This window comes from Tachypleus tridentatus, chromosome 1 (genome assembly GCF_004210375.1).
Source record: "Tachypleus tridentatus isolate NWPU-2018 chromosome 1, ASM421037v1, whole genome shotgun sequence".
Taxonomy (NCBI): Eukaryota; Metazoa; Arthropoda; class Merostomata; order Xiphosura; family Limulidae; genus Tachypleus; species Tachypleus tridentatus.
The window spans coordinates 172080799-172224977 of NC_134825.1; the positions used below are offsets into that span (position 1 = coordinate 172080799).

Here is a 144179-nt window from a genome sequence, read left to right on the forward strand (position 1 = left end):
AACTAAATTCATTAGAACGGTGGGTAGTAAAGCCTATAAACTCGAGCTACTTGGTATAACTAAATTCATTAGAACGGTGGGTAGTAAAGCCTATAAACTCGAGCTACTTGGTATAACTAAATTCATTAGAACGGTGGGTAGTAAAGCCTATAAACTCGAGCTACTTGGTATAACTACATTCATTAGAACGGTGGGTAGTAAAGCCTATAAACTCGAGCTACTTGGTATAACTACATTCATTAGAACGGTGGGTAGTAAAGCCTATAAACTCGAGCTACTTGGTATAACTACATTCATTAGAACGGTGGGTAGTAAAGCCTATAAACTCGAGCTACTTGGTATAACTAAATTCATTAGAACGGTGGGTAGTAAAGCCTATAAACTCGAGCTACTTGGTATAACTACATTCATTAGAACGGTGGGTAGTAAAGCCTATAAACTCGAGCTACTTGGTATAACTACATTCATTAGAACGGTGGGTAGTAAAGCCTATAAACTCGAGCTACTTGGTATAACTACATTCATTAGAACGGTGGGTAGTAAAGCCTATAAACTCGAGCTACTTGGTATAACTAAATTCATTAGAACGGTGGGTAGTAAAGCCTATAAACTCGAGCTACTTGGTATAACTACATTCATTAGAACGGTGGGTAGTAAAGCCTATAAACTCGAGCTACTTGGTATAACTAAATTCATTAGAACGGTGGGTAGTAAAGCCTATAAACTCGAGCTACTTGGTATAACTACATTCATTAGAACGGTGGGTAGTAAAGCCTATAAACTCGAGCTACTTGGTATAACTAAATTCATTAGAACGGTGGGTAGTAAAGCCTATAAACTCGAGCTACTTGGTATAACTAAATTCATTAGAACGGTGGGTAGTAAAGCCTATAAACTCGAGCTACTTGGTATAACTACATTCATTAGAACGGTGGGTAGTAAAGCCTATAAACTCGAGCTACTTGGTATAACTACATTCATTAGAACGGTGGGTAGTAAAGCCTATAAACTCGAGCTACTTGGTATAACTACATTCATTAGAACGGTGGGTAGTAAAGCCTATAAACTCGAGCTACTTGGTATAACTAAATTCATTAGAACGGTGGGTAGTAAAGCCTATAAACTCGAGCTACTTGGTATAACTATTCATTCATTACTTGGATTCATTAGAACGGTAGTAAAGCCTATAAACTCGAGCTACTTGGTATAACTACATTCATTAGAACGGTGGGTAGTAAAGCCTATAAACTCGAGCTACTTGGTATAACTACATTCATTAGAACGGTGGGTAGTAAAGCCTATAAACTCGAGCTACTTGGTATAACTAAATTCATTAGAACGGTGGGTAGTAAAGCCTATAAACTCGAGCTACTTGGTATAACTACATTCATTAGAACGGTTGGTAGTAAAGCCTATAAACTCGAGCTACTTGGTATAACTACATTCATTAGAACGGTGGGTAGTAAAGCCTATAAACTCGAGCTACTTGGTATAACTACATTCATTAGAACGGTGGGTAGTAAAGCCTATAAACTCGAGCTACTTGGTATAACTACATTCATTAGAACGGTGGGTAGTAAAGCCTATAAACTCGAGCTACTTGGTATAACTACATTCATTAGAACGGTGGGTAGTAAAGCCTATAAACTCGAGCTACTTGGTATAACTACATTCATTAGAACGGTGGGTAGTAAAGCCTATAAACTCGAGCTACTTGGTATAACTAAATTCATTAGAACGGTGGGTAGTAAAGCCTATAAACTCGAGCTACTTGGTATAACTACATTCATTAGAACGGTGGGTAGTAAAGCCTATAAACTCGAGCTACTTGGTATAACTACATTCATTAGAACGGTGGGTAGTAAAGCCTATAAACTCGAGCTACTTGGTATAACTACATTCATTAGAACGGTGGGTAGTAAAGCCTATAAACTCGAGCTACTTGGTATAACTACATTCATTAGAACGGTGGGTAGTAAAGCCTATAAACTCGAGCTACTTGGTATAACTACATTCATTAGAACGGTGGGTAGTAAAGCCTATAAACTCGAGCTACTTGGTATAACTACATTCATTAGAACGGTGGGTAGTAAAGCCTATAAACTCGAGCTACTTGGTATAACTACATTCATTAGAACGGTGGGTAGTAAAGCCTATAAACTCGAGCTACTTGGTATAACTACATTCATTAGAACGGTGGGTAGTAAAGCCTATAAACTCGAGCTACTTGGTATAACTAAATTCATTAGAACGGTGGGTAGTAAAGCCTATAAACTCGAGCTACTTGGTATAACTAAATTCATTAGAACGGTGGGTAGTAAAGCCTATAAACTCGAGCTACTTGGTATAACTAAATTCATTAGAACGGTGGGTAGTAAAGCCTATAAACTCGAGCTACTTGGTATAACTACATTCATTAGAACGGTGGGTAGTAAAGCCTATAAACTCGAGCTACTTGGTATAACTAAATTCATTAGAACGGTGGGTAGTAAAGCCTATAAACTCGAGCTACTTGGTATAACTACATTCATTAGAACGGTGGGTAGTAAAGCCTATAAACTCGAGCTACTTGGTATAACTAAATTCATTAGAACGGTGGGTAGTAAAGCCTATAAACTCGAGCTACTTGGTATAACTAAATTCATTAGAACGGTGGGTAGTAAAGCCTATAAACTCGAGCTACTTGGTATAACTACATTCATTAGAACGGTGGGTAGTAAAGCCTATAAACTCGAGCTACTTGGTATAACTAAATTCATTAGAACGGTGGGTAGTAAAGCCTATAAACTCGAGCTACTTGGTATAACTACATTCATTAGAACGGTGGGTAGTAAAGCCTATAAACTCGAGCTACTTGGTATAACTAAATTCATTAGAACGGTGGGTAGTAAAGCCTATAAACTCGAGCTACTTGGTATAACTACATTCATTAGAACGGTGGGTAGTAAAGCCTATAAACTCGAGCTACTTGGTATAACTAAATTCATTAGAACGGTGGGTAGTAAAGCCTATAAACTCGAGCTACTTGGTATAACTAAATTCATTAGAACGGTGGGTAGTAAAGCCTATAAACTCGAGCTACTTGGTATAACTACATTCATTAGAACGGTGGGTAGTAAAGCCTATAAACTCGAGCTACTTGGTATAACTAAATTCATTAGAACGGTGGGTAGTAAAGCCTATAAACTCGAGCTACTTGGTATAACTAAATTCATTAGAACGGTAGGTAGTAAAGCCTATAAACTCGAGCTACTTGGTATAACTAAATTCATTAGAACGGTGGGTAGTAAAGCCTATAAACTCGAGCTACTTGGTATAACTAAATTCATTAGAACGGTGGGTAGTAAAGCCTATAAACTCGAGCTACTTGGTATAACTACATTCATTAGAACGGTGGGTAGTAAAGCCTATAAACTCGAGCTACTTGGTATAACTAAATTCATTAGAACGGTGGGTAGTAAAGCCTATAAACTCGAGCTACTTGGTATAACTAAATTCATTAGAACGGTGGGTAGTAAAGCCTATAAACTCGAGCTACTTGGTATAACTAAATTCATTAGAACGGTGGGTAGTAAAGCCTATAAACTCGAGCTACTTGGTATAACTACATTCATTAGAACGGTGGGTAGTAAAGCCTATAAACTCGAGCTACTTGGTATAACTAAATTCATTAGAACGGTGGGTAGTAAAGCCTATAAACTCGAGCTACTTGGTATAACTAAATTCATTAGAACGGTGGGTAGTAAAGCCTATAAACTCGAGCTACTTGGTATAACTAAATTCATTAGAACGGTGGGTAGTAAAGCCTATAAACTCGAGCTACTTGGTATAACTACATTCATTAGAACGGTGGGTAGTAAAGCCTATAAACTCGAGCTACTTGGTATAACTAAATTCATTAGAACGGTGGGTAGTAAAGCCTATAAACTCGAGCTACTTGGTATAACTACATTCATTAGAACGGTGGGTAGTAAAGCCTATAAACTCGAGCTACTTGGTATAACTAAATTCATTAGAACGGTGGGTAGTAAAGCCTATAAACTCGAGCTACTTGGTATAACTACATTCATTAGAACGGTGGGTAGTAAAGCCTATAAACTCGAGCTACTTGGTATAACTACATTCATTAGAACGGTGGGTAGTAAAGCCTATAAACTCGAGCTACTTGGTATAACTAAATTCATTAGAACGGTGGGTAGTAAAGCCTATAAACTCGAGCTACTTGGTATAACTAAATTCATTAGAACGGTGGGTAGTAAAGCCTATAAACTCGAGCTACTTGGTATAACTACATTCATTAGAACGGTGGGTAGTAAAGCCTATAAACTCGAGCTACTTGGTATAACTACATTCATTAGAACGGTGGGTAGTAAAGCCTATAAACTCGAGCTACTTGGTATAACTAAATTCATTAGAACGGTGGGTAGTAAAGCCTATAAACTCGAGCTACTTGGTATAACTACATTCATTAGAACGGTGGGTAGTAAAGCCTATAAACTCGAGCTACTTGGTATAACTAAATTCATTAGAACGGTGGGTAGTAAAGCCTATAAACTCGAGCTACTTGGTATAACTAAATTCATTAGAACGGTGGGTAGTAAAGCCTATAAACTCGAGCTACTTGGTATAACTACATTCATTAGATTGGTGGTAGTAAAGCCTATAAACTCGAGCTACTTGGTATAACTAAATTCATTAGAACGGTGGGTAGTAAAGCCTATAAACTCGAGCTACTTGGTATAACTAAATTCATTAGAACGGTGGGTAGTAAAGCCTATAAACTCGAGCTACTTGGTATAACTAAATTCATTAGAACGGTGGGTAGTAAAGCCTATAAACTCGAGCTACTTGGTATAACTACATTCATTAGAACGGTGGGTAGTAAAGCCTATAAACTCGAGCTACTTGGTATAACTACATTCATTAGAACGGTGGGTAGTAAAGCCTATAAACTCGAGCTACTTGGTATAACTAAATTCATTAGAACGGTGGGTAGTAAAGCCTATAAACTCGAGCTACTTGGTATAACTAAATTCATTAGAACGGTGGGTAGTAAAGCCTATAAACTCGAGCTACTTGGTATAACTACATTCATTAGAACGGTGGGTAGTAAAGCCTATAAACTCGAGCTACTTGGTATAACTAAATTCATTAGAACGGTGGGTAGTAAAGCCTATAAACTCGAGCTACTTGGTATAACTAAATTCATTAGAACGGTGGGTAGTAAAGCCTATAAACTCGAGCTACTTGGTATAACTAAATTCATTAGAACGGTGGGTAGTAAAGCCTATAAACTCGAGCTACTTGGTATAACTAAATTCATTAGAACGGTGGGTAGTAAAGCCTATAAACTCGAGCTACTTGGTATAACTAAATTCATTAGAACGGTGGGTAGTAAAGCCTATAAACTCGAGCTACTTGGTATAACTAAATTCATTAGAACGGTGGGTAGTAAAGCCTATAAACTCGAGCTACTTGGTATAACTAAATTCATTAGAACGGTGGGTAGTAAAGCCTATAAACTCGAGCTACTTGGTATAACTAAATTCATTAGAACGGTGGGTAGTAAAGCCTATAAACTCGAGCTACTTGGTATAACTAAATTCATTAGAACGGTGGGTAGTAAAGCCTATAAACTCGAGCTACTTGGTATAACTAAATTCATTAGAACGGTGGGTAGTAAAGCCTATAAACTCGAGCTACTTGGTATAACTAAATTCATTAGAACGGTGGGTAGTAAAGCCTATAAACTCGAGCTACTTGGTATAACTAAATTCATTAGAACGGTGGGTAGTAAAGCCTATAAACTCGAGCTACTTGGTATAACTACATTCATTAGAACGGTGGGTAGTAAAGCCTATAAACTCGAGCTACTTGGTATAACTAAATTCATTAGAACGGTGGGTAGTAAAGCCTATAAACTCGAGCTACTTGGTATAACTAAATTCATTAGAACGGTGGGTAGTAAAGCCTATAAACTCGAGCTACTTGGTATAACTAAATTCATTAGAACGGTGGGTAGTAAAGCCTATAAACTCGAGCTACTTGGTATAACTACATTCATTAGAACGGTGGGTAGTAAAGCCTATAAACTCGAGCTACTTGGTATAACTAAATTCATTAGAACGGTGGGTAGTAAAGCCTATAAACTCGAGCTACTTGGTATAACTAAATTCATTAGAACGGTGGGTAGTAAAGCCTATAAACTCGAGCTACTTGGTATAACTAAATTCATTAGAACGGTGGGTAGTAAAGCCTATAAACTCGAGCTACTTGGTATAACTACATTCATTAGAACGGTGGGTAGTAAAGCCTATAAACTCGAGCTACTTGGTATAACTAAATTCATTAGAACGGTGGGTAGTAAAGCCTATAAACTCGAGCTACTTGGTATAACTACATTCATTAGAACGGTGGGTAGTAAAGCCTATAAACTCGAGCTACTTGGTATAACTAAATTCATTAGAACGGTGGGTAGTAAAGCCTATAAACTCGAGCTACTTGGTATAACTAAATTCATTAGAACGGTGGGTAGTAAAGCCTATAAACTCGAGCTACTTGGTATAACTACATTCATTAGAACGGTGGGTAGTAAAGCCTATAAACTCGAGCTACTTGGTATAACTAAATTCATTAGAACGGTGGGTAGTAAAGCCTATAAACTCGAGCTACTTGGTATAACTACATTCATTAGAACGGTGGGTAGTAAAGCCTATAAACTCGAGCTACTTGGTATAACTAAATTCATTAGAACGGTGGGTAGTAAAGCCTATAAACTCGAGCTACTTGGTATAACTACATTCATTAGAACGGTGGGTAGTAAAGCCTATAAACTCGAGCTACTTGGTATAACTAAATTCATTAGAACGGTGGGTAGTAAAGCCTATAAACTCGAGCTACTTGGTATAACTAAATTCATTAGAACGGTGGGTAGTAAAGCCTATAAACTCGAGCTACTTGGTATAACTACATTCATTAGAACGGTGGGTAGTAAAGCCTATAAACTCGAGCTACTTGGTATAACTACATTCATTAGAACGGTGGGTAGTAAAGCCTATAAACTCGAGCTACTTGGTATAACTAAATTCATTAGAACGGTGGGTAGTAAAGCCTATAAACTCGAGCTACTTGGTATAACTACATTCATTAGAACGGTGGGTAGTAAAGCCTATAAACTCGAGCTACTTGGTATAACTACATTCATTAGAACGGTGGGTAGTAAAGCCTATAAACTCGAGCTACTTGGTATAACTACATTCATTAGAACGGTGGGTAGTAAAGCCTATAAACTCGAGCTACTTGGTATAACTACATTCATTAGAACGGTGGGTAGTAAAGCCTATAAACTCGAGCTACTTGGTATAACTAACATTCATTAGAACGGTGGGTAGTAAAGCCTATAAACTCGAGCTACTTGGTATAACTACATTCATTAGAACGGTTGGTAGTAAAGCCTATAAACTCGAGCTACTTGGTATAACTAAATTCATTAGAACGGTGGGTAGTAAAGCCTATAAACTCGAGCTACTTGGTATAACTACATTCATTAGAACGGTGGGTAGTAAAGCCTATAAACTCGAGCTACTTGGTATAACTACATTCATTAGAACGGTGGGTAGTAAAGCCTATAAACTCGAGCTACTTGGTATAACTACATTCATTAGAACGGTGGGTAGTAAAGCCTATAAACTCGAGCTACTTGGTATAACTAAATTCATTAGAACGGTGGGTAGTAAAGCCTATAAACTCGAGCTACTTGGTATAACTACATTCATTAGAACGGTGGGTAGTAAAGCCTATAAACTCGAGCTACTTGGTATAACTACATTCATTAGATTGGTTGGTAGTAAAGCCTATAAACTCGAGCTACTTGGTATAACTACATTCATTAGAACGGTGGGTAGTAAAGCCTATAAACTCGAGCTACTTGGTATAACTACATTCATTAGAACGGTGGGTAGTAAAGCCTATAAACTCGAGCTACTTGGTATAACTAAATTCATTAGAACGGTGGGTAGTAAAGCCTATAAACTCGAGCTACTTGGTATAACTAAATTCATTAGAACGGTGGGTAGTAAAGCCTATAAACTCGAGCTACTTGGTATAACTAAATTCATTAGAACGGTGGGTAGTAAAGCCTATAAACTCGAGCTACTTGGTATAACTACATTCATTAGAACGGTGGGTAGTAAAGCCTATAAACTCGAGCTACTTGGTATAACTAAATTCATTAGAACGGTGGGTAGTAAAGCCTATAAACTCGAGCTACTTGGTATAACTACATTCATTAGAACGGTGGGTAGTAAAGCCTATAAACTCGAGCTACTTGGTATAACTAAATTCATTAGAACGGTGGGTAGTAAAGCCTATAAACTCGAGCTACTTGGTATAACTAAATTCATTAGAACGGTGGGTAGTAAAGCCTATAAACTCGAGCTACTTGGTATAACTACATTCATTAGAACGGTGGGTAGTAAAGCCTATAAACTCGAGCTACTTGGTATAACTAAATTCATTAGAACGGTGGGTAGTAAAGCCTATAAACTCGAGCTACTTGGTATAACTACATTCATTAGAACGGTGGGTAGTAAAGCCTATAAACTCGAGCTACTTGGTATAACTAAATTCATTAGAACGGTGGGTAGTAAAGCCTATAAACTCGAGCTACTTGGTATAACTACATTCATTAGAACGGTGGGTAGTAAAGCCTATAAACTCGAGCTACTTGGTATAACTAAATTCATTAGAACGGTGGGTAGTAAAGCCTATAAACTCGAGCTACTTGGTATAACTAAATTCATTAGAACGGTGGGTAGTAAAGCCTATAAACTCGAGCTACTTGGTATAACTACATTCATTAGAACGGTGGGTAGTAAAGCCTATAAACTCGAGCTACTTGGTATAACTAAATTCATTAGAACGGTGGGTAGTAAAGCCTATAAACTCGAGCTACTTGGTATAACTAAATTCATTAGAACGGTGGGTAGTAAAGCCTATAAACTCGAGCTACTTGGTATAACTAAATTCATTAGAACGGTGGGTAGTAAAGCCTATAAACTCGAGCTACTTGGTATAACTAAATTCATTAGAACGGTGGGTAGTAAAGCCTATAAACTCGAGCTACTTGGTATAACTACATTCATTAGAACGGTGGGTAGTAAAGCCTATAAACTCGAGCTACTTGGTATAACTAAATTCATTAGAACGGTGGGTAGTAAAGCCTATAAACTCGAGCTACTTGGTATAACTAAATTCATTAGAACGGTGGGTAGTAAAGCCTATAAACTCGAGCTACTTGGTATAACTAAATTCATTAGAACGGTGGGTAGTAAAGCCTATAAACTCGAGCTACTTGGTATAACTACATTCATTAGAACGGTGGGTAGTAAAGCCTATAAACTCGAGCTACTTGGTATAACTAAATTCATTAGAACGGTGGGTAGTAAAGCCTATAAACTCGAGCTACTTGGTATAACTAAATTCATTAGAACGGTGGGTAGTAAAGCCTATAAACTCGAGCTACTTGGTATAACTAAATTCATTAGAACGGTGGGTAGTAAAGCCTATAAACTCGAGCTACTTGGTATAACTACATTCATTAGAACGGTGGGTAGTAAAGCCTATAAACTCGAGCTACTTGGTATAACTAAATTCATTAGAACGGTGGGTAGTAAAGCCTATAAACTCGAGCTACTTGGTATAACTACATTCATTAGAACGGTGGGTAGTAAAGCCTATAAACTCGAGCTACTTGGTATAACTAAATTCATTAGAACGGTGGGTAGTAAAGCCTATAAACTCGAGCTACTTGGTATAACTACATTCATTAGAACGGTGGGTAGTAAAGCCTATAAACTCGAGCTACTTGGTATAACTACATTCATTAGAACGGTGGGTAGTAAAGCCTATAAACTCGAGCTACTTGGTATAACTAAATTCATTAGAACGGTAGGTAGTAAAGCCTATAAACTCGAGCTACTTGGTATAACTAAATTCATTAGAACGGTGGGTAGTAAAGCCTATAAACTCGAGCTACTTGGTATAACTACATTCATTAGAACGGTGGGTAGTAAAGCCTATAAACTCGAGCTACTTGGTATAACTACATTCATTAGAACGGTGGGTAGTAAAGCCTATAAACTCGAGCTACTTGGTATAACTAAATTCATTAGAACGGTGGGTAGTAAAGCCTATAAACTCGAGCTACTTGGTATAACTACATTCATTAGAACGGTGGGTAGTAAAGCCTATAAACTCGAGCTACTTGGTATAACTAAATTCATTAGAACGGTGGGTAGTAAAGCCTATAAACTCGAGCTACTTGGTATAACTAAATTCATTAGAACGGTGGGTAGTAAAGCCTATAAACTCGAGCTACTTGGTATAACTACATTCATTAGATTGGTTGGTAGTAAAGCCTATAAACTCGAGCTACTTGGTATAACTAAATTCATTAGAACGGTGGGTAGTAAAGCCTATAAACTCGAGCTACTTGGTATAACTAAATTCATTAGAACGGTGGGTAGTAAAGCCTATAAACTCGAGCTACTTGGTATAACTAAATTCATTAGAACGGTGGGTAGTAAAGCCTATAAACTCGAGCTACTTGGTATAACTACATTCATTAGAACGGTGGGTAGTAAAGCCTATAAACTCGAGCTACTTGGTATAACTACATTCATTAGAACGGTGGGTAGTAAAGCCTATAAACTCGAGCTACTTGGTATAACTAAATTCATTAGAACGGTGGGTAGTAAAGCCTATAAACTCGAGCTACTTGGTATAACTAAATTCATTAGAACGGTGGGTAGTAAAGCCTATAAACTCGAGCTACTTGGTATAACTACATTCATTAGAACGGTGGGTAGTAAAGCCTATAAACTCGAGCTACTTGGTATAACTAAATTCATTAGAACGGTGGGTAGTAAAGCCTATAAACTCGAGCTACTTGGTATAACTAAATTCATTAGAACGGTGGGTAGTAAAGCCTATAAACTCGAGCTACTTGGTATAACTAAATTCATTAGAACGGTGGGTAGTAAAGCCTATAAACTCGAGCTACTTGGTATAACTAAATTCATTAGAACGGTGGGTAGTAAAGCCTATAAACTCGAGCTACTTGGTATAACTAAATTCATTAGAACGGTGGGTAGTAAAGCCTATAAACTCGAGCTACTTGGTATAACTAAATTCATTAGAACGGTGGGTAGTAAAGCCTATAAACTCGAGCTACTTGGTATAACTAAATTCATTAGAACGGTGGGTAGTAAAGCCTATAAACTCGAGCTACTTGGTATAACTAAATTCATTAGAACGGTGGGTAGTAAAGCCTATAAACTCGAGCTACTTGGTATAACTAAATTCATTAGAACGGTGGGTAGTAAAGCCTATAAACTCGAGCTACTTGGTATAACTAAATTCATTAGAACGGTGGGTAGTAAAGCCTATAAACTCGAGCTACTTGGTATAACTAAATTCATTAGAACGGTGGGTAGTAAAGCCTATAAACTCGAGCTACTTGGTATAACTAAATTCATTAGAACGGTGGGTAGTAAAGCCTATAAACTCGAGCTACTTGGTATAACTACATTCATTAGAACGGTGGGTAGTAAAGCCTATAAACTCGAGCTACTTGGTATAACTAAATTCATTAGAACGGTAGGTAGTAAAGCCTATAAACTCGAGCTACTTGGTATAACTAAATTCATTAGAACGGTGGGTAGTAAAGCCTATAAACTCGAGCTACTTGGTATAACTAAATTCATTAGAACGGTGGGTAGTAAAGCCTATAAACTCGAGCTACTTGGTATAACTACATTCATTAGAACGGTGGGTAGTAAAGCGTATAATCTCGAGCTACTTGGCATAACTAAATTCATTAGAACGGTGGGTAGTAAAGCCTATAAACTCGAGACACTTGGTATAACTAAATTCATTAGAACGGTGGGTAGTAAAGCCTATAAACTCGAGACACTTGGTATAACTAAATTCATTAGAACGGTGGGTAGTAAAGCCTATAAACTCGAGCTACTTGGTATAACTACATTCATTAGAACGGTGGGTAGTAAAGCCTATAAACTCGAGCTATTCGGTATAACTAAATTCATTAGAACGGTGGGTAGTAAAGCCTATAAACTCGAGCTACTTGGTATAACTACATTCATTAGAACGGTGGGTAGTAAAGTGTATAATCTCGAGCTACTTGGTATAAATAAATTCATTAGAACGGTAGGTAGTAAAGCCTATAAACTCGAGCTACTTGGTATAATTAAATTCATTAGAACGGTGGGTAGTAAAGCCTATAAACTCGAGCTACTTGGTATAACTACATTCATTAGAACGGTGGGTAGTAAAGCCTATAAACTCGAGCTATTCGGTATAACTAAATTCATTAGAACGGTGGGTAGTAAAGCCTATAAACTCGAGCTACTTGGTATAACTACATTCATTAGAACGGTGGGTAGTAAAGCCTATAAACTCGAGCTACTTGGTATAACTAAATTCATTAGAACGGTGGGTAGTAAAGCCTATAAACTCGAGCTACTTGGTATAACTACATTCATTAGAACGGTGGGTAGTAAAGCCTATAAACTCGAGCTACTTGGTATAATTAAATTCATTAGAACGGTGGGTAGTAAAGCCTATAAACTCGAGCTACTTGGTATAACTAAATTCATTAGAACGGTGGGTAGTAAAGCCTATAAACTCGAGCTACTTGGTATAACTACATTCATTAGAACGGTGGGTAGTAAAGCCTATAAACTCGAGCTACTTGGTATAACTAAATTCATTAGAACGGTAGGTAGTAAAGCCTATAAACTCGAGCTACTTGGTATAACTAAATTCATTAGAATGGTAGGTAGTAAAGCCTATAAACTCGAGCTACTTGGTATAACTGCATTCATTAGAACGGTGGGTAGTAAAGCCTATAAACTCGAGCTACTCGATATAAACGAGCCCTGAATGGATAAAGTACATCATTACTTTAGTTACTGTTTGATGGTTGAATTTAGCGGAAAGTCACTGGAGGTCCATCTGATGTGGCTATTCCTGATTCTTCATGATAAATCAGAGAAAATGCAACTACTCAACATCAACTACCGCCAACTCTTAGACTACTCTCTACCAACGAATAATGGAATTGATCGTCACATTATTACGCCATCACGGTTGAAAAGGCAAGCATCTTCGATGTGAGTATTTATACCCGCGACCTATGATTGCGGGTCGAGTTCCCTAACCGTCAAGCCATGCCAGGCTTAATAAGGTATTAACAAAAGTATGTTAACCCTTCACCCGAGATGCTATTTTAATGGCATTCATTAATACAGTTATATTCCCCACCACTATCTTCCAAGAAATCTAACGCATAAGAAATGAACGTGACTTCATGGTAAGAATGCCGGACTGAAAGCCTGAGGACCCATGGTTCGCGTCACGTTGGGGAGAAAGCGCGCTTTGCACCTGAATGTCACAAGTGTGATAAATAGTAACAGTTAAATTCAGTTATTCCTTTACAGTCTCTTAAGAGATGAGAGAGATTGCTTGCTTTCTAGTTGACCAGTTTCAAATTAAGGACGGTTATACACACAAAAGACACTTATGTAGTTTTGCGAGAATATTCTAAACAACGAAACAAATTACAACGAACAACAAAATTCAATCAGGTTTTCTGCAATCAGAAAACAGAGGTAAAACGGCTTTGGTATAAATCATAAAAAATAAATGAAAGGAACCACTGAGGACTTGCTTTAAGATTATTTATGTCGTTGGAAAGATTAAATAGTAGTTCGATAAAAGATAGAAAATGGGTTTAAAGAGTTATCGATTTCTTTTTTTATATTGACGTTAATGATATAGTTAAAATTCCACTGTTTTACAATGTGGGTCTAAAGTACTGTCGGGTGCTTGTGTTTAGGAGCTAATTATATAGGTAAAATCGGATTGATATCACCCGTAAAATAAAGAAAAAAAGGTCACACCGTTCTTCCCTTTGGGCGATCGGTTCTCAAATGTTTTCTTTGCTTGGAAAATATTTTTTATATTCTACCGTGAAGAAAATGTGATAATTTATGTCTCAAATACAAAGCTTGTTTGAAATATTGGAAGAAGTTTATTATGAAATATAACTTTTGCATCGTAATAAAATGGATGAAATAAACAAAAAGAAATAAAAGACAAACTCAGTAAAAATGCATTTCTATAAATTCAGATATTAACTATAATAATAAGGTATGTGCAACATTAACAAAGGTGCACTGAATTATAGCCGTGTTGATGTATGCTTCATTAAAAAAGTATTTTGTAAATACGAGTATTTCCATGATGTAGTTTTTACAGTCTGTCAACAGATGGCAGCAGTCCAACTTTTCCGTGTTGTTCGCGTTGTCAAAGGCAAAAACGTGTTCCAGCCATTCTTAACAATGCAGAATACACCACATTTACAGCAAGTCCGTGACTAAATGTGTCCTGGTTTTATTGTTACATTATAAATTGTGCTTCATAATGATACATAAATTCTTAATATAAATATATGTAGAATTTAATGAAATTATTTTTTATTAATAATTTTCAATGTGAACACCAAGTCTGAAATTACTAATAATATTTATTTAGTATAAATTCATTAATATGATTAACGGAACTTAATAATTGATAATTCAATAGTACCTTTCTGGAGGAAATTATTAAATTCAGCTTTTTATAAACTCAACAGGGTTTTTAATTTTCTCAATACCAAACTAAAATATTTGCTGACGTCCATACCATGTAAAATTACAAGAATATTTATGTGTACAGACGTAATTATGGAAATAGGCCTAACATATAAATTTAGTAAAAGACAAATTTTAATAACTGTCCATTCAAAGCCTTTGTCCACTGGTCAGTTGCATTATTTTAATTATTTGAAAACGTAAACAGATTAAGTACAGATTAAAATGATATATAAGTGAGGGGGAGCGAAATGACAAATTGAGAAATCTGAAAGAACAAACGATTGGTCATCATTTATTTAACGAATTGAAAGAATAAATGATGGTTAAAGAGTTATATAAGATAGATTAACGAACACCATTGGTTAGAAAGAGCAGGTATAAATGTTAAACACACTAAACGAACGACACCGAAGAAAGTCCTTGTTTTAATGACTTATCCCATGATTGTCCCTCTTCCTAGACGTTGCTAGTTTTCAGTTAATACTCTTGGAAAATTCTTTTCACGTCACGTTTATAAAGTGTTTAGCGCTATCTTTCTGTTGTTGTTGAGCTTCTATTCTACAGTCCGGTTCACCTTTTGGTGAAACAGTGGACCAAGAGTTGGCGGTCGGTGGTACCGACTAGAGGCTTTCCCTCTAGTGTGCCACTGTATAATTAGGGACGGCTAGCGCAGATAACTTTGCGCAACTTTCTAAACAAACAAAGAATTTCACCCTAAGCAATCAGCTTGCTCTGATCAGAATTTCAGTGATTCCTTGCCAATTCATGTTATAAACTTGGTCTCCTAGTTTGGTCCCTGAGTGACTGATGTTAGGAACTTGGTCTCCTAGTTTGGTCCCGGAGTGACTGATGTAAGGAACTTGGTTTCCTAGTTTGGTCCCGGAGTGACTGATGTTAGGAACTTGGTTTCCTAGTTTGGTCCGTGAGTGACTGATGTTAGGAACTTGGTCTCCTAGTTTGGTCTGTGAGTGACTGATGTTAGGAACTTGGTTTCCTAGTTTGGTCCCGGAGTGACTGATGTTAGGAACTTGGTTTCCTAGTTTGGTCCCGGAGTGACTGATGTTAGGAACTTGGTTTCCTAGTTTGATCCCGGAGTGACTGATGTTAGGAACTTGGTTTCCTAGTTTGGTCCCGGAGTGACTGATGTTAGGAACTTGGTTTCCTAGTTTGGTCCCGGAGTGACTGATGTTAGGAACTTGGTTTCCTAGTTTGGTCCCTGAGTGACTAATGTTAGGAACGCGGCCTCCTAGTTTGGTCCCGGAGTGACTGATGTTAGGAACTTGGTTTCCTAGTTTGGTCCCTGAGTGACTAATGTTAGGAACGCGGCCTCCTAGTTTTGTCCCTGAGTGACTGATGTTAGGAACTTGGTTTCGTAGTTTGGTCCCTGAGTGACTGATGTTAGGAACGCGGCCTCCTAGTTTTGTCCCTGAGTGACTGATGTTAGGAACTTGGTTTCCTAGTTTGGTCCCTGAGTGACGGATGTCAGGAACTTGGTTTCCTAGTTTGGTCCCGGAGTGACTGATGTTAGGAACTTTGTACCTTAGTTGTTTTTGTTAGAAGATAGCCCAATGTTACTTTGCTTTAAACCAAACAAGCAACCAGTCTTGTTAAAAACTCTATCACACAATATGCATGATATAAGAAACTAGATTTTAGAACTTTACGTTACTACTAATGGAGCATGAATTGTAACAGATGTTTTATTCTCAGTTAGTTTTACGTATCAAGTGAAACTCGCTTTGGTTTCTGTACGCCACATAATTAGTTTATTTGTTCAATTCCGTTAAAATGTACTAGAAGGCTGTCTGCAGCAGCCGTCTCTAATTTAGAAGTAAGAGACAAGAGGAAAGACAAGTACTTAACAAAAACCATCGCTAAGTGGGATTAACCGTACATTATAACGCCCCAACGGCTGACAGGGGCGAAAATGTTTGGTGTGACGGGAATTCGAACTCACGACCCTCATATTACAAGTCGAGTGCCTTAACCACCTAGCTATGCCGGGCCCGGTAATTTAAACTGCTAGCAAAAATCCTTGGTTAAACGTTCAGGCAAACAGCCCCTTAAACATTAAAGATTCAGTTCAAACAACACTTTAAAACCTTAACTGTTGCTAAGGCTGTACATACATAAAAATGCACAAGACAAGTTTGTATGTAACACTTATATGGAAAAAAATAGAAATTCGATCAAAACGACCCGTTTTCTCTTATTACTATTATTCTACTGCCATCATATAACAAAACGACTTGGTATGTTGCACCCAACTATTTTGTAGAATACTAAATGAGGGACTGTGAGGGTTATAGGGGTATTTAGAAATCGACTTGTTTATTATGTATTTTACGTAAGCTAAAAATATATAATTATACTGTGAACGAAGTTGTCATTACCCCTTGAAGTTAACTTGTTTACATACATGTAAGGGTGAAACAAATACAGATAAATGTAGATACCAATGCTTTGTACACTATACAATCGGTGTCTTTAGAGAGCCAACCCCTATATTATGTATGAGGTGAAGGAGTAAAAAAAACAGATAATATTAAATTTCAACTTAGACATTCATAGAATAATTACTTTAAAAGACACAAAGGGTTATTCAAAGCGAGGTTTAAAACATAAATGTTTTATTTTTAATATGTTGTTTTTCTACTGGTGAAACTTTAAGTCTGGTTACTGGTAGATGTGTCTTAGCCTAGGCATATATTTGCTAATTTTTATACATTATATACTGAGAATTTAGTCACCCATAAACTATAAATGTTCAATTTATTCTCAAACAAATCTCCAGCTGCATCTTAACATTTTACGTCCCGAACTAATGTGATCAAATAGTCAATAGCTACAGTAGGTCATCATGAACCCTGTAAGATAGCTGTTAGCTGTGCTTATCATCATTACAATGCATAATGTTATCTTCCACATCAAGTGATCATTTACCTATTGTTGAACATAAAATAAACAGCAAACAAGATAAATAAAGAAATTAAAAACCTTCAATTAGTAATCGTAAAGATAATTATCAGCAAATAAGGCTTAAGATACTGCAGACATTATCTACTCGAACTACAAATCCCTATTTTTATCCTTCCTCCTCAAAATATAGTTCTAGATAGCAGCATTGATCCAAAGTAGGAGCTTATAACTTGAGTAAATAATGTCTACAGTGTCTCCAGCCTTGGATTTTGCTTTTCTTGTACAATCTCTATTTCCAGGATTTTTATTTTCAATTTTATATTTATAGATTTTTATTTCCGTCCCAAATAAAATAAAACCGATTGACAGCTGCCATTTAATAAATTATATGGGAGAACTTCCTGCGTCTCAATAAAACGACACTTTGACTTTGAATGAAGTTCTAATTAATGTTGTTTCTTTATCACTTTAGAAATCGATATCTATTCATTTTCACGTATCATTTCTCTCAATTATGAGTTCGTTATATTTGTAAAAAAGTTGTGAAACTGCGTCCTCACTTGGAAATATTTATTACTAATGTTACATTAAGCAGATAATTACGCTTGCAACTGAAGGACTGAAATGAAGCAGCCATTTTTTTACGTGGTTTAATTCTAAATATACCGATAGAGTCCAGATACTATCGATTTTAAATCTATTTATATGTCAAAATGCTTCAGGACCCCATGACTTTAATGGTTACCTGTCAAGCCCCTCGTAAAACATGTTATTAATTTTTGTAATTAACTCAGTTAATTATTAAAGGAATCCCTGTATATCTTTTGCGTAAAAAATGAGTAACTTCATCAAGTGTGTTAGATTAGTTTTTCGTATTTAGTATTGTCAAGGTAAAAAAACAAATAAATTTAATATGCAACAAGACGTAGACCCACCAATAATGAAAGTTTTAAAGACTACCCGTAATTTACAGGTTAACAAAGCGGTCAGGCCCGGCATGGCCAGGTGGTTAAAGCACTCGACTCGTAATCTGAGGGTCGCGGGTTCGATTCTCCGTCGCACCAAACATGCTCGCCCTTTCAGTCGTGTGGACGTTATAATGTGAGGGCAATCCCACTATTCGTTGGTAAAAAAGTAGCCCAAGAGTTGGCAGTGGGTGGTGATGGCTAGCTGCCTTACACTGCTGAATTAGGGACGGCTAGCGCGGATAGCCCTCGTGTAGCTTTATGCGAAATTCAAAACAAACAAACATCAATATAAACAGAATTTAAAAATCTTACTCCTAATGGATTCACACGACACACCCAAATTTATCGTGGGTCACTCACAGTGATGGCCCGATATGGCCAGGAGGTCAGGGAGCTCGACTCGCAATCTGAGGATCACTGATCCCACCAAACATTCTCGTCCTTTCAGCCATGATGGTGTTAAATGTGACGGTAAATCCCACTATTCATTGATAAAATAGTAGCCTAAGAATTAGCGGTGGGTGGTGATGACTCGCTCCATTCCTTAACTGCAAAACTAAGGGACGACTAATACAGATAGTCCTCTTGTAGCTTTGCGCGAAATTCAAACCAAATCTCATGCGTGAACCCACGTGAAATGAGTGATAACTATTGCAGCATGTATTAGTCATACAAGAGAAAGTCACGTATTAATTAACTGAAAGAATCGTTATATGGAAAAATATGTTTGTTAGCATGTGCCAAAAATGAATGAGAAACATCATATCTAAATCTCCGCAATCTCAAGCTTGCTTTTTCAGTCATGGGGGCGTTATAATATAAAGGTAAATCCCATTATCCATTAGTAGCCCAACATTTGCCAGTGGGTGATGATGACTAGCTGCCTTCCCTCTAATCTTACACTGCAACATTAGGGACGACCAGAGGGGATAGTCCTTGAGTAGTTTTACGCGAAATTCAAAACAAACTAATCTAATTAATTAATTAAACCCGTCTTTAAAGGAATGGTTAGAAACAACTTTCTTCTCTAAGCTTGTGATTACTATAAATCCTTTTCATAGGTTTTAGACTTTCGCAACGTGCCTAACTAAGTTTTCGATACCATAATCGTAGATCGGAATTTTCTATGTATACACAATATTAAAAACAAAAAATAATAGTGGTAAATGTTTTGTTTAAGAGCGCTCACCGTGCACATTAATAAAACGAAACGTTGCCATTAATTATGTTAACCCTAAATCTCCTTAGATGGCAAGAAGAACACAAGCACTTGGATGGAATCTTTGCCTTAGGCTTAGAAACTATCTGCGTGCTGTATTAGGAATGTCGTCTGAACAGACAAGTTTTTGTTGGACCCATCCAAGAGGTGCACGCAGAATGTACATAATTATCATTCTCCGAACGAACAGCAGAATAAAAAAACCTGAAAATTACTAGCTGAACAAGTGAACCCTGCTGTAAATATCTTAGGTCCTTCTTATTTTTTCTTCTTGATACTAAATACAAATATCTTTCAAGTTGTAATCTCTAAAATTTCCGTTTTAAAAACAAAGATAGGGTTAGCCTTATTGTAGTAAATATTTTGTATCAGTGAGTGAGCAATATACAGTCTGAATCAATAACCGTGAGAGGAAACGTTTCTATTTTCACACATATTCATAACTAGCGACGAAACGTCATAATATTATTACAGATTTATAAGAATTGAGCTACTAACAATTAACTACCCATAACTCCCTCCGGTTACTTAGCTTTAAACTTCAGGTATTATTTCGCTAAAGTTCGGGGATCGATCCCAGCAAGGCTGTATCGCGCATATAGTCAATTGTGTAGCTTTGTGCTGAAACAGATTTATCATGATGTATAATATTTACAATAATAGTTGTGTAAAATATCTTTTTATGATGTGTGTATCATACACCCTCCCTATACATTTATATATGTTTGCAGTTCCCTTTAATTTGAATTGAATTTATAAACAAAATTCGTTGGGGAAGGGGTTGCCCTTGAATGTCTCTTGTGTCCACCTGCCAAAGGCAAGGGTATTGTTTTTAAATTCAACTCACTTCCAACTTCAGCCTTTCATATTCACACTTTGCTATCAATGTTTAAGTAGAGTGATCGAAAAGGAAACTTTTTTTTTTATATTCAGATGCGGAAAAAAATATTCTTACAGTTCTTATACGTGTCCACCTACACTTACACTTGAGAAAGAAATGCACGAACATAAACCATATCAGTAAATAACAAGCATAATTAGAACTAAAAAACTTTAAAATTATAACGCAATAATAAATAGAAACAATTAGTTATCTAGAATACATCCACGTGACAAGATGTCAAAATGAAATCCCTGTATATGTTAATAGACTAGGTCAAGGATGGAAATATTATTTTTGTAGCAAACCGAACATGTGTCTACAGAGACAGAATAATGCTTTACATTGTTGTAACCTATAAAAAAAAAAAAAACGTTTATCTTACTCCATATACCACCATATTGCCGTGTTTTAATATATTATCGTAATAGGCCCAGAATCGTCAGGTGGTTAGGACGCTCGAGTCATAATCTGAGGGTCATGGGTTCGTAATCCCCTCTACAACAAACATGCTCGCCCTTTTAGTCATGAGGTCGTTATTATGATTCGGTCAAACCCACTATTCGTTGGTAAAAAGCTTGTTTTGCTTTTTTTAATTTAGCGCAAAGCTACTCTAGAGCTATCTGCGTTAGCTGTCCCTAATTTGGCAGTGAAAGACCAGAGGATTTGTTTGTTTGTTTGTTTTTGAATTTCGCACAAAGTTACTCGAGGGCTATCTGCGCTAGCCGTCCCTAATTTAGCAGTGTAAGACTAGAGGGAAGACAGCTAGTCATCACCACCCATCGCCAACTCTTGTGCTACTCTTATACCAACTAATAGTGGGATTGACCGTCACATTATAACGCCCCCTCGGCTGAAAGGGCAAATATGTTTGGTGTGACGGGGATTCGAACCCACGACCCTTGGATTACGAATCACACGCCTTAACCCACCTGGCCATGCCGTGCCCGTTGGTGAAAGAGTAGCCTAAGAGTTATGGGTGAATGGTAATGACTAGCTTCCCTCTAGTCTTACACTTCTAAATTAGGAACGGCTAGCGCAGGTAGCCCTCGTGTAGCTTTGCGCGAAATTCAAAAACAAACAAACAATTATCATAATACAATACAGCATATCTGTATTTTCACTGATACTCAATAGTTTTTCTCTATCCTGTGATTGATTGAGACAAGACAACGACATACAAGTGTTTCACTTTATAAGTAATATATAATGGCTGTAAGGGATTATTTTAAGCTTATTAAAACGTTGCGTTTGTTTATTTTCTTTTTCTGGCACAATTATATTTATATATTATAATATATTATATTTACGACGAATATTTTCGGCACTAGTCGACATGGCCACGTTGTTAGGGCACTGGACTCGCAATCTGAGAATCTCGGGTTTGGAGCCTCGTCCTCTCCAATCATGCTCACCATTTTAGCCGCGTGGGCGTTATAATTTATGGTCCATCGTATTATTCGTTGGTACAAGAGTATCCTTAGAATTGAAGGTGAGTGGTGTTGATTGGCTGCCTTTCCTTAATCTGGTCCATTAATGCTAAATTATTGACAGATAACGCAGAGCGCCCTCGTGCAACTTTATGCGAAATTCAAAATAAACGCTTTCGGCACCAGGTTTTTAAGGTCGTTCAGGTTCTCTTGAATAATAATTATATATATATATAACTTAAGATAATGTCAGCTGCTATTGATAATATTCTAACACAAAACACTGATCATGACGTTGAATAAGATGTTAGTAGCAATTAGTGGTCACAAACAGTTCATATCGTAGTATTACGTTTCATTTCGTTATGTATTTGTTTGTTTGTTTGTTTTGGAATTTCGCACAAAACTACTCGAGGGCTATCTGTGCTAGCCGTCCCTAATTTAGCAGTGTAAGACTAGAGCTAGTCATCACCACCCACCGCCAACTCTTGGGCTACTCTTTTGCCAACGAATAGTGGGATTGACCGTCACATTATACACCCCCACGGCTGGGAGGGCGAGCATGTTTAGCGCGACGCGGGCGCGAACCCGCGACCCTCGGATTACGAGTCGCACGCCTTACGCGCTTGGCCATGCCAGGCCTCGTTATGTAAGATCACAAATTACACTTGTCCATGAGAAATATTCATGAAGCACTTAGTCCTAACAACATTATCGATGAATGCTAAAAGGTTTGTTTTAAATTTTGCGCAAATCTACATGAGGACTACCCCTCTCTAAATTAGAGCAATGTAAAACTAGAGGGACGGCAACTAGTCATCACCACCCACCACCGATACTCTTTTATCAACAGATAGTTGGAATTACCGCACATTATAAGGCTTCTTGGCTGAAAGGTCAAACAAGTTCGGTAAGACAAGGAATTGATCCTCAGATTGCGAGTCGTACTTCCTCATCACCAGGCCATAGCAGGCCTAACTCTGCAAGGAGTTCAGGATGGCAAAGACTCAGTATACAGTTCATTCCGTAGGAATCGAAGCTTAATAATGAACAACAGAACGACGGCAGTAACAACGAACATTTGTATGTTCAGTAACAAACATTTAATTATTAGACGTTTCGGAAAAAACATATTACATTTTAAATAAGCTATATTAAACACAGTACGTTATTAGGTAGAGACATATTATAAAGTTTAGATGCAATATAACCTAAGATTATCTCAAGTACAACCTAGTTTCAAACAATAATACTTGTCAAGTTAAACCTAACAATCCTGCTAAAACTGGCTAAACATAACACAGCTGCTATTACAGGCCAGCCATCATGGCCAGGCGGTTAAGGCACTCGACTCCTAATCCGAGGGTCACGGGTTCGAATCCCTGTCACACTAAACATGTTCGCCATTTCAGTCGTGGGGATGTTATAATATGTCGGTCAATCCCACTCTTCGTTCGTAAAATAGTAGCCCAAGAGTTGGCGATGGGTTGTGATGACATGCTGACTTCCCTCTAGTCTTACACTACTAAATTAGGGACGGCTATCATAGATAGCGCTCGTGTAGCTTTGCGCGAGATTCAAGACAAACAAACACAGGCCAGTCAATCCTGACGCGACAATGTTAGGCCTATCATGTTACAAAGAGCTTGTGGGCAAAAACCAACCAATCTGAAAAACCATCTGAAGGATTTCTCCCAAATCAGTATAATAATTTATAACAAAATGAAGTAAAAAATAAAAACAGTATCGTCCTGGCACCAGCAGTGAAAACGTTGACTCATCAAAACTCGATGATTAAACATCTGCAGAAATGGAATGAAAATAATTATTTTTGGAAAACTGATTCCAAAGAACATGTTTGGAGATTAAATATTCTCATAGGTATATTTATTCAGAAGCCGTTACGAACACGATTTGTGAAAAGTTCATCATTCATTGACTTCTGCAGAGATCTGGACCAAAAAGTCCAGTTGCTAGACGAATAGTTTATCATGTTTAATAATTTCGTTTTATCTTTGAAATATGGATAATTATTTAACTCAGTTATATCAATCAGGTCTATATTATTACTCAACGTGTGCATTGAATTAATTTAGTAGTTTTAAAAATTTACGTCTTTATTGACGTATTATTATTTAAAATTAGTGCTTTAATACCATAAGCTCCATTGGACTATAACAAAATTTCACAAAACAAACATGTGTCCGACACATAAAATGTTATAAAAATAATGTAATGTGGAAAAAGTTTAGAGGCACATGTGTGTAAACTGTTTGGTTTCTGTGTTTCTATAACCCCCTGGTGGGACAGCGGTTAGTCGTCGGATTTACAATCGGTAGACACAGCAGATAGCCCGATGTGGTTTTGCTATAAGAAAACACACCCGCTGTTTCTATCCATAAAATATTTTATCTATTGAAATGAGTTTCAGCCCAGACATTTACAGTCGAGAGAGCTTATGATAGTATTAACTTAGTCTTAAAATAAATAAATGAGTAGAATAACTCAAAGTCTGCTTGTATGAAAGTAGATAACATGAAAATGTTCGAAATAATACACATTAGAACTATAGAATTATGTTTTAATAATTTAAAAATTTTCTGTGCTCTAATGCATTATTTTCTAAATGTTTTTGTTATCTCTTCTGAATACTATTCACACACACGTGTATAGTACACCCCTTTAAATACCAATAGTAATTGTACATTTTTATTTGATCTTTTGGTTTCAGCAAATGTGGATTTTGGCGTAACAGCTTTGGACAAAACTGTATCGGAGAGGAATGTAGTGATGCTAGAGAATACATGAAAATGTACTTCTTGTATGGACATCTCGAGTGCAAAAAGAGTTTGGTTTGTTTTTTTAATTTTGCGCAAAGATTCACGAGGGCTATCTGTGATAGCCGTCCCTAATTTAGAAGTGTAAGACTAGAGAGAAGGCAGCTAGTCATCAACGCCCACCGCCAACTCTTGAGCTACTCTTTTACCAACGAATATTGGAATTGACCGTTACATTATAATGCTCCCAAGATGAAATGACGAGCATGTTTGGTGCGACGGGGACCCGCGACCCTCAGATTACGAGTCTAGCGCCTTAACCACCTGGCCATGCCAGGCCTACAAAAAGTGTTTGTGGCATCTTTCTTGGGAATCGTTTTGTAACACAAGATAAAACATGTTTCACTCTTCACCAAAGTCGACAACCCATTTTGGTATTTTCTTCAGTGGAACATCGGTCCAAAGAAAGTGGGCCAGTATGGTCAGGTGTTTAGGGCACTATACTTACAATCTGAGGATCACGGGTTCAAATCCCCATTACAACCAACATGCTCACTTTTTCAGCCATGAGGTAGTTATAATATCACGAGCAATCCCATTGGTAAAAGAGTAGCCCAAGAGTAAGTGGTGTGTGGTATAACTAGCTACCTTTCCTTTACATTGATGACGGTTAAAGCAAAAACAAACAAATCAATCAACAAAAAGTGTTGTTGGTTGTCAGTAACAACGGCGATAACGTAACTGAAGCCATTTAAAACATGTACATCTGTGTTAGTGACGATTATATAACAGGACCTGAATCTCAAGCAGGGAGCTCTTAGAGTGAACTGGCAACTGGTAGAATGAATCATACAGAAGAAGAATAACAAAAACTAAACTTTTAACTACCATAATACAACAGTTTGTATCTGTTGAACCATAAGTACGTCACTGGCTAGGAAGTTTCTTTAACCGACTATCTTAATCAAACAGTCCAATGGAAAAGAAAAAAAAACACAAAAAAACATTCCGAAGATTTCTTCTCCGAGATTCTGAAAGAAGAACCGGATTTATGAAAAATAAATTCATGATGTTAGAAAAACATGTAGGTTCGAGAACTTTCGACAAAAATGAATAAAAACCTTCTAAGTGATAGGGCCAGGTGGTTAGAGCGCTCGACTCCCTCTCTCTCTTATGGGTATTTGGGTATTGATGTTTATATACCCAGGAGGGTCAGGTTTCATTAACCTCTACCTCATTCCTTCAAATTTTGGTTTCACAACTGTCAAGTGTATTTATATATGGTACACGAGGGCCAGAGTAACCCACACTAACTCAGTCCCTTTTTCAGGGCAATGTCCATGCACAATCTACACATACACTTGGTAAAGTTTATAGCAAAGCAACATCGGGCTATCTGCTGAGCCCACCAAGGAAAATCGAACCCCTGATTTCAACGTTGTAAATCCGTAGACATATTGCTGTACTAGCGGGGGGGCCACTTGGTACAAATAATTCATTTCTCTTTATAGTTCCATAATCCCGGACGAGCCCCACAACATTTTGTTAACGATTTTCAATGATGTGTTTTCATTTAGGCCCCCCGCTAGTACAGCGGTATGTCTCCGGATTTACAACGCTAAAATCAAGGGTTCGATTCCCCTCGGTGGGCTGAGCAGATAGCCCTTTGTGGCTTTGCTATGAAAAAAACACAAACACACAGTTCCATGATTATTTGCACTTTTATTACGCGTTTGACTCATAATCTGAGGGTCACAGGTTCGAATCCCCGCCACATCAAATATGTTCGTCCTTTCAGCCGTGTCAATCCAACTATTCGTTGATCCAAGAGTTGGCAATGGGTAATGATGACTAGCTGCCTTTCCTCTAATCTTACACTGCTACATTGGGGACGGCTAGCGCGGGAAGCCCTCGTGTAGCTTTGCGCGAAATGGAAAAAAATAAATAAATAAACAGTAAATATAGTTGTATGAAACATTGGCCTGATAAGACCTTGGTGGTTCGTGAGCGATATATAAACTAGCCCCCCCGAACTCTTGCTTTTAAGAACATACCTCACAGTTTGATAAACTAAATTTATTGATGACGAAAAAGTTAAATAAAAAAAAAGATAAAAATATATTTCTCAAAAACAACTGGTTTATTAATTATCGTTTTATTATACATTTCTTATCTCATTACTTGTTATTATACTCGCGGTGGACACTGGGCAGCAGCTCCTTCTGCCCATTATACTCGCAATGCGCGGTGGACACTGGACAGCAGCACTTTCTGCCCATTTGATAGAACGATCATGACATAAAAATAATCCAGTATCTGGGTCTCCAGATCTTCTTCCGTATTAAACTTGCTGCAACCAGATTTCCACGAACGTCATTTTTAATCTCCGGACTAGTTTGGTCAGTTGGGAAACGTAAAGCGTTTCGAACCGGCCTAATTTGTACTTGTTCTCTACTGTCCTTTTTAACATCAAGTTTTCGTTACAAGAACGTGCAACTCACCATTAATTTTTGTCAATATGACTACAACTCAACGTGGTAAAGATAATTACTACCATTTGTTTTTTCTTTCAGCATTTGACTCGAAGAAAAACAAAGGCTATCTATACAGAGTCGTCTAAAACTTACAGACTGGACTCACTAGAGGGAGATAGTCAACTACTGTTGGATTCACAGTCCAGCCACGATAACCACCAGGCCGCGCACGTCCTATGTTTGTTTAAACAATCATAAGACTTATGTTAAACTCGATGGTAACATGATGACATGGAAAATTACGTTTATCATTAAATGCATGTAACATCCACGACCAATTGATTCACTTTCTGTGTTTATAGTTAAGTTTCACTTCCTGTGTTTATAGCTAAGTTTCAATTTCTGTATTTATAACTAAGTTAACGACGCCTGAAAATATTAGTTTGAATGTGGTCGAGCTGCCGCATTTAAAATGTCCCTAAAATTTGTTTTTCAAACTAAGCAAGATTATTGGTATTATAAGACTTCACAAACTTGTTTATACAGTCTAGATTACAGGAGTTATCAGACTTCACAAACTTCTTTATACAGTCCAGATTACAGGAGTTATCAGACTTCACAATATGTTTATACAGTCTAGATTACAGGAATTATCAGACTTCACAATATGTTTATACAGTCTAGATTACAGGAGTTATCAGACTTCACAATATGTTTAAACTTTGTATAATATTTATTAACGAGATGTTAATTTTAACCTGTTTAACATGCACTTGATACTCACCTCGTTCGATTATTCCAGTAATTTCGCGGCAAGATGCCAGAGTTCTTCTTTCATAAGATGGCCACCCCTTGTATATCATTACTTACGATGTGCTGTCACTGGAATGATATATAAGTATTGTTCTTGTGATCAGGCGTGTAAATAAGCTCGCGAACTGGCGCGATTTTAGTTATTTGTTTTTGAACAACTTTAATTTTAGATAAGAACAATGATTATGTTATATGTTATGTGTTTCAGTTTGTTGGTCTTCAAACAATGAGAAATTATGGACAGACGAATATAGTGAAAAAAACAAAGTTCGAGTTCAATGAATTTTTATGGTGTTTGATTGCTTTACTATGAATGGCTTATTGTAAGATGCTTTACTATGAATGGCTTCTTGTAAGATGCTTTACTATGAATGGTTTATTGTAAGATCTTACTATACATCAATTACGATATATATGAATCTTATTGTAGACTTACTATGACCGAAATGCTTTACTATGAATGGCTTATTGTTGCACACAAGTATGTTCATTTGCGACATTGGCATAGATGATAAAACATTACGTCAACCAACCAACCAATCATAGATGATAAAACATTACGTCAACCAACCAACCAATCATAGATGATAAAACATTAAATAAACCAACCAACCAATCATAGATGATAAAACATTAAATAAACCAACCAACCAATCATGGATGATAAAACATTAAATAAACCAACTAACCAATCATAGGTGATACGCAACATATGCATTGATATCAGCCTTTCCTGGGCCCAGCATGGTCAGATGGCTAAGGCACTGGACTCGTAATCCAAGGGTCGCGGGTTCGAATCCCCGTTACACCAAACATGCTCGCCCTTTCATCCGTGGAGACGTTATAACGTTAAGGTCAATCCCACTATTCAATGGTAAAAGAGTAGCCCAAGAGTGGGAAGTGGGTAGTGACGACTAGTCCAGTTGCCTTCCCTCTAGTCTTACACTGCTAAATGAGGGACGACCAGCGCAGACAGCCCTCGTGTAGCTTTGCGCGAAATTCAAGACAAAACCAAATCTCAGCCTTTCCGATCCCCACTGGGGAACATTTAAATAATTAATGAAGTGACTTGAATGAAGTTGCTAAATGCGGTATTTATTTCAAATTGCAGCTGTTGGGAGTCAGGTCAGGAATGCTTTACCCAACCGTGTAGGTAAAACGGACCCCAATCACAAGAACTGCAGTTGTTTTTTTTCAGTATATACAAAAGGATTACATCTAATCTTGGTTTGCACAAGAAATTACATTTATAATAAAAAAATGGTTGATTTTAAAATATCCTGTTTTTTCATGACATTCGTATCATTTAGTGGATGAAAGTTAAGGTGGCCTCTTTATCTTACCTTTTTCTAGCCATCGGATATACAGAAACATACTGGTTATCAACATAAAATTTTGTGATATATAGAATGGTATTTAACACGCAGAATAACAAGAAAATCACGTGCATAACGTAGTTCAAGGGGTTAAAACGTATAACCTGCATGATTGTAAAACGTGACCAGGTTTATGGACATGGATATTAGCAGTCAATTTCTGTTACGTGTTTCTTAATGTTTTGGAAGCATTTTATGAAGAGAATTTTTAACCGTAATATTAAATATCTGAGAATTTTCGCGCAAAACTACTTAAGGGCTATCCGCTCTAGTCGTCTTAATTTTGTATTTCAGAGAAAAGAAATAACAAACAATTAATAATAAATTAAGAATTAGACGTAAGCGATCTCATAAACTCGTAACAACGGCATGCAGAGTATATCCAAGAAGTTTAGAAACACTTAAAACATTATACGGGAAAAACTGTTTAACGTAGAGACGAGCGGTTTGTTGCACCTGCAAGATTAATGTTTCAAGTTATTTTCAGCTTACCGACATCTTAGTTAAACACGTGCACCAGGAGTTACATCAACATTGTAGGATTAATCTTTGAGTAAGCTTCTTAGACGCGTTACATCTCTGCTCCGTACCTTACTAGTAGTGTAAACCATGTTATTCATGGAGCCCCCTAAAAAAAATAAATAAATACATAGACGTCATGTCCGTAAAAGACGTGGTCTAAATGGTCGAGTCTCCCTGTCCAATCCGCCGACAAGGAAGTGTTTTTTGTCAAGTGTGTTGTGGACGATATGAATACAGTGTGGATTATCTGGCTGACATGTTAGGTTGTAGTGTTTCCAACAGTGGCAAAATTCTGTAGCATACCAAGTTTTTTCCCCGTAACAGTTGCCTCTACGAAAAAGAACTGACCAGTGATGATCTTCTAATGTATAACTACTCACCCCAGACGCACCCTGTCTCTCACGTGCAAGAAAAGCAAACAAAAACAAATATTTCTTGCACGTTTTCCTGGTATGATTTTCTAAAAAAGTTTCTAAAATTCTGGAAAACGATTTATGTTAGTTAATCCTAGAATTACCGGTAGGATTCATTCGGACCCATCGTCGTTTTAAACAAATTCTCTGAAACTCAGAGTCTCCTTAGAATTGTTTGCCACACGTTTAACACAATATACTCTTAAATGGCCAACCCGAAAATCGATACATTTCCATCAACGTTATATCCAGATCGATTCTACATATTCGTCATACGCTCAGCGCCATAACTCAAACGAATGAATAAAAACACCTCGAACATGACATTTAACCGCACAAACTATTACTAGATACTTTATGTATAGAATGACCAGATTTTCAAATAATTAATCTGAGAAACGCTCAGATTTTCAGACCCTAAAACTCTGTAACCCATTTGGGAGAAAATATTAAACAATAAATTATGCATTCGAGATACATTATTGCTGTCATATATACCTTACTGATCAAGATTTTTCGTCGAATTCTGACTAATTATCGTTCATTTAGTTACTTTAATTTAAGGCTTCACGACTTATAAACCGAGCATCGACTGTTAAATTCACGCTCCAGTTGCATTCCATGTTTCCGAGGGGGGAAAACCACGTGCACAGTGACGTTTCAAATAGTGCCGTCATGTCATCTGCCGCGGCCAGCGTTATAGCCAACTTCACGGGAAGCAACAAAGATTTCGAGATGTGTGAAACTCTCTGTTCTTCTAACACAAATCACGTCTTTTGATTTTCACAGTTGTTAGGGAATCACGGTGTTTAACAGAATCAACAAAAAATATCTTACTGATGAATCTGAGAACCATGACACTCAGGCGCCCGGAAAGGATCGAACAGGACATGATGGACAATAATTTACCAAAAAGTGGAAACGATTTCAGCTAAACTGGGATGTCTGGTCAGAACAACTAAAGCCTTAACCGTGTAGAACGTCCCAGACCAGAGGATAGAGGGCTTCTAACCGAATACCAAAAATCTTAGTGCTGGATACAACACACATTTTACACACATCAGATGCTTGCATTGTGGTATTCTTCATTTAAATGTTTTTTCTCCCGAAATATTCTAAGCTGAATAGATAACCACTCTTGTGATAAACTTCATTTCTTAAAACGAAATAAAGAAAGAGATATTGTCTTTTTGACTGTTTGGTATGAAGATCAAAGTCACACAACTGGCTATATGTGCTGTGCCTGTTGCAGGTAACGAAACCCAATTTTTAGTCTCATAAGCCTATGTGCTTATCGTTGAGCCAGTTAGGGGAGAGCGGGGGACAAAGGAAGGGGATGTGTAACCGTTTCTAGCGCCCCCAGTGCGAGCTATGCTTTATACATAGTAAATGGCTTATTATACACTGATGGCCAAAATCTTAAGGCCAATGAACATAAAGAAAAGTATGCATTTTGTGTTGTTATACTCAACCACTTATTTGAGTAGAGCTTCGAAAGATGAAAATAAGAAAAGGGAAAAAAAAACCTTTTAGCATTTAATAGGGAAAATGTGAACACTATGAAATTAGCCTGAATACTAGCTGGTCAAAAGTATAAGACCATACCAAAAAGAAGTCCTAAACAGGGTAGGAAATGCCCAACAAGAGGTCTCAGTAGTGAGTTGCACGGCCGTCATTGCGAATAACTGTAAACATTCGATTTGGTACGGTCGATATAAGCGTTTGCAGAAGGCTAGCTGGAATGTTATTCCAAGTGGTGAAGATGGCTTCACGAAGATCATGCACTGTTTGGAATTGACGTCCATTTCTATAGACTTCCCTTGCCATCCACCTCCAAACATTTTCAATGGGATTCAGTTCGGGCGAACACGCTGGATGGTCCAAAAGAATCACGTTAGTCACCATGAAAAAGTCCTTTGTCCTGCGGGCATTATGGGTTGTAGCGTTGTCCTGCTGAAAGATCCAGTCATTTCCACACAAGCGAAGGCCTTCAGTCAATAAGGATGCTCTCTCCAACATGCCAATGTAGCCAGCTGCTGTTTGACGCCCCTGTATAACTTGAAGCTCCATTGTTCCATAGAAAAAGTACCCCAGAACATGATAGAATCTCCTCCACTGTATCGTGTAGAAAATGTCTCCGGTGGGATATCCTTATCGTGCCAGTAACGTTGGAAGCCATCTGCACCATCCAAGTTAACTTTTTCCTCATCAGAGAACAAAACCTTCTTCCTCTTTTCTACGTCCCATGTTTGGTGCTTCTCAGCAAAGTTTAACCGAGCTGTTTTGTGGTGTAGAAGGAGGCGTGGCCTTTCAAGACGTTTACGGTTTTTAAAAACTTTCTCTCGTAGATGCCGTCTTATTGTTCTTGAGCTGCATTCTGCGTCGGTAAGGGCCTTAATCTGGTTCGACGATCAGCTGGTGTCTTGCCGGACAACCCGTCGAATCCACCTGCTCAACGCTGGCGAAATTTTCTTGGTCCGACCACTTGAAATTTTAGTGCCGTATCCATTAGGGTCTTCTAAGAAATTTTACTACATCCAATCTCACCAGCGATGACACGTTGAGAGAGACTTTGCTTTTGCAGCTCGACAATTCTGCCACGTTCAAACTCTGTCAACATTTTAGCCTTTGCCATGTTTTAACCCAATGTAACACAGGAGATGCCAGTGGGGGATGTTGACAACGCTAATGCTTGAATATAAATGATTACATTTCGTTACGTGTTTACTGATTAACGACTGTGTCTAACTAACCCTTATGGTTTCGACCTGGCCACTTGAATGTTAAAATCTGGCATTTAAAGTAATTACGTTTGCATTAGAAAAACGCCAGTTAATAAAATAAGCTGTTGATTTTTAGATATTTTTTTTTTCAGTTATGCTTCCTATAAAACCGTGATTGAGTGTGAATTTCATAGAATTGTCAAACAAACATGATATTGTACAAACATGATATTGTATAATCCTTCAGGCTTACTTATCAAGTTACAAACGAAACAATATTTATTGTAAAAATTAATTCACATCAGAATATTTAAGACTTAAATGCGGAGAAGCAACAAAAGACCTGTTTGAACTTTTAATCCTGATAAATAAAGGCTTATTTTGAAGTTTTAAGCCTGATAAATAGAGTTCATTATTTGTTATATTTTTAGTGTATTCCTACGCAACATTAAGATTATTCTAATGACACATGAACCAACTTTTTCAGCCATGCGTTAGAAGGTCAGTTTAAAAGGATATAATTTGTGAATAGCTATTTCGTGTAGATAAAAAAAAAGTCATATAATTAGCAAAGTTTACACACTTTTTTAAGTTCTGTTTCCTGGAATTACTTATCAGGAAAATGGAGACGCTAATAAAGACAAACAACGTTTTATTCTTACGCTGTCATTTCCTTCTCACTCGATTTATGATTTTCTGCAAATGAAATCAGTTGAATTAAAGATAACTTAGGCCTACTTTGCAAACAGCGAAACGCTTCTCAGAAAAGTAGATCTAATTAATTTTTGTTCTTAATTATGCTTATTTTATAAAATAGCTCAGCTGAAACGTTTCTGTGAAGCAACAACAACATCATAAGAGACGTAACTAGGGTTATACTGGGAACGTGCTCCCGCCGTTTGCTTTCTTTTTTTTTTGTAAGTTAATAAAATTATTCAATTTCCTTCTTCCAAAAAATATAATAGCGTCGCGAAAGTAGCATGTATCGTGTGTGTTTTCTTATCGTAAAACCACATCGAGCGATATACGGAGCCTAGCGAAAGGAATCGAACCGCTGATTTTAGCGTGCAAATTCATAGACTTACCGCTGTACCAGCGCGGGGTATGGCATGTAGAACAAAAAAAATGTAAGGTGTTGTTGTCTGCGGACATGTACCGCTACAAACTAGGTTTCAATACTCGTCGTGGGCAGGGTACAGATAGCCCTTTGTGTAGCTTTGTGCTTAATAACAAACAATTGTTTGTTTGTTTTTGAATTTCGCACAAAGCTACTTCAGGGTTATCTGTACTATCCGTCCCTAATTTAGTAGTGTAAGACAAGTGAGAAGGCAGCTAGTCATCACCACCCACCGCCAACTCTTGGGCTATTCTTTTATCAACGAATAGTGGGATTGATCGTGACATTATAACGCCCCCACGGCTAAAAGGGGCGAGCATGTTTGGCGCGACGGGGATGCGAACCCGCGACCCTCAGATTACGCGTCGCACGCCTTAACACGCTTGGCCATGCCGGGCCCTAAATCATAACAAACAACAACAATTTAAGTTGGCATTTCGGTTTTTTATGCAAAAGTAAAAATACGAAAGGTGTCGCTTGAAGATTATGTCTCTCCAGATTCAAAGTGCTTCTGCAGTCTACGAAAAATATTACACAGGAATTGTAATTCATTAGTATGGCCAGGTGGGTTAAGGCATTCGACTCGTAATCTGAGAGTCACGGGTTCGAAGCCACGTCGCACCAACATGCTCGCCCTTTCAGCCGTGGAGGCGTTATAATGTTATGGTCAATCCCACTATTCGCTGGTAAAAGAGTCGCCCAAGAGTTGGTGGTGGGTGGTGATGACTAGTTGCTTTCCCTCTAGTTATACACTGCTAAATTAGGGACGGCTAGCGCAGATAGTCTTTGTATAGCTTTGCGCGAAATTCCAAAACAAAACAAACATAACGTATCAAATATGATGGGATGTATGTTAGGTTATGTGAGGTGTCATTGTGTAAAGCAGCATTATTGTTACATTCACAGGTTACATCCTTACTAAATTATTTACCAAAGAAAATTTTAGCTGAGTTTAAAGATGCCGTGACTATAATAAAATTGTCAAGTCAACCTTTTAATAAACGTAATAGAAAAGTTTTTTCAGCAAACGTGGCTCATCCCACACGGATCCATTGGGCTTAACGCTAAAATGTGGGCACAGCAGTCAATCCAATGTGGTTCTGTTCTAAAACGAACAGACATCTTTCAATGTTTTAAGGTGTTTCCCAATGTGGTTCTGCTCTAAAACGAACAGACATCTTTCAATGTTTTAAGGTGTTTCCCAATGTGGTTCTGCTCTAAAACGAACAGACATCTTTCAGTGTCTTAAGGTGTTTCCCAATGTGGTTCTGCTCTAAAACGAACAGACATCTTTCAATGTTTTAAGGTGTTTCCCAATGTGGTTCTGCTCTAAAACGAACAGACATCTTTCAGTGTCTTAAGGTGTTTCCCAATGTGGTTCTGCTCTAAAACGAACAGACATCTTTCAATGTTTTAAGGTGTTTCCCAATGTGGTTCTGTTCTAAAACGAACAGACATCTTTCAATGTTTTAAGGTGTTTCCCAATGTGGTTCTGCTCTAAAACGAACAGACATCTTTCAATGTTTTAAGGTGTTTGATGAAGTCTCTTGAAGCTGTTATAAGAATTATATTGTTAAGTCATTCCATATAAAATCAAGTTCAGTGTCAGATATCAATGCTTCTGAAACAATTTGATCAGATTGTCTAATAAAACCAGAAGCATGTCTCTGCTGCATGTTGTTTGTTGTTGACTAGATTTTAATTACCGTATTTTATTTGGTTAGTATTTAATGTTTTATTTAGTTTGTTTTTATCGGATATTAACACCAGCTACATAAGTTGTTCATGTGATAAAGTTTGTAAGTAGTTGAAGTGATCAACTTTGTGTGTGTAAGTAGTTGATTGGTGAAGTTTGTGTGTAAATAGTCGATGTGCTGAAGTTTTTGTGTGTAAGTAGTTAATGTGACCAACTTTGTGTGTGTAAGTAGTTGATGTGACCAACTTTGTGTGTGTAAGTAGTTGATGTGACCAACTTTGTGTGTGTAAGTAGTTGATGTGACCAACTTTGTATGTATAAGTAGTTAATGTGACCAACTTTGTGTGTGTAAGTAGTTGATGTGACCAACTTTGTGTGTATAAGTAGTCGATGTGACCAACTTTGTGTGTATAAGTAGTCGTGACCAACTTTGTGTGTGTAAGTAGTTGATGTGATCTAGTTTGTGTAAGTAAATAGTTGATGATATGAAGTTTTTGTATGTAAGTAGCTGATGTGATGACGTTTGTGTGTGTGTAAGTAGTTGATATGGTTGGGTTTGTGTGTTTAAGTAGTTGATGTGATCTAGTTTTTGTGTCTGGATGGTCGCTGAGTACCACGAGTTTAATATCTATCTATCAGGAACGATAAAATGTCACGGTCAATAAGGAAACAACAGCTCGAGTGGTAAAAGCAGGTAATTTCAGAGCTATAGCTAAAATACAGAAAACTCACAAAGCTTTGGTAATAAGTAAGCCTAACATTTATAACAAAAATCACAAACTTTGTGTGCATATTTTCGCACTCATCTTGTAAATAATATTTAAGGTACATCTTTTATCTCCCAGGAGGCAGTAAACAATGTAACTAAATTTTATATAAAGTCTTTAAAAACAAATCTCGTAATGAAAGATACAGCCTCCCTCTCGGTAGGTCAGCTTCTCTTGTTAGTACAGGATGTAGAACGCTACAATTCCGAGTTCGGATTCATTTGGTGTACAGATCGGAAATAGTCCACTGTGTAACTATGAACTGAAAAGAAATGAACAGACTACATCATGATAGAACTAATTTCCCCCAACTCAAAACTTATAATGAATTTAGAGCAATATATGATACACACTTTTTAAGTATCGAGTTTATCAGCTTGTACGTAACTTCAACTGCGTATTTAATGGGCCCGAAAAACGCAACACAAGCTGTGCCTTTGGGTTTGTTTAATTGTTTATGTGTGAATTTCTCGAAAAGCAACGCAAGGGCTATCCGCTCATAGCCGTCTCCAATTTCGAACCTGACATTTGAAAGGAAGGGACTTAGTGAACAATACCCCCCACCAACTCTAGGACTATACTTGTCCAATCAAGTATTGTTATTTGACCATCATTCATGTCGCCCCTAACGATCTCAAAGTTCAGAGCTTATTATGACGGCAGTGGGCCGCGAACCATGAATTCTCGGTCGGTCACACTAACATCCAGGCTAAGACCAACCATCACTAGAGGACTAAAGTACTCGTTCTTAAGAAGTGACTTGTTCTGCTGCCCCAAAGCTTGTGAAAAATAACACGAAAACAAATCTATCAGCATATTTCAAGTGACTTACACATACGTTGATTATATTCTTATTGAAATCAAGAATATTAGTTTTAATTATCGCCAGGTGAAATCCGACACGAACAAAATAAAAAAATCACAGTGCGATATTTTTGAGCTGTAAGACATATTTTCGTGGGTGTGAGTTTTTGAGTTAACTTACAGGCGAAGTAATATTATTACTAATGACTATTGCTTTGCATTCGAGAGAATTACAATGTCCTTAAACTAACTATGTATGAGAAACCACACGTGGGCGAGTGTTTTTGTTGTTTTTTAATGCTCATATAATAATTCTACGCCCTCTATAGTCAACATTTCCTTCACACGAGTGCTGAGATCTGAATGATTGATTAACACTAGCCCTAAATTTTTGTTGGGCTGTTCTTTAACTATGATCTTCTCCCTTTCGACACGTGTTAAGGGTTTCGTTAGGGTTAGTTTACATACAAAGATATAATACAAACAGTGTTTGTGGGTGGGTGTTCTATTTCGCTTCGTTCTCAGCCTCCATGAGATAAATAGCAGAGGACGAGAGAATCTTGTGACTTTAAAAGATAAAAAAAAATCTGGGAGCGTACAGAATTTACCAGTGTTGCTGAAAATGAATGTTTTACACAAACAGGGGTGTATAGAACGTGTGATATAAGACAATAAGTTTTACTGGAATGCTAAAATGTTTACGAGAGAAACTAACTGTTACACTTTAACACAACAATAACAGAAGTTTGTTGTTTACGTGGCGACCAGGAACAAGGGACTAAAACGCGAAATTGTATCGTATGTTTATTCTTTTTATTTTTTAAAACAAAACTGAAACAATATCCAAGTTTAACATTGTTAACAAATAGAGAGAACTACAATAAGTATCTCTCATGATCACAATGTCTTCAAGTTTCTAATTTTTTATCAAAGTTTCTAACGTGCAACTTTTCCCAAACATTACCTCATTATTCTCTGCCATAAACAGTTCACTATCGTGAGAAACGTTTGTATATACTCTCGTTAGACGAGCTACTTTGCACATCTTCGATATAACGTACAACAAATCGGTTACTGTCACCACATGACGTAACAGAAAGGTTTTATTTACGCGTCCTAGAAAACGGTGACGAAGAGATATCATTCATAATCATAAATTATCCAGACCTCATATGTATTACTGTAGTTTTTAAAATAAGTAAGAAAATGATAGAGAACAAAGTGTTAATTATCATATCACCATAAGTGTAAGCGACTATATAAATATTGACTGTCAAAGTTAAAGAAACTTAGATCAAGAACTAATTGATGTTTAGAATAATGCAGAGCAGTTGTACAACTAAATATTGACTACAGTAACACCAGATAAATAAGACGAGCAAATATTTATTACTGTATCATCAAATTAATAAGACAAGTAACTATTTATTACTGTATCATCAAGTTAATAAGACGAGCAAATATTTATTACTGTATCATCAAGTTAATAAGACGAGTAAATATTTATTACAGTATCATCAAGTTAATAAGACGAGCAAATATTTATTACTGTATCATCAAGTTAATAAGACGAGCAAATATTTATTACTGTATCATCAACTTAATAAGACGAGCAAATATTTATTACTGTATCATCAAGTTAATAAAACGAGCAAATATTTATTACTGTATCATCAAGTTAATAAGACGAGTAAATATTTATTACTGTATCATCAAGTTATTTAGACGATTGAATATTTTTTACTGTATCATCAAGTTAATAACACGATTCAATATTTATTACTGCATCATCAAGTTAATAAGACAAGTAAATATTTATTACTGTATCATCAAGTTAATAAAACAAGTAACTATTTATTACTGTATCATCAAGTTAATAAGACGAGCAAATATTTATTACTATCTCATCAAGTTAATAACACGAGCAAATATTTATTACTGTATCATCAAGTTAATAAGACGAGCAAATATTTATTACTGTATCATCAAGTTAATAAGACGAGCAAATATTTAATACTGCATCATCAACTTAATAAGACGAGGAAATATTTATTACTGCATCATCAAGTTAATAAGACAAGCAAATATTTATTAGTGTATCATCAAGTTAATAAGACGAGCAAATATTTATTACTGTATCATCAACTTAATAAGACGAGGAAATATTTATTACTGTATCATCAAATTAATAAGACGAGTAAATATTTATTACTGTATCATCAAGTTAATAAGACGAGCAAATATTTATTACTGTATCATCAAGTTAATAAGACAAGTAAATATTTATTACTGTATCATCAAGTTAATAAGACAAGTAAATATTTATTACTGTATCATCAAGTTAATAAGACAAGTAAATATTTATTACTGTATCATCAAGTTAATAAGACGAGCAAATATTTATTACTGTATCATCAAGTTAATAAGACGATTCAATATTTATTACTGTATCATCAAATTAATAAGACAAGTAACTATTTATTACTGTATCATCAAGTTAATAAGACGAGCAAATATTTATTACTGTATCATCAAGTTAATAAGACAAGTAAATATTTATTACTGTATCATCAAGTTAATAAGACGATTCAATATTTATTACTGTATCATCAAGTTATTTAGACGATTCAATATTTATTACTGTATCATCAAGTTAATAAGACGATTCAATATTTATTACTGTATCATCAAATTAATAAGACAAGTAACTATTTATTACTGTATCATCAAGTTAATAAGACGAGCAAATATTTATTACTGTATCATCAAGTTAATAAGACAAGCAAATATTTATTACTGTATCATCAAGTTATTTAGACGATTCAATATTTTTACTGTATCATCAAGTTAATAACACGATTCAATATTTATTACTGTATCATCAAGTTAATAAGACAAGTAAATATTTATTACTGTATCATCAAGTTAATAAAACAAGTAACTATTTATTACTGTATCATTAAGTTAATAAGACAAGCAAATATTTATTACTGTATCATCAAGTTAATAGGACGAGTAAATATTTATTACTGTATCATCAAGTTTTTTAGACGATTCAATATTTATTACTGTATCATCAAGTTAATAAGACAAGTAACTATTTATTAGTGTATCATCAAGTTAATAAGACAAGCAAATATTTATTACTGTATCATCAAGTTAATAAGACGAGTAAATATTTATTATTGTATCATCAAGTTAATAAGACAAGTAACTATTTATTACTGTATCATCAAGTTAATAAGACGAGCAAATATTTATTACTCTATCATCAAGTCAATAAGACTAGTAAATATTTATTACTATATCATCAAGTTATTTAGACGATTCAATATTTATTACTGTATCATCAAGTTAATAAGACGATTCAATATTTATTACTGTATCATCAAATTAATAAGACAAGTAACTATTTATTACTGTATCATCAAGTTAATAAGACGAGCAAATATTTATTACTGTATCATCAAGTTAATAAGACAAGTAAATATTTATTACTGTATCATCAAGTTAATAAGACGATTCAATATTTATTACTGTATCATCAAGTTATTTAGACGATTCAATATTTATTACTGTATCATCAAGTTAATAAGACGATTCAATATTTATTACTGTATCATCAAATTAATAAGACAAGTAACTATTTATTACTGTATCATCAAGTTAATAAGACGAGCAAATATTTATTACTGTATCATCAAGTTAATAAGACAAGCAAATATTTATTACTGTATCATCAAGTTATTTAGACGATTCAATATTTTTTACTGTATCATCAAGTTAATAACACGATTCAATATTTATTACTGTATCATCAAGTTAATAAGACAAGTAAATATTTATTACTGTATCATCAAGTTAATAAAACAAGTAACTATTTATTACTGTATCATTAAGTTAATAAGACAAGCAAATATTTATTACTGTATCATCAAGTTAATAGGACGAGTAAATATTTATTACTGTATCATCAAGTTTTTTAGACGATTCAATATTTATTACTGTATCATCAAGTTAATAAGACAAGTAACTATTTATTAGTGTATCATCAAGTTAATAAGACAAGTAACTATTTATTACTGTATCATCAAGTTAATAAGACGAGCAAATATTTATTACTCTATCATCAAGTCAATAAGACTAGTAAATATTTATTACTGTATCATCAAGTTATTTAGACGATTAAATATTTATTACTGTATCATCAAGTTAATAAGACTAGTAAATATTTATTACTGTATCATCAAGTTAATAAGACGAGTAACACCAAGTGTGTTGCTATGACAAACTGAGAAAGAACTGCGGGTTCAAGTTATGTCCTCCAATGAACTAAGTTTTCTAGACAGATATGTGTCAGAGATTACTTTAACTTGGGAAACTCCCGAATAAGATTAATAAATGTCACTTTCAGTTGACTTCGAAATGTCATTCTCTGAATGACAAGTTACCCTGTCATTTTCGTCTTGTCGCAAGTGAACTGAAATGTACGACTTCAGGTGATATGGTGTCTGAAACGTTCGTGGAGATTATTTATAATAAATTCACCCCTGACGAAGAACGGACTTGCCCTACCTACAGAACGCATTCTGGATATCAGATTCTCTGTTCTTTGAGGCTCCTGTTTCATCAGAGAGTACGGGATAACCAGCATGACTCAGTCACACAAGTAATAGAAAGTTAACGCATACATAAGGCAGTAGAGACAAGAGATATAAAGTTAACATGGGTAAAAGTCAGTTAATAACAAACAATGAGAAGACTTGTAGTGAGTGTGAGTGTCGGTAAGCAACGAACTACACAAGTTAGAAGGTATACAACCCAATTTACAAATAACAATGTGAGTTAGGATGTATGATACAATTAACAACGCATAATGTTATAAAGGTGACATGTCTGTTGCCCACTTATCAAAGAAACATAATAAATACAACCCACTGAAAACGAACAATGTAAAACTGAAGTCATATAATCTAAAATCAACGTACAGCGGAACTTCTAGAACATAGTTGAAACAAACATAGTAAATTTAACTTCTCTATAATACAATATATATAAATTAAAATTTCTATAATTTGGTCAAGACAAATGATACAAAATAACATCACTATAATCCACCTAAAACTTGTTGAAGTTTTGAGAATCCCTCTTTCCCTACCGTTATGTTACCTTTATTGGACTAAAACCTTAGGGCTTTGAAAGTTCCATTTCTCATGCAAAAACACCATTGGCCTATCTTTTATGATACGAACACTCACTTTTCACATTTTTTATTTCCTGCTGTCAGTATATATATATTTATGGTCAGTGTTTTGTTCGAAAAATCTGCGTCACAAATATTTTTTTATAATTGTGTAGTAAAACTTATGAGTCATGCCGTTGTCGGTAGCTAGGAAACAATAGAACTGAAAAGTTATTAAATGTTTCTCTCACTTTAATTCTTCCACATAGAATAACAATGACAAGAAGTGTCGTTGTTGTTTTTGAATTAGGCACAAAACTACACAATGGGCTATCTGTGCTCTGCCCACCACGGGTATCGAAACCCGGTTTTTAGCGTTGTAAGTCTGCAGAGAAAAGAAGTGAATTACACGTAAGAAGAGCGTTAGATTACGTTTACAGAGAAACGTTTATTATTTTAAAATAATAAAATTCGACGCGTTACCATAACATACAAGGGTACACGTTTAGCCACATAATGTATCTGTGCCTAACATTTATGAATATCGAGTAATTTTCAAAGCTGTATCGTCACATTCATAAATGTGATAAAGGGTGTGGAGGGGAATACGACTGTCGTCATGGTAACAAGTTAAGCTGTACTTTGTTTTGTAGGATAACACGTGTTTTTCTAAAACTAAAGCATGCACTAAGAAAACAACATATTACACAAACTTTATAGAAGTCAGCCTGGAGCCATGAACTGAATTATGTCAGATCTCGTGTAGGTAGCTACTATGAGTAGAAACAGGAAGCAGTCGATGTCCCGCACGTGCTGACCCTGCCTGGGTGAAACGTTAGCGGTTAATTTGATCCTACCCCATATCTGCCAAGCTTTGTCAAATCTGTTCCTTTACGTTTCGGGGGACATCGGCAACGTGCGAAAGCAGGTAGTAAATCAGCGCCATTACTAGCAGCTGTGCAACAACCACGTGAAAATCTAACCCTCTCCAAACACACTCCCAGTGACCCGTAAGTCTAAAGGATTCTAACGTTAAAATGAGTTTCGATACCCGTGGTGGGCAAAGCACAAATAATTCATTGTGTAAATTTGCGCTTAAAAACGAATAAAGGTTTGGTTATTTTGAATTTCGCGCAAGGCTACTGGAGGGCTATCTGCGTTACTAGTCCCTAATTTAGCAGTGTAAGACTAGACGGAAGGCAGCTAGTCATCACTACCCACCGCCAACTCTTGGGCTACTCTTTTATTAACGAATAGTGGGATTGATCGTCACATAATAACGCCCCCACGGCTGAAAGGGCGAGCATGTTTGGGGCGACGGGGATTCGAACCCGCGACCGTCAAATTACTAGTCGAACGCCTTAACCCATCTGGCCATGCCGAGCCATGAACAAAGGAAGTCTAACATTCTCATATCTACCTGTTTTATAGCGAAACAACATTGGAGTACACTTTTATGTCCACCGCAAGAAATTGAATTCTAACGTTGTAAGTCTGTAAACTTACCGCTGAACTACGGGGAATAATATTCTGATGGATGTCACAGTTATCATGTTGAATGTTAAGGCGTTGGAGGTAGCATAATCATTTGTCTTTGAATAATTGCATTTGTTATAAAAACTGAATAAGGAATAATTATCGTTAAGGTTTAAAATATAAAACGTTTTGTCCTTTGTTTAGAAACAACTAGACTTAGAGCTGCAACGTGTTTACATGTAACAACAGGTAAACAAGTTGTATTTTTAAAGGGTTTGGTTTGTTTGGAAATTCACGCAAAGTTAAACGATGACTATCTGCGCTAGCCGTCCCTAATTTAGCAGCAGCGTAAGACTGGAGGGAAGGCAGCTAGTCATCACCACCCATTACCATCTCTTGGGCTGCTCTTTTACCAACGAATAGTGGGATTGACCGTAACATTATAACGCCCCCACAACTGAAAGGGCAAGCATGTTTGGCGTGACGGGGATTCGAACCCGCGACCCTCTCATTACTAGTCGAGTTCCTTAACCACCTGGCCATGCCGGACCGTTCTTAATACTCATGGTTGTTTAGAACACATAGAGCCCATTTTTTAGCTCTGGTTCATTTGCGTACAGCGGTATCGAAACCTGGTTTGTAGTAGTTTAAATCCGCAGACATACCACTAGGGGTAGTAACCATTTTTCTTCGAACGTTATCATGATTTAGCTTCTGATTTATTTTTTTTTTCTAATTAGGAAAAAAAAACAAACGTAAGATTATTTCTAAACCAATATCTACTAATAAAACATTTTTGCGCATGCGCAGTCACTTTCTCAACTCATTAATCTTGATTGATTGATAAAGACAAGAGTGTTACCATTGAAAATCGAATTGTAGTTGAACTACACGTTGTTTTATTACGTAAGCAAAGATATGACACTTCGTATTATATATATAATAATACATTTCCTTTAAAAAATATTTTAATTATCTAAAACTAAATATATCAAAATCAATTTCGTTCCATAAAAATAAACTACCTTAAAAATAAATAATTTTTATTGAATACAACACGGGCTATAGATTTAAAAATAAACAAGCTTCCGTGTCTCAAACTAGAGGGGTAATAACTAGAAGCTTCGATTTTTTTCTTTTGTAATTTCGCCGTACCACAACTAGAGGCAAGACAGATATCTTCTTCCAACCAATGTGTTTTCCATTTCTTTTCTATCAAACAATCTTTAAGAGGTTAGATTGGGGCCCCGCTAGTACAGCGGTATGTCTCCGGATTTACAACGCTAAATTCAGGGGTTCGATTCCCCTCGGTGGGCTGAGCAGATAGCCCGATGTGGCTTTGCTATAAGAAAAACACAAACACAAACGTTTAGATTGGCCTCCTGGCGGAAAGAGCGGTTGTTTCTGATATATAGTCTAGATGTAGAGTTAGGGTTAACTGATACTGCACGTGTGACATAAGACCTTATGTATACACTGTACAAAAAGACTCGCACAAACGGTGAGGACAGTTACGAGTGATACGTACATGAATTCAATGCTTCACTCTCTATCTCCAATTCCGTGAACGTAGCTTTCACTACTTGTACATTCAAATATCCCTGAAACCGAGAATACAGCTTTTGCCGAGGAGAACCTAGTTCACTCGAGGCGTAGCACGTGTTGAGGCATATCCTCTAGGTGTTAAACACGGGTAACCAAATTCTCGTTTGTGGCTTACTGACCAAATGGGCAACGGTTACAGGAAATGCTGGACGCCTTCCAATAAAGGTTAGTCTGTTGAAGATACGGGTTCTTTGCTTTGTTGTCTGATTACAAAGTTTTCTAGAAAAGCGAAACGTTGAATTAAAGCCGGATTTTATTAACTTTTAGTCTTAGTTTTATTAAAACAACACGTGTGTAAGTTATCCGTAGCATGACGCGGATTTTGTTTTAAATCTCTCCACGAAACAAGTTCAAATGTTTGTTTATAAATAAAATGGACGTCAACCTGTTTCTACATTTCATAATAAAGGTCGTTCGAGGAACATTTTCTAATGTCGATCTGGCTGGTACAATTCGGAATTGTACTACTCAGCTGATCCTACTACTTTTAATATTTTTGGAAGACTTGTTAACAAGTACGCATAAATGTGTTTCGTGTTTCAATATCGCAATCATCATTTATTAGAACGTGAGGCGTATTTTCAGTTTCTCTGAGAATATTTTATTCAATGTTATTTTCTAGTTAAACTTCTAAAACATGATAGCTAGTCCCTCTTACGAGCGTGGAGTTTGTTTTCAAGTTAATGTCTTCTTTTGTCGATGTAAGTTGACGTCACATACCGTCAGTATCAAAGACTTATTTCTGCTGTGACGTCAGAATGAATGGATACCTTGTGTTCATATAGGACAAGGCCTTCGTTGTTTAGAGACCTCTATGATTTCTTAGGTTCTTTTTCATTGACTTTTTTCTTTCGCATTTACAAAATGAGTTCGTATTTACAGCACGAGCTATCAATGAAAGATACCTAAAAATAAGTTATTAGTTGTAAGTTGCTTCAGCATCATACGATGTCTCTATAACCAAAGACGAAGGTTATAGTGTTAACAGAAAAAGATGACATAAATACATGTGAATATACTTACCATGGTTAGGGTCTATACACTTTGTGAAATCTAAGTTAAGCCTACTGAGAGCTATGAACAACCAGCAGACAGCCTGTTTATCCACTGTCTTTAAAACAAACCCAGAATCAAAAGATCACATTCAACCCCGGATTAAGGCACGGGCTTACCGGGCTGAAGCCCAGGGCCTCAAGCTATGACTATAAATGTATTGCACGTTGAGGTTCTGTCTCGATGGGGGAACCTGTAAGCTGAAAGGCCCAGGACAAATGAAACTCTTAAGCCGTGGTTGATCATATTATTCCAACGGGCGTTGTCGCCAAAATAGTGGAAGCAACGCTTAGTGTATGGATTGTGCATTCCATTATAAGTTATGTACGGATCAGCCCAGAAAACACGAGAGCGAGAAACAAGAAACTAAATTCAGCTAGTCAGAAACTTGAACTTAAAACTTCCACGTGATAGATAACTTCACAAAATACTTTTCACGTTATCTAAAAGAAATGTTTTCAGTAGTTCAAGATGTTATATAGAGATTCGTTAAATATATTAGCAACTTTGTGTGTTTACCATCATATATAACAATTACACACATAACCGGAGTAATATCTGTAACCGTATACAACAATTACACACATAACCGGAGTAATATCTGTAATCATATATAACAATCACACACATAACCGGAGTAATATCTGTAACCGTATACAACAATTACACACATAACCGGAGTAATATCTGTAATCATATATAACAATCACACACATAACCGGAGTAATATCTGTAACCGTATACAACAATTACACACATAACCGGAGTAATATCTGTAATCATATATAACAATCACACACATAACCGGAGTAATATCTGTAACCGTATACAACAATTACACACATAACCGGAGTAATATCTGTAACCGTATACAACAATTACACACATAACCGGAGTAATATCTGTAACCGTATACAACAATTACACACATAACCGGAGTAATATCTGTAACCGTATACAACAATTACACACATAACCGGAGTAATATCTGTAATCGTATATAACAATTACACACATAACCGGAGTAATATCTGTAACCGTATACAACAATTACACACATAACCGGAGTAATATCTGTAACCGTATACAACAATTACACACATAACCGGAGTAATATCTGTAACCGTATACAACAATTACACACATAACCGGAGTAATATCTGTAACCGTATACAACAATTACACACATAACCGAGTAATATCTGTAACCGTATATACACACATAACAATTACACACATAACCGGAGTAATATCTGTAACCGTATACAACAATTACACACATAACCGGAGTAATATCTGTAACCACAACAATTACACACGGAGTAATATCTGTAACCGTATACAACAATTACACACATAACCGGAGTAATATCTGTAACCGTATACAACAATTACACACATAACCGGAGTAATATCTGTAACCGTATACAACAATTACACACATAGCCGGAGTAATATCTGTAACCGTATACAACAATTACACACATAACCGGAGTAATATCTGTAACCGTATACAACAATTACACACATAGCCGGAGTAATATCTGTAACCGTATACAACAATTACACACATAACCGGAGTAATATCTGTAACCGTATACAACAATTACACACATAACCTGAATAATAACTATAACAAGAACTCTTCTGACCCAAAGGTCCTTTTTTAGGCCTAACAAGAATCCCAGTAAATTATGTTGAACTTTCAAAGTATAAAAGTTAAAGCTCACTCTAGAAGTACGTAAATAGCTTTAAATATTAATCAGGAAACACATTTCTCAATGTTATATTTTCTTCCAGCGACTAGGTCCAGTTCAAATCGATCGAAAAGTCACCAGGTGGCACTGCCGACACAAGAATACGGTAAAAAGCCACAAAAAGTCTCATCAGTTGAACTAAACGTTAACCCTAAAGCTTAGACGGTGTGAAACATGACTCACGTGGGTTTATTTTCATCGTATTCCTATAAACAGCCGAAAGTGTCGTGCACTTCCTTCAGTCTGAAGGAGTCAGAAATAACCATACATCTATAACACACTAAGTGTCACACTTCATTCAGTCTGAAGAAGACAGAAATAACCATACATCTATAACAAAGTGTCACACTTCATTCAGCCTGAAGAAGACAGAAAGAACCACACATCTATAACACACTAAGTGTCACACGTCTTTCAGTCTGAAGAAGACAGAAAGAACCACACATCTATAACACACTAACTGTTAAACTTCATTCAGTCTGAAGAAGACAGAAAGAACCATACATCTATAATACACTAACTGTTAAACTTCTTTCAGTCTGAAGAAGACAGAAAGAACCACACATCTATAACACACTAAGTGTCACACTTCATTCAGTCTGAAGAAGACACAGAGAACCACACATCTATAACACACTAAGCGTCACACCTCACCTAGTGTGAACAAGACAGAGAGAACCATACTCACAAAAGAAGCCAGCCAGAACTGTGCCTCAGTTCCGGATTGACTGATATGTCTAATAGCTTTAACCGACTTTGATTATTATAACTGTTACATTTCTGGATAAGATATATAGCTTGCAACCTTGTTTAACTCATGACACGTATCCACAAGTGTGTCAACTAGTAGAACACACTAACAATCACATATGGCAGCTGATGGCAGAAGCGAAAGAAAAATGGTCGGATGATGAAGAATTGCCAGTTTGCTCACTTCCTTCTGGTTGTTCTGTCATCGAAACAGTCCACTCTGTGATGATATCTTGCACGTCTATTGAGGTCAGAACCAGTTCTGAAAATATAGGTTGGTACTAAATTACAGATTTGGGTTGGTAGAAGAACATTATTAGAGAAATGAGTTCAAGAACGTGGGCCTGGACCGTCTGTTAACTCGTGGGGTGGAGAGTATATTTCTGTGATAGGAGAAACGAGGAAGTTACATACTGTTTGACTGAATGAGATACCCTAACGTATAGACCTTTATAAACCATCTGATAAACTGTCATCTGGTGGATCTTTATTTTATTTAAGCTTGTCGAGATTCGAAAAAGTGTTTTTGGTTTAGATATGTCCATCACTGCTGATTGAGGCGTGGCATGGCCTGGCGGTTAGAGCACACGACTCGCAACGTGCGAGTCACGAGTTCGAATCCTGTATTTGAACATGCTTTTGCTTTCAGCCGTTATAATGTTACGATCAAACCTACTATTCGTTCGTAAAGAGTAGTCTAAGTATTAGTAGTTGATGGTGTTTACTGTAGTATATCACTTCAAAATTCGGGACAACTACTGCAGACGGCCGTTAACAGTATTGACCGAAATTCAAACCAAACAAACAGACATACATTGTTGATTGGAATAATACTAGAATCAGTCGGAGCAGTTCTCTTCCTTTTAATGCATGAAGGATCACAGTTAATAGAAATTCTAAGACTAGCGCTCAGTGCTATTATGATAATTATTTGCATTGTTAGTTTAGTATCTAATCTCTTAAGCCAGGCGAATCATATGAAGTATTATTAGGATTACGGCCGAAACTGTTACTAGCAAGTAACAAAGTACATCCCAGCGATGTAGTAATACATTCGAAAATCGTGATTTTCGTTTTATTACACCAAAAACTCTTGGTTAAGCAGGAATATTAATTAGATGTATTAATTACTGAACTGATTTTTAGTTGTGATTAACGAAGGTGGCTTACTTCCTGTGTTTGACTGCATTTGTATTCGTTAATGGGTTGAAGAGAAACCTGAGACAACAGCTCCAAAGAGACAATTAAAAACAAAAGGGTATATTGTGCAATAATACACAATTCACGCACACAACTTCGCTAAATTGCAAGCTTTTGTTTAATACCCTCAAATCACTTGGAATAAGAAATCTGGTATAATATTTTTACAAGTTAGTGAGTCAAAATAATAAGAAATTCAAATACTTACACATTTATAAAGTTGTCGTTTAGAATAACACGAGATGTTAATTCCCAGCCATTCTCCTTTCGTTGACAGATCTGCAAGTCACGCCCTCTTGACGTCGTATCTCGCATGATAACTGTTTACCTTCTGAATGTACCAATATATATATCTACATTGAAATGGGTCCCATGTAACTTTTAAATTATTGTGTATTACGTCTTATCATTTGGTGAATATTTATATATTATGTCTTCATATGTTAAGAACTTTCACTTCACAGTTGTTTTGTATACCAAATATTTATTTGCCAACTTATTCGTGTGGTAGACATTTGTATGCGACCTCTTTATATGGCAAACAGTCATATATTATGCCATTTTCGTATGATGAATATTTATATATCATCTCTTGTTCGTACGGTAAGCATTATGTGTTATCTTCTTTGTATGATAAACATTTGCACATTACATTTTTTTTTTGTACAGTAAATATTCATATATTATCCTCTTAGTTTGGGAAATATAAATATTACGTTTTGTTGTACAGTAAATATTTATATATTACGCTTTAGTTTTAGTTAGTAAATATTTATATGTTACGTATTCTTTGTGTGGTAATGTCTTATATTATCTTCACATGGTAAAAATGTGTTTACTATGTCCTTGTATGGTAAATATTTATATATTCGGGTGTCTCATATGTTTGAATTAATTGCATTTAAGTTCTCTTAATTTATTCCAGCTAACAGCATGAGACATCAAGGTACATATAACACATTGGTGTTTCTGTGTGAATAAACATTGCAGCATAATCTCTTTGGGTAGTTTCGAAAGGTTGCGCATTACGTACAGACAGACACGACCATTAAACATAAAAAAAAATTCATCGTTGTGCGTTTCACTCGTTACTTCTTTCTTTCACATAATTCAATGATTCGCGTCTTCCAGAAATGCAGTTTTAACAAATACTAAAACTGACACATGAAGCACTTTGCTCGTTTTTCTCACAGGACACGTGGCACTTGCTCGGAATCCATCTTCACACTTTTACTTACCTCATTACCCCCACGTCCGTGTTATCTGTATATTTACCCCACGTGGAGCTCGCAGCGAACGAATGAATCTCGAGTTTTATACCCACGGATCCCGTGCAGAGAAGGAGGGACCCGGGGAAAAGACCAAGGTTTCGATTCTGATTGTTGAGCTGATAAAATAAATCACCCAGTTTCCGTGAGGAATGACAACTAAGCAGGACTGAATAATTATCCGGTGCACATCTTTTATCAGGAATGAGCCAGTCCCCGATCGACCTTGGTCAACATCCCGTCACTGTCAGAAGGGTTAACAATAGCAGATTGTGTAACTCCGAGTGGCGCTGTAGTTCCAAGACACCGTAATGAAATATTTTGCATCATTACAATCCATTCTAAGCACACATTGAGCATCTTGTTGGTTTTGTTTTCTTTTTTGTTTTATAAACGAATCAAAGGATTCTACATACTTCACTTCTTACAGAAAACAAGGCCCAACATGGCCAGATGGTTAAGGCGTTATAACGTGACGGCCAATCCCACTATTGGTTGGTTATAGAGTAGCCCAACGGTTGGCGGTGGGTGGTAGTGACTAGCTGCCTTCCTGCTAGTCTTACACTGCTAAGTTAGGGACGGCTAATGCAGGTAGCCCTCGTGTATCTTTGCGCGAAATTCAAAAAACAAACAGAAAACAATGAACGATAATATCTCTGTCATCACTAAGCCAATTCCTGTCAGCAGTGTGGCAGGAAGAACACCATGAGTTAACTTTTCCTGTCAGCAGTGTGGCAGGAAGAACACCATGAGTTAACTTTTCCTGTTAGCAGTGTGGCAGGAAGAACACCATGAGTTAACTTTTCCTGTTAGCAGTGTGGCAGGAAGAACACCATGAGTTAACTTTTCCTGTCAGCAGTGTGGCAGGAAGAACACCATGAAGTAACTTTTCCTGTTAGCAGTGTGGCAGGAAGAACACCATGAGTTAACTTTTCCTGTTAGCAGTGTGGCAGGAAGAACACCATGAGTTAACTTTTCCTGTCAGCAGTGTGGCAGGAAGAACACCATGAGTTAACTTTTCCTGTCAGCAGTGTGGCAGGAAGAACACCATGAGTTAACTTTTCCTGTTAGCAGTGTGGCAGGAAGAACACCATGAGTTAACTTTTCCTGTCAGCAGTGTGGCAGGAAGAACACCATAAGTTAACTTTTCCTGTCAGCAGTGTGGCAGGAAGAACACCATGAGTTAACTTTTCCTGTCAGCAGTGTGGCAGGAAGAACACCATGAGTTAACTTTTCCTGTTAGCAGTGTGGCAGGAAGAACACCATGAGTTAACTTTCCTGTTAGCAGTGTGGCAGGAAGAACACCATGAGTTAACTTTTCCTGTCAGCAGTGTGGCAGGAAGAACACCATGAAGTAACTTTTCCTGTTAGCAGTGTGGCAGGAAGAACACCATGAGTTAACTTTTCCTGTTAGCAGTGTGGCAGGAAGAACACCATGAGTTAACTTTTCCTGTCAGCAGTGTGGCAGGAAGAACACCATGAGTTAACTTTTCCTGTCAGCAGTGTGGCAGGAAGAACACCATGAGTTAACTTTTCCTGTTAGCAGTGTGGCAGGAAGAACACCATGAGTTAACTTTTCCTGTCAGCATGAGTTAACTTTTCCTGTCAGCAGTGTGGCAGGAAGAACACCATGAGTTAACTTTTCCTGTCAGCAGTGTGGCAGGAAGAACACCATGAGTTAACTTTTCCTGTCAGCAGTGTGGCAGGAAGAACACCATGAGTTAACTTTTCCTGTCAGCAGTGTGACAGGAAGAACACCATGAGTTAACTTTTCCCGTTAGCAGTGTGGCAGGAAGAACACCATGAGTTAACTTTTCCTGTCAGCAGTGTGGCAGGAAGAACACCATGAGTTAACTTTTCCTGTCAGCAGTGTGGCAGGAAGAACACCATGAGTTAACTTTTCCTGTCAGCAGTGTGGCAGGAAGAACACCACGAGTTAACTTTTCCTGTTAGCAGTGTGGCAGTAAGAACACCATGAGTTAACTTTTCCTGTTAGCAGTGTGGCAGTAAGAACATCATGAGTTAACTTTTCCTGTTAGCAGTGTGGCAGTAAGAACACCATGAGTTAACTTTTCCTGTTAGCAGTGTGGCAGTAAGAACATCATGAGTTAACTTTTCCTGTTAGCAGTGTGGCAGTAAGAACACCATGAGTTAACTTTTCCTGTTAGCAGTGTGGCAGTAAGAACACCATGAGTTAACTTTTCCTGTTAGCAGTGTGGCAGTAAGAACACCATGAGTTAACTTTTCCTGTTAGCAGTGTGGCAGTAAGAACGCCATGAGTTAACTTTTCCTGTCAGCAGAGTGGCAGTATGAACGCCATGAGTTAACTTTTCCTGTCAGCAGTGTGGCAGTAAGAACACCATGAGTTAACTTTTCCTGTCAGCAGTGTGCCAGTAAGAACACCATGAGTTAATTTTTTCTGTTAGCAGTGTGCCAGTAAGAACACCATGAGTTAACTTTTTTCCACGCTCTTGACTTCGATCAGACAGAAATTAAGTTTATTAAAATTTTTTTCCTCGCCTTCCAATCAGCGTTTTTAACAAAGGTTGAGATGTCTTCAGTCTATATAACTTGTTTTACGTTTGTTTTTGTTGTGTGTGTTGAAAATTGTTGTAAAACAATGCAAGTGTTGATCTGAAAGTTAGATACAATGTCTATTTCACAATTTGCTGGTTTTTAGATTCGTTACTTGTAGGTTTAACGTATCTTGGCCTTCTTCCAGAGGTCGCAACTGGGAATCTATTGCCACACAGAACCTGTACTTTTTTGTGGTGAGTTTTACATCGATAATAAAAAAAAAAGTAGTGACCCGGGAGGTGGTAGCCCCGATACAGAAATTAGGAAATTATAATAGGGTTCCAATTTAATTATTGGGAATACATCTCCATCTCAATATTTTGCTAACAACAGTTTGTTTCTACTCACTCTGCATGTACAAATACTATTTCGAAACAGGTGTCGTATCAAATGTACGAAACAAAGTAAATGTACGTGAGAATGTGAGACTGTAGAATACAGCAACAGTGTCATTTCTATTTTACGTGTTCTTGCACGTACACTCCAGTACGGCCCGGCATGGCCAGGTGGTTAAGGCACTCAACTAGTAATCCGAGGGTTGCGGGTTCGAATCCCCGGCACATCAAACATGCTCGCCCTTTCAGCCGTGGGGGCATTACAATGTGATTGTCAATCCCATTATTCGTTGGTAAAAGAGTAGCCCAAGAGTTGACGGTGAGTGGTGATGACTAGCTGCCTTCCCTCTAATCTTACACTGCAAAATTAGGGACAGGTAGCGCTGATAGCCCTCGTCTAGTGTAGCTTTGCGCGAAGTTCAAAACAAACAGCACAGTACTGGATATTGTATAAAATTGTTCAATAACAATTTAAGTGTTTTCTTATTACTCTCAGATAATATCTTTTTTTACGACTACTTGTCCCCGCTGGTACAGTGGTAATTCTTAGTTTTACAACACTAAAATCATGGGTTCGATTTCCTTCGGTGGACTCAGCAGATAGCCCAAGACTGCTTTGCTATAAGAAAACACACACATTACGACTACCCGCCCCTCCCTGAATGTTTTGTATATTCCTGTTCTTTTAAGCCTAAGTCTTGGTATTCCTAAAAAAACAAAAAATTGTACACAAAACGTTCTTTTACTGCTGGAAGAACATTTCATAGTGAACCAACCGAAACGTTTCGAACAACTGTAAACAGAACGTTCTGTTACTGCTGGAAGAACATTTCATCATGAACCAACCGAAACGTTTCGAACAATTGTACACAAAACGTTCTGTTACTGCTGGAAGAAGATTTCATAGTGAACCAACCGAAACGTTTCGAACAACTGTAAACAGAACGTTGTGTTACTGCTGGAAGAACATTTTATAGTAAACCAACCGAAACGTTTCGAACAACTGTACACAAAACGTTCTGTTACTGCTGGAAGAACATTTCATAGTGAACCAACCGAAACGTCCTTGATATTATACCTTATTGTAAGCTCGTTATGCTATTTATCACTAAAAACAAAACACGTTAATTTTATAAACATAATGGAATATTCGTTGATAACGAAAAACATATGGTGTTAGAAACTCATTTCTCTTATTCCCGAAAAGGCAAGACTTAGTATGAACAAATTATCTCCAAAAGATATTCCGGAAAGGCATGAGTTAATATCAACTAAATAGTTTCCAAAAGGTGTCCCAAAAAGGCGTTATTTAATATGAACCAGATGGTCTCCAAAATATATTCCGAAAAGGCATGATTTAATATAAACTAGATTGTCACCAGAAGGTATCCCGAAAAGGTATGACTAATATGAACTAAATGGTCTCCAAAAGATATGACTTATATAAACTAGATGGTCTCTGAAAGACATTCTCTGCAATACGCAAACAACGTGTAACTTTTGTAACGATTTTAGTTTTTACCGTGTAAAAGGTTACCAAAGAAGCCCGAGTGCCAGGATATAACTCAAGAATACAATGAAGGCTCGTGAAACAGCCACGTGATAATAATTACGATGACGAACTTGGACGAAGCTGCAATTAAAACATGGTAGATTGGTTGGTTTGTTTCTGTTAAAGCATAACTTACACAATGAGCTATCTGCACTGTCCGAACGCGGGTATCGAACCTTCATCTTTAAAATTACAAGCCTTCTCGATCTTACACCACTTATCAATTTAGGGTAAACAAAAAGTTAGATGTACTGGATGAAACTTTTTGTTTTAAATAATATTGCATAAAATAACGAAAAAATCATATCACATTATACACATCCGTTGTTTATGTCCTAGGTCAATTCCATTATATATATAAAATAAATACTGCAATACGAAAAAGTTATACTGTGGACAGCAGTGTCACCTATCAACAAAATGATAAAATGTACAGTTTACTGTAGACAATTGTGTCACTAGTTAAAATGATAATGAAATATAGAGTTTTCTCTTTATCTTTTCACATTACAACTTTATAAACAACAACAGCAAACAGAAGAATGTAAACAGGAAAAAAACAAGCTAGCGATATTCCTGGAGTGCTTGTTACTCATCAGACCTTAAGAATATCTGACATGTAAGTTCTACAGAACATCTACATAAGAACCGTGATTTAGTTATAAACAACAGACAAAAACAGTTGTGAAGCCTTAAATTACTAGTGGTTTATTTTAGTAACAGTTTGGCATATTGTCTGGATGACAAGGAATTCTTTGATACGCAATTCTCCTTCATTGGAAAACAAAACGAAAAAAAATGTTTTCCTTATTTGGAACATCGTGCTCAGTGTGCATGTGCGCTGGTACTCGCGAGTTAATCACTGAAAATTGTTTGACGTAAACATTGAGTGATGGATGTGACGCAGCCTTTTGAGGACATTGTCTACAGGTCGACTTGTAAACAATCTGTGAATCATGGTGGGCTCTTGAAATAAAGGAATTTCCACAAACGTAAGGCAGAACAAAAGTTAACGTGCGTTTTCTCGTTTGTTTTAAGTTTTCATTATGCTGTTGACTAGGTCACTGTTTCGATGGGTATAATGCTGCCTAAGTCAGTGTATAAACCTAATTTATCACTCTCACTGATGGTCACCAAAAGATATCCCGAAAAGGCATGACTTATGTAAACTAAATGGTATCGAAAAGATACCCCGAAAAAGCATGACTTATATGAACTAGATGACATCTAATAAAAGATATCCCGAAAAGGCAAGACTTATATAAACTAGATGACATCTAATAAAAGATACCCCGAAAAAGCATGACTTATATGAACTAGATCGTCTTTAAGAGATATCCCGAAAAGGCATGACTTATATAAACTGAATGATCTCGAAAAGATATCCCTAAAAGGCATGACTTGTATAAACTAGATGACATCTAATAAAAGATATCCCGAAAAGGCAAGACTTATATAAACTAGATGGTCTCTAGAAGGTATCCCGAAAAGGCATGACTTATATAAACTAGATGACATCTAATAAAATATATCCCGAAAAGGCAAGACTTATATAAACTAGATGACATCTAATAAAAGATATCCCGAAAAGGCATGACTTATATAAACTAGATGACATCTAATAAAAGATACCCCGGAAAAGCATGACTTATATGAACTAGATCGTCTTTAAGAGATATCCCGAAAAGGCATGACTTATATAAACTGAATGATCTCGAAAAGATATCCCTAAAAGGCATGACTTGTATAAACTAGATGACATCTAATAAAAGATATCCCGAAAAGGCAAGACTTATATAAACTAGATGGTCTCTAGAAGGTATCCCGAAAAGGCATGACTTATATAAACTAGATGACATCTAATAAAATATATCCCGAAAAGGCAAGACTTATATAAGCTAGATGACATCTAATAAAAGATATCCCGAAAAGGCATGACTTATATAGACTAGATGGTCTCTAGAAGGTATTCCGAAGAGGCATGACTTATATAAACTAGATGACATCTAATAAAAGATATCCCGAAAAGGCATGACTTAAAAACTAGATGACATCTAATAAAAGATATCCCGAAAAGGCATGACTTATATAAACTAGATGGTCTCCAAAAGATAGTCTCTGCAATACGCAAACAATGTGTAACTTTTGTAACGGTTTTAGTTTTTACCGTGTAAAAGGTTATCAAAGAAAGTTTTGTTTGTTTTGGAATTTCGCATAAAGCTACTCGAGGGCTATCTGCGCTAGCCGTCCCAAATATAGCAGTGTAAGACTAGAGGGAAGGTAGCTAGTCATCACCACCCACCGCCAACTCTTGGGCTACTCTTTTACCAACGAATAGTGGGATTGACCGTAACATTATAACGCCCCCACGACTGGGAGGGAGAGCATGTTTGGCGCGACGCGGGCGCGAAATCGCGACCCTCGGATTACGAGTCACGCGCCTTACGCGCTTGGCCATGCCGGGCCCAGTTACCAAAGAAGCACGAGCGCCAGGATATAATTCATAAAAATACAATGAAGGCTCGTGAAACAGCCACGTGATAATAATTACGATGACGACAGTGGACAAAGTTTGACGGAACTATTTTTTCCTTCTTCACTGTTTCGTAGGGATGAAGTGACCCTCCCCAACTGGCTGCAAATGATTAAATGATATTTTTACATGTGTAGAGGGGGGAGGTTAAAACATGAACAGTTATAATTATAACTTTATACATTTATTTATTTATCCCTCACTGGTACAGCGGTTAGTCTACGGATTTACAACGCTAAAATCTGGGGTTCTATTTTCCGCGGTGGACTCAGCAGATAGTCTAATGTGGCTTTGCTATAAGAGAAACACACACAGACACACATATTTATTTATTTAGTTCTAATTCCACACAACATGTAGGACGGCTAAATCGGTATCCTCACTGCTAAGAGTGTCCTACCTTAGCAGATACGTCTCCTCATAGGATACATTTTTACATTACTTCATGAAGTTTGTATGTACCCTAGTTCTATGTTTTACGTGGTAATTTCTGTTATGTTTTAGCCTAATTATCTGGACGATTTAGAAGTTATAAAAATAACTGAAGGAAGGAAGATGCTATTGGTTACCCTACCTTTCCCTGAATAACGTGACTGTTGTAGTATATTGACACGAACAGTTAGGAAGGAAGAGAACCAAGTTATTTCATTCTATACATGGATGAAATGTCCACATGCCCCGCCCCTCCCAACTTTCCAAGGTCTTTTAGCCTTAAATGTCAGACTTCCTGAAGGAAGTGACGTAGTTACAGTTTATTAAAGAAGTGTTTCAGTAAAATAATGATGGTTATTGGCGTTAATGTTTGAAAACAGTAGACATTCTGTCTACCAAACACAGGCTGTTTTACAACCAGTTTATGTTTCATGTACAAACTATAATAGTAGATTTTCAGTTTGCGAAACAGACGCTGTTTTACACGTATTATAGACACGTTGTTTGTTTCTTAACGTTTATAAAGCTACTTCCGTCCTGTCGGGTTCGATGTTTAACTGGATATTACATTGGAGCTCTACACTAGTATTAAACATCTGGGCGAAAGTCAACAGTTTCTCTTGTACGTCCAGGTGGCTTAACTATCACATACTTTGTTACAGATATCACTAATCGTGTTTAGACACAAAGACAATAGAAATATAACACAAGCTAGAAACTAAACACACTCACAGAGGAAACGAAAGATTCTACATTCTGTAATATAAGTGGACGCTTAAGTTGTATGGTGAATAGTAGCTGGTTCACTATTGTATATGGGTGTTATAGTTGTAAACTACCTTCACTAATGTGTATGGGTGTTATAGTTGTAAACTACCTTCACTAATGCATATGGGTGTTATAGTTGTAAACTACCTTCACTAATGTACATGAGTGTTATAGTTGTAAACTACCTTCACTAATGTACATGGGTGTTATAGTTGTAAACTACCTTCACTATTGTATATGGGTGTTATAGTTGTAAACTACCTTCACTAATGTGTATCGGTGCCACAGTTGTAAACTACCTTCACTAATGCATATGGATGTTATAGTTGTAAACTACCTTCACTAATGCATATGGGTGTTATAGTTGTAAACTACCTTCACTAATGCATATGGGTGTTATAGTTGTAAACTACCTTCACTAATGCATATGGGTGTTATAGTTGTAAACTACCTTCACTAATGCATATGGGTGTTATAGTTGTAAACTACCTTCACTAATGCATATGGGTGTTATAGTTTAAACTACCTTCACTAATGCATATGGGTGTTATAGTTGTAAACTACCTTCACTAATGCATATGGGTGTTATAGTTGCAAACTACTTTCACTAATGCATATGGGTGTTATAGTTGTAAACTACCTTCACTAATGTATGTGGGTGTTATAGTTGTAAACTACCTTCACTAATGTGTATCTGTGCCACAGTTGTAAACTACCTTCACTAATGTATATGGGTGCCACAGTTGTAAACTACCTTCACAAATGTATATCTATGCCACAGTTGCAAACTACCTTCACTGATGTATATGGGTGCCACAGTTGTAAACTACCTTCACTTGTGTGTATAGGTATCACAGTAATCTCTATAAATAAATGCCACTGTGATATGTAAATCTGTTCCTCACACGTTTCCATATTTCTTGATCAATCAGTACAAAACTTGATGTAGGATGAAGTGAGGAAGACCATAAGAGGTTGGATACCCCATTTTTGAATTTGTCCTAACAATTTTGCACAAATCTGTAGGATAACATGTGGGAGGTCATGAAGAAGGTGGGGTTAGACAATAAATGTCTCTCTGTGTATCTGTTCCGCGTACGTTTCCACATTTATTGACCAACCAGAACCAAACTTGACAAAGTAATACAGGATGTCATTAGAAAGGTCATGAGGAAAGGGTAGGGGCTGGATCCCCATTTAATTTCATATATAACTTTGGAAAATTACTAAATCAGCACCACTTTTCACAGTAATATAGAATGATATGACCTCTCATATAATTTCACATTGATAGAATTCTTGGGAACAGAATGTCCTTATTTTTAATATTGGTACAGTTATGTATTTTTTATTGTATTTAATGTTTATTATGTTAAGAAAAGGTAGAAACACAATTTCCTGTTGTGTGTTACAATTAACTCTTTTGTTCACCCGTCCACTCGAGCTCGAGATTGAACACGTTAATACGTAAATGTCATTGTTGGTAGATGTTGGTTGCACTTCGATAAATACATCGAGTGTGAATTAAGTTTCAAACATTAGTTTTAAACAGTAAAAGCATGCCTTTACAGGACAACATTTTAGTTTTAAACAGCAAGAAAGATATGATACGGATATCAACACATTAGTTTGAAAAATGTATGAAGATAAAATAACTATTTTAAATTAACACAAATAATTTACTTCGAGCGAAACGAACTTCTCTACGTGACGTATTAATTATATTAAACCATTTTGCAATCCATACATGGTGATTATTAGATCGTAACAGTTTGGGTAAGTACGAAAACATTTACAGGTACGTACAGCATGATTCATGGACATAGCATCTTAGTTGTTTTGGAAGTGACATCAGTTCATTACTACATAGTTATATATAAACTGATAAGCACAAGATGAAACGAACATCAGTTGTTTTGTCCCTCGAATCGAAGGCACAACGTAATGTTAAGTTTGTAACAATGGATGTTGTATGTGGAACTATAGCATTAAAAGGATTGCAATAGTGAGGTATCACTCTAGACATAGCCCTGCAAGAACAGCAATAGTGAGGTAGCACTCTAGACATAGCCCTGCAAGAACAGCAATAGTGAGGTAGCACTCTAGACATAGCCCAGCAAGAACAGCAATAGTGAAGTAACACTCTAGACATAGCCCTGCAAGAACAGCAATAGTGAGGTATCACTCTAGACATAGCCCTGCAAGAACAGCAATAGTGAGGTAGCACTCTAGACATAGCCCTGCAAGAACAGCAATAGTGAGGTAGCACTCTAGACATAGCCCTGCAAGAACAGCAATAGTGAGGTAGCACTCTAGACATAGCCCTGCAAGAACAGCAATAGTGAGGTAGCACTCTAGACATAGCCCTGCAAGAACAGCAATACTGAAGTAACACTCTAGACATGATCTTGAAATGGTAGCAATACTGAACTAGCACTCTAGACCTAGTGAGCGAGAGTTAGAATATCACCGTTACAACGGTCTAAAATAAACATTCCGCTACAATCCACAACAACATCAACAAACATAAGTTTATTCAACTATACAACAACAGTTAGACATAAATTGAACACATATCAAAACACAGTTTATAAACACCTTTGTAGTGAGGACTTAACACGAATGATAATGGAATCAGGAAAAATAATCAGAAAAAAGAAACCTACTTACAACACAAAAATATAGTTCAGTGTTAATAACAACACCGAGTGTTAAACAGCAGTAATTCACTAAATCTATCATTCACCATCTGTCTCGTAACTCTTAGGTTTTTCTTACAGCAAAGCCATATTGAGCTATCTACTGTGTCCACCGAGAGGAATCGAACCTCTGATTCTAGTGTTATAAATATGAAGACTTATCTCTGTTCCAACAGGGTACTCCTCACAACTCTCTCTGCAAGTGAAGCTTCTGGCAAGACGTTTATAAACTGAGTAGGTTACAACAGTACACCTCAGATGATCATAAATTTACATAATCTTCTACTACAAGAATATTATCTGTACTTCACCGCTAGGAGATCTGATGTTAGTTTTATCATGCGAGATATTTACTCAAAATATTGGTAAATAACCAGAAGGTGAGGTAGCGTTTTAATTCAGATAAAAATTCAAAGATAAATTAAACTATAGGCGAAAATAACAAATGAGCGATAAAGACAACCGTAACCACAAAAGAAAAAAAACATAATCTGCTGTCTCAGAAGGTAGCACTCTGAGCATAGCCTACAAGAGTGGAAATGTTCAAATAATATTCTATACGTAGCCTCTAAAGGTTTGTAACAATTACGTTAGCACTTTGGACGTAGCAACGCAAAACACAATACAATGTTCAGTTTGGAACAATGTATGGAATTCGTTTTACTGACATACGTTCAGGAATCGACAACAATGGAAGTAACCTTGAACACTCGCTACAGTGGTGACCTCTTTAGAAACAATTCCCAAGATGGCGTACTTTCGAAACACCTTCTGTTCGGTTAAAGAAAAAAATAGAAGTATTATTTAACTTAAAAAGATGAGGTTATTCAGTAAATAAAATGAATGTATTAGAACAATAACTATGTTTTATAGGATACGTTAGCGGTCCACTTCTAAAGGGTCATGGTAACAAGAAACAACGCATCCTTACTTGAAAAACAAAGATAATTTGTCATTTAGAGCCCAACAAACTGGGGATTTATTTATATTTGTTCTTTAAACGCCTGTAGTTTAATTCACGGGTTCACAAATAACGTTGTGCGAGAAAGTATACCATGTATGTTTAGTTATCGAATCAGAAAAACTGTAAGGTTCACTAGGCTATGATTGTTAACTGCTATATTTGTAAACTACTTGAGTATTCCATGCGAGAAATTGTAAGTCCCACTTTACGTTATTCGGTCCTAGATATTCAGTCAATGTTTTGTTTTTATACTTAAATCGAAAATTGTATAAAGGAAAACTGAATTTTAAAAATCATATTTTGGTTACATATCACTATAGCATACTTCGTAAACTCCCCTCTCTTCCCCTAGTACCTCAGCTTTATCTCTGAATGTTTGTAATACTACAAACCGGGTTTCGATACCATTTATGGACACATTACACCCAATATGTAGTTTCATGTTTAACTACAAATATACAAAATAATAGCTCGTCAAACATCTCTCAGAAATTAATGAACATAAAAAAAAAAATAATTTTAACTTTATCAGACCTCTTACTGACCCTCGGCATCTTTCTGTTTGACACTTCGGTGATTCAGCAGTAAATATGAGGGGTCACAAAGCTAAAAAATCGGGTTTTGATACCCGCGGTGGACAGCGCACCCCTAGCCCATTCTGTTGTGGCTTTGTTTGTTTTATGATTAAACACAAAGCTACATAATGGGTGTCTGTGCTCTGACTACTATGAGTGTCGAAACCCGGTTTCTAGTATTGTGAGTCCCCAGACATACTGTTGTGCCACGTTGGAGCCTGTGGCTTTGTGTTTGACAATAAACAAACAAAACCTAATTTTTCACAAAAAGTCTGAACATTTGTATCACTGTGAAACGTTTGTACATACGATAACGATAAACCTCATTAATTATGATAAACTTGTAATTCTTCATATCTGCTTTTTGGTTTGTCTAAAATAAACATTTCATTACAGTAGTGTTAATACAAGATAGAATCATTATACTGTTCTACAGTAGTGTTAATACAAGATAGAATCATTAAACAGTTTTACAGTAGTGTTAATACAAGATAGAATCATTATACAGTTTTACAGTAGTGTTAATACAAGATAGAATCATTATACAGTTTTACAGTAGTGTTAATACAAGATAGAATCATTATACTGTTTTACAGTAGTGTTAATACAAGATAGAATCATTATACAGTTTTACAGTAGTGTTAATACAAGATAGAATCATTATACTGTTTTACAGTAGTGTTAATACAAGATAGAATCATTATACTGTTTTACAGTAGTGTTAATACAAGATACAATCATTATACAGTTTTACAGTAGTGTTAAGACAAGATAGAATCATTATACAGTTTTACAGTAGTGTTAATACAAGATAGAATCATTATACAGTTTTACAGTAGTGTTAATACAAGATAGAATCATTATACAGTTTTACAGTAGTGTTAATACAAGATAAAATCATTATACAGTTTTACAGTAGTTTTAATACAAGATAGAATCATTATACAGTTTTACAGTAGTGTTAATACAAGATAAAATCATTATACAGTTTTACAGTAGTTTTAATACAAGATAAAATCATTATACTGTTTTACAGCAGTGTTAATACAAGATAGAATAATTATACTGTTTTACAGTAGTGTTAATACAAGATAGAATCATTATACTGTTTTACAGTAGTGTTAATACAAGATAGAATCATTATACTGTTTTACAGTAGTGTTAATACAAGATAGAATCATTATACTGTTTTACAGTAGTGTTAATACAAGATAGAATCATTATACAGTTTTACAGTAGTGTTAATACAAGATAGAATCATTATACTGTTTTACAGTAGTGTTAATACAAGATAGAATCATTATACAGTTTTACAGTAGTGTTAATACAAGATACAATCATTATACAGTTTTACAGTAGTGTTAAGACAAGATAGAATCATTATACAGTTTTACAGTAGTGTTAATACAAGATAGAATCATTATACAGTTTTACAGTAGTGTTAATACAAGATAGAATCATTATACAGTTTTACAGTAGTGTTAATACAAGATAAAATCATTATACAGTTTTACAGTAGTTTTAATACAAGATAGAATCATTATACAGTTTTACAGTAGTGTTAATACAAGATAAAATCATTATACAGTTTTACAGTAGTTTTAATACAAGATAAAATCATTATACTGTTTTACAGCAGTGTTAATACAAGATAGAATAATTATACTGTTTTACAGTAGTGTTAAGACAAGATAGAATCATTATACAGTTTTACAGTAGTGTTAATACAAGATAGAATCATTATACAGTTTTACAGTAGTGTTAATACAAGATAGAATCATTATACTGTTTTACAGTAGTGTTAATACAAGATAGAATCATTATACAGTTTTACAGTAGTGTTAATACAAGATAGAATAATTATACTGTTTTACAGTAGTGTTAATACAAGATAGAATCATTATACTGTTTTACAGTAGTGTTAATACAAGATAGAATCATTATACAGTTTTACAGTAGTGTTAATACAAGATAGAATCATTATACTGTTTTACAGTAGTGTTAATACAAGATAGAATCATTATACAGTTTTACAGTAGTGTTAAGACAAGATAGAATCATTATACAGTTTTACAGTAGTGTTAATACAAGATAGAATCATTATACTGTTTTACAGTAGTGTTAATACAAGATAGAATCAGTATACAGTTTTACAGTAGTTTTTAAGACAAGATAGAATCATTGTACAGTTTTACATGCATGATAATCGATGGTGTGTATCGAAAACAAAACTAAGTGAAGAAACTAATCAACTTATTTGTGTCATGTATCGAAGATATTGAAAATAAAATATTAAACCTAGAGTAACGTGTCGTTTATAGGGGTCGCCATCGAATACCATGCCAGCAACACGAAAACCAATTATAGCTGCATTCTAATCGACTCGAAAACTGAAGATGTTAATTGGAATAGACATTAGGTTAGATTATATCTGGTATAATGTGGATCAGATACACAAAACTAACAGAAAGTAACTTTGTTGCTTCAGTAGGCTCAATTAATTAGTTTAGAACGCTTACAGCTGTTAGCTGATTATCATAATTTATGCCTATTACGTCATTTCTTGTGGTAAAAAATCGTACACGAAGATCCAGAAAGGTACTTACTGCATGTATTGGACTCTAAATCATACATGAAAAACTAAATGGAACATTTTAGGATTAAGAGATGTGTTAAAAGATAACCCGTTTGCTTTAATTTTGAACACGAAATTATAATATATTTTAGTAGAAATAATTTAAATAAATACTGTTTATAATATATTTTAGAGAGTTGTGGGTGATATATAAAACGAAGGACGATTAAATCCGGTTATTAGATGAGAAAAAGTAGGCTTATAGCATGTGTGTCTTCTATAGCAAAGTCACATCGGGCTATCTGCTGAGCCTACCGAGGGGAATCGAACCCTGACTTTAGCGTTGTAAATCCGTAGACTTACCGCTGTACTGGTGGGGGGCTAGAGCTGAGTGAGTGGTTTTCTTCTGATCGATAAGTTCAAAATTAGAAATGGCTATGCTCACGCGTAGATATCTATTTGTGTTCCTCCGTTAGGAAATTCTGAAACAAAAATTAAATAACAACTAAGATAAAGCTAAAAAACAAATTAATCGTTTAAACTGAATACAAATGTTATTGGTTGACGTTCACGCCAGCCGAGAAAAGTGGTTAAACTAGAGAGAAGGCAACTAGTCAACACCACCCGCCGCGAACTCTTGGGCTGCTCTTTTACCAATAAACAATGGGATTGATTATTACATTATAACACCCATATGGATGAAATACCAAACACGTTTGATGACGAAGATTCAAACATGCCACTTAAAATCATGATAGAAGTTACCTGTTTTGTAATTATCTCCACCACCTAAGGTGGGCAGAGGTCACAGTTTCACCGGTTTGTTTTTATTTATTTGTGAATTTGTCAGCAAGATTTATCGAGAACAGAAGGATGAAGTTGGACGAAAGCTGATACACATGTGGAATATGACCCGGCGTAGAAGTGTCTAGTTTTTGAAATTTTAGGGTCAAAGGTCAAACTCACAGCAAGGTCACGATTTTTCGCACTATTCTTACTCTATAACTCAGTCAAAAACGATAGGATTTTAATGAAACTTAGTGGACATAGGCAGAATACTGTTCCTAAATGTCCTGCCAAAAGTGGTCCGTGTTTGTTAGAAATTACGGACACACAGACACGTTTTTGTATTTTTAAGAACAGGATATGATTAACGCTGTGTGGTGGAGGCAGCGCTACCTGCTGAGGGCCGCTCCAGCTTCGTTTTAAAACGTGTTTTATTCCATAGTGTCTGTTTACAATATCAATTGTTCTAGTGGTGATATATATTACCGTTTATACCCACAAGGTAAATTTCTTGTTCTCTCTATTCTCTTGTTCCACAGCTTCAGTTTATCTTTTTTTTTTTTTACAAAGTTAATATTCATCTAATGCTTTTTAGTCATTTATTCCAGTTCAAAAGAGAATTGTATGTCAACGCATATAAACAACTTCGAGTTTATTACCGAGTTGACCGTTCAGTTGAAGTTTTGAGAACTTACTTAAAGATAAGTGTGTAATCTTCATACAATAAGTTTTTCATTAGTCAAACACTTAGATACTTTATAAGGCAAACTTCTAGGCCCTCTTCGTGTAAAAGTCAAATTTATAGGTTGTGTTCGTTTAGAAGTCAAACTTCTAGGTTTTCTTCGTTTATAAGTCAAATTTCTAAGTCATCTAGGTTTGTAAGTCAAACTTCTAGGCACTACACATTTATAAGGCAAACTTCTAGGCCCTCTTCGTTTAAAAGTCAAACTTCTAGGTTCTGTTCTTTTAGAAGTCAAACTTCTTTGTTTTCTTCGTTTATAAGTCAAATTTCTAAGTCATCTAGGTTTGTAAGTCAAACTTCTAGGCACTACACATTTATAAGGCAAACTTCTAGGCCCTCTTCGTTTAAAAGTCAAACTTCTAGGTTCTGTTCTTTTAGAAGTCAAACTTCTTGGTTTTCTTCGTTTATAAGTCAAATTTCTAGGTCATCTAAGTTTGTAAGTCAAATTTCTAGGTCCTCTTCGTTTATAAGTCAAACTCTATACACTGTTTATATATAAGACAACTATTGTTACTCTTTGTTTATAAGTCAAACTCTAGGTATTTGTTTATAAGTCAAACTCCAGGTATTCCTTTATAAAGACAAACTCCAGGTATTTTTCGTTTATAAGTCAAAGTTTTACACAATGCCATTACAAGTCAAATTTCTATCTCCTTATAAGTCTGTTACATTGTTTCCTGTTGTTAACTGAACATTGTTATTTATATGAACTTTTAGTTGCATTCTCATTTTCCAAGGTTTATTATTATTCTTCAGATTCCAGTTGGAGGTAAACGTTTTCTGGAAGATTATATTTTATTCGGAGGTTACACATCACTGTTTCTTCTGTACGACTTATGCTGAAAGCATACCACTGGAAGTAGTGTCGCTTAATGTGTTCTGGTACATAATTGGTAGAGTTATTATCATGATAAAGGAGTGAGTGTTTCATTCGCTTAGTAACTCATTCCTTCCCTTGTTCCGAAGAAAAACAAAAATACTATGCAACGTGTTTATAGTTGTGGCCGAGTCTACGTACTAGCCTGGATAATTTATTTGGCTTGTTCAGTTATTAATAATCTAAGTGGGCCTTTCAAAATACCTTGGATAATAAATACAGCTCGTTAGATATAAGTGTCTGCTTTGTTTGAGCCTAATATTATAATAGTAGTTTGTCTGGTGGAATAAAGAAACACAACAGTGCCAGACTTTACAAATGACCAGCTGGTATGAATTCTAGGAATACACCAATTATAGAAGGTGTAATAAGTTACATTAAAACTATTTTGAATATGCAAATAAACAAGTCACGGGACGTTCACAACGATATAAATTTGTGATGGAACAGATTGTATCAGAAGTGCTGTTTAACGTTACTTAGCGTTACGTAGGTAGCGTGACGTCACCAAAAATTAATTGTTTTTGGGTATGTGTGTTGAACAGTCCTTTCTTCCATAAAATATTTATATACTAGATAATAAAGGTGCATTCAGATCGTGAATATTCAACACGGGTTTGTTCCTTGTACTTAACGACATTATTAAACAAACTAGTTGAATCAACTTGGGGTCCCAGGACTATCCAGAAAGAAAACTGCAACAGTCATACCATAGCTGTTATAAGCGAAGATAGTCAGCCTGCAGTAGACAAAAACATAAATGTCATGTTCAAGGTAGTCATTCCTAACATAATCAAAAAGGATCTCCGTCTGAAAACAAGGCCTATATCAAGAAATGAGTTCACTACGGTAAGACGTTTAGTCATACCTGCAATTCGAAGATCACATACTCCAAACAGCTGAAGAATGAAACTAGTATTCAAGTTATTCTGTACAAGGGCATACCAATAGACTTGCTTGCCAAAGTGGTGACCTTTGGCATTATAGAGCGTTTTCCAAAGGAAACTGCACTGAAGAGATATTAGTAAACAACTGTTCTACACTTGACTGTTAACGATAGTAAATGAATAAGAGACAAAAAGAAACATTAGGTTACGTGATGCAAAACAATGACATAAAGACAGTACTTTAACAATATAATGTAATGTTAACGGTAAAGAGAGAATTATGTAGACTAATATTGTTGAGAACATTTGTTTATTTATATCTTCATGTTTATTGTAACAAATAAACTTTGACTTATATTTTGTTGATATATTTCGACTTTTATTTGTATCAAGACTATCAAGTCAATTAGGGTTTCCAAAGTATCTTCATTTTCTTTCATAAGACCACACTTCTAAACGATATCTGTTTTTATCTGCTAGTTAGATGCTATGAATTTCAACTATTACAGTTTACTTAAGCATTGGTGAACTATTAAAACGACAAATGGATTTAATCTATATTGAATACTATCCACTGTCAGATCAATATTCGGAGTAACAGTGCCAGATACTTAATAGTACTGTGTGAACTACTACCATCACAGGGAGTAACAGTACCAGATACTTAATAGTACTGTGTGAACTACTACCATCACAGGGAGTAACAGTACCAGATACTTAATAGTACTGTGTGAACTACTACCATCACAGGGAGTAACAGTACCAGATACTTAATAGTACTGTGTGAACTACTACCATCACAGGGAGTAACAGTACCAGATACTTAATAGTACTGTATGAACTACTACCATCACAGGGAGTAACAGTACCAGATACTTAATAGTACTGTATGAACTACTACCATTACAGGGAGTAACAGTGCCAGATACTTAATAGTGCTGTGTGAACTACTACCAACACAGGGAGTAACAGTACCAGATACTTAATAGTACTGTATGAACTACTACAATCACAGGGAGTAACAGTACCAGATACTTAATAGTACTGTGTGAACTACTACCATCACAGGGAGTAACAGTACCAGATACTTAATAGTACTGTATGGACTACTACCATCACAGGGAGTAACAGTACCAGATACTTAATAGTACTGTATGAACTACTACCATCACAGGGAGTAACAGTACCAGATACTTAATAGTACTGTGTGAACTACTACCATCATAGGGAGTAAGAGTACCAGATACTTAATAGTACTGTATGAACTACTACAATCACAGGGACTAACAGTACCAGATAATAAATAGTACTGTATGGACTACTACCATCACAGGGAGTAACAGTGCCAGATACTTAATAGTACTGTATGGACTACTACCATCACAGGGAGTAACAGTGCCAGATACTTAATAGTACTGTATGGACTACTACCATCACAGGGAGTAACAGTACCAGATACTTAATAGTACTGTATGAACTACTACCATCACAGGGAGTAACAGTACCAGATACTTAATAGTACTGTATGAACTACTACCATCACAGGGAGTAACGGTGCCAGATACTTAATAGTACTGTATGGACTACTACCATCACAGGGAGTAACAGTACCAGATACTTAATAGTACTGTATGGACTACTACCATCACAGGGAGTAACAGTGCCAGATACTTAATAGTACTGTATGAACTACTACCATCACAGGGAGTAACAGTACCAGATACTTAATAGTACTGTATGGACTACTACCATCACAGGGAGTAACAGTACCAGATACTTAATAGTACTGTGTGAACTACTACCATCACAGGGAGTAACAGTACCAGATACTTAATAGTACTGTATGAACTACTACCAACACAGGGAGTAACAGTGCCAGATACTTAATAGTACTGTATGAACTACTACCATCACAGGGAGTAACAGTACCAGATACTTAATAGTACTGTATGGACTACTACCAACACAGGGAGTAACAGTGCCAGATACTTAATAGTACTGTATGAACTACTACCATCACAGGGAGTAACAGTGCCAGATACTTAATAGTACTGTATGAACTACTACCATCACAGGGAGTAACAGTACCAGATACTTAATAGTACTGTATGAACTACTACCATCACAGGGAGTAACAGTACCAGATACTTAATAGTACTGTATGAACTACTACAATCACAGGGAGTAACAGTACCAGATACTTAATAGTACTGTGTGAACTACTACCATCACAGGGAGTAACAGTACCAGATACTTAATAGTACTGTATGAACTACTACCATCACAGGGAGTAACAGTGCCAGATACTTAATAGTACTCTATGAACTACTACCAACACAGGGAATAACAGTACCAGATACTTAATAGTACTGTGTGAACTACTACCATCACAGGGAGTAACAGTACCAGATACTTAATAGTACTGTGTGAACTACTACCATCACAGGGAGTAACAGTACCAGATAATTAATAGTGCTGTGTGAACTACTACCATCACAGGGAGTAACAGTACCAGATACTTAATAGTACTGTGTGAACTACTACCATCACAGGGAGTAACAGTACCAGATACTTAATAGTACTGTGTGAACTACTACCAACACAGGGAGTAACAGTACCAGACACTTAATAGTACTGTGTGAACTACTACCATCACAGGGAGTAACAGTACCAGATACTTAATAGTACTGTATGAACTACTACCAACACAGGGAGTAACAGTACCAGATACTTAATAGTACTGTGTGAACTACTACCATCACAGGGAGTAACAGTACCAGATACTTAATAGTACTGTGTGAACTACTACCATCACAGGGAGTAACAGTACCAGATACTTAATAGTACTGTGTGAACTACTACCATCACAGGGAGTAACAGTACCAGATACTTAATAGTACTGTGTGAACTACTACCAACACAGGGAGTAACAGTACCAGATACTTAATAGTACTGTATGAACTACTACCATTACAGGGAGTAACAGTGCCAGATACTTAATAGTACTCTATGAACTACTACCAACACAGGGAATAACAGTACCAGATACTTAATAGTACTGTGTGAACTACTACCATCACAGGGATTAACAGTACCAGATACTTAATAGTACTGTATGAACTACTACCATCACAGGGAGTAACAGTACCAGATAATTAATAGTACTGTGTGAACTACTACCATCACAGGGAGTAACGGTGCCAGATACTTAATAGTACTGTGTGAACTACTACCATCACAGGGAGTAACAGTACCAGATACTTAATAGTGCTGTGTGAACTACTACCATCACAGGGAGTAACAGTGCCAGATACTTAATAGTACTGTATGGACTACTACCATCACAGGGAGTAACAGTACCAGATACTTAATAGTACTGTGTAAACTACTACCATCACGGGGAGTAACAGTGCCAGATACTTAATAGTACTGTATGAACTACTACCAATACAGGGAATAACAGTACCAGATACTTATTAGTACTGTATGAACTACTACCAACACAGGGAATAACAGTGCCAGATACTTAATAGTACTGTATGGACTACTACCATCACAGGGAGTAACAGTACCAGATTGTTTTAAAAAAGTGCAAGGCTACACACACAATGAGCTAGCTACCTGTGCTCTATCCACCATGGTTAACGAAGCGCAGTTTCTAACGTTGTAAGTCCAAAAACATATCGCTGTGCCATCAGATATGTATCAGCTGGTGAGAAGTGTTAATCACAGAACCGAACCTGTGAAACGGAATCAAATACAAGAGTAATACTATTAAATGCATGCCCTACAGTATAACGCCACTTCACACGACCTGTTCATATACATATTTTAACTTGGTTTTGTTTTGTTGAAGTTCTACTCCGTTGCCTATCTGCCACAGCCGTCCATAAATCAGATGTGACAGATGAGAAGGGAGGCAGATTGTCAACAACACCCACAGTCAACTCTACTGCGAAAAGTGGGATTGACCATAACATTATAATGACCCCTCGGCTGAAAGGGCAAGCATGTTTGGTGAAGAGATTTGAACCTGTGGTTACGATTTAGTGCCCTAACCAGTAGGCTATGCCAACTCTATGGGCACTACTTTCTCATTTTATATATATATATATAAAGTGGTTGGCTCTGTGTTGGTCTATATAGTTTGGTCAATGGAAAGTCATGTATTTGACACTACGAATGTTTGTTAGAAGCAATAATGCTTAAAGATATTGAATCTCCCAGTTCAAGAACTAAATCAACAGCAATCGAGAATAAATTCCCTCTCCAGACTCGAGTGGTTTACACACACACACACACACTACGGTACCAGCCACTTGATAGAAACACTCCCACAGAGGTACTAAACGTTCATTCATAACGGAAAAAAACAACACAAAACGAAGAGGTTATCCAAGAACAGCCAGGAGAGGTCGTCTACCTGAAACTTCATTTTGTAGCTGGTGATACAGTGAGTACTGAGTTGGAAGACTTCTAGTTGTGATAGTCTGTCATTTAACTCTGTTATTTCGTGTGGATACGTACTAGTTTGTCACAGACATTTCTGTGTCCGCTGCCACGAGAAATGTATCAACCTGTACTTACCTTGCCTCGGGCGTAGTAGCTGACGTAAGAGGCTAAGTAGACAGTGGCACGTAGAGGCGTTCCCCCACCTGTTGATTATTTCACGTGCAACGTGCGTTTCTTCAGATACACAGCTGTATGAGAAGCCTGCAGCACCAAACACTGTAATTCATAACCTGCTTTGGATGCTCGTGTTACTGTGATACTGCGTTTCAGAACTTGATGGGTAGTGTTTGCCAGGACTTTGGAAAATTTACGAAACTGTGGTGGTAACTCGAAATCTACCAATATTAAACAGACCATAAAGAGTAAGTATGTTAGAACACTAAAAACGATGAATTATGTTTTATAAACACGCGACAATTACCGACATGTATATTGTACACATCACTGAAATAGACACCTTAACCAGAACTTGCAGGGTAATGAAGTTATATAAAAACGTTTCATTATTGTTTGTAATGTTATATAGACCATATGATTTATATCTATCCACTGATAATATTATTAACAATAACGAAACTCATTTGTTTTGTAACTTTATCACTCTGATATATATATATATACGATATGGTCTATATAACATTACCGGTAGATATATATAGACTATATGGTCTGTATAACATTACCGGTAGATATAGGCATAATGAATTTTATTACAATTAACAATGTCCTGTTTTATATGGTAAGATATAGATATAAATGATATTTGTAAAAGGTTACACTAACTTCTGTGTGAAGGTTCCCACTATTTTATACCACGAATGGTCGGAAGTTACGTCAATCACACTGACAAAGCATTAATTTGAATGAGTGACTTTTAGTTGTTTTAACTTGTACAGGACAGAGTGTATTATATTCACTGATAAGTGATGTCTTCTGGTGTAAGTAACTAATGTTATTCTTATGACTTTGGCAGAGGCTGTCATTGACCTGGACTTTACCATGACCACCAGCAACCTTCATCTGGATGTTGATGTATGGCTGAAGCACTTGGAGTTGGACAGTTACTATAGTTTATTCAAGAATTACGCTGGAGTTGAGGTTTGTTCCCAGTCCCATAATGCTTTGTTGTTTCCTGAAGACGTGTTTGCTAATTATTATAATCTGTTTTACTATTGACAACTAAACATACATTAAAATCGTTAGAAGTCACTGTCTTTGTGGCAGTGTTGTCGTATCTTTGTTCTGACTTCACCTGTTGCTTAACTAATGACTGAACCAATTGTAAAACAGCAACTTCAAATCAGCTCAACGGTAAAGTTAATAATTTAAAAAAATGTGGCCTTACGTAGAAACGTAAGAACCAGACACAAGTGTTAGTTTCTCGAAAAACATTTCAAAACATCTTTGAATTATGACATCGTGTTATGGCTGAAGGAACAATGAAAACAAGATCTGTGTTATGTTCTACCGATAGTAACATGTTATCGTAGAAACTATACCTGATTTTTAATAAGTGAGCACATTTCACTACTATTCTTATGGTTAGCTTGCAATAATAAATTTTAATATTTTTTTATATTCTGAAAGTAATTGAGTCTTGGCCACCACTAGCCGTTTTAAGCAAGGCTTAACAGCACATTCCAGAAGTGAATAGTTTAGTCATACGTAACTCTGTTTGTATGGAGACAATTACCTTGTCTGGTTTGTGGCTTTATACGTGCAGCAGAACTTTGAGCTTGTTGAAGTTGTTAGTTCGAAACTAGAAACAGCAATAGTGCAAGAGAAACCTGTTTATCATCTCTTCCCGGGAAATAAAGTAACATTTAATATACGAACTAATTTCCCTCCTGATGTCCTAAATTCTGGAAAACAAAGTAAAAAAAAAAAAATCTTACGCGTTAAAAACACTTCGTAAAGTTATTCGACTTTGGCGAAGGTCGAAAGCTGTAGGAAATGACGTCAGAGTAAAAAAAAATTACGTTGTATCACGGTTGTTAAACAAGTAGTAATGGCGCAATTACAGAGACGGTTAAAAGTTGGTTTTTGACAATGAAATGTTAAATGTTTTACCAAAGTGCCAGTTGTGATTTTGATTTATTTTAATCATGAGTGGGGTAAGTTGGTATTATACACGAATAAAAAATTAAAATATTAAAAAGTGAACGGGTTATGGGAAAAAAAAACAAAATAATTATTTTCATTTCATAATTACATCGATTGTTTTTTATTAAGCGCAAAGCTGTACAATGCCCACTAGGTTAATTGAACCCCAATTTTTTAGCGTCTAGACAGACTTTTGGACTTTCCGCTGAGCCATTGAGGGGGGGGGACTCCTAAAGCAATATGTAAGTAATTCAATCGAATTCAGTCTTTTCCTAAATGTAATTCACAAAATATCTGACGAAGATACTGTTATTATTGAAATTCTCTGAATTAATTACTATAACAAAAGAAACAATATGCTTGGGTTTCACGACAGCGATCGAAACATAGAAGTCACGTAATTTCTTTTCATTGTCATACTTAGTTTAATAAACTCCCTGTAGGAGATGCTGCTGCTGTCCGAGAGAGACCTGAAAGACTTGGGGATCAAGAATGGGTCACATCGAGCCATCATTGCCACATCGTTGGTCATACTCCGAGACAAATACGAAAAGGGTGAATTATATATATATATATACTGACCACTTCTTTTGCTTGACATATTGTCTTAGGTCACACTTGTTAAACTTAATTTTCGTTTGTAGATTTTATTTAAGTGAAAATATTTTGTGATTTTGTTTGAGTCACTTCAGCTCTTGTTTTTACATACTTCAAGTTAAAGGGTCATTTAGTACAATTTTGACACTTATAACATTTATTGATAAAATAAACCCTTATCTCTATATTTAGTAGCAATAAGCTAACAATATCGTGTGTAGCTGGCTGCTATAGTCAATTGTTATATGTATGTTTGTTGGCTGCTGAGTGGGGAGTTGTATCTATATTTGCTGACTGTTTCACTGAATAGTTGTAACTACATTTGCTTGATGTTTGACTGAACTGTTGTAACTGCATTTACTGCTTGTTACATTTCTTTCGTTCATCTATTTCTAATGCCCATTATATTGAAATCTTTTATCTATGGGTATTGATCATTAAGTTTAACTGCAATATCTATACTTACTGGAACTCGATTCTTGTACTTATGTTTAGTGACTATTAAATATAATTATATATATGTATTATATACCTTATTCTTGTAGTATTTATGTTTAGTAACTATTAGATTTAATTATTGTTATGTATACGTCTATGTTTACTATTAGATTTAATTATTTTATATGTCTTATATTTCATTCTTGCATTTGTTTAATCATGCGTGCCATTTTTCCGCTGAAACGCGGATTTCCGCGGTTTTCAAACGGCCAACGATCACCCACGAGATTCGTGTATATTTGAGGAGAAAATATGAGCGATTTGGGGGCCGGGTAGGTGGTTTTTGAGGAGAAATCATATTTTTCAATGTTTATTGCAGAAAAAAAAAAAAATCTGACCGCCATCTTGGAGGCAGTCTCGTTTCGTCTCGTTGCAGGTCTCGTGGTCTGGTATCGTGTGCATACCAGACGATAAAATATTCTCTACGCTCCAAAGAAACAGCGATTGAAATGTTTAAAAGGAAAGATGTTCATTTTGATCCTGTAGACAAGAGAATGTGTAAGGACATTAGATCAGCAGCTTCAAAGTATACCTCAAAGCTGAGGGAGAATCAGAAGAAAAGGGCAGAAAGGCTTGAGGCCTATGGTTCTGTGAAATCTGGCCCAGCCACCTTGGCTAAAGAAAAAGTCCAGAAAGCTGCCCATTCAGAGAAGGAGAGACAAAAAGCTCGGAAGAGAGCACTGGAAACCCTTGTCTTCAAAAAGAGGAAAGTAGCCAAGATTGATTAAAGGAAATTAAGTGATTTGAAATTTGACTGTAATTTATGTAGCAGAGCAGAAGTTGATATCAGTGACTGAAAAACATTTTATTATTATCTGCAGCATACAGTTCCAGTGGTTTATTTTAAAGCATATCATTAATTTTATTTTGAAACAATGTCAAATCTTTCCTTGATTTGCTGTTTCAGTTTGTATTGTGAAAGAATGAAAAATATACTGATATTGAGGTACCAGTAATTTACTGACAAGATTGTATAGATGAACAATTTGAACTGTAGGTCGTCGTGATTGGTCAAAAGAGTAATTTTATGTGATTTGAAAATTGTATGGAATATATGCAGCAGAGAAGTAGTTATTGGCAATGACTGTAAAACATTTAATTGGCAGCATACCAGTAGTTGATGATGATGATGTTATTGATGACAAAAAGGATAATAATGAAATGATTTGTATTTGAAATATTTACTGAGTTATTTTGGCTTTATTAACTCATATTACTAATATATTTTGATTTAGAAAAACATTAAACTGAATAAATAGCAAATAAACAATCTTAAATTTCATTTATTTACTTTTTTTTTTATTTGTTAATTTTAGATATTTTGATATATCTTCTAAAAAATGAATGCAAATTAAAAGAATAAATTAATCTGCTAAAAACTGTAAATGAAAGTTATAGTTTTTATTAGTTTGATTTAGTCTTTTAATTTCCTTTTGTTATTTTATATGATATATATTGTGTACTTTTCCAACATTGCAATGTCAAAAAACATAAAGAAATTATGTCCCAGATTGCACCAAATCACACCAAATAGCATCCATTTTTTTAAAATTTCCCGGGGGTGGGGCATGCCCCCGGACCCGCCTAGTCAGGCGCGGCTGCGCCGCGCTGTGGCGCCAGGCTATATACCTTTTCCTCTTTTTTTTCATAAATGTCATTGGCATGCCTGTTAATGCACTTTAGATTCGATGGTCGCACCTGTCTTTGTTATATTATTATTGCATCTATGTTTAGTTACCAACAGATTTTGTTTGAATATGTGTCTAGTATTTAATGGGTTTAGGTTTTGTGTTTATGTTAAGTTGCTGTTAGGCTCAACTTTTATATTTATGTTCAGTCGCTGTTAGGCTTAGTTCTTGTATTCATGTTTGCTGGATATGTTAAAGAATATTTGTTATAGTTGTGAATTGTCGTATATTTATTGTTGTGCTGTACTTTCAGTAGTACCAAAACGTGATTGAGAGTTTATAGTAAACAGGTTGTTGGTTTAGATTGTTTTTATTTAATGCTAACATGGAAACTAATTAAGCAACAGTCTTGCGTGTATTTCTAGCCACATTGAGACATATCTGCTATCTAACAGGTTGAGCCTAATATAAAAAAAACGAATGAATGTACATGTATATGTTTTCTCAAATACACAGCTTACTAAGTTGTATAGCGTTGTTTATGAAAAAAGTGTTTAGGTTTTAGTAATGTTTTCTTTAACACGTTTGTAATTTCAGATTTGATAAAGATACTGTAGTGTTTGTTACTGGTTAATGAACCAGAGCTGTAATCCGTTTTACAGAAAATGTTTTCTTAAACCTTAACTTTTCGCTTAACCCTCGAAAATATCATATTTCTCCGAACGTAAGTTTCAGTTTATATTTGAAACTTGAAAGAGCTTTTAAGCAAGTTATTCAAATATGATAATAAAATGATGGTTTCTAGGTCATCAAAATAAATCTGGGCTGAAAAATAGTATCAGAAAAAGTCGCTCGTGTGACAGCAGTCCGAGAGAAAGTTGGACTTCAAGAGGACGTCAGAATAGAGCTTCATGGAATTCAATGAAAGAGAGTAACCAAACTGGGAATCATCCTCTTTCTTCACCAATCAGAACTTCATCAGGTGCAGAAGTGTTTGATGAAGACAATCAGAAAGCTTGTAACATTGCTTCTTTACACAGAAAATCATCTTTTCCATGTAGCCACGTTATCGGACATAACACTAGCGCAACCGACAGTAACACGTCAACCTTACAAAAGAAATCTTCTGGTAGAACAACTGGACAAGATCAAAAGTCATTTTCTAATAACGCCCTTTCCTTGCTTAATAACTCAGATGATGTGGGTCATCAACAGGATCAGTGTAGTACTGGTCTCCCTCCTCTACCTGTTAAAACATCTGCAATCTTAGAGAAAGTAGAAGCCAATTCCAAGATACCTTTGGATAACGTACCTTCTCTAGCTAGAAGATCTCTGGTTAGCAAACATTGTCAGCAACAACAGTTAAACTATATAAATAGTTCTTTACAAAGAGAGTCTCTTATAAACGTAAATAAGAAAACCACTGAAGATGAACAACAAGCAATTTATATAAACTCTATAGGGCCATCTTCTGACGCCATGAAGACAAAAGACGATAAGACTTCTGTCAAGGTTCAAACAAGTGACCAGATCAACAAAAATGATCAGGTTAAGAACGGTACTGATACAAAGGTAAACGGATTTGAAATTTACACTAAAAGTGGGTCAGAAAACGCATCAATTGTCTTGGAACTTTCATCTGAAAACTATAATAACCAGAAAATTCCTCTCAGAGCTTCACAGCAGTCGGGGAGGTATGTATGTTTTCATTAATATTGTGGGATAGCTTACGTATAGAATTATTTAGTATTAGAGTTCAGGAAAAGTAAATAATTGTCAAAATTCGAGGTTCAAACCCTGTAGCGTAAATAGCGTAGACAGTAGCCTTAAATTAAAACAAGTAAAGACTTAACACTGTAACTTTGTTACGTACGCAACCAACTTTACGTATTACGTATGATTACGAGTAAGTAAGTGTTATAAGGTTCTCAGTTGCGTTACGCACTGACATTTTATGTTAAGCTATATTAAAGTAAGTGTTATAAGGTTCTCAGTTGCGTTACGCACCGACATTTTATGTTAAGCTATATTAAAATTTAAATTCATAAAACTGTACCAATTCATTATTTATTTACTATGGAACTATGGGTATTATTCGCGTCACACACAAAAAAAAAAATCGCGCTCCACACTTTGAGACAGTGGGTGCGTTATAAGAGTGTCAGTCAAATCAGTGCTCAGTTAGACTAGTTTGTGAATGCTTTTGTTGAAACGCTGCCTCCCTCTTGTTTATTTTGTTTGTTTGTTTGTTTTGAATTTCGCACAAAGCTACTCGAGGGTTATCTGTGCTAGTCGTCCCTAATTTAGCAGTGTAAGACTAGAGGGAAGGCAGCTAGTCATCACCACCCACCGCCAACTCTTGGGCTACTCTTTTACCAGCGAAAACTGGGATCGATCGTAACGTTATAACGCCCTCATGGCTGAAAGACCAAGTATGTTTGGTGTGACGGGGACTCGAACCCGCGACCCACCTGGCCATGCCGGGCATTTTATCAATTTAAAACTAGGGTTGACTGATGCTCCTGTATAGCTTTCCGTGAATATCCAAAATAATCAACTATCTATAATAAAGACAAATGTAACTTTATTTCACCTTCATGATATACGGTGTATTAGAAAGTTATGTGACGTATTACGACCTTAAAACGCGACAGGACTATCAAAGTTACGAACCTAAGGGTTGGTGGTGGATGAAGGGCACGTGTACGCATTTATTTGTATAACGCATGCGCAGCCACCTAATATGTAATTAAGAAACATGGCGACAGTGAAGGCGATGTGCTTCCTGCGACCACTAGAGATGAAATATCTTATTGTAGAGCGTTCGGAAAAGGTGCATAAGTTAAGAATAGTAAAAGAGAAGAGACACCTATAGTTACAGATGTCAGTGAGTGTTGTACAAGAGAGAAGCCGATTCCTTGACCGCCACGGTTACAAAACATCGCCCCTCTGACGTCATGTGAAGAATATCGTCTGAAAGACAAAAATGAATGAGCTGGAGATACAATGTGAACGGATTAAGGGTGCAATAGATACTGTGATGACCGATATGCTGACCAACAGGTGGATGGACATCGAATGTCGACTTGTCTGTCATCTCGAGGGCCACGTAAGGAGTGCAGATAGAAACGTAGTGATGTAAAACAGTGTATGTTAGAAGAATAAAAAACAAACAAACTGCATATAGTAGGACAGTGATACGTTCACGTATTTACAACGCCAAAGTCCAGAGTTTGATTCCACGTGATGGATAGATTAGATGGCCAAATGTGCCTTTACTCTAAAAAAACAAACAAATAAGTTATCGAGCACAAACCACCAGTTTGTTACAGTTACTGTCTTGTCGAGGTTTAAGTCTTTAATATGTCACACAATTTCGGACACTGTATGAAAAAAAACAGAAGAGGAAAGTAGCCTAGCATAGCAAGGGCGCTTTACTCGCAATATGAAAATCGCGACTTTGAATCCTTGTTCACCAAAACACTCTCAGCCTTTTAACTGTGGGGGCGTTATATGTTCGGTCAATCCCACTATTCGTTGGTGAAAGCGTAGCCCTAGTATTGGCTGTGGGTAGTGATGACTAGCTGCCTTCCTTTCCTATAGGCTTTTACCGCTAAATTAGGGATGGATAGTACAGATATCCCTCGTGTAGCTTTGCGCGAAATCGAACACAACAAACAAGCAATTTACGTACAAGGGTTAAATATGAAATGTTATTACACTCGTTGGGAGCCTTAACTCCTGCTACATTTTGACCAATTGTTAGTTTGTTGTTATTTCAATACTTTTCTCAGGAGAAATTTCGTGGCCGAGTTTGTTTGTTTGTTTTTTTCCATTGGGTCAACATTTATTTACATACTTTTAAAAAAAAATTATTCCCTTAAAGGTTTTGATAACATAAAACACACCTGAGGTTCTAAATAGATTTTTGTTGTCGGTCAGCCTGTTACTAAATTAATGCTTGGAGGTTAATTTAACTTCAAAGAAAACGTTCTCAAAAGACACTGATTTGTTATATAACTATCATTCTAAGAAGCACTTTTTTTCAGTTATTAAGTTCTTTTCAATAGAAACCCACAATATACCGGGTTTCAATACCCATGGTTGGCAGAGCACACATAACCAGTTGTGCAGCTTTGCGCTTACCTATAAAAAAACATTGGAAACCCGCAGTACAATGTCAATATATTTAGTTTACTTTCTGTTAAGCACAAGGCTACACAGTAGGTTATGCTATACCAACCATGGGTATCGAAACCGAGTTTAGGACATCAATGAAACGTGTGCTAAAGATCTTTAATGGTCTCAATGTGATGTCACACAAACTACTGGTTAACAAAGACATTTCCTACAGTGATGTCACACAAACTATTGGTTAACAAAGACATTTCCTGCAGTGATGTCAGACAAACTTCCGGTTAACAAATACATTTCCTACAGTGATGTCACACAAACTACCAGTTAACAAAGACATTTCCTACAGTGATGTCACACAAACTATTGGTTAACAAAGACATTTCCTACAGTGATGTCACACAAGCTATTGGTTAACAAAGACATTTCCTACAGTGATGTCACACAAACTATTGGTTAACAAAGACATTTCCTACAGTGATGTCACACAAGCTATTGGTTAACAAAGACATTTCCTACAAAGATGTCACACAAACTACCGGTTAACAAAGACATTTCCCACTGTAATGTCACACAAACTACCGATTAACAAAGACATTTCCCACTGTAATGTCACACAAACTACTGGTTAACAAATACATTTCCTACAATGATGTCACACAAACAACCGGGTTAACAAATACATTTCCTACAGTGATGTCACACAAACTACCGGTTAACAAAGACATTTCCTACAGTGATGTCACACAAACTGTTGGTTAACAAAGACATTTCCTACAATGATGTCACACAAGCTATTGGTTAACAAAGACATTTCCTACAAAGATGTCACACAAACTACCGACTAACAGAGACATTTCCTACAGTGATATCACATAATTTACCGGTTAACAAAAACATTTCCTACAGTGATGTCACACAAACTATTGGTTAACAAAGACATTTCCTACAGTGATGTCACACAAACTACCGGTTAACAAATACATTTCCTACTGTGATGTCACACAAACTACCGGTTAACAAAGACATTTCCCACTGTAATGTCACACAAACTACTGGTTAACAAAGATATTTCCAACTGCGATGTCACACAAACAACTACCGGTTAACAGAGACATTCCCTACAATAATGTCACACAAACTACCGACTAACAGAGACATTTCCTACAGTGATGTCACACAAACTATTGGTTAACAAAACATTTCCTACAGTGATGTCACACAAGCTATTGGTTAACAAAGACATTTCCTACAGTGATGTCACACAAACTATTGGTTAACAAAGACATTTCCTACAGTGATGTCACACAAGCTATTGGTTAACAAAGACATTTCCTACAGTGATGTCACACAAGCTATTGGTTAACAAAGACATTTCCTACAATGATGTCACACAACCTACCGGTTAACAAATACATTTCCTACAGTGATGTCACACAAACTATTGGTTAACAAAGACATTTCCTACAGTGATGTCACACAAACTATTGGTTAACAAAGACATTTCCTACAATGATGTCACACAAACAACCGGGTTAACAAATACATTTCCTACAGTGATGTCACACAAACTATTGGTTAACAAAGACATTTCCTACAGTGATGTCACACAAACTATTGGTTAACAAAGACATTTCCTACAATGATGTCACAGAAACTACTTGCTAACAGAGACATTTCCCACCGTGATGTCACACAAACTACTGATTAACAGACTTGGTTCTTTGTCATTGCCAGTCATTTCATGTTTTCAACAAACACTGAAACTGCAGTTTGTTCGTATCTGTGACCTACATTTTATTCATAATTATATGTAATCTGATAGCACCTGCTATACGTTAAAGTCTGGTGTAATAAACATTAGCAGGTGACGCATGTTTATGCTATTCAATATAAACAGAATTTTACTATTGGTATTAAAACAAGAATTAATCTTACTGCTTCATTCTCTTGTTAATTAAATGTTTTTGTATATATATATATACACGTACATATATATATATTGCAGAAGCCCTCTAGCGACAACCTTGACAAAAGAAAATAAGTCTATCGTCTGCTCCAGCTGTCCCGGAATATTATCGGTAAGCCGTTACTATTAGAGTAAGGTTATGATATGTAGAATGTGTGGAGTTTTTTCTGCGTTTTATTTTACGAACTAACTACTGAAAGCATGTGAAAATCCCCTAAAGCATGTTTATGTAGTCGAATCGTATGTTGAAATTTCGTATCCCTCTATTTCCTTCCTTTAAATTACTACTTAGGAATGTTGAATAGTGGTAATGGTGGGTGTTAGTCCGAATCAATAATATAATACAAGAAATGAATATAACATTATTTTAAAAAACAAACCTAAATTAATTTTTAAAATAAACTTCGAAATATTGTACCATGTTACAGTATCGAACATATTTCTCTCGCAATTACTATAATAATGCAAATTAAACACGAGCCTTAGAATAACCCTTTTGTTACATTCACATACATAGTATTATTACCTAGTACAAACGCACGTATTATGGGAACACATATTCTTATGATCATTCAGACTAAACACACACGAGTTATCGTAACACATGATTATTCAGATTAAACACACGAGTTATAGTAACACATGGTTATTTAGATTAAACACATACGTCATCGTAACACATGATCACGAGTTTACACACGAGTTATAGTAACGCATGATCATACAACTTAAACCTACGAACTATCGTAACACATGGTCATTTTGATTAAACACACGAGCGATAGTAATGATTATCTGTATTAAACACACGTGGTACAATAACACATGATCATGCGCAGGTGTGTCGAAACCGAGGGCGCAGTACAAACCCTACGTTGATATATTTGAGTGTATAATATTATCTGCACGTGTAGCCAGACGTCCCAACTTTGCGACTCCTTCCTGTACCATTGATTCACAAATACCCAGTTCAAACACAAGTGTTATCGTAGCTGTTTCTTTCTTAGATAGCAAGAGATATTTGTAAATTTCTACATTCACAAATTAACGTAATGAATTGTGACCTAATTCTCCACCATCGTGAGGAAATACAAAATTATTGGTTAAAGTCCTGTCTTCACGAGACATTTCTTCCTCTCACGTTCTTTGCAACAGTTTGTAAAAGTGCCGTCGTTAAAACACATTGATGTTTGAATATTTAAACGCGCTAAAAGAAGACAGTGAAACGAAATAACTAAATTAGGATCGAATCAGTTCTCCATGGAAAAGGAAGTTGTAGCAGTGTAGGATACGGTTTAAGACTGGAAGGGAAGTTGTAGAAGTGTAGGATACGGTTTAAGACTGGAAGGGTTAAACTACGTGTTGTTTCACCAGTCTGTGAAATGACGTAAAATATATAATCATAGTAAGAACAACAACTAAATCAACATTTTTTAAAACTATTGGAAGTATATATAATATAATTACAAATAAAAACGTAATACTATGACAGTATATATACTAGAATTACAAATAAAAACGTAATAGTATTACAGTATATTTAATACAATCACAAATAAAAACATATTAGAAAACATATGCCCAACTCCTCCCGGTTACACAGTGGTAAACTTAAAATATCACGGCTATATTATTTGAGGTTCGATACCTGAAGGGTTAACCGATTTCGTAGCTTTGTGCTTAATCTAAACGAACGCGTTTTGTTTCTAATTGCTACATATAATACATTCAGGGTGTCAATATGACATTGAAAACAATGAAACCCTGAGAAAACAATGTCAAAACTAGTGTTAGGAAACAATGACAGTTACATACGAAAGGTGAAAACTATTAGCAGTCTTTTAACGTTCAAAGCTGAAACAAAAACAAGAGAAAATATTCATGGGTATAAAACAGGTATCAATGAGTCACATCGTAGGTGTAATTACCGAGACCTGATATGTTATACCCTACGTGTAAGTTTAATGTCAACTTTACCAGGTGTCCGTTCTCAGTTCATAAGATGTTAAGTCTATCAAAAGATTAATCAGACTAAAAGTAAAATATGCAGTATTCATAGTCAAGTAGAAGTTAACTGTGTTTATTAGGTGTTAATTTTACTTGTATCTAATTTAATATTAGAGCCGTTAGACCAGGGCAAAATCTGGACAAGCTAGTCAATGATTGCTTCAATATATATAATGCATTGTGTTCTTTCGAGGCTTAAACTTAGAAAACGCATACGATGAGGACTATCTGCGCTAGCCGTCCCTAATTTAGCAGGGAAAGACTAGAACAAAGGCAGCTAGTCATCACCACCCACCGCCAACTCTTGAGCTACTCTTTTACCAACGAATAGTTGGACTGACCATCACATTATAACGCCCCCACGACTGAAAGGGCGAGCAAGTTTGGTGTGACGGGGGATTCGAACCCGCGACCATCGGATAACGAGTCGAATGTCTTAACCATCTGGCTATACCAGGCCAATAGTATCGATACAAAAGATAGTGATAGAACAAAACATAATTATGTGAGATTGTTTTTAAAATATTTGCGTAATGGAAAGTACATGTCCGATATTCATTTACTGGTTCATTCATGTACTTCTCTAATTTACCAGCAGAGGGATAATATAAACAAAAATAAACTGAGAAAAAAAGTTTGCATAGATAGTAAAATATATTTTTAAAAATTGTTAATCATTTAAATAAATAGGAAATGGAAAAAAAATACTATAAATCTATTTTGAAGCGACAACGTTTCGGTCCAAGACCCTTCCTCGGGTAGTGTCTAAATTGCTACCGAGATTGCGCGTGTTTTGTTTTTCTTATAGTGAAGCCACATGGGTCTATCTGCTGTGTCCACCGAGCGTTGTAAATCCAAAGGCTCACCACTGTTCCACCAGGGGATTATTACTGTCAAGAAACGAAGTCAAAAGACTATAATAGAATAAAGAAATGGATCACGTGCTCATTAATTTTTCTAAAAATATTGTTGCGAAAACAAAACCATTAATATTGCTGTAATGTTGTTTTTTGTTTGTTTTTTTTGTTGACGAGATATATTAGATTATTTGGTGAAAAGAATTCAAGGTACAACCTACGTCAAAAGTTAGTTTATTTCCTTCTTGACAAACTGCCTTCACTTAGGCCATACTTACAATCAATACTAACTGCACTAGACTAACGTAAGGAATAAACTTACTTGTATCACTTCAAAACTGAAACAAGAAAAAAAACTGATTGATTTGCTCTACTGGCTAGAAACGATTTTATTATATTAAAACAACTTTACGATCTTCACAACTATTTCATATTTATAATATACCCTCAAATGTATTAGAAACACTGACGTCAAATCTGCTAGAATTTTCTAGGCGTATTCGATCTAAACGTCAGCAGTACGACCCGCAGCTCCCTCTTCCTAACAAACAAATTACAATATTAAAAATATAGCTTACAACAGGTAAATGGTATAATCTCACTTACTAAATATTTTGTGAAAATAAAGCAAAATAATAACGAAGTTTCAGTGGAATTTAATGGACAAGATTTCAGTTGACCGTTACAAAATAAAAATACTTATAAATTGGAACACAGTGCGAATCGCAACACACTGTAACATGATGTACCAACCAACACAGTGATTTTCGTACGTGTCATGATGTTTTCACGTCTTGTAAAGGATTACAAGTCGTGTAAAAAATATGATATACAAAACACTTTTTATGATAATTAAAACTGTTAATAGATTAAAAAAGTACAGATTTAAAAGATATATTGAATACATTTTTAGATGTCAGAAAGCTATTCAGATGAAAATAATTCACAGGAGTCAAACACAGAACACGAACTTATCTTTGTGACGTTGATTTATGCAAAGGTGCGAGATAAGAATAAAGAGGGCGTCATAACTTCATTTACTCAATTAACGAACCAATCGTATATTCAATCAGGTGTGTAATGTAGAAGATGCTGTGTGTTATTACTACAACCACAATGAGATGATAGGTATCTGTATTCATTATTCCCACGTAGTAGCAGTCTTTGTTTTCTATATCTCCAATATTCCTTCAGCACAAAACCCTTTGTTCTCTGAAAACGCGCCCATAAAATGGTATCTCGGAAACAAACGAAAATTTAAAAAATTATAACAGGTGAGAGGTAAGCTGACAATTATTTTGGTAAACTTATAGTCCACCCTATACATCAAGACACGAAAATATGTGGTAGGCGGATAAAAAATCTGCTACGTGGGTGGTTGTGTCTTGAACAATGGTAGGAGTGATATAGTTCTCACCGAGGGGTCGTTTATTTATTGCATTTTCCTGTTTTCTAAACTGGTAAAAATGACTGCTGTATTTACGAAGTGTACTCACGTTCGTTGTTATAAATATGATAGAATTACTTTGAAAAGTGCTTTATGTGGCTTACAAAAGATGTTGTTGTAAATCTTAACAGACTTTCTAGCGCTCGTTTTTTTTAATTGTGTAAAACAGTGATTTAAACATATGAAATAAATTTATGTTCCTTCGTTTGGACAAACCATCCAGCCCATTTGAAAAACTAAGTAGGATGACATCTTTTTTTTTTTAGATAGTCAGGTCCATTAGATTTACAGTGGAATAATGTACATATGTCCAGAAATATTTTTAGAAACTGATTCGTGGTTTTTCGTTACAGAAATTCGACGAGAATTTTGTAAGTCATCCACGTTTCTCAGTTAAACCTTTACGGAAAAAAATACACATTTTACGTTAATAATTATTAACGTTTATGTAAGGTTTTAGGCTACTAAAAATTGCTGGGATAAATAAAAAGGGAGAGCCAAGCCTATAATGAAAAGAGTAGTTTCCGTACCAGTTGTAAATTTCTTTTAGTTACTTCAGTGTTTTGCCATCAAAGAATTATTTCTGTGTGAACAAATTAGTTTATAAAAAAGGGTAATAAACCCTGTGAAAACTTATATAATGTCGGAAAATATAAAAATTTAAAAAAGCGAAGCAATAATAAACTATTGTTCTGTGTACGTTTAAAAAATGTAAATGTTCAACTCTTTGTTTTTGAAGATTTATAATATGAAATCACAAGTTTCTTTCTTTAACCTGTTCAGTGCCGTAGACGAGGTAACTCATCCAAGCCGATCGGTAACACAGTGCCACGGACGAGTTAATTCGTTCTCAATAATACCTAACTTCAACGTTAGATATCAGAGCCATACATGCATTTGACCTACTTACAAATTGTTTCACTTTCGATCCAAGATGGCGTCACGAAAAAAGTTATAAAATGAAGAAGCATTAGAATTGTATTGTAGCAGCTGAAATACTTGGCAGTCAACAGGTTAAAATTCAAATTTTCAACTTTATTATTATATATATATATATATGTATTGAAATGTATAATATGTGTTCAACCATAAGTAGTATGCGATTTTCTTTCAACAAATAGACTTTAAGAACTATAGGTAACAAAAACGTAGCCAAGGGAAGTCCGGTCCCCCTGAAAAAAATCTAGGCATAGTGAACACATATTATTTTTCATATTTGATATATATTAAGTTCATTTTCTATTGCTGGTACAAGTTTTATAAAACTTTTATTACGAAAATTTCTCAAACTGCCAATAGTTTTCACCCCACGTACCTTAACTGACGAGTCCTCATATTTCCCGATAGTTCACTTGGGCAGTGAATATTGGAAGACAAATGATAGATATGAAATAATGCTATTTTCACGCCTATAATTTTAAATTCGAAACGGGCAAGTTAGAGGCATGTAAAGAAAACAAATAAATTGTAATTCAGGTGATTTTTATCACATATTTTAGGTTTAACGCCATCTTTTGGCGTTTAAACCAAAATTTTTGTTTATTAAATATATCTATTGACAAAAAAAATCTTTGTATATTGTAGATTTTTGTCACTATTTATGAACCAGTAAAAGTGGTATAAGTGAAAATAATTTCGATTTTTACTTATGTTATTCTCCTAATAAGTCACATTTTACTGTTTTGTAAGAGGCTTATATTATCAGTTGTTATGTATTGACAAAAACATTCGTCACTAAACTGTTAAATAGTATTTGTATGGATAATTTGAGCGAAGTAATTTGTGTACAATTACCAAAATCTTTGTAAAGTTCTCTCTAGCCTCAGTTCACCAGCAACTACACGGGTCTGCGATGGTTTTATTATCTTGAAATTCTTACATGTTCTGAGATAATTCCTGAACGCTGAATTCGAAAATAATATCCACTTTCCTCCATCACGTACAGATTTCTCACAAAAAGTCATGTGTACGTTTACATAAGTGACTCATTTTCATTGAAATCGCATCACTTTTTGTTACGTATAAAATCTTGACAACAACTGGTCATTGATTTATCTAGACCAACCGCGACGTGAGGCTCTTATCAGTCAATCCAGAACACACATATAATAATGAAAAATGTTCATTTTGGCAAACGAAATAATAATTTGATCTAAGTAAGAATTTGTTTTATTTTAGATTTGTAAAAAAAACAACCAAAAAACTTAAGTGGTAGAAAAAAAATTATTTTCCAAATCTGCACAGTTGAATTATTAAAAACCTGTTCTAAAACCAAAACGACTTTTACGAAATTTAAATTCGTAGGCCTGTGTTATCAATACCGCAGCGAATTAGATGGACAGGAACTAACAATAAGCTGGAGAAATAAGGCACGCACTAATTGTATGTAGGTATGTGTAACACCGAATACAAGTTACAATAAAATAAAGCTTACTAGTTATTAGAATGCACGGCTTCATTAGTTGAGTGAAATCGTCTGTACAGAAAAATAAACCTTGGAGACTTTGTTAACTGTACTTCGCTTGTTAACCATATCTTTCAAGCTAAGCTCAGTTGAAAACTTTAGAAACTTGATAATACATTTGATAGAAAAACGACCCAAGAGAACGACCACTCTTTTAACGACCTTCTTTGTGTTTTCTTTTTATAATAATTTTGCAGCTTTCGAAACATGGCATTTCGTATATGAGATTTTAAGTGCTGTGTAATGTATCTTGCTTTATGTTTGAATTTATTCGCACCTGTTACAATGTGTAGCTACGAAATTATAATGTTTGTGTGTGTGTGAGGTTAGATTTCAATAATTTAAATACATATTGTTAATATCATAGTAACGGTCATCTCTGATAAATCTATAATTGTTAAGAAAGTACAAGTTCTGATGAAATGAATTAAAGTTTTGTAACAAGCATATATGTATATTTAAATACATATATATATATATATGGCTTTGTTACGCCAATGCATTAATATTAACTTGCTAAGTAACTTAATTGTCTAAAAACTGAATTAGTCCAAATCTTATGGCCAGGTGGTTAAGGCACTCCACTCTAAATCCGAGGGTCGTGGGTTCGAATCCCCGTCACACCAAACATGCTCGCTTTTTCAGCCGTGAGGGCGTTATAATGTGACGGTCAATTCCACTATTCATTGGTAAAAGAGTAACTCAAGAGTTGGCGGTGGATGGTGATGACTAATTACCTTCCCTCTAGTCTTACACCGCTAAATTAGGGGCGGCTAGCGCAGATATCCCTCGAGTAGCTTTGTGCAAAATTCAAAACTAAGTTCAAAGCTTATTTGTACCCTCTTCAACAAACCTTTGAGTGATGTATTAACGACGTGTGTAGTTTTATATTTACTAAACTAAGAAACCTATTAATTAAGAGTCATTGATTATTTGTCGTCAATTACAATTACACGAGGATATAATTTAACTGAATAAATATGATTTCAAATAATTAATTCAATTTAGGGCTACCATTCTTCTTGAAAATTGACATTAGATTCAAACTTCACAATAAACTGTTAACAGAACAACACGAAGATTAACTTACGATATATGTGACAAATAAACTTGTGTAGCAACTTATTTACAGCTTAATAAGATTGTGTTTTTGTAATTCAATGAGAAACATAATATTAGTAAAATTAATATAGAATAAATGCAAGTAGAATATAAATAGATGGTAATTTTAAACTTGTACACAACGATTAGTATATGTGCATTTTAAAACTACAGGAAGGAAAAGCGTTCACTTAAAACTTTTGGGCAAATGATACGTCTTGTAGGATTAAAAAGAAAACTGAGTGCAGTTTTTCTTATTGAAATAACATATGAAATGACAAAGACTGATTGTACACTTACCACTAGACATGTTGGCCTTGATCCAAAGGATTGTGTTGACTGCACATTTTTAATTATTATCTTTAGGAAAATTATCGTTGAATTGTTTCAACAGAAATCGGTTACTTATCATTTAACGTTTAAAAGTGTTCACGTGCACAAGTTATGGCTAGTTTGCATTGTTGAATAAACTTTTGAACATTCGAAATAACATTAGGTAGGACTCATCAACGGTTAAGCCTAACACATACTAACGGAATCTGCGAGTATTTGAAATGCATAAACTTATGTTTGAGCTCGACCTTTGATTTCGTAAAGTTAAATTTTAAGAAACAGTAACAAATATTTTATTCGTTTTACTAATACAATTAAGTCTTATATGCCATAACGATAAATAATATATTTTAATTTCCTACAGAAAATTGGAGACGATGGCATAGGAGCCGTAAACCCCTACAAAGATACCAAGACATACCATAATACCATTATTGATAATTTACACAGCTACCCGTGGTACCATGGGGCTATTTCTCGTCAAAAGGCGGAGCAACTGGTCGTTAAAAATGGCGATTTTCTTATTCGAGATTGTAACTCTCGAGCTGGAAGCTACGTCTTAACAACTTGGTGGAATGGTCAGCCACTTCATTTTGTAATCGACAAGGTTGGTATACAGATTTCCAAGTGTGCTTTTTGTATGTTTGAATGTTAGGTAAGTAAATAAATAGACGATGATTACGAATTAAAACAGTTATTAAATATGCAAGCATGTATACTTGCAGTTGCAATTTTAAAATAACCCCGTAAATATTCCTACACAACTAAAAGTAAAAATAATGAAGATAAAAATATATAATAGTAAGTTAGCTCTTAATGATGTGGTTATAATCCTTATGTAATATGGTAATCATAGAACATGAAAAACTGCACCAGAAAAGATTGAAAGGTAAGGCTTAAAAATGCAATTATTCACAAAATCCAAATAGATATAATTATAGGCTACCTGAAAGTTTAACTTTCATGCGATACCTGAATATGGTAATTTTATAGGGGATTGGGAGGTATGACCCTCAGAAAATACAGTAATGGCTTCAAATTGAACAATTTCTGAAATATATTTGGTGAACTATGGATGGTAGTGTATGTCACCCTTAAACTAGTAAACAGGTGTTAACTTTACTCTATCAGGTTTAGATTTAGAGGAGTTGGAACATTCGTTTGTCCACCTACCAGTGGGGATATATGATTTTACTTGCAACAAAAAACGATCTCAAACTTCGTAAGTCAAAGCTACGATTACTTACTTTTTGCACTGGTTAGGCTTATTGTAGAGCAATGGATTTTGAAGTCGAAACGATCAGTTCGAATTCGTACGATACTCTCAAATATTTTCTACCCTTTAAACTGTAGATGCGTTGTAAGAGTCACAGTCAATCCATTAGCGTGGGAAATGGGGCACTGTAGAGTCCTTCTGGTCAGTAGTTCAAAATTTGGGATGCTTTTGTCATGAACACAGAAGTGTAAATGTAGATCGCTTGTTTGTGTCATCACGAAATACTTTGGTGTAGAGATGTTTTTGTATTTTACAGTTCAAACTGTGATTCATTATGATACGTTTTGTGGGATAATGAATATTAAGTCAGATTACCTTCACAGGTCGAAAATCTCCACAAGCTCTCATACAGATTTGCCGATGGAAACTACGATTCCATCTACGAGTTGGTAAGGAACCTGATGGAGACAAGGAAGCGTCTTTCTTTAGCTTCTGATGCAGTACTTACTCACCCAGTGACACGATCGTCGTGCCAAGGTTCTAGAGGAAATTTGGATTATTTCTCAAAAAACCATGGAAGCTCTAATGAAGTCCCTTGCTTACCTCCTAAGAAAACTCCTCTATGTAAACACGAAACTCCTTCTACTGATCTTCGCATTTGGCTAACATCAATTATGACGAAGGATCGACCTCCACAGCAGTTGCCAAACACACCCAGAGTCTACACAGCATTTCGAACAGTGAAGATGCTGAAATAATTCGGCGTGATTCTACAAATGGATGGAATAAATATGGCCCTAAAAGCAATCACTTACTTACTGAAACTGAGGACCTTGAGATTTCCCCTAAAATTTCTCCAAATACGTTTTCTACCCCAAACCAAGATTGTGAGCTAGTCAATAGAGACCATCCCCCTCCAAAACCTAGTCGCATTCCATCCATTAAATATGCTCAAAATCCAAGAAACATATCATCCAAAGTGCCATATGATTCTCTTGGGAAAGATATTACGATGACAGAAAAAAAATTTCAAACTTTACCATCTAAATCTACAACACTGTGTAAGTCAACAAACAATGTAACAAGTGTACTAAAGCATAATGCAAACCCAGAAGCTATGACTTCACAATTATTTCAGGAAACTGGAAAAAATATCCCCTCTCTACCTCCATTTCTTCCTGCAAAACTGACCAACAGTGATGGAGGTTACGTTAGGAAACTTTCCGTACCTGATAAGAATCCCACTTCCGTGTTCTGTCTCTCAACTTTCTCTACCGTTCTGTTGATTCCTGAGAATAAACCATTGGACAGTTTATCCAAGGTCAAAGTTTCAACCTTATTGAAGAATAATGAAGCTAAGACACTAGCTATTCATTTAACCAAAAATGATTTGGACGTACTTAAATACACTAATGATTACGATCTAGGATTAGGGGTCAGAAATGGCTTGGAGCTGTTAACCTTACCCCAAGGGGAACAACTGCGGATAGACCTCATAGAAAGGTAAGTATCTGAAGATTTTCTAAAGAAATCCTTTAATAATGATGACATAACTGTCATATAGCCATGTGATGATAATGTAACTAAACGTAAATATAGAAGTCAAATTAAACATTTTCATGATATATATATATATATATATACTTTTACAACACAGGTCCGAATGCTTAAAGTATCTGGTAGCAGTAACTATATTGACATCGGAAAGTTCCCTGGAGAGAGCTGAGCTGGTCAGTAAATGGATCGGAGTGGCGGTGGATTGTAAGACCTCCTTAGGAAATCTCTATGGCTTTTCAGGAATCATGAAAGGTCTTTCACTGCCTCAGGCACGTTTTGTTTCGTATATTATCTAATTATTTAATATTGAATATTATTTATTCGTTGTTTGACCCACTCAACTCACTGACAGAGAATGACCTCAGTGAAGGTTTAAATAAGTAAACTCGTCTATGGGAATTCCACGAATCATGAAAAGGTCACACAAAATTGACCTCTAAACTAATATAATGAATAAACTACAACTGAAGCAAGTGTTAGATTCACTTTTTCTAGTTTTATATATATGTCAGTTCCTATTTGAAAATATCTTGTTGTTAGTAAAGCCAATTCCCTACTGACCTCTGTAACACATTTCGTAACTGGTTTTCCGTTATGTTGTTGGCTTATAATAAGCCCTGCGGTTAAGATACTGTACGAGATATAGTTCACGGATTAAACACAGTTTATTCGGTGGTTCTAATTCAAACTATAAAATTACCATTTGTAAATATTTATGTAAATGTAAAAGATCTAAACGCTGTAAACTCAATAACAGCTGGTAGAGTCTGAAAAAGAATAAAACACGTTTTGTTCAAATAAAAATATATAGAACTGACTGAGTACGCGTCACAGTTAATTGTACTGGAAAACAATAGTAAAGTCCATAAAAAAATTAACAAACTAGTGCTTCCATCTAGTGTGTTTAATTATCGATAGCTTTTTTTTCCAATAATGTGTGAACATATCTCACAACACGCTTTTGGTTTTAGCTGGCGCTATCTGTTGAACATTTTATTAATTAGGATACATGAATAAATATATATTTTAAGAATATTGATTTTTTTTTTCAGATTTCCCGACTTCAAAATACTTGGTTAGTACTACGTCAAAATTTCACTGAGAACGCCGTCATTTATGAAAGCAAAATGCGTCCATTTTTGAAATCTCTTGAGATAAATCCTGAAACTGAAGTCTTAAACTCATGCATACCTTATATCATGTGCCTGATCTCTGTTCTACAGCGCCATCTAAAGGTGAGTAAGTTAACAGAGAGACCACCAGAAATAGAAACGAACTCTAAGGATGCACAACCAGTGACTAGTGTGATGTTGCCATGGGAATATACAACAGCAGACTACGGCCTTCAGATGCTGATGAATCATCTAGAGTTGGGCAGGATGGTTGCGAGGGAAATTGATACATATCAGAAGAAGTGTAAAACATACATGAATAACAAAAAATATGATGACCAGTTGCTGGATTTGTTTAGAACAGAATTCCATTTGAAGTTCCTCTGGGGCACTAAAGGGGCGAAAGCTCTTAGTGATGATAGGTATTCCAAACTCGAACAGGTTCTAAGTTTGCTTTCCCAAAATCGAGAAGCTAGTTAAACACACTGGACATGTGTTTGGTCAACATTTCTGTAAACCTGAAAGTCAAACTGGTGTGTAATGATACGATGGCTTGAAGACATGCCTAGTAAGCAACAGGAGTATTTAATATTTGCTCTAGAAACTTAAGCATAGATAGCCTCGGAACCGGAGTGGCCAAAAAGATTAAAATACAGTCTGCAGAGATGACAGCCTTTAGATTCATATACGGAGTTACTTATACAATTGACAATGATGATGTAAGGAAGAGTTTTGAAGTGGATTTATTGCTGGAATATATATATGCGGAGCAGCCGGTTGAAATACCATGAGCATGTCAAGTAGATGGATAAATAGATGTACCCGAAGAAACGTATAGAACGGATACCATTTGGAAGAAGGCCCATTAGAGGACCAATGATGTAATGGAGACAAAACATTAAACAAGCAGTTGAAAATAGATGAACAATTCTGGAAGAGGTTAAATTACTAGAATTACATCTGTACATAAAATAGTAGCGAGGTTTTGTTGAGTCATACAGCTGATGGGCGTTATGCTTAAGAAGGGGAGTAAAAAGTGTTAATAAGTTGTACAAAAGCAGGATCTTTACTTTTATTGTCGATATCACCTCTCATTTCCCCAGTAAATTAATTCAATGCATTGCAGTCATCAATATTATACAGTATAAAAAAGAAATATGCAAAAATGAAATTTGTCAGAACGTTATGCAGACGTTTTCTTCAATGTGTTTTTGAAAAGTTATTTTCAAAGTTCTCTGGAGCGTTTGATAAAGACGATTGGTTATAGTTAAGAGTTAGATGTTCTGATGCAATCAGTAAGTAAATATCTCTTGAACTTGGTGATGCATTTTGCTGTAAAAGGGAGTTTACTTCCATTGGTCTTTTCTCCAGTAGAATCATAATCGCAAGTGAATTTTCGGCAAATAATCGTAATTTTACGAGACTTTGTACCAGTGTCACTGTTAAGGATATCCAACCAATTTTACAGTCTCTTATTTATTAATCCGATAGCGTGTTTACATATACGTGAATATTTTGGTCACTTGTGAAGGTTTGGCTCTAGGATTTTCTAGTCACGATAATGAGATATTTTCGTACAATGTAGCTTTTACTGTGAGCTAAAATAAACAAAACAAAATCAGTTTTCGGTTTCATTGCTAGTTGAACTGACAAACAAAATATTTTTTTTCAGTAGCTCCCTCTAGATCTCTAATTTGTTTGAACTGAATTAATAATACATTCTCTGTGTGGAACTTTCCAGTTTACGTAATTATAAGAAATATTAAAGGATTTAAAACAAAACTAAACATTCATTTTTTTACCGTTTGATTAATTATATTATTTTTGTCTCTAATATCTATGGAAAATTAGGTTAAATGCATTTTTAGTCTATTTATGGCAGAACATAGTGTAATGCAACATTCTATAACTCTTGACACACATACACAAAAACACAGTTCTTTCTAATAATTCATTTATCTTTCGTGTTTCTCAGAATGAGAAAAGGACTTTACTGGTAGATGTCGATAGCTAGATTTTAATCTGTAATCTCTAAATGTACTTCCACACGGTCCCGAAAGTGTTCTGTTTCAAGAACAAATAAAACCTAACGTCACGACAATAAAAATTGCAACGTTAAGTGTCGCTTATGTATGCCATTTTAGTGTCTCTGACTGATCGACAGATCAGTAGACTGATTGACTACTGTATAGTAATATTTTTTAATATTATTAATTATTGTGCGTACAACGTAATTTTGTTGTAATATCTATTTGTAAACTGCTGTTTAGCCTCTCCTGAGTACATTACAATAACTAGATTAAAAATTCAAAGTTCATTTTTGTCGGGTGTTGTTGTTTCATACAAAGCCACATAATAGATTATCTGCGATCAATCTATGGCGAAGAATAGAACCCCGGATTTGAATGCTGCAAGTCCGTAAACTTAGTACTGACCCACAAGGGAACCGTTTCTGTTGAAATTTTTGCTGGAATATATGTATAAGGAGCAGCCATTTGAAATACCATGAACATGTCAAGTGGATGGATGAATAGATGTACCTGAGAAACATAGAGTGGATGCCAGTTGGAAGAAGGCCCATTAGAGGACCAAGGGTGGAATGGAGACAAAACATTAAACAAGTAGTTGGAAATAGATGAACAGTTCTGGAAGAGGTTAAATAACTAGAATTACATGTAATCTGTTGAGAGTTTTACCGAATATTTGAAGGGATTCTTACCTTGGTAATGTGACAACTGTCTCATCATGGCTGAATTAAAACGAAAACTTAGCCTTTCCCCCTACTTGGCCCCCTAGTGGCACAGTGATATGTCTGCGGACTTACATACTAAAAACCGGGTTTCGATACACCGGCAGAGCACAGATAGCCCATTGTGTAGCTTTGTGCGTAATTCTAAGCAAACAAACAAACAAACAAAATTCTCCTGCATATGAAAGTACAAATGGAGGTATAGTTGTTACAGGTAATTTTTGTACCTAATATTAGAAACAAGTTGTTCCTCCATCCACTCTGATAGAAAAATCTCGTAATGCGATTTCTTGTCAATATAAGTCATTCTAGTAGCGGTTTTAGTTCTGTATTCAATTTTTGTTCTACCGTGGGTAACAATATTACTGTAAGAAATAAAACCTGTTTAAGATCTGTTATAATACCAGTAATACTGAAATATTATTAGTGAGAAAGCGTAATGTCGTGAACAAATCTGGACAGTTTCATTTGACACAACATGCCCCGGCACGTTTCTTTCTTTTCGATTTGAACAGTCTGTCCGCTCTAATAACTAGCCCTAACATGGCGGCAGCCTGCGAGAATCGCAGATTCCCCGTATTTTTGAGTTAGAAACAAATGACAAACTGTATTTACAACACTGGGAAATACATTAAATTAAGTGACAAATAAAGATGTATCTAATATCTGGATGGAAGTGCCAAGGATTTTCATCATTTAATTAATAAGCGCATTTGTTTATATTGATCTGACAACTAAGAGCTCCCTCCAAACCACTTTCAGCTAGAACGGAAATCGATTAAACTGATTTCAAGAAATGTTGTTATTTTCGTCGTCAAACGCTTCTTATGATGTAGATGTTATTTTACAGTTTAAAACCAAGCACGCCGGATAACGCGTATTGTGTGTGTCTTTGTTCATTATTTCACCATTATAACTTCATCTGAAGATTTCCTTATCTCCTGCAACTTTTAAAATGGCGAAATAGCGAGTGAAACAAACAAACAAAAAGTCGAAAGGTCTTTGTCACTTAAATCATTACCTAATAATTATTATAGAAAACCAAACTTGTTTCGCCAGTCCATCTAAATCCAATAAAGTAAAACAGATTACACTATTTCTACTATGTTTAATATAAATATTGTACATGTATGTTTCCTTACAAAAAGAAAGAACGTCTAAAGAACGTACGTTTGTGCTGAGTAAGTAATAAATAGTGAAGATTATAAAATGGTGTCGATCTGGTTGGTCTCAATTCAGGTTGTGCTTGGGATTGACAGATTTGAAATCAAGTACAGTTTATAACTGCATAGATTTCTCGAACATTTCAATAAAAAGGTTATTCCAGACACATTTTCACTAAACAAGTTCATGTATGTATAAGTTTAACTTATAAAGTTTATCGTTGGTAGTTAAATGTTGGTAATAAAAACTTAACGTACAGATGGAGAGTGATCTAAATCAGTTTTCCAATTCCCCTAGAGGGGCTTTTTCAAATTCCGGGGAAGAGACAGGGCAGTAAACTTGGAGGTGGCGGACAGAAAAATTTTGAGGGTTTGAAAGTTATATTTGTTTAAAAATAAACCATTAGAATTGACAATTATTGAATTACGATGAGAACGAGGCATTTTTGCTCATTGTTTACTAAAGGGAAGGGAGCACTGCGGAAAAAAGTTGGGAACATAGATATTACTGAACTAGAGAACGTTCATGACTTATTACATTACATAAAAAATAATAGCAAGCAATTACCTCTTCAGAATGTTTGTTTACATTCTTTAGCGCAAAAATTATACAACTGCCTGTTGTCCACCGCTAGTATCCAATCTTAACAGTTGTTGTTATAGGTCCTCAAACTCGCCGCAGAGCCACGCGGATAAATTTTAAAATAAAAACATTTTACAATAAAGACTATATTACTTTCGATTTATATACATTTAAGGCATATTTTGTTTAAGCAAATAACAGCAGATAATGGATACCTTTGTTAGTAATCAACATGCGTGAGAAATATTTTAAAAACTTTTGAGAATTAAATATCACATAGAACTCTGAATCAGGATTGTTATTCTATATTGCCGCAGGTTAAAAAACAAGGCAAAGAATGTTTAACAATTTCTGTTGATTGCATTTGATTATCTTCAACTACGTGATTATAGTTTTATATTAGAAGATTTGAAATACTTTGCCCAGGAGATTACTTAGGCTACGCACATCTACTTCTGGTGAGTTTAAAAACTTGTTCACGCTGTTAAAGTTCTGCAGTTTTAATTAATTTAGAAAAAAGATAGAATTTAGCATTAAAAAATAAATGAAAAGCGAAATTCGACAGTAAAAAAAACCCTGTAAATTCATAATTGAAAACGACAATGTAAAAAGATTTCAATTGCATGTATGTTTCAACTGGTCGTCATCCACCATAGAAACTGAGCAACATTTGAAACCTGCCTGGAGAAACTGCTTTTCTGTCCATACATTCAAAATGATATTTCAGTTATACGATGTTTAAAGCTGAATGTTTCTGTGCACTAGGTTGTAGTTGTGATGTAAGCTGAAAATATCGAATGTTCTGTGAAGAATGGTGACTGTCACGACAGACTGGACTATAATGCTGATGTTGCTTAATGACAGCGAATTAAATATCTATTATAATAATACTGGGTTTCGTTTGTCGTGAACATACGCACACACTTTACTATCAAAATCCTCATTGGAAATATTGATTGAATTTTCTTTAAGGAGATAAATAATAAGTTATGAACTTGTTATCACAAAAAGCTACAAATATAGTACGACATCAACACCACATGCAAGACACATATAATACAGCATCATAACGTCAGGTGTGGAAACAGAGATTACAGTGGTACCTCGGTTCTCGAACCTAATCCGTCCCAGAAGGCTGTTCGAAAACCGAATCAATTTTTCCCATAAGAAATACTGTAAATTAAACTAATCCGTTTCAGACCTCCAAAAATTACGCATTATGAAGCATTTTAAGTAAAAATATTGCTTATTTATACCTGTATAATAATACTTACATGTCAACCACAAAAACTATAAACACAATAAAAAAAACAATATATGAAAATTTAACTGCACTTTATCTGTGCTGAGGAGAGCTGATGGCGTAAGTGAAAGGTAGTGAGGGACGTGGAGAGTAGGAGGGTTATTATTGTTTGGAAGGAGAGTCACCTTCCATAAAAATGTCAGATAACTCTCCTTCTGGGGTTCTTTATCTTTTCTGTCTCTTTGCACCGTTACAACCTGCTTGAGACTCACTGTACCTATTTCTCACTGAAAACTTGTCTAATGAGGTTTGTTTCTGCCTGGCACCCTCCCCATGTCTCACCACACTATGTGTGCCACTTCTCTTCCTAAATGTTTCAAACCACCCCCTACTAGCCTTAAAGGCATCACTTGTATCAGCACTCATTCCAGAGGTTTTTCTCAGGAGGTCAGCATGCGACTGCTTTGCTTTCTTACAAATGATGGTCTCAGAAATGCTATCACCAGCTAACTATTTTTCGTTTACCCAAATCAACAAGTTTTTCTACCTCTTCCATTGTTTGTAATCTTTGTTTCGTAAGCACTGTCACTCCTTTTGCAACATCAGCTCCTTTGATGACCTCCTTATTTTTCAGTATGGTGCAGCCTGTAGACTTCACCATACCAAACTGTGTAGCAAGGTTAAACACGCGAACACCACTCTCATACTTCGCTATAAGATGTTTTTTCACCTCTATTGTGGCTCTAACAACTTTTCTTTTTGGTTTGCTGCTTTCATTATCCTTCTTTGACCCCATGGTGGCTTATTTAATCAGAATATTTAGAAAAAAAAAACGAGAACGTTCACAGCAGATTTTAGCGGGGGTGTGGATGAGCGACAGGTGCGGGTAAAATGTTTTGGGGAAGCTTGGCGTGGGCCGAAAATGGTCGAAGGGTCGTTCGGGTCATTAGTCGGGTTATTTCAGGGATTCGGGCTACGACAGCTTGGTTCGGGAACCGTGTTTATGTTCGACAACCGAGACATATTTTTCTCAAACAATATGTTCGAAAACCGAATTGTTCGAGAAGGGAGTCGTTCAAGAACTGAGGTACCACTGTATATGAAACTTAAACACAAAAATTAACACCAAATAGCGTCGTTCAGAAAGATTTGTTTGTTTGTTTGTTTTAATTTCGCGCAAAGCTACTCGAGGGCTATCTACGCTAACCGTCCCTAATTTAGCAGCGTGAGACTAGATGGAAGGCGGCTAGTCATCACCACCCACAGCCAACTCTTGGGCTACTCTTTTACCAACGAATAGTGGGATTGGCCGTCACATTATAATGACCCCATAGCTGAAAGGGCGAGCATGTTTGTTGCAATGGGGATTCGAACCCGAACGCATTAACCATCTGGAATAAAAATGCATATTGAATTACCTTATCAAGAAAACACCAAATAAATAAAAAATGTTAATTAACAGTAAGTCTAAGGTGGTATTTCAGGGTGGATCATGGTTTGTGTCTCAACCGATGTATTTAACAATATTTTGTTTTGCTTTTCAGATTTTCCTTGAAACTTCACACTTTAGTACGTATCTGATTAAACTTAAAGGGACATCTGATGGTGAAAACAATTCCGTCAGTTTTAAGAAACTCGAGATAGTTGGAAGTATTAATTTTTATAAGATAAACAATTAACGTGAAAAACAAGCAAAATTATTTAAGTCCTTCTTGAGTCTGTACGAGTGTTTCAGAACTATTTTTAGCACTGTATCCTTTATAAGTATGCTTGGAATACTAATACTTTTGTCATTTTCCTCTTGGTCTTTCTTTTTGCTGTAAAATATATTCAAGCTTTCATTTCATCGAACAGCCTTGCTACTAGTTCCTGGTAAACCACTCTGTTATTTACATAATAAACTGGAATCTGAACAGTTGAGTGAGCAAGTTAAGACACAAAATACATGAAACAGCTGAGAATATGTGTAATCAATGGATGAAAGGACCACATGCCATCGTGTAAATGTTTATAATATAATACTTGTAAATATGTACGAGTTTCTTAGCGACTCTAATCCACCTGTAAAGACAGATATTTTACAAAACTTAACGTAAGGTCATCACGAAGAAATGTACACAAGTTTAAAGCATGTAATAATTTTACTTAATGTGAACAAATTATTCAGTACTTTCCAGTGATTTCATAAGTGAAAAAACAAAACAAAAACAATTGTTTGTTTGTTTTGGAATTTCGCACAAAGCTACTCGAGGGCTATCTGTGCTCGCCGTCCCTAATTTAGCAGTGTAAGACTAGAGGGAAGGCAGCTAGTCATCACCACCCACCGCCAACTCTTAGGCTACTCTTTTACCAACGAAAAGTGGGATTGACCGTCACATTATAACGCCCCTACGACTGGGAGGGCGAGCATGTTTGGCGCGACTCGGGCGCGAACCCGCGACCCTCAGATTACGAAGCGCACGCCTTAACGCGCTAGGCCATGCCAGGCCCTAAACAAGAACAAAGTTTAATGAAGAAAATATTGTGTAACTAACCATAAAATACTAAAGGCGACAAGTGTGGACAATACTAATGGCTGCCAATTCTTAGTGCCTTTCATAATTTACCCATAAAGAAGAAAGACCACCTTTCGAAAGTGCTCGGGTTATAGGGTTTTTTATTCATTTCTATCAGCACTTCTTGAACCTACGTGTTTTTTTAATATAATGAAAGTGGCTGCTTTTAGGTTGAGTTGATGCGCGATATGTTTGTCAGACCAAAAACAGTTCAATAAAGACCCCCAAATAAAAACAATGAAAGTTATCACGTGACTACATTTTCATTGACTTAGAATATGTCTGTGAGAGATTATATTTTAATTGGACTGGGGAATTACAGTGGTGCTTTCTTAATGTATTTCAGATGCAAAATCTTCAACAAAAGGTGCTCAATGGTGCTGAAATATCAGTTTCTGGCATTTAGGGTGTTATTTAAGGAACCGGACTACGAAACAGCGTCGTAAAGTAAAGAAATGACACTTTCAGAAGTAAAAAGACATTAACTCACCCTTCTCTACATACGAACAAATTCATAGCTATTTCAGCAAAATAAAGATCACATCGTGACCAGGAAGATAAACACTAGCTAAGGTAACTATTTACTTCTTACTTCCTAGATATAATGGTCACAGCGATAACCAACAATCTTGGCGCTGGCGTGTACAAAGGGACATCTAATTTCCGTACAATTTTTAAAAAGGTTGTGCTATCATTTGTATTATAATTATCATTTTTTCATAACAGTACAAACTGTGTTCCTTGAACACAGATCTGCACAAACTATCACACAATTGTTGTAGTAATACTAGCATAAAATACTCGCCCTTAACTGTGGGGTTCCATAGAGACCCCAGTGTACCGGTCAAGCTCTTTGTTTTATTTATGACAGGTATTTTGTTTGGAGAAAGGTTAGTATAATGCAAACCCTTCTCAACTGGGGTATTCTGTAATATTTTCTATTATATTTCGTCCATCTAGCTCCTTTGTTCGTTGGTTCGTTGTATATGAACAAGTATGCCAAGCTTGGTCCTGCTAACTTGTGAGAGTGGGTATAAAAAAAAGCAGTTCGAAACATTGCACTCACAAACAGAGAGATCAGAAGAAGCTGGCACACGGGGCCAGATACCAAGTTGGTGTCTCGGAAAAGAAAACAAGAATCGATATCATACTGAAACACAAAGCATTCCTACGAGTCCTAGCACACACTTTCTTGTTAAAGAACGAACACCAATTTAAAGGCTGCGATGGTACCGAAAAAGCCCAAAACAGAGTAAATTTTATCAAGTGCATGAATTTATGACAAATTTGGTCCATTACTTCAAAACTACAAAGCATCAGATAATGCTATATATACTTCCCCTTCGACTCAGGATGGGCTTATTGACTGCAAAACAAGTGATATGCAGCATAGTCTGAGAACCGAAATAAATCAAGAGCGTATATGATAATAGCCGACGAAGCAATGTACAGACATAAGGAAAGTAATTAGCCCTCTTTGTATGATAAGTTATTTCAGAAAATGGTTTAGTTTTTTTTTTTCTTCTGGGATTCAGTGAATTAAAATATATTAATGCAAATTAATTCACTATATCAATACAACATCTAAGAGTCAACGAATTAGATAATCTCCAATGTGTAGCACAAACATGTGATGTTGCAGCTATTATGAGTAAAATATGAAGTGATCTTCATGTTAGGTTTCAGAAATATCACGCAGTAGCTACTTATGTCCATTACTACGCTAACCAATGCAAGCTGGTGCTCTACGACACATGTAAGTCAATCAAAAAATTTGCTGATTTCCTTGAATGCATTTTAAAGTATACACTTTCTTAACTTCTTCGCTAATACGTCACCAAAGATTCGGCGATGTCCAAGCTCAACTCTGATTAAAACAAAACAAACTGGTATACCTTTCAGATTAACGCTGGTCTTCCCAGGCACTTTATGTGAAGGTTCTGATAGCAAACCTCCTAGCCGTTGTGCAATGCCTTTCGGAAATTAAATCTCCCACAGCTGTTAATCTGTTAGCAAAACTGTGCAAATCTCCTACAGTGTACTATCTGGTTATGTTTTACTATCTCCTTAGAGCAACAGAGGGCTTCCATAAGCTACTTCAAAAACGAAAATCTTGATTTTTTTAAAAAAGAAGTCGATTTTAAAGAAGAAACACGTAATACTTTGAATAATATAAGAACAAATTAAAGGCAAAAGAAAAATATAAAGAAACAATAACCTTGTGTACCACCAACAACAGTGACATCCAGGATATACAACAGTATAAAGAAGTCATCCAAAGCGCATGGATGACTTTGTGGTTGAAACTGCAAGCGATGTAAGTTGATATAAGGATGAAATGATTCTTTGTTTATATCGGATACTTTACAAACTTAACCAGCGGTTTTCTAGCTTTAAAGCAGAGCTAATGATGGAAGTTCAGACATGCGATCCGGTCTCACGAAATTTTCCACACTTGCTAAACACTAAAAACAGAACTAAAGTCCGATGAAGCAGTCGTCGCTAAAAATTATTTAATTCGTAAACAAAAGAATGGCGAAAGTCTCACTATAAAAGATGTGTACAACTTTTAGACCATTCCATGTTTCCAATTTAGAAAAGGTGTGCAAATTGCTCTAACTGTTCCAGTGGGTACTTGTGAAAGGCCATGCAGTGTTTTAAGACGCTTATACACCAGGCTGAGAAGCAAAACGGGACAAAAGTACCTTGTTATACTTTCGATTAAGAAAGGTGTACTTGAATCTATGTCTGAGGATGTCTTCGTTAACCACTTTGTAAATTTATAAGAAAACATGTATATGAAAACAAAGTTTAATACTTAAAAGTATGATATCCAATTATATATTTCTACAGAATCGTTTTGGGTTTGTATATCTATATTTACTATGAAACTGTTACGCTTAGCGTATTGTAGAGTTTGTTTAGTTTTAGTGGTGCAGCTCAATACATCACTATATTTTGATTTACGTAAAATGTACTCCGCTGGGAGTCTACTGATTTACATCACTAAATTCAGGGTTTCGATTCCCCTCGATGGACACAGCAGATAGCCTGATGTGGCTTTGCTATAAGGAAAGCACACATAAACGCATTCTGTAAAACATTGAAATACCTAATTATTACAGGGAGGATGAGACTACAGGTTAAATCCATAATTTTTTTTTAGTATCCAGAGATGCCTCTCCTTCCATGATCTAAGGAGGGGTAGGAACATATAATTTTATGTGAGGTTAGGATTCAACGACCCTAAAGATCTTCTAAACTCAGCATACCTGGGTGATTTTCCGGGGATATTTTAGATAAGAAAGTCCATAGGCTACCTCTGAGTGCATTTGCTAGTTTTGTAAGTTTGGTCCTACTAGGTTCAGTGAGAGAAATTAGCTGGAAATACATACATAAAAAGCTATGAGCTGAATTTATAGAGGATAAAATACACAAAGTTTATGCGTTTTCTAACATAAAAGACGCGTAACTTCCAACTGAAAACATTGTTCATTCAAATGCATTGTTGACTTGTGAAATCACCGTTTTATTACGTATATATATATATATATATATATCTTATAACACTAATTCACTAAACATCAAACTATCACAACAGCGTTAACGATCGAGCCATAACCTAAGCCTTCTAGTTTCCAGATTTGTTTTTGGCTTTCAGTTAAACGCAAAGTTACACAATGGGCTATCTGCCTTGTGTCCATTGAAAACTACTTTCTAGCGTCATACGTCTAGAGACTCACCGCTGAGCCATTGGGAGCTGTAATTTCCATGATGCAGAAGATTTCTAAGTTTGAAGAAACAATAAAGAAAGATCTTTACTACATTCTTGGCACTGAGTCAATAATGGTTATCTCAAATATATTGAACATAAATAACAAAATAAAATAACATCCATAGGTTCTCCGCTCGGGGGAGGGGAGAATATTTTAAGGGGACCATTAAATAAAAAGCTGAAGTTGATCAAAATGTTTAATAAAACGGTCATTAAAACGAATAAAATCAAATGGAAAATAATATGTGATCAATATGTCTTATCTCTCTTCCCCTTCCTTACCAGAGTTTTTGAAAGCTATGACACCCTAAAACTTTAACTGGTACAAACATCCTCCCAACATTTATAAAACGGAAAATGTGACTTATAGCATTCCACGTAAATGTAGCAACGAATATACTGAATGAAGAAAGTAACGCGGCCTCTTAATGTAGGTATCCAAACGTCGTCAAAACCACAAGACTCTGAAACTCAGACAGTTTAGTAACCGAAAACCAATATATATGTGAAAAGAAACCATTAAATACAGTGGAGAGATACCATAATACCAAGAACTCTAGAATACCAAGCATTGCAGTCAACTAAACCTGGTTAAAAAAAAAAAACGTAAGTAAAACAGTCCAGTGGATAATGTTTTCACCTTCTGTCCCAAGATCACAAGTTTGAATTATACTGAAAACATCAGTAAATTAGTGATTTAAATTTAACATTACAGTTAATAAAAAATATTATCATAATCGAAATAATAAACATTATAATCATTAAAAACAAAGCAATTTTAGGCCGGTAATTAATATTTACTATAAGTTACTGAGTTTCAGACCGAGAAAAATATGTAAAACTACGATTATGCGTAGTTTCATTATTTATATTCTCTAAGTAATTGATTATCCAAGTAACTTTCTACAAAAATACAATATCGGAAGTCTTCGATATCAACTACGTATATGATTCTAGTTACGATCCCAATAATCTGGAAAATAGAACTAGTTATAAGATTATTTTTTTTAAATTCGCGCAAAGCTACACAAAGGGTATCTGCGCTAGCCATCCCTAATTTAGCAGTGTAAAACTAGAGGGGAAGTAGCTAGTCATCACCACCCATCACAAACTCTTGGGCTACTCTTTTACCAACGAATAGTGGGATTGACTGTCACGTTATAACGCTCTCACGGCTAAAAAAGCAAGCATGTTTGGTGCGACTGGGATTCGAACCCGCGACCCTCAGATGACGCGTCGAACGCATTAACTCACGTAGCCACGTCAATATAAGATAATAATAATAATAAAATTAAAAAATATAAAATAAATTTTAACATCTATACTACTTCCACAACAATCAGCAACTTAGTACACTATTATATATATGTTCACTAAATTACTTACAAATTAAAACCGTCTTCCTCAGAGAAGGGTCATGAATAATAAAGAAGACATCGTATTTTGTTAACAACAAAATGAATGGTTATTTTGTGCAGAGAGTAAGTCCATGCTATTAAAGGTGATGATGTGAATATTACGTTTAATAACCGAAATATAAATTTCATTCAAATAACTATACATAATAAAGCACGAGAGTAAATATAACTTGAAACTCGGTTATCATTGTCAGTAGTTTGAACTCATTAGATTGTTATACATATTGAAGTAATCCAGTTTATATTCTCACATATTTTAGGGTTTATTTTTGCCATTGTGGGAACGTATGAGTCGAAATCTTCAAAATGTTATGTTCATTCATGTTTTGATTTACCTAAAGTTTCCAGAGTGATCATATTTGTTTTACTTTTCTTTGATTGGAAACTTAAAAAAGATTCATGTTGCTTGAATGTCACTACAGTAGTTCTGTTGTTCTTAACAACCACGACTATTCCAGTTACACTGTGCACAACAAGCTGGAAACTTACTAATAAACTTCTTATAATGTTATTATATATATATAACCTTTCAATAGCTGTCACTATTTACCACTTTAAACAAAAGATAAACTAGCATCTCTCTCTATATATATAAAATAAATATATGTATTTGTTGATTATATTAGCCTCGCGATTGTGCTGGTGTTAACGACACAATATGATATATGACAGAAACTATTTTATATCACTTGTTAACTGCACGTGAGGACCAGGAATTGCTTGTTTACACTTCACTGAGGTGTCCCTGCAGTAAAACTATAATATTAATACGTACCTTCAGACTGCAGTGGGTCGGGTTTGTGGCCTAAATTTGTTTTCAACCATTATAGTTGCTTAACTACGTTGTATTATAATTTGTAAGTTAGCCAGGATGGTTTCGCTTCATGTGTTTAGTATTCGGGAAGATGAGAGACTTTACAAATACATTGTTCAAAAAAATTATCCTAACATATACGTTATAGGGCAAAGAGCCAATTCTGTAGAACATCAGCTGCAGTACACGCTGTTAACAAGGTAACCGGATGTTTAAGATAGCACTAAATGAAACTTGGAAAACAGGTTAACTTTGTGTTCCTTTCAAACAACTCATTTATGTGCATTTAAGAACAATGTATTGAGGCTGAAAGATGTTATTACAGACGCTTCGAAATGCGCAAATTGTAATTACGATATCTGCATTTTAATATCTTTTATTTCATTAATCCAACGATTTATTTCAGAGTTTTGACGTCATACCATTCTCTTTTTTTGTCACCTCATTGAAACGATAATTACTTCGGTTCTACACACACTGTGAGGCATCCAGGGAGTGGTTCGGGATAAAAAGGTGTTACCTCAAGTCATTCTTTAACATGTACCGTTCTAAATATATTTATAATCATCGCAGTACAGGCGAAAATACATAGAAAGAAAAAAAATGATATAACAATTATACATACTTTGCAATCACTACACTTGTTAGGAACAACCCCTTTAAATATCCAACGCTCAAAAAAGGAAAAAAACAATTCATTCTGGTTAAGCTATAGCACAGATCTAAGTTTGGTAGTTTTAAGTAAATAACTGGCACTTATTTAGACAGGATAACAGTCAATAATAACAGACTTGAAAACTTGAGTAATTGTTCTCTGATCTTCGATTTTAGTTTTTACTTTCTAAGTTTGTTTGTTTTAGAATTAAGCACAAAGCTACACAATGAGCTATCTGTGCTATGCCCACTACGGGTATCGAAACCCGGTTTTAGTGTGTAAGTCCGCAGACATACCACTGTGCTATTGGGGGACTACTTTCTAAGAATAAGCTACATGAAACAATTGACAAATGAGTTTGAATAAATCGGCTATTATGCCATACCTAGTTGATTATACAGATCAAATCTGTTCTTAATCAATTAAAGTATATGATAAATTAATTTAACGAATTTATAGATATACATATGGACGATAATTCTCTGTGGGATAGATGGGTAAATAATTAGATAGTTTCAAGTGTTATAGTACCGTAGTTTTCAGTACGGTACACTTCATCATTCTGTTGTTTATCAACTTTTTTGCTGTTGACAACGGTGGTGATGACTTATAGGATTGTAGTGGGTCAGTTGAGAAATCTGTGCAACACCAACGACAGAGTAGCGAAATACAATTATATTTTGTACGTACTATTCTTATATGCAAAAATCATTTTTATTTGGAACCTTAAATAGTAAGATAACAGTTATAATACAATCTAGTTAGTGGCCGTATGTAGTACATTTAAATACAGGGTACACTCTTTTTAAATACGGAGTATGAGAGGTTTTGTCAGGGTTTTGTCTAGCACTCTTTCCATGGTAAGTCCTATACGGAGTATGAGAGGTCGTATGTAGTACATTTAAATACAGGGTTTTGTCTAGCACTCTTTCCATGGTAAGTCCTATACGGAGTATGAGAGGTCTGCCTGTTTAATTTCGCGCAAAGCTACACGAGGACTATCTGCGCTAGCCGTCTCTAATTTAGTAGTAGAAGACTAGAGGGAATTCAGCTGGTCATCACCACCCATCTCTAACTTTTGACCTACTCTTTTACCAATGAATAATGTGATTGATCTAAATATTATAACAGCCCCCCTCCGGGTGTAAGGACGAGCATATTTGGTGCAACAGGGATTCGAGCGCCCTACCCGCCCGGCCATACCGGGCCGGACTATGAGAAACATAATTCCTTAGACATGTGGAATTACATTTATCCTCTGTTAATGTATTCCAAATGATGGTTGCCCCTAGTTACAAACTGACTCTGAATGACTGTACGAAGAAATTAAGGGATATTTAAAATCGACAAATGTTTTTAATTTATCGTTGACCTATATGTTTTGATCCAGACATAAGCTAAACTTAGTGATGTAAATCACCTCCAAAAACGAATAATTTCTTTACTGAAAGATGAACTGGCTAATACACAATTGAACCAAAATAAGAAGAAATAGCATAGCATAAGCCTAGTAATCAGAAAATGTTATATTTAGTTATTCTGTCGTTAAGAACCCTAGTGATAAAAATTGTGAAACTAAATATGAGATTTAGCCAAGCTCATGATGTCAGGTTTTCTTCAAACTTAAAGGCATTTCTTGTTTCATAATTAACATTGAAACTCAAAATACTGTCATATTTCTTCATTAACCCTGAACAACAAACTAAATCAGACATAAATGTGCCTGTTTGTAATGAAAACAATGAGAATAAACCGAATAAGTAAGATTTGTTTGTAGTTAAGTACAAAGCAACACAAAGGGCTATCTGTGCTCTGCCCACTACGGATATCGAAACCCCGTTTCTAGCTCTATACCTTCACAGACACACCACTGTACCACCGGTGTGTGAACGAAGAAGAAACGAGAATCTATGTACAGAAATACAAAATATTACTAATAAACTAATATTAGTATCGTTTTCCAAGTGCATAATTAAGATATATTTAAAAAAACATGTTAAATTTCTTTTCCTGCCTAACTTAAATCCAGTTAAATAGAATGTTCGAAATGCCAAGTAAACTGGGAAAAATTACATGTTTGAAAAACTAGTATGCATAAAAGAATCAGCTTAAGTGAATTGTATGAATCCAAAATACAGCTTAAATAGTCGTATTGAATTGTTTCCGTCTTATACTAATTCGAAGAAATCACCTGCTATTAATGAACTATTTAGATAGTACAACTCTTTCCTTTATCATTAGTTGGTAGAATTGGTTTTCTTTTACCAAACATGTTTTCTCGATCAGAATAGAATACAGACTTTAGAAAACAATGTATTTTCCTTTAATATGAGCACAAAATTCCACTAAAACAGCATAAAACGAAACAAGTATTTATCAGTACTTCTAAACCGAAAAGATGGACTATATGTTATACTACGATAAAGTAAAGTAAGGATAAAGAAACATGTCTCATAATACCACATCAAAATAGACATTTCTTTCTACATGAACATGGTTTGTAAGCTCTTCTTAACATTCATCATCTCTGCTGTTGAGTGTCCATTAAAATCCTCTTCTGGAGCAATGCCATCTCTTTCCGTAGTTCTACCTGAACAGAGGAATATTGGCCCACGTGTTTGTTCTCCAGTTCTTCTATACCCTAGAAAGAGTTGTTTTTGTTTAATTGCCAAGATAAAAAGATATACTGTTTTGTTTTCCAAATAGCATTCTTCAATACATAATGTCTTCCCAGAACGCGATAACGATATATTTGTAAAAATGAATATCCAAAAACTAAATGCGAGTTTGTTTTTATTGTTTTACGTAAGGGGGAAGGCCTCAAAAATAATTTTCTAAGAAGAAAGTATGAAAATTCTACTATAGAATCTCACAACTGTTATTAGTTTAAATTATTTTTATGGCTTGTTAAAACAAATTAATTATCTTTATCGTGATATATCAAACCTATCAATAGTTCGGAGTGGTAATAATTGAATATGGACGCTGAAACATAAAAGAAATTTATATCACATACCTGGAAAAACTGTTCCCCCAAGAGTTTCAAGGTTTTCAGTCGCTGACAATGAGATATCCGCATCTGTTGTTGATGTTTCTGTTGCTGTTGAATCAACTTCTGTTTATACAAACAAGTGACAAGTTTAACTTTAAAAACGTTTGTATAGTTTATAACCGAAGTAATGCTAAAATTCTTGAAGAGTAAATTATTACATGGCAATGCTGAATCACGACTGATTTCCCTAACTATATATTTGCTTAAGTAACATCTGTTTAAGTTAATAAACAGAAATCGAATTTTTAAAAGTATTCCTGAACTTTCAGCAATAGTTTTAATTCGTTCACAATGATAAATCTACTGTAGGCCCAGCATGGCCAGGTGGTTAAGGTGGTTGAGGGTCCCGGGTTCGAATCCCCGTCACACTAAACATGCTCGCCCTCTCAGCCGTGGGGGCGTTATAAAGTTATGGTCAATCCCATTATTCGTCGGTAAAAGAGTAGCCCAAGAGTTGGCAGTGGGTGGTGATGACTAGCTGCTTTTACTCTTGTCTTACACTGCTAAATTAGGGACGGCTAGCGCAGATAGCCTCGTGTAGGTTTGTGCGAAATTCAAAACAAACAAGCAAAACTAATTAACTTTAGCCGCTAAGCATTGATTAATCTTAATATGGAACAATTCTTGAGAACATTACAAATGTTCAGTTTGTTATTCTAGATATTCATAGTACTAACAATATCAGTCACAACTTACTTGTAACCTATCTTCTGCCTCCTTGGCTTTGTTCAGATCCATTTCTCCTTGTTGAATAAAGTTACTTAGCTGTTTGCGGAACTCTTCTGTTATTTTTCTTCTTTCTACAGCTTGTGATTTTGTTGTTTCAATGACTTTTTTAGCACTTGCTTTCATCGACTCCTAAAATACAAAACAGTAGTATAACCAGATACTTCACATGTTGTGTACTAAAATGAAATGTAGACACTAAATAAAATATTCATTCATATAAGTAACGATAAAAATTAAAACAAAGACTAAAAATGAGCTTCCTGAAAAAATGGATTCCGTAAAATACTAGAAGATTAATCCGTTAGAGTAAAATCATTTATAAAACACACTAAGTTAAAGCAAATTTATTTTATCCAGAAATTTTTCGAACGACTGCTTTTAGTCAAGCTTATGAAAATGAAATGAATGAAAGTTATGTGCCTTCAAAATCTGCGTGATCATGTGAATATACGAATCAAAACAATCAACATACCTACAATTTATGATAAATATAACTTACACTTTTGTTTTTTTTCATATTATTTTAACTTGTTTATTTCACGTTTAAAATCAGAAGTGGTATGGTGGTTAAAAAGCTCAACTCGCAATACGAGGGTTGCGGGCTCGAATCCCCTTTACCGAACATGTTCACCCCTTTAGGTATGGGGACATCATAATGTGACATTCAATCCCACTATTTTAGATGAGAATAGCCCAAGAGTTGGCGGTGGGTGTGTTGAGTCTACCACTGCTGAGTTAGGGAAGGCTAGAGCAGATATGCTTCGTATAATTTTGTGTGAAATTTAAACCAAACGAAACTAAAATCAGAATAATGTGAAAATAATATGTTTATAGTTCCACAAACCTTTACCTGTGAGATCTTTCGTATAATTTCAGAACTCGTAGTTTGGGATGTATGATGAGAGAACATATTTTTGCGGGATTTCTTTTAGATATTTCATTGCCAAATTATATAATTTAGCATGAAGAAAGCGATCTAAGTTCGAACCATTCTAAACATTGAAACATATTTTTATGATTTATTATTACTTTTTTATTATTTTGATATCAAGCTTAATATAATATGAGGTATCTGTGACGAAGACAAACAGATAAAAATTCAGCGTTATCTGGAATTGTGTATTCTCCTTATTTTACATATGGGATGACCTGGGGTGACGTAAGTAGTACAAGTGCACTCGCGCAGATTTCGCTAATATGTTTTCCATATAGTTTTTAACTTTTTCAATTTCAATGAGGGTTTCTTCTGATATTATCTTCCTCCAGTTTCCAGAGGGAGAGATATCGATTATCATGATTTGGTTTGGTTTGAATTCCGCGCAAAGCTACACAAAGGCCATCTGCGTTAGCCGTCTCTAATTTAGCAGTTTAAGACTTTTGGGAAGGCAGCTAGTCATCACCACCCACTGCCGACTCTTGAGCTACTATTTTATCAACGAATAATGGGATTGACCGTCACATTATAACGTCTCTACCGCTGAAAGGGCGAACATGTTTGGTGTGACGGGGATTGGAACCCAAGACCCTCGGACTACGAGTCGAGTGCCTTAACCACCTGACCATGCCGGACCGATTATCATGTGTACATATGTCTATATTACCACTTGAAGATGAGCTCTTGAAAGAGCTTATGGTTTTGTAAAGAACCTTACTAGATGGTGAAAACCCCCCATTAAATTCGTGTTAATTATTTATTAGTCAAACATCAACCGTTATGCTTATAATTTCTCGTGTTTAGCGATTACTATGAATAGGCCTAGTTTTGTGCAAAGAACTTCAACTGTGTAAATACAGGCTAAAAAAAGTAACCTGTTGAAAATACGTTCATGTTTTAAGAAAGTAAAAACATAGTGATAACTTAAATTGTTTAAGCATATCCTAAAACAAAAAAAGATAGAAAGAACATTTTTAGATGAAAATTACATTATGTTTTTATTATCCTAACCATTGTCCACTTTTATCACGTGAATGTAGAATACAGAGATAGTTCTGACATCACAGTAAAATAATGAGATAATGAAAACGTTTTCAGAATGAGTAAAAACACACATCTATGACAAAAACTTTATATTAATTTTCAATGTTCCGGGTAAAAGCCTTTCGTCAAGCAGTTTAAACCGTCTTACAAAGACTTGTACGTTAAAGTAATGCTTGAGTCCTAAGCAAAATTAAAATTAAAATCAACAAAGTATACGTAATTGTAACAAATTATGTCAAAATGTTCAGGCATAGCTTGTACTTATCAAGAATAAGTTATAAAATTAGTAAGCTTAGTTTTAAGTTAAATGTTAATTAATTTCATTATATATAAAATGTGATTGGCCCACAACTAATTTAGGCTATTCGATTTAAAATGTCTTAGGAGCTAATCAACTTATATAAAAACTAATGTAACATATTACTTTGATTTTTAAAATTAAGTTTGTGGTGTCTATTGCTTGGTCGTAACATATAGGCTTACACTTCTTAACTCAGCCTACAGCATAGTATTAGGCTTATTATTTATTGAATGAAACTAATTTTGCCGTTATAGCAGGCCTAAACCTACCTGTGTATACTGTTCAAGTCTTTGGCGTTTGGCAATAATACTTTTGTTAATATCTGCTCCAAAACATTCTAAAAGTTTTGAAAGGTTGCAACTGAAATCTGATGTACCCCCAATTCCTGAATCATTCGGATCCATTTCCAATGATGTTCGTTTTACTGGTTCATTAATGTTAATTTTTAAACGATTTTTCGTTTCTTCACGATCTGATGTTTCTAGCGGACTCAGTTCTCCAATAAGGGGAGACTCATTATATTCAGTTTTACCTTCATTATTTTCATTTAAATTTATCTTCGTCGTATTTTTCTTTTGCCCTCTTCGTGACATATTTCTGTAAAGTGCACTTTTTACTGAAAAACCTTTTTATGATTACTTAGAAGTGTGGACTATTAAGAATTTTTAACTCTTACTTTCCGTCTAAAGTTTAATTATAGCCTAGCCTAGGCCTTACTGAATTTAAAACCAGCAGACGATCGCTTCCTTCTAGTCTTATAATATTTCGATATAATGATAGATGTCACCCTTTTCAAACCTAAAATTAATTATTTAAAATTGTTTATCACAAAACCTAAAACTCATGAGTAGTATAAATTCATTAAACGCAAAAAAGCTAGTATTGTTTCAATTTATTCTTTTTCGTATAATTGTCTTACTGTATTAATTTTTAAAATAAAAGTCAGAGTGTTATGATCTTTATAGTAATTTAGGTTTATTACCAAATGTTGAAAAGTTTTATATTAGTTATTCGTTTAAATGAAATAAACTATTGTGCAAATCCTAAACAAAAGCTAACTCTAATAATTTCGAACTGATGGATGAAAGGAAACTTAGCTAATAAACAGTATCCACCGAGTGCTTTTCTTACTGAATAGCGGAATTGTATCACCATTTGACTTTTAGTCTACCTGTGGCTTCAAAATAAAGGAACATTTTTTTTTCTTTTTGCGGCAACGAATTGTCAACCCACATTACTTGAATTACAGTCTAAATCTGCAAACTACCAGGCCACACTGTACTATTTAAATAGCTGTACGTTGTCTTGGGTATTTAAAAGTTATATAATTGCTATCATAAAAGTTATTATGTTAAGTTAAAGTTAGAAGCAAAGCTATTCTCCTGATTATTATTTTTTTACTTTCAGTGTGAAAATTTCTACCGCATACTTCCTGCGTTATACAGCCTGGTTTTCTCTGCAATTAGAGTATGATTTATCAAAGTTTAACACGTCTTTTAGCTTTTATTTTTGTCAATTGATACAATTTTAAGTGGAATACAGCACCCTCAAGTCTTCATACTACCTCGTACTAAGGTATACCCACTGAGAGTAAGTTCAAAACATATGAAAAAAGCCACATTGTCAGCATCGTTAATTAAGCAATTACTGATCTTTCATGCTTCTTCTATCACTTTTTTATGTTCAAATTTCAATTGAGATTGGAATAATTTTTATGTGATTCGGTAGGGAAGCCCGAAGCATCATGATAGTCAGCAGTAGAATGAGCAGACAGGAACACTTTGAACGTAGCTATAGGCATACCATTGTACTCGACTTGCTGAATGATATCTACCTTGTGCTTGGCCATTAATTTCGTGATACACTGAAGGATTTCAGTCACCTTACCACTTCAAATCACGTTTGCAGCTTCAACGCTAAAAGGGTATGGGAAATGCCAATGAAAAATATCCAAGAAATTTCAGTTAAAATTAAGAAAAACCGGATTAGGTAGTTTTCTTTTCTGTTTTTCATAAAAAATGTTTCTCACTGGCTCTTAAGGGGACCTGTTAAATATGCATTAACATTAATAGAGTTATTTTTAACCATTAAGAAAAATTAAAAATCATTACTAAATTCAGTGCTAATTATTTGTAACATTTAACTCAAGTAGAAGTTACAGCACTTTAAAGTTATTTTAATCACTACTCCACATCTAACACTTATTTCTTTATCTGGTTTTCCACGTTTAACATAAATGAAGAAATATACAGTATTATTTAATCTATTTTTCCTTTTAGATTCAGAGGCGGTAGTCACGGGAATTTGCTAGGACTGAAAATACTCCAAAATGTGCTCTATCCTCCCCTATAGTTTTTGCACCCAACAAATGGCCCCTCAGTGGCACAGAGTACCTCATATGTCTGCGGACGTACAACACTAGAATCCGTGTATCGACAAACAAAATCCAACGAATAATGTTTACTGTCCAAGTTGGTCCACTTCTTATATACTGCAATATGCGTACCTACATGGTGCAGAGTGCAACTCACTCAATATTTGACCAGTCTACTTTCACCTGAAAGAGGCTGGCGCTGCTTCTGTTTAGGAGAAAAAATAACATAACCGTGAACCTTCTTGTTTTAAAAGTACCTCATATAAGTTAACATAAAAATGACAATTATTACGAAAACCTGTACCTGCAGTGACAGTATGAAAGACACGAAAAAAAAAATGTATGGAACAATAAGTAGGCTTACAACAATTCTATTAACACATATATAGGTGAAGTTTCGAGTTTCTTTACCATTCTGTAGTTAAGTGTTTTGAATTTATTATAATATTTGTGTTCCATGCTTATCATGTTCAAACTAATAGTGAAACAAGTCAGATTAAATTATTTAACGATGTCTACATTTATATCAGTCAAGAACAATACTAACAAAAACCGTTTAATAGAGTTTTCATATCTCAAGTGTGATTCACGATATTTGTTACAAGAAAGTGCTCTAGCACTCTATATGTATGGATGGCATGGATGCCCGTATAGCAATACAAACGTTATTTGGATTTTATTCTATATAGGTCATCAGAAGTTAGATATAAAGAACTACCTTGTACAGTCGCTTTATCAACAACGTATATGCCGTTTTTCAGCTAACTGGAGCGTCCCAAGGAGGAAAACTGGTAAACAGCCAAAACCTGAGATTTCTTATTTTCGTGCCTCACCATCTATATTCAACAAGTCTAGCATCTACCTAGTTCTAGCAGTAACTATAATTTTATCATCATTTGATAGAGCTAAATAGTCTCCACAATCTTTGACTACCTATTTTATTATAAAACTTTAGAATACACTCTATAACTTAGTAACCCATGTACACCGTCTTACAAAAAGTAAACAAACAAGTATTAGGGAAAAAAAAATATCACTAAATAGAAACAATGTAGGGCTAGTTAGTGAACTTTAGAAATGGAACTAGACAAGACAGGGATGGAAGTGGACATGTAACTGGATCTAGCTACTGATGATATACACTACATGGCCAAAAGTATGGAGACACCCCCTTCTAATTAGTGGGTTCGGCTATTTCAGCCACACCCATTGCTAACAGATGCATAAACTCAAGCATACAGCATATTGCAATCTCCATAGACAAACATTGGCAGTAGAATGGGTCGTACTGAAGATTTCGGTGATTTTTAACGTGGCACTGTCGTAAGATGCCACCTTTCCAACAAGTCAGTTCGTCAAATTTCTGCCCTGCTAGAGCTGCCCCGGTCAACAATAAGTGTTGTTATTGTGAAGTGGAAACGTCTAGAAGCAACAACAACTCACCCACGAAATGGTAGGCCACACAAGCTCACAGAACGGGATCGCCGAGTGCTGAAGCGCGTAAAAATCGTCTGTTCACAGTTGTAACTCTCACTACCGAATTCCAAAGTGTTTCTGAAAGCAACGTCACCACAAGAACTTGGAAGAAATGGGCTTCAATGGCCGGACAGCCGCACACAAGTATAAAATCACCATACGCAATGCCAAGCGTCGGCTGGAGTGTGTAAAGCACACTGCCATTGGATTCTGGATCAGTAAAAAACGCGTTATCTGGAGTGATGAATCCCGCTTCACTATCTGGAAGTCTGACGGCCGAATCTGGGTTTGGCGGATGCCAGGAGAACGCTATCTGCCTGAATGCATAGTTTTGTGGAGGAAGAATAATGGTCTGGAGCTGTTTTTCATGGTTTGGACTAGGCTCTTTAGTTCCAGTGAAGGGAAATTTTAATGCTACAGCATATAATGACATTCTAGAGAATTGTGCGCTTCCAACTTTGTGACAACAGTTTGGGAAAGATCCTTTTATATCTCAGCATGAAAACCCCTGTGCAAGAGAGGTCTGTAAAGACATGGTTTGCCCAGGTTGGTGTGGAAGAACTTGACTGGCCTGCACAGAGCCCTGACCTCAACCCAAACGAACACCTTTGGGACGAATTGGAACGCCGACTGCGAGCCAGGCCTTCTCGCCCGACATCAGTGCCCGACTTCACTAATGCTCTTGTGGCTGAATAGGAGTGAATCTCCGCAACCATGTTCCAAAATCTAGTGAAAAGCCTTCCTAGAAGAGTGGAGGCTGTTATAGTAGCAAAGGGGGGACCAACTCCATGTCAATGCTTATTGTTTTGGAATGAGATGTTCAGGTATCCACATACTTTTGGCCATGTAGTGTAGCAGACTATGCTGTTTGGACTTTACATAGAAAATAAAACCACTACATTACTGACTTTCTCACTGGCAAAAGAAACAGAATTTCCAGATGTAAATTGTTACTGTACTGTTAAATGGTATAATAGTAATGTTCTACAGTTTACTAAAGGAAAGGTATAATGATTAAAGCTGAGATTTTAATCAAACACCAAGTTTTCAATAGAGAAAGTGACGGTAGCCAGTAATATAGGGATTTTAGTCTCCATGTAATGTCGAAATAAATTTATTTTACTATTTAAAAAAGGTAGGACTCGGAATGGCCAGGTGGGTTAAGGCGTTCGACTCGTAATCTGAGGGTCGCGGGTTGGAATCCCCGTCACACCAAATACCCTCACACTTTCAGCTGTGGGAGCGTTAAAATATGACGGCCAATCCCACTATTAGTTGGTGAAGGAGTAGCCCAAGCGTTGGCGGTGGGTGGTAATGACTAGCTGCCTTCCTTCTAGCCTTACACTGCTAAATTAGAGACAGCTAGAGCAGATATCCCTCGTGTAGCTTTCCGCGAAATTCCAAAAGAAACAAACAAAAAAAGTAGATGTATGTTCCAAGCTAGGTCACAGATGTCAGCGACTCCTGTGAGTGTGAAGAAAAAGAATACATATGTTACTTTAATTTTACTTACATTTCATTTATTCTACATTAAATAATACAAACATTGCTTTGCTGTTCAACAGCACACAAATGTACGCAGACACACAAATTTGTCAGACTACGTACATCTATAAATATACAAATTAAATCGTCACTGCGTGTCGCTGATGTAGGCGTTGTTTTCCTTTGCCAACTGTTGGTGCGCATGCACAACGAACAGATCAGAAGTAGCATTTGTTTATAAGGAAACAAAATAATTATATGTGTGTCACTTGCAGGAAATTTTATAAAAGAAACTAAAACGTTAATTCTGCCAGATAATTAAAGATAAGTGACCCTTGAATGATACCACATATATTTTGATTAGCTTGCGTTATAAACAACTTCATAACATTTATCTCCGCTAGCCTTCTGGGAAGTTGTTTGTGATGTTGACCGTGTTACTCCTGTTTACGCAGCTTTCTGTATCCAACACTTCAATTTAACGTACATAGAACTTTATCATGCAATTATAATTTTTCTTCATTCTTTCCCTGGGTATATGTGTGTGTGATTGTGCATATGACACGATTTTATTTTATTTAAGAAAGATGTATTTTTTATTGTTTCCATTTCCTGAGTCTTTTGATTACATTTCAAATAGAATTCAAGTTTAAGATGTTTTGAATGTGTTTACTTGTATGTATATTAATAGTTTAGAGTCCTCTTTACGAAGCGTTGTGATTTGGTGGTTCAGTAAGTTACTGCCGAGTCCTCTTTACGAAGCGTTGTGATTTGGTGGTTCAGTAAGTTACTGCCGAGTCCTCTTTACGAAGCGTTGTGATTTGGTGGTTCAGTAAGTTACTGCCGAGTCCTCTTTACGAGGCGTTGTAATTTGGTAGTTTAGTAATTTACTGCCACACATAGCCTTAATTACTTTAGTAATATAATATGTTTTGTAAAGACTCATGCTGGACCTCACAAAAAAAGATTAAATCAAATATTGTATTTTTAAAAATATCGGACGTTGTATCACATGGAAAAGGTCGAATTAAATGCTGCATATCACCCAAGAAGTTGAAATCATATGGTGTATCACATAAAAAAAAACATATAAAATGCGGTACCACGCTCAAAAAGTTGAAATTACGTGTTTTGCTATGCCAAAAATCTGAGTTACTAGCAGGAAAATTGGTCAATTGGTCTGTTTACAAAGAGAAAGAGAACTTACAAAGCTACATTTTTATCAAGAATGGAATTTTGAATGTTGTAATTTTTTAAAATGTTTAAAATCTTAGAATGGGGAGGGGCTAAAGAATAAAAGGATGGTACCATCCATTCTTTTAGATCTGAGTGTCAGAACCATCACTCGATGTTAAACCAGCAAGTTATTTACAAACACAAAACAAGAGACAGAGGACGTAGGACTAACACATGGTGATCCTACTGATTAACTAAAGAACCACCGTATTTGAAATGTTGGTTTTACCTCAGGGACTTTCGACAAAGTGATGACTTATATTCCAGATAATTTCCAACAAGTGAAGAGTTATGCTCCAGATAATTTCTATAAAGCGAAGAGTTATACCCAGGGAATTTCTATGAAGTGATGAGTTATATTACAACGGGCTTGGATATTTAGTTGAGAACTAGAAACGCTGTTTGAAGTATTCTTTGAGAAGTGAGTTGTGCATAAGTAAATCAAACTGATTATGATTGTCACTTGAGGCATATCATTTGCCCCGTCTATATGTTTGCATTTAGGTAGTTAGAAATGAGTCTGGCAATATGTTGATAATTTAAAGTAGCCACTAGTGCCGTAAGATCAATGTTTATCTACGACTCAAGTGTCAACCAAACAAATCTTTATTTAATTTATTGTGATTAAGTAAGCTGAAATTGAAAATAGTGTAATGCTAATACATGTCATAATTATTCTATAAATAATTTTTGTTACATTTTTTTAAACACATTGTTTTTTACAATACAACTTGTTGATTGTCCTCTGCGGTCATTCATAGGATTTTGATTGCTAAACGCCATTTGTTGAAATGTTTTGACTGGTTTTAATGATTATATCTGGGTTTTTAAAATTAGTTTTTAAAATCAGTTTTAGTAAATTAATCAGAAAGGCGTGTGCTTACCAACAAAGTTGATAAATACTTTATTAGTACTGTCGTATCTATTGCTAAATTATAATTTAGGCTTAACGAATGTGGCTTTTATATAACTTCAAAAGACTGTGTAACAGTTAAGAAACAGAATATTTCTAGATATAATCCAAACTGTAAAATAATTCCTACTGATTTTTATTTTGTAAATAATTTAGATTGTTTAATTTAAAAAGTCTCTGGGAGATTTTTCAATATAAAAAAATTTTAAATGAAAGCTTTCAAAGCAGTGATATTTTAATTTATGCGTTTGTTTACTAGAGGGATATTGTCATGACGTAATTATGACATAACATCTAGAAATTTCAAGACAGTTACGTCTTCTATACAATCTGGAAGCTTACTGTATAACTTAAACAATAAATGCAATATAATAATGATTGAATGAGTGAAGTAAGTTAATGACTTAACCAATTTAGTGTCAATAGTGAGGTTAACTATTAGTCTGTTCGTCTGTTATTTAATTAGTTACCAACTATATAAGAGTATATAAGTTTATTTGTCAGTTAGACGTACTTACCAATGAATAGTGAGATTGACCGATACATTATAACGCCCCCACGGCTGAAAGGGCAAGCATGTTTAGTGTGACGGAGATTCAAACCCGCGACCCTCAGATTACGAGTCAAGCACCTAAAACACCTGGCCATACCGGGCCCTTTTATCGGGTTTGTACTCTAAAGAATGATTTGTGATTTAATTTTGGACAATTTAACACTTTGAAGGGACTTATTTCATGAATAGCAAAACAAACATTGGGAAAGCAAACTTAAGAAATTAATTATTCAATAAACATTTGTTTCCAGAAACAAACTATGCATTCCTCCTTCAGCGTGTTGTAATTACTATCTTCTAACAAACTTGTACGGACTCACTACGCTAAATCCGGGGTATGGTTCCTTCCAGTGAACAGAGTGCAGCTAGCCTATTGTGTAGCTTTAAGACAGTTTATTTGTTTTGAATTTCGCACAAAGCTACTCAAGGGCTGTCTGCGCTAGCCGTCAATAATTTAGCAGTGTAAGACTAGAGGGAAGGCAGCTAGCCATCAACGCCTACCGCCAACTCTTGGGCTACACTTTTACCAACGAATAGTGGGATTTACCGTCACATTATAACGCTCCCACGACTGAAAGAGCGAGCATATTTGGTATGACAGGAATTCGAACCTGCGACCCTCGGATTAGAAGTCGAGCGCCTTAACCAACTGGCCATGCCGGGCCCTTTATGACAGAAACAATAGTATAAAGAAGCGAGGCATTTATTTCGCACGAAGCTGGAAAGTTTTCATTATGAACAAGCAGACAGATAAACAGGCGCAAGTCGCTTTATAATATGTATATTCTTTATATTTCATTCGTTGAATGTGTAATTGTTAGACAATTAAATAAAAAAAGCATAATTTACAATGTTTTGTTTTTTTCTTTAAGGCGATCCTGGTGTTTCATCGGTGAACTATCTTGAATATGATAATCCCATTGTTTTCTATACGTGATTTGAGTAATTAATCGCTTTATGTACAAAATTACTTTCGTTTTTGTTCGTTAAAACTGAGAGACAATATCTACTTTAATAAGTTTTGAACACATCATTGACTATAAAACACAAACTAAATAGCAACACTGTCTATAATTTCCCACAAAGGATGCTTACTGAATCTATGTCGAGTCTATACGTAAGCAGACATTAATTAGATAACTGGTCGCTTTTTCTTTCGACTCGTATAACGTGAATTACGTCATTTATCAAACTTATTAAATGCGATAGCTGGTAAAACAAAACATATTAAAATGTCATAATTTAATATTACGTACTTTAGTTTAACAAATAACCCAGTTTCTGAAGTATTTTATGTTGTACGAAAGATTCATTGATGGTTTTGACTGCAGATACACAAAAAGTGATTGTTGTTAAGTTACGGTTAACAAACCACCGAGATTCTTCAACTGAAACGAGTTCATAAACCTTTAAAGACAAAGCTTGTCAGTACACAGTAACTCCTCAACCTAAGCTTGTCACTACACAGTAACTCCTCAACCTAAGCTTGTCACTACACAGTAACTCCTCAACCTAAGCTTGTCACTACACTGTAACACCTCAACCTAAGCTTGTCAGTACACTGTAACTCCTCAACCTAAGCTTGTCACTACACTGTAACTCCTCAACCTAAGCTTGTCACTACACAGTAACTCCTCAACCTAAGCTTGTCACTACACTGTAACTCCTCAACCTAAGCTTGTCACTACACTGTAACTCCTCAACCTAAGCTTGTCACTACACTGTAACACCTCAACCTAAGCTTGTCAGTACACTGTAACTCCTCAACCAGAGCTTGTCACTACACTGTAACTCCTCAACCTAAGCTTGTCAGTACACTGTAATTCCTCCACCTAAGCTTACCAGTACACAGTAACTCCTCAACCTAAGCTTGTCACTACACTGCAACTCCTCAACCAAAGCTTGTCAGTACAGTAATTCCTCAACCAAAGCTTGTCAGTACAGTAATTCCTCAACCAGAGCTTGTCACTACACTGTAACTCCTCAACCTAAGCTTGTCAGTACACTGTAATTCCTCAACCTAAGCTTACCAGTACACAGTAACTCCTCAACCTAAGCTTGTCACTACACTGCAACTCCTCAACCAAAGCTTGTCAGTACAGTAATTCCTCAACCAAAGCTTGTCAGTACAGTAATTCCTCAACCAGAGCTTGTCACTACACTGTAACTCCTCAACCTAAGCTTGTCAGTACACTGTAATTCCTCAACCTAAGCTTACCAGTACACAGTAACTCCTCAACCTAAGCTTGTCACTACACTGCAACTCCTCAACCTAAGCTTGTCACTACACTGTAACTCCTCAACCTAAGCTTGTCAGTACACAGTAACTTCTCAACCAGAGCTTGTTCTACACTGTAACTCCTCAACCAAAGTTTGTCAGTACACAATAATTCCTCAACCTAAGCTTACCAGTACACAGTAACTCCTCAACCTAAGCTTGTCACTGCACTGTAACTCCTCAACCTAAGCTTGTCACTACACTGTAACTCCTCAACCTAAGCTTGTCAGTACACAGTAACTTCTCAACCAGAGCTTGTTCTACACTGTAACTCCTCAACCAAAGCTTGTCAGTACACAGTAATTCCTCAACCAAAGCTTGTCAGTACACAGTAACTTCTCAACCAGAGCTTGTTCTACACTGTAACTCCTCAACCAAAGCTTGTCAGTACACAGTAATTCCTCAACCAAAGCTTGTCAGTACACAATAATTCCTCAGCCTAAGCTTACCAGTACACAGTAACTCCTCAACCAAAGCTTGTCAGTACAGTAATTCCTCCACCTAAGCTTACCAGTACACAGTAACTCCTCAACCAGAGCTTGTCACTACACTGTAACTCCTCAACCAAAGCTTGTCAGTACACAGTAATTCCTCAACCAAAGCTTGTCAGTACACAATAATTCCTCAACCTAAGCTTACCAGTACACAGTAACTCCTCAACCAAAGCTTGTCAGTACAGTAATTCCTCCACCTAAGCTTACCAGTACACTGTAACTCCTCAACCAAAGCTTGTCAGTACACAGTAATTCCTCAACCAAAGCTTGTCACTACACTGCAACTCCTCAACCGAAACTTGTCACAACACAGCAAATCCTCAACCAAAGCTTGTCACTACACAGTAACTACTCAACCTAAACTTATCAGTACATACTAACTCCTCAACCGAAACTTGTCACAACACAGTAATTCCTCAACCTAAGCTTGTCAGTACACAGTAATTCCTCAACCTAAACTTACCAGTACACAGTAATTCCTCAACCTAAACTTACCAGTACACAGTAATTCCTCAACCTAAACTTACCAGTACACAGTAATTCCTCAACCTAAGCTTACCAGTACACAGTAACTCCTCAACCAGAGCTTGTCACTACACAACAAGTCCTCAACCGAAACTTGTCACAACACAGCAAATCCTCAACCAAAGCTTGTCACTACACAGTAACTCCTCAACCTAAGCTTGTCAGTACACAGTAACTACTCACGAATAGGCTTGTTCGTCGATACTCATACGATGTTTATTCCATCATGATAGCTAGTGAGTGAATATTATAATATCTTGGTAATAATATTTCTCAAAATAAAAACGAGGTCCATAGTCAGTATTTGTATTCATGCCTCCATAGCCATTACTTCAAAGTAATGTCTCCATACCCATTACTTTGTAATAACTTCTTCACAGTAAAGTCTCCATATTTATTACTTTATATTCATGTCTCTGTAGTGAGGTCTGCATACTCATTACTTTATAGCAAGGCCTCCATAATCATCACTTCGTAGTCATGTCTCCTTAATAAGGTCTGTGTGGTCATTATTTCATTTTTCCTGTTTCTTCAGACAGTCTGATCACATAGATGATACTTCCAGTTTGTTTTACGACAGTAGTACAAACCGAGAGCAACTGTTTTTGTGTTATTTAAGAAGATGTGCTCTATTTATTTGCTTTTATTTTCACCAAAATTATTGGTTATACCATTATTTTTCAATACGGAATACCATGAATATCCTTTTCATTCTCCAGCTACTTAATTATGTTATTTTCTGGTGCTTATGGTACGTAGACAGCTTTTCCATTAGCCTTTGTGGTTTTGGAGTCTCTCCCATTACGATATACTGTATTTTACTTACCAAGACATGATGTGTGACTTGTTTCAGGTTTCTTTATAGATGGTCCTGGTAATTCAAATTGATCCATATTTTATTCCTTTACTATATAAATTCTGAGCGTGGGAAAAGATTGTTAAATATTCTTCCCAAAAGCGATCAGTTTTCGATAGCATAATATTATCTACGCAACACTAGATAATGAATTTTATAAATAGTTGAAGAAAACCAATAATGCCATATTAAGTTCATAACAAACAATAAGTTTGTTGTACGACAGTAGTACAAACCGAGACCAACTGTTTTTGTGTAATTTAAGTAGATATGTTGTATTTATTTGTTGTTATTTTCATTAAAATTATTGATTATACTATTAAATACATCGAATGTTATTACTTTTTATTTTTATTCATTGTTTGTTTTTATATTTTTATTATAAAGGTTATGTTACATCATTTGCTTAATATAGTCAAACCTAGTGAGGTATTAATGAGATTATGGCTGAAAATGTACAGCTAGAGTATCCAACTTATAAAACAATGAACTCTAATCTTTATAAGCAGAAACGTAAGAAAAGTTTATTGAATTATCTATACTGATTGCTTGATTAATTTTAGTTTAGGTTTAAATATATAGCTTGATCTTTTCGGAAATTAATATCAAAATATAGTTTTAATATGTCCCGTTTTACTTCAGCTTTGTTTCGAATGTAATTGCCATGTAACTTTCTGCTTTGCATGTTCAAAATAGTTTTAATATAATGTTCTCAGCCCTTTGTGTATCACTGAGTTCTATAGTCATAACATAATGAAATTCAGCGTGATTATAGATTCAAATAAATCGATCACAGAATTAAAATTAATTTAATTCGATTATTTTTTTTTTTAAATTGGAATAAACGAAAGAAATGCTAACCATAAAAGAAGAAAGGTTCCAGTGTAAGGAAGAAGCTGCTTACGTTATGTTTATTTAAAAATGAAATAAGTAAGCCAATAAAAAACAACAACAAGTGATCTTAATTGCTTCTGTTTTCTTTGTGAAAATATTTACCCATGATATTCTTTGATATCATTTTTAATTTCAGATGAAGAAGGTTTTTAAATACAAAAGCAAATGTTTAATCACTGCATAAGCCAGCAGTCTCCAACATGTTGTTGTGTAATGTAATTAAGCCTAATAAATCCGTTAGGTTTTTCTGTTTTCTGAAAATTTATTAAAATTTGGTTTTCTAGAGTATCGAAGTACAGTTTTCTTTTCTTCAAGTATGCCAATTAATGTTTTTGTTTGTTTTTAAGGCCTGTCAAGTAAAGTTTTGTTTGTTTTTAAGGCCTGTCAAGTAAAGTTTTGTTTGTTTTTAAGGGCATATTTTTGTTTGTTTTTAGAACTTTCCAATTAATGTTTTGTTTGTTTTTAAAGCCTGCAAGTAGTGTTTTGTTTATTTTAAAGTCTGCCGAATAATGTTTTTGTTTGTTTCAGGGCCTTTAAAGTAGTGTTTCTGTTTATTTTTAAGGTCTGCCGAATAACGATTTTTTTGTGTGTTTTAGGCCCTTGCAATAATGTTTTTGTTCGTTTTTGGGCCTGTCAAGTAATGTTTTAAAGGCCTGCTAAGTAATGTTTTTATTTGTTTTTAAGGCCTGCCGAATAATATTTTTGTTTGTTTCAGGGCCTTTCAAGTAGTGTTTCTGTTTGTTTTTAAGATCTGCAGAATAATGATTTTTTTTTTGTGTTTAGGCCCTGGCAATAATGTTTTTGTTCGTTTTTGGGCCTGTCAAGTAATGTTTTAAAGGCCTGCTAAGTAATGTTTTTCTTTGTTTTTAAGACCTACCAACTAATGTTTTTGTTTGTTTTTGAGGACTGCCAAGTAATAGTTTTATTTGATTTTAGGGTCTGCCAAGTAATATTTGTGTTTGTTTTTAGGGCCTTCCAAGTACTGTTTTGTTTGTTTTTAGGACCTGTCAAATAATGTTTTAAGGACTGCTAAGTAAGGTTTTTATTGTTTTTAAGGTCTGCCGAATAATGTTTTTGTTTGTTTTAGAGCCTTTCAAGTGATGTTTTTGTTTGTTTTTAAGGCGAGACAATTAATATTTTTGTTTGTTTTTAGGGCCTTACAAGTAATGTTTTGTTTGTTTTTAAATCCTGCAAGTAATGTTTTAAGGACTGTAAGTAAGGTTTTTATTTGTTTTTAAGGCCTGCCGAATAATGTTCTTGTTTGTTTTAGGGCCTTTCAAGTAATGTTTTTGTTTGTTTTTAAGGTCTGCCAAATAATGATTTTGTTTGTTTTTAAGGCCTGCCAAATAATGTTTTTGTTTGTTTTTAAGGTCTGCCAAATAATGATTTTGTTCGTTTTTAGGGCCTGCCAATAATGTTTTTGTTTGTTTTTAAGGTCTGCCAAATAATGATTTTGTTTGTTTTTAGGGCCTGTCAATAATGTTTTTGTTTGTTTTTAAGGTCTGCCAAATAATGATTTTGTTTGTTTTTAGGGCCTTTCAATAATGTTTTTGTTTGTTTTTAAGGTCTGCCAAATAATGATTTTGTTCGTTTTTAGGGCCTGCCAATAATGATTTTGTTTGCTTTTAGGGCCTGCCAATAATGTTTTTGTTTGTTTTTAAGGTCTGCAAAATAATGATTTTGTTTGTTTTACGGCCTGTCAAATAATTTTTTCTTGTTTTTAAAGTAATATTTAAGGCCTGATAAGTAATGTTTTGTTTGTTTTTAAGGCCTGCCAAGAAATGATTTTGGTGTTTTTGAAGATTTCTAAGTTATATTTCTAAAAACGCAATTATGGTAAGAGTATCAACTTATTACCAAGCTTATCCACAACTCTACTGCTTCTAAAAGTCGGGTTTCGATACCCGTGGTAGGCAGAGCACAGAGAGCCGTTTGTGTAGCTTTGTGTTTAAACACAGTAACAACAACGACTCTACTGAAAACAATAATTGTTATTCGCGAGTCGTAATTGGGTTTTTATCTAAAGTTATTATGGGAGCGGATATTAAATAAAGGGGACTACACATTTTAGGTTTAGTAAAAACTAAAAATTGCGAACTTAACGTATAATAAAGACTGGAGATAAACTGGTAAACCTATTTTATACTGGGGAGAGAAGAGTTGACATGTTGTAAGATTGAGAGATGTATATTTTCCTTAAATAAAAACTGGAAAATCCATATTCCAGGTATAATAAAAACGGGGAGTGATATTAATAACACGCTACGCCAGACAAATTCTTTGTGCCCTGCCCTCAGCACTGTTGACTGCTTGTGGTGTCATTCAGGTTGAACATTAAACGTTAAAAGATGCAATTAAAGCACCAGCCCCATGGTGATCAGTATTAAGTTCATTTTTAGACTTAAAATTCTAAAACACCATAAAACTAAACACTTGAATTAGTACGTGATACCGAACTGAGGATAAAAGTTGGAGTTCTGTGTGTTCTCAATCACAAAGTGAAAGCTTATCTAAAAGTGTATTATACGATTGTAGGTTACTACTGAATAGTTTTAGTCATCGTGGAATAAATTACAAACCGTTTAACGTCTAAAGGATACATGTTAAAAGTGGGATGTTATAATTCGCTGCTATTTAACATTGTTAAATGTGAGGATTTTGGCTTGCATTAATATAAAAACGATAGAAGGAAAAGAGAGATATGAAAAAACACAGTAGCTTTCACTCTTCGGTGATTTAATCTTCTGACGGGAAAACCCAGTTGAGAACAGCGTAGTGACAAAAGAAAACTATCGACATGCCTGCCCTCTTCCTGGTATCAGGAAAGTCAGTCTCAAGGATGCTTTGTGAATTACAGAACTACAATTTTAGGTTACATATATCGACTTAAAAAACCAGAAGAACAAAAACACACCTTTATTAAAATTAGGTTTGAGTCTTTTATATTAAAAACACAGTTGGTGAGATAAAACTATAATTTCTTGTTCAAGATTAATTTTATATGTGGTAAGCTACCGCAGTATAAACGTGAAGAAGCTTTATATAAAACTCATCCGCTAGGAGGACGGTGACGATTCAGAGTTCTGACCGGTGACTACGCGGTAGACGTATTGAATACAAAAGGTATTTATACAAATTGCGTGTGAAAGCGCACACCTAATAAAGACACGAAAGGAAAGTAAGTGATACAGGTTTTAACGAATCTGGAACGGTGATCATACGTGGTATTTACGAAAGTTAAGTTGTAGTTTCCTTAGTTTGATGATAAGTCTGGAGGTATTTTACACTCAGTTAGAAACAAGTATGTGATTAATTTGTTAAATATTTCGTATGAATAAAAAAAGTAATGACTTTATTTCATAAATTACTTCTTTCGTGTTTTGGAATGTCTTTTTTTTTTTTCTCTCTCAGGCTGTAGTTTGCTTTATGAATGCTGATATATCCACTGTCGTTTTGTGTATATATTACTCAATTTATAAAGCACGTTATTTTGTGTTATTTAAAACTTTAAAACACCATAAAGACTAGATATATAAATTATTTCTAAAGGTTGTTTATGAGAATTCAATGTTTTCTATGGTCAGGTAATTATATACAACCCTCCCCTCAAGTGGCACAGCGGTATGCCTTTGGATTTACAACTCTAGAAACCGGATTTCAATACCGTGATAGGTACAGCACAGATAGCCAGTTGTGTAGCTTTGTGCTTAATTACAAACAAAATTATTAACAAACTGACGCTAAAGACCCAGTTACTTCACGAATAGCTTCCAACGCATGAAAACAAAGTACCAAAGGGACTTCAGTTATTACCTTTTATTTATATTATATTTTTACCCCTATGTACAATATAAATTTTAAAAAAACTATACGCAAGTTGAGCACTTCTCTCTTCCATGGAAAGTTTCTAAAACGAACCTTCTCCAATTCCATTTATTTCCATTTCAGTGAATGTTTTTGTATATTTCAGCTTTGGAACGAACAGATATCCAACTATCACTTGTAGAAATCGTAGCATCACCATTAGAACCATGAAACTTTATATATCGCTGTTGTTCCTGGTTACCCTGGCCTTCTTGGTGGCTGAAGCAGTTCCGACTTTTAACCATCGCTTCAAACGAGGTGTCCCCGGTTCCGGCTTCATTAACTCATTTATTCCATTTGGACCAGGAGGATTTTCATTTGGTTTCAATTTTCCAGATTTTGCAGCATACGGCAGACAGCTGTTAGGTGGTATCCAAGGTATGTTGGAATTTATTTTTATTATTAAAAAAAACATTACAGGTACATGTAAAATAATGTGAGAAGTTATAAAATTTAATAGAAGTGAGCGAATGTTTTAGTTTATAAAAATTTGTTTGTCACTTGAGATGGCGTTGTCGTCAGTATTAACACTTGATTTTGTTGTTCGAAATTGTGCTGGTTGTGGTGTCATGGTTAATCATGCGTAGACTGTTATTCCGAGAATTTGTGCTTCGCATTAAGTTATTACAAAAACGCGCTACGTATTTTGAGACAATGGATGCACTATAACAGTGACGTTCAAATGTCATTATTTGATTACACAAAATTAGTTCAAGAATTGGCCCGGCATGGCCTAGCGCGTTAAGGCGTTCGCTTCGTAATCTGAGGGTCGCGGGTTCACGCCCGAGTCGCGTCAAACATGCTCGCCCTCCCAGCCGTGTGGGCGTTATAATGTAACGGTCAATCCCACTATTCGTTGGTAAAAGAGTAGCCCAAGAATTGGTGGTGGGTGGTGATGACTAGCTGCCTTCCCTGTAGTCTTACACTGCTAAATTAGGGACGGCTAGCACAGATAGCCCTCGAGTAGCTTTGTGCGAAATTCCAAAACAAACAAACAAACAAAAAAGTTCAAGAATTGGCGGTGGGTACTGCTACTTCCTTTTAGTCTAACAGTTCAAAATTTAAGATTACTATGTAAAGATAGCCTTTATTTATCGTTGCACGAGGATTATTAAAAAAAAAGAAAAAATATTGAGGATTAGTTTTATATATTTTATTTGATAACAATATTAATTAATGGTTAAGGATTTTCAATGGTTATAATTTTGACAAACCTGCTATATCAAAAGCAAAACAGAAACTGTGTACATTACATCACTATACAGGGTGGCCCGTAAGTCCCTACCCATCCATATGTTATCATGTTATGTTCAATTACGCATGTATTATAAATTTTTTCTTTTTTATTCAGAGAAATATGGCCGATTTAAGACTAATTACACTTGAAAATGTCTCACAGAACATGGCGTCGCATAATATTATGCAGCGAGAATGAGGGACAGCACACAGATACACTGGATACATAAGATACAAGGATGGGTAGGGACTTACGGGCCACCCTGTATATTAGGCCTACTTTATTCATCTGCTTCGTGCATTTTTTGATGCACTGTGAATTCAGCGAAACTAGTCTGTTGTCGTGGGAGTCACGAATCTAAGAGTAGATTAGGCCTCTGCGTAATATTTCCTGACACTCATGTTTGGTGTAGAAAATAAATTGACAAGTTCTGAAATTATAACATGTGAAACTGTTTTCCTTTTTCAATAATAGGAGCTCTTTCTGGCATTCAGCGTGCCGTGGGGAACGAGGCTAGGAGATACCCGGCTGGACCCTCAGGAAATGTATTTTACGTAAATGGTATGAGATGTTACGTGAGAAGGTATGTCGACAAAGGACATGGAGGCTATGGAGTTGCTAGTAGTTTCAGCTGTTCTCCTGCTTAGAGAGAGAAAAAAGTAAGAAAATAGTATTTATATGTTTCTAAAAAAACTGTTAAGCCTGTAATGCTTAGAAAATATTGTATTAAAACAAGAAGTAATTTTACTCTATAACCATAACTAACATTCTTCGAAAAATAATGACTGACGCATCTTTTGTGTTTGTAATTACGACCTTCATTAGAGCAATCGTCATTTGTGCAGAAATGGACTTTTTACCTTGTTTACGGACTATTAGATGATGGTCAACGACTATCACCATAGATATCTTGTAACCTGCTCGATTGTTACCTAGGTAGAGAATTCGTTAAACCAGCTCAGTCACAGTTTCATTATATTTTGTAGCACATGGTGGGATAAAATATGAACGGTCGTAGCAACTTGAAAATACATAATATCTTAGGCTTACCGTATGTGACTGTGTAAATATATAGAAATATATTTCATGTCCTCAAAATAACGTTTTTTAAAGGAAGCGGTCAAAAGTTAAAATAATATTCATTATTTAAAAAATATATAAAGTGAGAAGAATAGAACATATAACATTAACAGTTTTTTTTCTTCTTTTAATGTTATTTTATATATTTGTACTGGAAACAAAGTTCTTTCATTTCGATATGGCATAATTAAAACCTTAACAAAGCATCTATTTATCTGTCTGTCTGTGGTCAGAGTTAGAAGTTATCGTGTCACATTGTGAATTCATAGTTAATGTATCATTGCCAGAAAATCGCATTCCACACTTTGAGGGTGATGGGTGGCAATTCAATTCTACTACTCAGAATAGCACAAGAAAGGTGGTTGTGGTGTTAGCTGGCTGCTTTGACTTTAGTCTGTCAGTTGAAAATTAGGGGCAGATAGCTTTTGTATGGGTTTGTGCGAATACCACAATTCGATTTGAGAAACGTTTTAAGCTTTATGTTATCTTGATGATATAAACCATATATATCACAATCTTACTTTCTATATATTCAAAACGTTTTTTTATCACCTTGATCAAAAAGTGAGTTGACGTTATAGACATACAAATGAATCGCCTTTATAATGAGATGCCTTCTCTAAAATATCTGTTAAATAACAAGGCAACGTAAATTATCTCTCGCTTAAAAGTAATTTGCTTGTTTGAGAAATGGTGCAGTGCGAAAACTAACCATTTCTCAAGAAAACGATATTTGATTTATTTGTTGTTACACACAAAGCAACACAATGGGCTACCTGTGCTGTGCCGCTCATGAGTCTTAATTGGTTTGTTTTTTACTTCTGCGCAACCTGTCCCTAATTTAGCAGTGTAAGACTAGAGAGAAGGCAGTTAGTCATCACCATCACCCTCCAACTCTTGGGCTACTCTTTTGTTAACGAACAGTGGGATTGACCGTCACATTATAATGCCCCCACGGCTGTAAGGGCAAATATGTTTGGTGTGATGGGGATTCGAACCCACAATTACGAGCCGAGCACCCTAACCACCTGTCCATGCCGTGGCCCACGAGTCTTGAAACCCTGTTTTTAGTGATGGCAGCCCTTAATGCCGAGCAACTGTGAGCCATTTCATTCGCAATATTTTGTGGCATGTTTTAAAGACGATCTGGCAAGGCCTGGTGATTAGGACACTCAACTCACGGGTCTGAATGTGTTACCGAACATGCTCATCCTATCAGACACAAGGGAGGAGTTATAAGGTTACAGTCAATCACACGTTTCGTCGGTAAACAAATATTCTGTTAGTTAGCAGTGGGTGATATTGACTTGTCTGCGTCTTTTAAATTAAAGTTAGCTAGAATAGATGGCGCTGTAATAAGTTTACGTGCAGTTGAACAATCATATTTTTAAATCGTGAGAAGAACGATTCTTCATCGTTACACAGAGCTACCATACTTTCTTCTGAACATATAGGTTTCAGTTTTCTTACTTTATTTAATTCACTTCGAAACACGTGTTGTTGTTGTTGTAGTTGATTTAACAAAAATAAGTAAACAATATTTGAATATTTTGGACAATGAAATTAAAATTACTTTATATAAGAATAGGAAAGTATAATACCACATAAATTTTATGTGAAAAAACAGAAAAAAAATCTATTTTATTAAAGCTTTTTGTATTTTTGGTGCAGGTGGGATGTGAAACTAGATACAGAAAACAACGATGTCGTTGGGATGATATCCGGATCCTTATTATATATCTTCAGCCTTATTTATCTTCAGCCTTATTTATCTTCTGTAGTTAATGAAGGATACGCAAAGGGTTCTTCTGTGAAACAAAATAATCGTTTGTAATATGTAGTAATTTTAGACAATAAACTATATTGTATTAAAGTTACCTAGATTTTCTTAAATTATCGACGTATTCACAAATTAGAGAAGTTAATTATTACATACGGTGTTTGTTTGTTTTCTTATAGCAAAGCCACATTGGGATTTCTGCTGAGTCACCCAAGGGTAATCGAACCCGCGATTTTAGTGTTGTAAATCCATAGACTTACCGCTGTACAAGCGGGGTACTATATACGGTAAAACATTAAGCTCAACTATATATATAATTAAAACATGTCACAAATCACTTTCTTAAAAACGTCTCTCCCGTCATATTATCTGTTCAGCTACAAAGACTCTACAATAATCTTTAGGTTAGTGTGATAAGATGCGGGTTTGACGATTCAAGGCTAGAGTCGCGACATGTCACTGAACACGACCCGCACTTTCAACTGTTGAGGTACCTTGTTAAAGTCAACCACATCATCTGGCTTAAATAGTTTCTTAATTCAACCCATATGTTGTATAATAAAGTGCCATTGAGGTGAACGTATCGAACACCAATTTATATCATCTTAATTCAACCCTTATGTTGTATAATAAAGTGCCATTGAGGTGAACGTATCGAAATACACCAATTTATATCGTCTTAATTCAACCCTAATGTTGTATAATAAAGTGCCATTGAGGTGAACGTATCGAACACCAATTTATATCATCTTAATTCAACCCTAATGTTGTATAATAAAGTGCCATTGAGGTGAACGTATCGAACACCAATTTATATCATCTTAATTCAACCCTTGTGTTGTATAATGAAGTGCCATTGAGGTGGTATGAACTTGTGTTGTATGCCATTGAGGTGAACGTATCGAACACCAATTTATATCATCTTAATTCAACCCTTATGTTGTATAATGAAGTGCCATTGAGGTGAACGTATCGAAATACACCAATTTATATCATCTTAATTCAACCCTTATGTTGTATAATGAAGTGCCATTGAGGTGAACGTATCGAAATACACCAATTTATATCGTCTTAATTCAACCCTTATGTTGTATAATAAAGTGCCATTGAGGTGAACGTATCGAACACCAATTTATATCAATATAAGTACCTTTTCCTTTACCACTTTTGAACATTTTTAGTCAAACATCATTCCATTATTCAGCAAAAACCAAACAAATTCGTGACTATAATACTGCAGGTTTTGTTTTCAGAAGCCAATGGCTACATTTCTGACGTAAGACTATCATTAACTGTCTTTTTGACAAAACAAAAACAAACAAAATTCTTAACATGACGTATCGATTGTTACCACGGTCGTAGCAGCAAAACTGAAATTTGAATGATTTAAAACTGTATTTACGTAACTTGCGCTATTTGTCAAGGACGAGGTTCAACAACAGAATCAATTTTCGAGTTATACTTACGAGAGGTCTTTGTTTGTTTTTGAATTTCACGCAAAGCTACACGAGGGCTATCTGCGCTAGCCGTCCCTAACTTAACAGTGTAAGACTAGAGGGAAGGCAGCTAGTCATCACCACCCACCGCTAACTCTTTGGCTACTATTTTAACAACGAATAGTGGAATTAACCGTCACTTTACAACGCCCTCACGGCTCAGATTACGAGTCAAACGCCTTCACCAACCTGGCTATGCCGGGACCTATACTTTCAAGCATTTATAAATTTCATGTCAGAAACAAAAGTTATTTCAAATAATTCCACAAACTGGCAATGGAAGAATAACATCAGAATAACTGAAGTGACTTACGAAATTTATATTTAATTTATTTTGTATGCATCACCAATTATTGACTTTAAAATATCAAGCAAAGATACTGGCGATTTATTATTTTACTTTAATCGATAGTTACATATCTAGCTTTGACCAGTATAATAGTTAGGCTTGTCTTCAAACACATTTTTTTTTTATTGCGTCAATTTTCTTTCTCAAATCGGGTTTGAATCCCCATCACACCAAATATGCTTGCCCTTTCAGCTGTGGGATCATTATAATGTGTCTCTCAATCCCACTATTCGTTGGTAAAACAGTATCCCAAGAGTTAGCGGTGGGTGGTAATGACTAGCTGCCTTCCCTCTAGTCTTACACTGCTAAATTAGGGACGGTTAGCGCAGATAGCCCTCGAGTAGCTTTGTGCGAAATTCAAAACAAACCAAACTTTCCAAACTATATTATTTGAAATGTATAATGTGAAATCTAGGATGTCAACAGAAGCTTATGCCGAATAGGTGATCCTGTTTATACAACAATGAATACAAAAATAAATAAAGCGAATCTTTATTTTGTTTCAGCGTACTGAGAAACCGTCGTTGTGAGCGTGACAATAAATCGAATAAATCTGTCAGCTGTAACTTAGATTGTTTAATACAGTTGCCACTAGATAGCAGTAGTATATAGTAATAGTGGAGAAGTGAGTTCAATAACAAAATAAAATTTATGTAATTAAAAAAGCTGCCTGTACTGTATTATAAGTTTATAAATACAAAATGTGATACTACCATGAATGGTTTTAATAAAAAACTAGGTCACAAGTAGAAGGAAGAAATATTATATATTTAAAGAAATATATTCGATAGCATGATTTTTTTTGTTTTTAATTTCGCGCAAAGCTACATGAGGGCTATATGCGCTAGCTGTCCCTAATTTTGCAGTGTAAAACAAGAGGGAAGGTAGCCAATCATCACCACTCACCGCCAACTCTTGGGCTACACTTTTACCAACGAAATGTGGGATTGACCGTAACATTATAACGCCCCCACGGCTGAAAGGGCGAGCATGTTTGTTGTGACGGGTATTCGAACCCGCAACCCTCAGATTACGATTCATGCACCTGACCATACCGTTTATTTTTTAAAAATGTAACACTTACATCAGATTGTCAGTAACTACATAATATTCTGAGAATAAAAAGAAACAAAACGGAATCCGAGAAAAGTGTTTATTGTATATGGTTCTTAAGATATAACATTTTGTTTAATCTGCATTACAAATAAACTTTTCATAATTAATATAATTCAACAAATCAAATAGCTCAATGACTACAGGACAACAGTAAGTCTTCGAATTTACAATGTTCAAATCAGCGGTTCGATTGCCCTCAGTATACGCAACAAATAGCTCACCATATATGCAAAAAACGGCTCGTTTGGGTTGAGAAAATATTTTACATAGAAGTGCTCTTCTATAGAATGGCTCTTCTATAGCTCTTCTATGTAAAATATTTTCTCAACCCAAACGAGCCGTTTTTGCATATATATTTCTCTGCAAGTGGGTTTTATCGACATCACTGAAATAGCTCACTGTGGCCTTGCTATAAGAAAAACATACATATGCAATTGCTATTATATGCAATATACCACAGACTTTAATGTAATCCAATTATAAATTTGTATCTGTGGTTTGCCTTGAATTTCGCACAAAGCTACACAAGGGCTATCTGCGCTAGCCGTCCCTAATTTAGCAGTATAAGACTAGAGGGTAGGTAGCTAGTCATTACTACCCATTCATTGCCAACTCTTTGGCTACTCTTTTACCCGCAAGTAGTGGGATCGACCGTAACATTTTAATGCCCCCAAGGCTGAGAGAGCGAGCATGTTTGGTGCGACGGGGATTCAAACCTGCCATCCTCAAATTACGAGTCCAACGCCTTAATCCACCTGGTCACGCCGGGCCAAATTGTTATTTATAGTAACAGTTAAAAGTTGCTTCTTTATTTACATTACAACACAAATGCTATCAGCATGATTTCAAAATTTATAAACTATTATTTCTTTAATGTAACGTTTTTGTTACATTAGTTTTGTTACATTGAGTTGTTTTTAATAAAAAGATTAAAAGAATTCAAGACCACTTAATGAGACGAAACCATTTCATTTCAGTTAAAAGTTCGTAGAAGCTTAAATCACTTTTAAACTGCTGTAAATTGTTTAGACCAATTTAAAGATGAACTGATTTGTACAAATTAGCTCGATAGGTCTTATCACAACAAACGTTCTTTGTTTTACGAATCTAATACAGTGTTTCATGGAACTTCGATTTATACTTTGTTATAATGGTTTTTATGACTAAAGTGAACTTAACATGACATTAAATCATCAAAAATACCCAACTCTGTGTATTGAAATATATCTTATGAAATCTGAGTATTTGAAGAAGTTTTCCATAAGGGTGTGAAAGACATTCTAACTGTGCTGGTGTTAAATATTTATTTTATTTTAACCTAAAGTAAAATTAGAAATATAACACTATGTAACACAAACAACACTATGTAACACAAATTATGTTCCTGGATAGTATGTGTTATTTCTTAATTGCTT

The 144179-nt window shown here is 35.5% G+C and overlaps 4 protein-coding genes across 7 annotated transcripts; 3 read left to right on the forward strand and 1 right to left on the reverse strand.

The window, feature by feature from the left end:
* The first annotated feature begins 45696 nt into the window (after positions 1-45696).
* On the forward strand, positions 45697-99525 carry LOC143230339 (uncharacterized). 3 transcript variants are annotated; one of them, XM_076463738.1, is made up of 10 exons: positions 45697-46043; positions 50916-51241; positions 75694-75818; positions 77267-77378; positions 80352-81240; positions 85689-85761; positions 94223-94465; positions 95458-96577; positions 96732-96900; positions 97684-99525. In XM_076463738.1, the coding sequence occupies exons 2-8, from the start codon at positions 51079-51081 to the stop codon at positions 95830-95832; spliced, it is 1980 nt and encodes a 659-aa protein (XP_076319853.1). In that variant the 5' UTR covers positions 45697-46043; positions 50916-51078; the 3' UTR covers positions 95833-96577; positions 96732-96900; positions 97684-99525. The 3 variants fall into 3 exon arrangements, with proteins under 3 accessions (XP_076319853.1, XP_076319863.1, XP_076319871.1); XM_076463748.1 differs by lacking the exon at positions 50916-51241 and having other exon boundaries at positions 45698-46043; XM_076463756.1 differs by lacking the exons at positions 45697-46043; positions 50916-51241 and adding an exon at positions 74479-75082.
* Positions 96192-98223, forward strand: LOC143233625 (SH2 domain-containing protein 3C-like). Its single transcript, XM_076470036.1, has 3 exons — positions 96192-96577; positions 96732-96900; positions 97684-98223. The coding sequence occupies exons 1-3, from the start codon at positions 96192-96194 to the stop codon at positions 98221-98223; spliced, it is 1095 nt and encodes a 364-aa protein (XP_076326151.1).
* A 15594-nt stretch (positions 99526-115119) lies between the features above and the next one.
* Positions 115120-119351, reverse strand: LOC143233627 (synaptonemal complex protein 3-like). Its single transcript, XM_076470051.1, has 4 exons — positions 119028-119351; positions 116447-116608; positions 115715-115813; positions 115120-115339 (listed from the first exon to the last, which is right to left on the reverse strand). Exons 1-4 carry the CDS (start codon positions 119349-119351, stop codon positions 115220-115222), a joined length of 705 nt encoding a protein of 234 aa, XP_076326166.1. The 3' UTR covers positions 115120-115219.
* Positions 119352-134819: 15468 nt separating this feature from the next.
* On the forward strand, positions 134820-139954 carry LOC143257172 (uncharacterized). 2 transcript variants are annotated; one of them, XM_076515645.1, is made up of 4 exons: positions 134820-134965; positions 135813-136084; positions 137418-137602; positions 139695-139954. In XM_076515645.1, exons 2-3 carry the CDS (start codon positions 135874-135876, stop codon positions 137588-137590), a joined length of 384 nt encoding a protein of 127 aa, XP_076371760.1. In that variant the 5' UTR covers positions 134820-134965; positions 135813-135873; the 3' UTR covers positions 137591-137602; positions 139695-139954. The 2 variants fall into 2 exon arrangements, with proteins under 2 accessions (XP_076371760.1, XP_076371674.1); XM_076515559.1 differs by lacking the exon at positions 134820-134965 and adding an exon at positions 134987-135143.
* The last annotated feature ends 4225 nt before the right edge of the window (positions 139955-144179 follow it).

Bases quoted from the DNA above. Each gene is read 5' to 3' on its own strand.
- LOC143233627 (XM_076470051.1), bottom strand. From the start codon at position 119,351: ATGTCACGAAGAGGGCAAAAGAAAAATACGACGAAGATAAATTTAAAT. The intron at 116,609-119,027 runs GTAGGTTTAGGC...TTTGTATTTTAG, and splicing joins GACTTGAACAGTATACACAG to GAGTCGATGAAAGCAAGTGC. The intron at 115,340-115,714 runs GTATGTGATATA...AACTCTTTCTAG, and splicing joins TGGGGGAACAGTTTTTCCAG to GGTATAGAAGAACTGGAGAA.
- LOC143257172 (XM_076515645.1), top strand. From the start codon at position 135,874: ATGAAACTTTATATATCGCTGTTGTTCCTGGTTACCCTGGCCTTCTTG. The intron at 136,085-137,417 runs GTATGTTGGAAT...TTTCAATAATAG, and splicing joins GCTGTTAGGTGGTATCCAAG to GAGCTCTTTCTGGCATTCAG.
- LOC143230339 (XM_076463738.1), top strand. From the start codon at position 51,079: ATGTTAAGAACTTTCACTTCACAGTTGTTTTGTATACCAAATATTTAT. The intron at 75,819-77,266 runs GTTTGTTCCCAG...AACTCCCTGTAG, and splicing joins AGAATTACGCTGGAGTTGAG to GAGATGCTGCTGCTGTCCGA. The intron at 94,466-95,457 runs GTTGGTATACAG...TTACCTTCACAG, and splicing joins TTCATTTTGTAATCGACAAG to GTCGAAAATCTCCACAAGCT.
- LOC143233625 (XM_076470036.1), top strand. From the start codon at position 96,192: ATGACTTCACAATTATTTCAGGAAACTGGAAAAAATATCCCCTCTCTA. The intron at 96,578-96,731 runs GTAAGTATCTGA...TTTACAACACAG, and splicing joins CGGATAGACCTCATAGAAAG to GTCCGAATGCTTAAAGTATC. The intron at 96,901-97,683 runs GCACGTTTTGTT...TTTTTTTTTCAG, and splicing joins AAGGTCTTTCACTGCCTCAG to ATTTCCCGACTTCAAAATAC.